General features: G+C 36.1%; 9 protein-coding genes, 1 long non-coding RNA gene and 1 pseudogene across 11 annotated transcripts in view; 4 read left to right on the forward strand and 7 right to left on the reverse strand.

Moving 5' to 3' along the window:
* Positions 1–7,228, forward strand: part of LOC113737371 (stress-related protein-like) — an 11,124-nt gene extending 3,896 nt beyond the window's left edge. Inside the window, exons 2-4 of the mRNA XM_072083725.1 lie at positions 254–484; positions 6,232–6,264; positions 6,580–7,228. Of these exons, the coding sequence (XP_071939826.1) occupies positions 254–484; positions 6,232–6,264; positions 6,580–7,005 (690 nt within the window). The 3' untranslated portion in view covers positions 7,006–7,228. The remainder of the gene's footprint in view (positions 1–253; positions 485–6,231; positions 6,265–6,579) is intronic.
* A 1,983-nt stretch (positions 7,229–9,211) lies between these two features.
* On the forward strand, positions 9,212–11,336 carry LOC140038651 (uncharacterized). Of its 2 annotated transcripts, none has more exons than XR_011842225.1 (3): positions 9,212–9,300; positions 10,737–10,929; positions 11,180–11,336. It is a non-coding gene; the product is annotated as an uncharacterized lncRNA (long non-coding RNA). The 2 variants fall into 2 exon arrangements; XR_011842226.1 differs by lacking the exon at positions 11,180–11,336 and adding an exon at positions 11,107–11,172.
* Positions 11,337–15,468: 4,132 nt separating this feature from the next.
* On the forward strand, positions 15,469–17,833 carry LOC113734620 (probable 2-oxoglutarate-dependent dioxygenase AOP1). Its single transcript, XM_027261223.2, has 3 exons — positions 15,469–16,022; positions 16,111–16,432; positions 17,282–17,833. The coding sequence occupies exons 1-3, from the start codon at positions 15,649–15,651 to the stop codon at positions 17,525–17,527; spliced, it is 942 nt and encodes a 313-aa protein (XP_027117024.2). The 5' UTR covers positions 15,469–15,648; the 3' UTR covers positions 17,528–17,833.
* Positions 17,834–22,586: 4,753 nt separating this feature from the next.
* Positions 22,587–24,838, forward strand: LOC113736819 (probable 2-oxoglutarate-dependent dioxygenase AOP1). Its single transcript, XM_027263986.2, has 3 exons — positions 22,587–23,097; positions 23,288–23,609; positions 24,348–24,838. Exons 1-3 carry the CDS (start codon positions 22,724–22,726, stop codon positions 24,594–24,596), a joined length of 945 nt encoding a protein of 314 aa, XP_027119787.1. The 5' UTR covers positions 22,587–22,723; the 3' UTR covers positions 24,597–24,838.
* A 4,404-nt stretch (positions 24,839–29,242) lies between these two features.
* LOC113737851 (glutathione S-transferase U17-like) lies at positions 29,243–31,104 on the reverse strand. The gene is made up of 2 exons (XM_027265002.2): positions 30,497–31,104; positions 29,243–29,869 (listed from the first exon to the last, which is right to left on the reverse strand). The coding sequence occupies exons 1-2, from the start codon at positions 30,812–30,814 to the stop codon at positions 29,495–29,497; spliced, it is 693 nt and encodes a 230-aa protein (XP_027120803.2). The 5' UTR covers positions 30,815–31,104; the 3' UTR covers positions 29,243–29,494.
* A 5,364-nt stretch (positions 31,105–36,468) lies between these two features.
* Positions 36,469–38,991, reverse strand: LOC113737373 (cytochrome P450 76T24-like). Its single transcript, XM_027264616.2, has 2 exons — positions 38,039–38,991; positions 36,469–37,362 (listed from the first exon to the last, which is right to left on the reverse strand). Exons 1-2 carry the CDS (start codon positions 38,936–38,938, stop codon positions 36,754–36,756), a joined length of 1,509 nt encoding a protein of 502 aa, XP_027120417.2. The 5' UTR covers positions 38,939–38,991; the 3' UTR covers positions 36,469–36,753.
* A 17,331-nt stretch (positions 38,992–56,322) lies between these two features.
* LOC113737374 (epi-neemfruitin B synthase L1AT-like) lies at positions 56,323–57,889 on the reverse strand (annotated as a pseudogene).
* A 20,643-nt stretch (positions 57,890–78,532) lies between these two features.
* LOC140038652 (loganic acid O-methyltransferase-like) lies at positions 78,533–80,062 on the reverse strand. The gene is made up of 3 exons (XM_072084000.1): positions 79,937–80,062; positions 79,169–79,840; positions 78,533–79,065 (listed from the first exon to the last, which is right to left on the reverse strand). The coding sequence occupies exons 1-3, from the start codon at positions 80,027–80,029 to the stop codon at positions 78,694–78,696; spliced, it is 1,137 nt and encodes a 378-aa protein (XP_071940101.1). The 5' UTR covers positions 80,030–80,062; the 3' UTR covers positions 78,533–78,693.
* A 30,146-nt stretch (positions 80,063–110,208) lies between these two features.
* LOC113736091 (tropinone reductase homolog At5g06060-like) lies at positions 110,209–111,387 on the reverse strand. Its single transcript, XM_027263029.2, has one exon. The coding sequence runs from the start codon at positions 111,221–111,223 to the stop codon at positions 110,420–110,422; it is 804 nt and encodes a 267-aa protein (XP_027118830.2). The 5' UTR covers positions 111,224–111,387; the 3' UTR covers positions 110,209–110,419.
* A 13,461-nt stretch (positions 111,388–124,848) lies between these two features.
* Positions 124,849–126,183, reverse strand: LOC140038387 (limonoid 1-O-acetyltransferse-like). Its single transcript, XM_072083726.1, has one exon. The coding sequence runs from the start codon at positions 126,181–126,183 to the stop codon at positions 124,849–124,851; it is 1,335 nt and encodes a 444-aa protein (XP_071939827.1).
* An 8,899-nt stretch (positions 126,184–135,082) lies between these two features.
* LOC140038388 (protein FAR-RED IMPAIRED RESPONSE 1-like) lies at positions 135,083–136,170 on the reverse strand. The gene is made up of 2 exons (XM_072083728.1): positions 135,458–136,170; positions 135,083–135,410 (listed from the first exon to the last, which is right to left on the reverse strand). Exons 1-2 carry the CDS (start codon positions 136,168–136,170, stop codon positions 135,083–135,085), a joined length of 1,041 nt encoding a protein of 346 aa, XP_071939829.1.
* Positions 136,171–144,179: the final 8,009 nt, after the last annotated feature.

Genomic DNA, 144,179 nt, shown 5'->3' on the forward strand with positions numbered 1-144,179 from the left:
TATAAATTACGAAAAGTCAGTAGAATCTAACAATTAATTCACATCGAATCAAATAATAAAAAAAATTAATAATAAAATAAATGATAAAATTGCAACCTATCACTTCAGTCTTTTCTTTTTTTTTCTAAACTCCCAAACTAGGGAAGCTATTGGCCTTATGCATGTCCTTTTATATATTTATTTTAAACTTCTTTCCCCTGCAAATCATATCCAAGTCCTTGACATGCTAATTCTGTGAATCGAATTCGTTAAGGTTGAGGGAGGAGGCGAGAAGAAGGAGCTCAAGTATCTTGATTTCATCCAAGTTGGAGCAATCTACATGATCGTTTCCTTCTCATCACTCTACAACTATGCGAAAGAAAGGTTCGGCCCTTTGAAACCGGGCGTTAAAACTGTGGAAGCAACTGTCAGAACAGCCATTGGACCTGTCTGCCGCAAGTTCTGCGACATCTCCTTGGAGCTTCTCGAGCTCGTAGATCACAAGGTTTTTCTTTTTTCTTGTTTGGTTATCTTCTTCCTCAAAAGTCAGTAGTTACATGAATCGCGACGGCTTTCCTTTTCCTGATTCCTTCATTCATTCCCCCCATAGCCATCTAATCATTCACGTGATCATCAGCTCACCGTTGACTCTCGTGATTTTGTGATGGTATCGAACAGTAACTAGGCAATAGAATTGCTAATAATGAAATGGATTATCTATTTGCACAAACTTATGCTTATCAGCAGAAAACAATCAGGAATAGATCAGCAATCAATCGAAGTAGTATTAATATTGATTGAATTGAGATGATACAGAATTGGCGGTAAAAGGAAAGAAAAATGACAAGAATGAAGGAAGAACAAGAAGAAGAATGCTTAAGGGAACAATTCCCAAAATTGAGCTAACAAATTTCTATCCTTCTCCTCTCTGTTCCTGGCCATTTTATAGCCAACTACTAACTAATTCTTCAGCCACTTGGTCCAGCTTGTCCTCGTGATCCTGCTAACAGAATTGGTTGCAGAACCATTGCAGATCCACTTGCCCACTTGAGCTCACGTTTCTTGAGCATTCTCCCAGAGAAGGCGTGATTATGAACTCACGCCTTCTTTTTGCTTCCTTTGCTAATTCCACGTTTTCAGCTTAATTCTTCTGTTTCATGACAATTGCTTCCCCTTCAAACAATCTTGTCCTCAAGATTGGAAGTCAGGGAATTCATTCTCAATTTTTTCTGAATCTTTCCATGTAGCCTCAGCTGGTGTGGTTCCCCACCAGTGGATGAGCCACTGTACAGCTGCTGCATTTCCTTTCTTGGTGATTCTGCGATCCAGTATAGCTGTTGGTGTACCCTCAGATGTCCTTTACCATCCATGTTAGGCAGTTGAAGCACAGGAGTTGCTTTCTCTCCTAGTTTCCTTTTTAGCAAAGATACATGAAACACAGGGTGCACCTTGGTTCCCTCTGGCAATTGCAGCTTATAAGCAACTTTTCCTACCTTCTGAGTAACCTGGTATGGGCCAAAGTACCTGGCAGACAGCTTGGTGTTGCTTCGCAGCTCCACTGACATCTGCCTATATGGTTGTAGCCTCAAGTAGACCCAATCTCCTACCTCAAAAGTCCTCTCACTCCTGTTCTGATCAGCATAAAACTTCATCCTATTCTGAGCTTCCTGTAGGTTCTTTTTGAGTACTCCATCCATTATCTGTCTGTCCTTTAGATGTTCCTCTACTGTGGCTACTCTGGATTGGTTGTATGATCCCAGAGCTAGCTGTGGGGGGGCCAATCCATACAGGGCCTCGAATGGGCTCATTTTAATGGCTGTGTGATAGGTGGTGTTGTACCACCATTCAGCAAGGGAGAGCCAAGCATTCCACCTCTTTGGTTCCAAGTGTGTCATACATCTAAGATACATTTCCAACACTTGGTTTACCCTCTCAGATTGGCCATCTGTTTGAGGATGATAAGCAGTACTCAACTGTAACTCAGTCCCCAACATGGTAAAAAGTTCTGTCCAGAAATGGCTAGTAAATACCTTATCCCTGTCGGAGAGCATGCTCAGAGGTACACCATGGATCTTGCAGATGTGGTCCATGAAGAGTCTAGCCACTGTGGGAGCATCAAAAGGGTGGGAGAGACTGATGAAATGTGCTGTCTTAGTGAATCTGTCCACCACCACCATAATTGTGTCCTTCTTTTCAGATACTGGCAGTCCTTCAATGAAGTCCATAGTTACATGACTCCATGAGTACTGAGGTATAGGAAGAGGTTGTAATAGTCCTGGATAGGCGTTGTGTTCATCCTTGCACTTTCTGCACACATCACACTGTAGTACAGCATCCTTGATAGCCTTGTGCATCCCTTTCCAATGGAACAATTGTTTGGCCCTTTGGTAGCTTGCCTGTATTCCAGAGTGTCCTCCCAGCTGTGAGTCATGTATGGCAGAAATGATCTTCTTCCTGACTTCTCCTTCTGAACCTACCACTATCTTCCCTTTGTTCCTGAGTATACCATCTTGGTAGGTGAAGTCTGATTGGCTATCAGGAGTCAGCAGCAGCTGTCTGATGATGTCCTGTGTTTCTCCATCTCCTTCATAGCTTCCAATTACCTCCTTAATCCATTCTGGGATGACACAAACCAGAGCATTGCAATCCCCTGCCTCAGAGTTGGCTCTCCTGGACAGTGCATCTGCCACCACATTTTCTCTTCCCTTTTTGTAATGAATCTCATAACTCAGTCCCAGAAGCTTGGTCAGCCATTTTTGTTGGAGTGTTGTAGTTATCCTTTGCTCCAGCAGGTACTTGAGGCTCTGATGATCAGTTTTTATTATGAAATGATGTCCCTCCAAATAATGCCTCCATTTAGTCACTGCCATTACCAAGGCTAGTAATTCTTTTTCATAGATGGAGAGTCCTAAGTTTCTTGGACCCAAGCTCTGGCTTAGGTATGCCAAAGGTCTCCTGTCCTGCATCAGCACAGCTCCCACACCTCCATAGCATGCATCAGTTTCAATTATGAATGGTTTGGTGAAGTCAGGCAATGCCAGCACAGGGGTGTTGCTCATTGCCAACTTCAGCCTTTGGAAAGCCTCCTCTGCTTCTTCATTCCACCGAAATCCATCTTTTTGTAGCAGCATAGTGAGTGGCTTAGCTATGGAGCCATAGCCCATCACAAATTTTCTATAATAACCTGTCAACCCCAGAAATCCTTTTAGTTGCTTAACTGTAGTTGGCCTTGGCCACCCCAGCATCCCTTCTACCTTCTTGGGGTCAGCCATTACCCCTTGGTCAGAGATAATGTGGCCCAAATATTCCACTTCTGTCTGAGCAAAGGAACATTTGCTCCTTTTAGCATAAAGCTGATGCTCTTTCAGGATGTTCAATGCTGTGGCAACATGCTTCATGTGACTATTCCAACTTGGGCTGTAGATTAGGATGTCATCGAAGAATACCAGGACATACTTCCTGAGCTGATCCCTGAAGATGTGATTCATGAGGCTCTGGAAGGTGGCTGGGGCATTGGTCAGCCCAAAGGGCATGACCTTGAACTCATACAGCCCCTGGTGAGTTCTGAATGCAGTTTTGTGTCGATCCTCCACCGTCACCCTGATCTGATGGTATCCAGATCTCAAGTCTACTTTGGTGAAAAATTTAGAGCCCTGCAATTCATCAAGCAGTTCATCTATCAATGGCATAGGAAATTTATCTTTAATTGTCAGCTCATTGAGCTGCCTGTAATCAACACAAAATCTCCAGCTACCATCCTTCTTTTTCACCAATAGGACTGGGGATGCAAAAGAGCTGTTGCTAGTTTGAATAATTCCCATCTGTAACATTTCTTTGACCAGCTTCTCTATCTCAGCCTTCTGCACATAAGGACATCTGTATGGCCTGTTCTTGAAAGGTGCTGCTCCTTCCTTTAGTGGAATGGCATGATCATGGCTTCTGACTGGTGGCATGCCCTGTGGCTCATCAAAAATGGACTCAAACTGCACCAGTAGCTCTCTCATTTCTGTTGGAATCTGTCCCTGGTCTCCTCCTCCTTCTTCTACCAGGTAGATTTGAGCAGTGATTCCATAGTTCTGTTTCCTTTTCCATTTGGCAAGCCTGCTTCCCTTAATGGCTTTCAACTTCAGCTTCTCTGCCTCCCCTTTTAGTATTACTGGTTTTTTTTCTTTCAAAAACTTCATAGTTAGTTGTTGGAAGTCAAATTCGATGGGGCTGTGCTTGGCCAACCAGTCCACTCCAAGAATCAAGTCACAACTGCCTAGTTTGAGTGTGTTGAATTTGTGATGGAAGTTGTGTCCCTGCATCTCCCAACCTACCTCCTGTAGGAGTTGCCTGGATTCCAGCCTCTCTCCATTAGCCACTTTAACAGTCAAGGTTGTACCTGCAGTCTGCATCTTCAGATCCTGTGCCAAACTTTCATCCATGAAGCAGTGGGTACTGCCACTGTCAATAAGTATCAGTAGCTCCCTTCCTGCAAGTTTTCCCCTCATTTTGATGGTTTTGTGTTCATTCCCCCCTGCTAAAGCATGAATGGAGACCTCAATGTTTTCTTTGAGGTTACCACCTTCTGGACAGTCAGCACACTCCTCAGCACCCTCCCCTTGCCCCTCTATTGGGCTGACAGGTTCAGTAGACTCATCCACCATTATGTAGTGAATATGAGCCTGTTTGCAGGTGTGTCCTAAGGTATAAGGTTCAGCACACTTGAAACACAACCCTTTCTCCCTTCTATAGCTAAACTCAGAGGGGGTAATTCCCTTGTAGTAATTGGTTGATGGTCCTCCTGGTTTGGTACTTTTGTTGGTATAGGGGTCTGGTCTCTGGTTGTTAGGCCATTTCATTTTGTTGGAGAAATTAGTGGTGTGTGACAATGGTGGCAAGGGAGTTTTCTGTATGCCCCTACTCTGTGCTTTCCTGATGGCTTCAAGGTTCTTTTCCTGTAGCTTAGCAGTCTCAATGGCATCCGCCAATGTTAGTGGTTTGGTCATTCTGACCATGTTGACAACTTCCTCCTTAAGGCCACTAAGGAAACAGGATTTATAATAAGCATCAGGTTGTCCAGGGAGTGAGATCATTACCAGTGATTTCAGCATCTCAAATTTTTCCAGGTAGTCTGCTATGCTGCCTGTTTGTACCAATTTGTTGAACTCCTCGATGGCCTCCTGTGGATCTCCCTCTCCAAATCTCTCACAGATTGCTAAGGACAGCTCTCTCCATGGGACTGCTCCTCTTTCAGAGTACATCCCATGGAACCAGATGTCTGCTCTATCCTTGAGGTAGAGTTGAGCTATATCAGTTTTCATTTCTTCCTCTACTTCATATATCTGGAAATATTTATTAGCTCTCCTCACCCATTCCCTAGGATTGGTCCCATCAAACACAGGGAATTCCATCCTAGGCAGTCTGGATCCTCCCTTCCCTGCACATTTCTCCTTAACTCCCTCTATGATCTGACCATTTCCTGAGTGGCTGTCCCCTACCTCCTTCCCCTTATCATTCAATTTGGACATAATTTGGGCCATCATGTTCATCATACCTTCATATTTTTGGTCTAAGTTTTTGATGGCTCTTTCTGTGCTCTCCTGCCTGTGCTCTATTGCCCTCACAGTCTGTTCTACCCCATCATGCTTATTAGCAAATGTTCTTACCACACTCCCCAACTCAGTGAGCTCTCTCCTTAGCGCTTCCTCCTGAGTTTTTGACATCCCGTTGGCTCGTAGCTCTGCTCTGATACCACTGTGATGGTATCGAACAGTAACTAGGCAATAGAATTGCTAATAATGAAATGGATTATCTATTTGCACAAACTTATGCTTATCAGCAGAAAACAATCAGGAATAGATCAGCAATCAATCGAAGTAGTATTAATATTGATTGAATTGAGATGATACAGAATTGGCGGTAAAAGGAAAGAAAAATGACAAGAATGAAGGAAGAACAAGAAGAAGAATGCTTAAGGGAACAATTCCCAAAATTGAGCTAACAAATTTCTATCCTTCTCCTCTCTGTTCCTGGCCATTTTATAGCCAACTACTAACTAATTCTTCAGCCACTTGGTCCAGCTTGTCCTCGTGATCCTGCTAACAGAATTGGTTGCAGAACCATTGCAGATCCACTTGCCCACTTGAGCTCACGTTTCTTGAGCATTCTCCCAGAGAAGGCGTGATTATGAACTCACGCCTTCTTTTTGCTTCCTTTGCTAATTCCACGTTTTCAGCTTAATTCTTCTGTTTCATGACAGATTTGCAGGTCGACGAATGGATTAACGAGTTAGACCGTCATGTACTGTTAAAAAAAAAAATTTCTAAGTAAAAAAAATTTTATTACATTGTTTTGCCCCCCAAATATTGATAAAAAATTTCACTTCCCCCCCCTCCAATTGTTATAAAAAAAATTTCTAAGTAAAAAAATTTTTATTATATTGTTTTGCCCCCCCAAAAAATATTGATAAAAATTTTCACTTTACCCCCTCTCAAGGACCCAAACAATAATATTTGAAAGTTATTTGGACTTGGTCCAAATAATAGAGACTCGCCCCCCCTAATTGCAATTCCTAGCTCCGCCACTGCCCCGGTGCTGAAGCAATTCTCACATCAGCTGCTCTCGGCGGCTCAGAAGGCCCCTGAGGTGGCTAGAGGGGTGGCCTCCGAGTTGCAGCGGGCCGGCTTGGTGGACGGCGCTAAAAGCATCGCCCAAACGCTTTGTAACACGTACGAGCCTACAGCCAAGGAATTCTATCTCAAGTACGAGCCCCTAGCTGAGCAGTATGCGGTGTCGGCTTGGCGCTTGCTGAACCAGCTCCCCCTGTTCCCTCAAGTGGCTCAAATGATTGTCCCCACGGCTGCTTATTGGTGCAAGAAATACAATGAAACCGCGGCTTACAGGGCGGCGCAGAGGGGTTACGGCTACACGGTGTGGCAGAACCTGCCCGTGGTGCCGATTGAGAGAATTGGCAAAGTGTTTCAGAGTGTGCCCACCGTTTCAAGTGATGCCGAAACCCTTACCGTGTCAACGTCAACCTAAATCGATTTGTTGTTGCCTGTTGCCCGTTGCCTGTTGGTGGTTAACGATTACTTGCTCATTTATTTTTTACTACTATAACTCTCGTATTGTGGTGTCTGTCTTTCATTGTGGAAGGGAAGGGTTGTCTCCCACAGTCTTTGAGGAAATATCTTTTGCATAATTTTATGCTAAATGTATGGGAGTATCCGTTAATGTAATCGTTTGTTTAATTTCGTTTGCATAATCTTGTTCTTGCGGGTATAAGCCAAAATCTTCATCTTATCATGTACTGGTAATTAGTGTTCATGTTTTCTTGTGCTTTGGAAAGATATTAGAGTATCATATTACTGTCAATGTTTGGCTAGTTACAACATCGAGACATGCTAATATTTGCCTTGGGTTCTCATCGACTTCGCGTATTACTATTAAATTGTCCAAGGAACATAGAATCTTCTACAGTATTTCTTTAGTTTGTTTATCAGTTCACTTCCCAGTAGAAGCAAGTACCAGAAGCTTTTTTTTTTTTTTTTTTTTGTCACTCAGTGACTTGACTACCCTATACGAGGGTTCAACTGGACCTATTGAAAAACCGATGGAAACTAAACTATCATCGAACGATATGACGGGTGTGTGCACACATGTGGATTTAATTTATTGGAGAATCGACGGGAACTAAACTATCATCGGACCGTTATTGAAGAACCGACAACTATTATCGGACGATACGGGTGGGTGCACTCGTATGGATTTAAACCACTTAAAATGGTAAGCCACATAAGATGACAAGTGGTGGAAGGCAATGTTTGAACTCTTGATCTCCCAACCCACCAACTCTTAAAGACTATGATGGTGGCTAACAGCCATTTTGGTTGTTGGTTAAGTACTAGTAGTTTTAAGTTTGCAATTTTGAATAATGTGATCAATTAGCTGTATTTTTATACACGAGGTAATATATACTTTAAAAATAGGTATTGTTATTTGCACTCTCACTATTCCATTTTCATTTTGATGAGATCATATTACCCCTAGCTACCTTAATTTTTCATAGGCAAGAAAAGAAATTAGGGTAGGGGTTATACGGTCTCATCAAATTGAAAATGGAATACTGAGAGTGCAAATAACATATTTAGAGTGTAAATAACATCACCCTAATAATAATAATTATTATATTGATCAAATAATACACTACAACAAAAATGGCCTTTCCTGACATACATATGAGGACACTTGATGGTTTGTGTCATTATAGCACTTCTATCATTACACTTGTTATCAAATCAATAATTTATACTCTTTTTTATTTTATTTTATCTGATATAAGAATAATAATGTATCTTTAGACTACCTATTATGACACTTGAAAAAATGTGAGATGCACCAAACAAAAATTAGAACACAAAATGGCGTCGTTTGATTTTGGCGGAAGATTGCTTTGAAACACTTAGTGAAATTTCAAAACCTCATTTGCCTGCTGAAATTTTGCTTCTCTTATCTCTCTCACAAACTCTCTCTCTCTCTCTCACTCTCTCGGCAAACTATCTGTCAAAACTCTTGGCCAAAATTTTGCTTTCCCCGAAGAGTTTTTTCTATTGAATCTCTCTGCAATCAAACTACCCATGTTTTCCCATTGAAGATATGTAATTACATGATAAATTTTTGCCCTAAATTGATTTTTCTTGGTTGTCTGCCTGAATCTGAAATACCAATTTTTGCCCTCCTTCTCTCTCGGCCAATTTCCTCTCCTCTGCTCCCTATCTCTGCCGTCCAGTCGCCCCATCGAAGAGGATGAGTTCAGATTCTCTAGAAATTATTTCTTAGCAAAAGAATTAGGCAATTCCGGTAAGGAATCTGGCCACAAGCTCGCAGATATCGATGTCGTCGATGAACAGGTTATACTCTGCAATTTTTCTATATGTAAATTTTAGTTGGTGGTTTCCTACAAAAAAAAAAAAAGTTAACTTTTTGGGCCTTTTCCTTACTAAATAATGCAAGATCTAAGGGAAGCCCTGGCCAATATTGAGCAAAAAACATGAGAAAGAAATTGGTGAATTAATCAAAAGTTACAAGAGCTTGTAGCAAGAGTGGGTTTGTGAGTTAAGCTACGGCGGGATATAAATATATATGTAGTGTTTTTTAATTATTTTTGGGAACGTATTGATTTAGACTGTCAATGTAGAAATGTTTGGTACTAATTTTAGATTATGCTGGATAATTAACATGTGTGGATTTGGGCTTGAAGATTTTGCTTCGACTGCAAAAACTGAGTATTCTGTTGTTGTACTCAATAGTTATCTTCAGTCCATAAATCTCAAGCAGGTACGTCAACTTCACCACCCCTATATGCTTTGTATTCTATTTCAGTGCAGGATTTTTGTTGAAGTTTCAGCTAATTTTCAGAGTTTTAAGTTGATCATTGCTGATAAAGCTGTAGAATGATTAGGCTTTACAAGTCATAGCTTGCTTTATTTGCTACCCGTATGTAGACTTGTATAATTTATTTTAATGCTTGTAATCACTGGGAACTGATTCAGTTTGTTGAGTGCTATAAGAAGTACTGGTAGGCTTTGGCAATATAGGGGTCTATCAATAATAAGTCTTACATGATATTTGAGAGGCTTGAGTCATGGGGATTGTTGCTTCTGATGCATCTGTGATGTTGAATTGATAATACAATTAGCACTAGTTTATCATGCTATTTGGATAGCAGTTAAAAGTTATCTTTTCATGTGAGAGAGTATATAGACAAAATGCCAAAACTTTAATTTGTCTCCTTGTCGTGGTTGCCTTTGGTGACGTTCTGACCTGATTTTGCATGAACAAAAGTCTCAGCCAAGAGATAATCCTTGAATCATATAGTTATTCTGATATCAAAGGGAAGCAAAATAGTTCTCTCTATTATGCTTCATTGAATCCCTGAAATAGCATGTTAAACTCATAAATTCCAGATTCTGCTGCCTGTGATTTCACTTTCACTCCAGTTTTCTATTCTGCATCACTGGAAAGAAAGTATAGCAGCTTATATTGAATCAACTCCTTTGACCAGTTGTCTTGAAAGATATCTTTCCCTCATTTCCTTCCATTCATAAAAGACAAGACCTTCCCCAAGAACTCTTAGACCTTTGTCCTCTGGAGGAGGCCTTTTGCGTGCCTCAAGCTTAGCCTCAGCCTCAGCTAGTTGACGATTCAGTTTTTCGAGTGCAGGGGTAAGATGATCAGGCTCCAGGGGAAGCGTGAGATATAAGAAGTGGGAATGGAGAGAAAATATTGAAACCCAAGATGTTTAAATTTTAGTGTATCAACTTTAGTTGTTAAATCAAAACCTCCTGAACCACTACACAAGATAATCATGTATCTACTTTGAAAACTTTGTTTTGTCGTTATATAGTATCAATCTACTCTTTAATTATGTGAAAACCAAGCTATACAATGTAAAACTTTTCTCGTCTCTTTTTTTCTCTTCTTTTTAAAAAAAAAAAAAAATAACCCGCAGAATCTGTTCAACTGCAACTTGATCCCTATGCTCATCAAACAGCTCTGGTACATAATCAATGTCACCTTTTATGTTCAATCTCATGATCTTGAACTTTACCCTGCTCTTTAGACCATCCAGCTTGTCATTGGACTCTGGAGGCTCCAAAAACTTGAAAATATTTCTTAGAGATGACTTCTATTTTGAACTTAAAATATGCTTGCTTTTAGTGGTCAACTTTAGTGTTTTCTGATCTGTATTTAGAATGTATCACTGCTTGCAGTGTTTTCAATCACTTGCTTGACGATAGCCCATTGCCTGCTAACGAGACTTCTTCATCAGTGCTTGTTGCAACCTTTTCCAGTACACACTCACTAAATGGAAAAGGATCTACAGGAGGTGGAAAACTGAGTGGAAATGGTGAAGTAGAGAAGGGGCTGCTGACGCTAATTTCCTCAGATGCTCCTGGACTTCAGGTGTTGTAACCTATATTTGGACTTTTTTTTTATGATCAGTAGGTAGGTTGCAACAATATGTACTAATTTCCTGGATTCCTTTTTAACTGCTTATACATTTTTTCTACATTTCAACCAGATCATTTTTGGAATTGTAATGCTTCAACACTTTGTTTTCTTTGATTAATTATCCATCAGTTCTTTCCTATGATTTCCACGTTTGTGACCCCAATGGCCGCTGGTACCTAGCTGATAGTGGCTCTGTTCCTAGGGACCTTTTACTTCTCACAGGCAAGGCTCTCAGCCATGCTACAGCTGGTCTGAGGCCTGCGGCTTCACATCGCTCTGCATTGGATAGGCATTTCGAGCAATGAGAGCTCGTGGAGCCAGAGTAATAGACATTGCTGTTATTGTAGTTGCTACTGATGATGGAATTCGACCTCAAATAGAAGAGGCCATTGCTCATGCCAAAGCAGCTGGAATGCGAATTGTTATTGCTATAAACAAAGTGCGCTTGCATTTATTCTGAGATTTTCCACTGTGTGTTGGCTTGTATATCATTTAGTCTCATTTGCATTCTGCTTTTGATGTATGAAACATGATGACAAATCTCCTCTTGCTTATGGGAGTTGGCATTTTCAGTTCTCATAATCACAATACTGCTAAAGTTTGATGTTTCTAGATTTTTGCATCATAGCATATTATCTTATATGCATTCTGTTCTTTGGGATAATTTTAAAAGTCCTTTGGGTTTCTGATTGACGGAATGTATAGCAGGGAGCATTACCTGCAGGTTGCTTCTATCTCAAAAAAAAAAAAAAAACTCCTGACAATTAAAAGTGTCAGCATAGAATTCGATATTCTAATGTTGTATAATACCTATCCTGACACTTTCAATTATCAAGAAAAGGGATTTTTGTTGGTAGATGGGATGTTATAATAGCATAGTTTTCCTGACATGTTGAATAGTATGAGTCTATCCCCACATTGGAAGGGACAACACTCGCCCTAGGTGTGAGGATAGATAAAGTGTCAGGTTAGATTATCTATACTGACACTTTTAAATGCCGTTAAAGGCCATTTTTGTTGTAGTGATAATAATAATTATAATACAATAAATGGGTTCATTAATAACATCCAATAGCTTTGACGTTTAAGGAATAAAAGCAGAATCCACCGTCAACTTATGTTTTCTTCTTTTTTTTTTTTTGACAAATCAGGAGCAACTCATCTAACATATGAAATGATGTTTTTTATCTCTCACATATTAGTTTTGTATTTTTTTAGGTCACTTATAGATGAAATGATCATTTTTCATCTTATATATAAAAAAAAGCACCGTTTTAGTTCCTCTACTCATTTCTGCTAATATTCTTATATAAAAAAATCACGTGCAGCTCATACCTCACATTCTTTTAAGTATAAAACCGGAAATTTGCAGAAGAAAAAAGCAAAAACATCTAATGATTAGCTGCAATTGACACCATATGCATGATTAGCGTACTGGATTACTTTCCACTTTCTAAGGTGTGCGTGATTTACTACTAATTTAATTACTACGGGTTCTCCAGCAGTTTTCTTTTATAGGATCTGTCTGCCAGGTCAAACGGCACTGCATAATAACATCAAAATGTTTTCCCAGCTATAAAGTAGAAATTTCAGACAGGAGTCTAAGGAAATCAATCTATATATTACATACTTAGAGTAGGAGTGAGTTTTTTGCCAAAATAACAATCTTGCTAAAAAAAATATTTCCAATATGATTTACTTTCAAATTTTATTTCCATAATGATGTTATTGTTGCCATCTAGTTATCCTGATTATCATATAGGATAATAAGAAAGAAAGTTCTAATCTAGTTTATAGTTTCCAACATTAACTAAAAATTTAAATTTTTTTTATTATAGAGACACAAGAAAATTGCATAACTTTTTAATTGATTTAATTGTAACAAGGGTCACACCCCTTGCCAGAGTTGTTATTGCCACATCCCATTCTTCTTTCCTCTTAGACTTGAATAGAGATGTCAATCCATCTAGGTTTGCACCATAATCAAATTGAAATATTCATTTATTCAACTGACAGGCAATATAGGTCACAATTAATGGATGATTATTTCTCTCTAGTTTTTGGCATTTTGCTTGACAATTTGTGGCAATTCAATGTCTTAGCAATCAATAGTACATAACAAAGCATTTCTTTAGTGGATGTCCAATAGATGCTGTTCATCATCCAACTATATACCGTTACCAGAAGATCTATATGGAGTATTGTATGCAAACTCACAATAGCATCATAAGTTGTTACGAAGATCATCCAACTATAGTTAGTCGTGATAATCATCAATATAAGATTGTACAAGTAAACCAAAAAGACAGAAGGCATCATAAGCAGTTGAGCTATAAACATTAGTAAAGGGGCAGGAACAATTGTACTCTAATATCTCTTTTAATAGATTTTAAACACTATAACACCTTTTGAACATATTGTATATTATTGTAATTTATTTTTACAATTTTTTATGAGAGCTACAGTATTCGATATGTTAGCACAAAAAATCGCATAGCGGAAGTAACATTGGAATCTCACAAATCAATCAATAAATCAAACAAAGGATGAAGTTCTTTCCAAGACATAAAATGAAGGAATAAATGTCCACAAACCTACTGGTCACAAGCACAAGTCCCGGAAACAATAAGTTGGAGAAGTAAAAAGATAACAACAAAGCTTCAACAAAGTTTCATACTCTTAATTGTCTAATCGCCCTTTGGGTAGAGGAAGGCAAAGTATTACGCTGGAGAGGAAATAATTTTATAACTCAAATATCACAAGTCTCTTAATAACAAAAGTCGGACTCAAGTCTTTAAATAAACACATAAAACCATAATATTTATTTCAATACTAATATCTAAACACAAGTCTATTATATTTCCTAAATCAACTATATTTCCTAAACCAGTTTTGACACAAATTCTAATCTAGTTATCAAATAACAAATCAACTTCTAAAACTATTAAAAGTCTAAATAGTTTGTTTTAATTTTTTGTCAACAAGATATATATGGCTTAAAACATATTAATTACATTAGAGTGATGTGACATTATTTGGATGGCACATTTTGAATTTTTGCCTAAGTAAAAACTTTTGAACCGTGAATAGAACAACCATATGTGCCCCATTTCTGTAATCATCATCCCTCCGAATATTCATACAAATCATCTGTTTAACCTTCTACAAGTGACATTACCACAGAAGACAAAATGCAATGATTTGGAATTTATTATTAGTCTAAAAACTCAGCATCAAAGTCCTATCAAAATTCCAACATGCCTAATACTCTAATCTGGTGGGGTACTGGAGCTACCCTCTACGTCCCACCTCGTGATAGGCAGCGCTGGGGCTCACAGTTCATAGGCTCACCCTTTGAATCCTTCTCACGTTCGAATCCTTCTCAATGACTTCATATTTCTTTGTCAAGCACAATTTCTTTAGTCCCTCATTCCTTAGTTTCATGGTCAACTATTCGTCATGTTTCTCATCGTAATTATGACAACTTTGGGCGGATTTGATATGTTTCTTGTATCCAACTTGTGAATATTGGACAAAAAATTGAATGATTTCTTTAATACATGCTAAAATTTAAGTCATCTACACAAATGGACAATCTATTTTGATACATAATTACCATAAATTAGCAGTGAGCCTCTGGTAGCAGATAAGATATTTATGGATTTCTGTAACAGGTGCATATGTCCCAAGGCACTCATTAAATAACGGAGGATTGAGGTGTTAATCCTTGAAAAGGTTTGGTCGCCAGTTAATTGGATCTCCAAGTGATACCTTTTTTTTTTGTTTTGAAATAGTAGGGTTAAATAGACAATATATATATATAAATGAAAGCGGAAAATAAATCTAAAGCATAATAAATTTTAAAAAAATGTGTGTTAACCAGTGTCTTAAAGACACAAATTTTTATAAAAAGATATTCCTAAAAGAGTACTGACATCAAATTGATGAGTTAAAGTAATTGAATGTTGGGGAATTTTAAATATGAGTGGGCCTGCGCTTGCATGGTAAATTATACAGGAAAATTTTTCTTTTTCTTTTCTTCTAGTTAAACTGTCAAACTTTTGTTGATTGAAAAAAAAAAAAGAAAGTTTTTGTGTCTGGAAATGTTTACAAATGAAGTTTCTATTCAAAGAAAAAAGCATTTAATACAATTATGAAGGCAAAGAAGGGAGCATTAAACGATTTGTGACTCACTTCGTCCTGAAAGAAGTTCTCCTTAGTGCTTCATAGTTACTACTACGAGAAATGCAATTTGGAGTTTTTGCTAGGAAAGACACTCTACCTAACACTAATAATTGATTCGCCATATTATAGGACCACTTATTGATGAACAACAACAGAATTTAAAACCCTACATGAGAATCAATCAAAAAGAATAATCAGGTTTAGGCGAAACTTGTTCTTTTCTAGCAATTTAAGATAAAACTTTCCCCACAACATGACGACATTTTTTTTAAATTTTTTGATTGCCATCTGAAGGATATGATAGATGACCATTACTAACTACTTCAATAAACCAAGATCAAGGTACCCTTTGGCCTTAAAAGATCCTGTAAATGCCTGAGCAGAATAGTTCTTAGCAATTAGCATAAACCGTAGATTCTCTTTCACTTGTCAATCTTAAACTTCAATAACCCAAGCAAAGCAAGCTACAGGATAGCGATCCTTTTCATGTGTTCTCTAACACAGAACTACCTTCCTCTCATAGACTTCACTAAGAAAAACTTAGATCCAAGTTCTAGTTTTTGGCCATCTACAAGGCAAGCTGTTGTACGTGCGCTGGAAGACTATGGCTGTTTCATAGCACTTTATGATGAAGTCACTTTGGAACTTAATGAAGCTATTTTCCGTGCATCTGAGGAGTTGTTTGATCTCCCAACCGAAATCAAAGTCCTAAACACTTCTAATACACCTTCACACGGCTATGTTGGACAAGAGCCTATTATTCCTCTCTATGAAGGTTTAGGCATTGAAAATGCCACTACTCTTGATGGAGTTCAAAAGTTCACCAATCTATTGTGGCCCAATGGAAATCGTAGTTTCAGGTATACGAAATTATTTGATTCTTCATTGTTGTTTCGATTTGCATTTGTTGGGTATAACTATAATACTCGTTGTTTCATTTTTGAACAGTGAAACTGCATTCTCGTACTCGAAGATTGTGGCTGAATTAGATCAAATTGTGATGAGAATGGTGTCAGAGGCTTATGGTATAGAGAAGAATTATGAAAGTCTCCTTGGGTCGATGTCCTACCTTCTTAGGTTAATCAAGTACCGAAGACCGCATGAAAATGAAAGGAATTTGGGAATTGTCCCTCACACAGACAAGAGCTTCATGTCCATTCTTCAACAAGATCAAGTAAAAGGTCTTGAGATCAAAACTAAGGATGGCGAGTGGATGGTTATTGATCCATCTCCGTTCTCTTTCATCGTCATGGCTGGTGATGTATGCATGGTAAGTTGCACGCCCCACAGAGCTTCATCTTCCGTCCATATTCCTTCAATTTTTTTTAAGCGGCAATACCCCGTACACGAGAAGTAGTTGGCCAGCTTTTATTAATAATCAAATGTTATTACAGAGAGGGAGAAATATATTGAAACCTCCAAAGATACACAAGATGAAACTAAATAATTCCACACGAAGGGTAAGCCATTTTATTTAGGCGGAATCCCCTTTTACAAGTTTAGGCAAATCAGAAAAGCTAGTGAAAATTGAGTTTCTTGTACTACTACAAGCATAATTAGCAAGCAAATCTGCAGGCTTGTTCACTTCTCTATAGGGGAAAAAAAAGAAAAAGAAAAAGTGGTATCTCTTATATTGACTAATCTGATTCACATGTTTATTTCTCACACTCACAATCTTATTACAAGTTGTATAAATTTGTCAGATAAATTGAGATTATCCAAATATGTGTGATCCTTTGACCGTTTTTAAGTTGCGTACAACCATACATATATATACAAAGAATCATTTAGCATTTGGAAAAGGTTTCTCGAACAATCTGAAAATTATACACGAAAATTTATTTAGGGAATTGAAATTTCGAATAAATGAAATTAATTAAGTCTGAAAGCTGAATAGCCTGAGGGATAATGCTACGAAAATACTAACAAGACGAGCAGGCTAATAATTGGAATATCAGGTGCTACCACAATTATCGCATTATCAATACCATGACTCTAATCATTGTAGCTTTTATGTTTGAGGGATATTTCATTATCAATTCTATGACTCTAATCATTGAAGTATTTATGTTTGAGTTAATTAATCTCTAGAGTTCTTTTTGTGATGTGGATGGCCTAGGCATGGACTAATGGCAGGATTGAACCTCCACACCATCGGGTTATAATGACCGAAAATGCAGAAAGGTATTCACTCGGCCTATTTACATTCATCAGAGACTTGATTGTTCATGTACCAGAAGAACTAGTTGATGATGAGCATCCGCTGCAGTTTAAGCCATTCGATCACTACAAGTATATTGACTATTACTACACTGATGAGGGCAAGCGATCAAAATGTCCCATAAGAGACTACTGTGGTGTTTGAGTTGTCAGCCCTATGCCTAAGTTGATGAAAATCTGATAGTACTGAGCATTAAGGAATGAACTTAAGGGCGAAGAGGAAGGCTATGTGCTGGCAAATTAGATGAAGAAGAAATAAAGATTTGGAAAATGAATAACTCTTCGATTTAAGAGTTTGTGTTATATGCAGAGTCAACCTATTAAATGTACGTTTAATATCTAAAATCATGAAACAATCAGTCCCTTAAATACATGTATCATAGCCAGTCATGTTTGGGCTCTATCTTTCTTCTTGCAGAAGTGAAATATGAAGGCTGAACTTGTTCCATGATCTCCACTTCGCAAATCCAATATACTTTTGCCATTTGCGAGCTGAATACCATACCAGTTGTTCTGTTAATTTCAGGTTGGACCCAATACTGATTTTAACATCTTCATAAACTTTTACATGCATGCGACAAGTCATTAGTTAATCGAGCAATTTATGTCGCCAAAAGTAATTTCTCAAACCTGGATCAAAAGATCCAAGGTGTAGAGTCTGGTGATTAAGTGCATTGCGCTCATGTCTCTGGCTAAGGAAACTAGTAAAGCAAAATTATCCTGCCAAAACAATTTCATAAAAAAATGACAACACTGTGTTTGTATACCCTTTATCAACTTAATGTTTCTTTGATTCTTTCTGATCCTCTATGTCATGTCATCAACGAGAAAGCTCTGCAGTGGCAGTGTGGCACCTGCCCCCAACCCTAGTAACAAACAGGTTAAGGGTAGGGATGATTGTCAGTGCAACTATTCTGGGAATAAGTCCATTGTTTAACAATCTACAATACTCCAAATATAATGTATGCTTAGAACACTTGTTTTACAAGTTCATACACAGTATTAAAACGATGTAGACACGTGATTTGAGATTTACACTTTTCAAATTTTACAATTTGACAAATCATAGCCATGAACCTTTGGATATGGTTGCTTTGAACTTTTTCTAAATTTTAAGCAACCGTTCCTACCACTGTTTCATTGCAAAGCTAATCTATGCATTAATCTTTACACTGGTTGTCAAACTCCCAAACAAGCATTAACTCCATTTCATGCAGCAGCTTCAGTAATATCCAATACCTCACTCGGAAGTGGAAGAAGAGACAAGTGGAGGTATTTTCATAATGGTCTTCACGTCATTGTCGGCCTCAACCAGGAGCTCCTCAAGCTGTAAACGAGGCCACTGATTAAATAATAAATACACCAAGAATGCTGAAGGCGAATTCAAACAAAGGACAAGAACTGACAGAGTTCATGACGTTATGTCATGTGTAAGAACCTAAAGGGTCCTGTGAATATTGACCGAATTATTAATTAATAAATAAAAATTTATTGTGCTAAACTCATTATCAATCAGTTATTTATTGTGCAAAACTACAATTACATATATTATGCTATATCTCACACAATGAGATTAAGCAAATGATAGTACTAATTCTAACTATGGAAAGGAGAAGAACATATGAGAAATTAGTGCCATGGCTAAATGAAACACTAAAAGAAAAAGTCTAATTAATTTTTTTTTCACGTTTTCATTCCTTAGAATTCTTAATACACATCTAATGCAGTTTCAAAAAAGTTGCTATCTCATTTCATCCTAAAATTTTTCCTATTACAATTGAAACTTTAGGAACTATAATTATCACTCCCTACGTCCCATATATTTAATTATGTTTGGGGATATGTGTTTTTTAAACAAAACATTTTTCTTTTTGTTTCATTTTTACCCTTAATCATGTGCTAGTCAAAATAAAAAGTAGGAAGCAATTCCATCACATTTGTTTTTATGCATCATTAATGAAGGGTATAAGGGAAATTTCAAAATATAAACTAGTTAGAAATATCATACATGACAATTATTTTGGGACAGTCAAAAAAAGAAAGTATGACACTTTCAATGGGACGGAGGGAGTAGTAATCAAAACATTGGAAACAAAAAAGTGGATTGTCAAAATTGTTGACTAGCAAGAATTTGATTCTAATCATCACGCATTTTTGAATTTTCGATAATGGTCCTACTTTGACTAAAATCAAAGGTTTTGTGCACCATATTTGTTTCGATTGAAACATTCAAGTTTTGCTATGGCTCAAACATTGGTGTCCAAAATTGTATTTCTTCTAATCAAATATCACTTTAGAGATAGAAATCATCAAGTAGTTACACCCTTCTAGCAACAAAACAAAAAAGGAAAAGAATCAAGCAGTTACATCCTCCGACTCTAAAACAAAGAAAAGTTCTGCATTAACCATTATGGGTTATCACAAAGTAGACATCACAGTTTTCTTTAATGCACCCAAAAGATAAAGAAAATGAGCTGTGACATCATACAAAAAACCTAGAAGAAAGACGCAAATATGTACAGCAGAACAGAGCATTCGTTTTTCTCTTTCTTATTTTCTTTACATACAGATAGACACGGTGGGGTGCTCTGGCCAAGGCGACGGTGCAACGGCAACGCATCGGACAAACGTGACTACTGCAGTGGGCCTTTCCCACGCCTGTCTTCATCTTACCCAATTGCCATCAGCTGTCGTTCGACAGCTTTCTGATCTTATAAAAGATTATCCTGCAACACTCTCGTGTGCATGAAAATTTAATATTGGAAAGGTGTTAGACCAGTCGGGCACCAGTCCAAGTATTTTAGGTAAGCCTGAACTTGAAGATTACATACTATACATGGATGCTACTACTGAAGAATATATTCTAAAATGGTTGACGACTGATGACCAAAAGTATAAGAGAAGGAAAATTATTGCTCAGAAGACTCTCAATATGATTCCAAGATAAGATTCCAGTGCAGCTAAATGACATACCATTGTGTTAAGGGCAATTAAGCAGAGCTCTGTCTGGTTGCTTCCGTCGGCAATTAAAGTGCACTGCAATCATATTTGAAGTGAATAAAATATAAATGTGGCAAAATGGTTATAGAGGCAAAGTGGAATAACATCAAGCTTCAATTACTTTTGGCTTTTTTTTTGTAAGTCATGCTTCATTTACATTGATAGCAAAGAGAACTATTACAATAGTATTCAGAAAAATTACAATTGGATCATGTGACCTGCTTAGTGTAAACCGTTACATAATACTTGATTGATGTTTCAGTGAGCTCACATACACACATACATATATGTATGGATTAATCTTTTCTATATCGATGATATATACATTATAAAATTTAAATTTGAAATTTATTTTTTATGCATAAATCATGGATCTAATAATGATAATATATATACACTGTTACTATATATAAGATTTACCATATATATCCTTGTAAAAATGACCTTAATTAGTGCTAGCAGTATTCCAACACTTGCACTGAAACTGTGAGGTGAGATACTTGTACATCCCGGATAACTAATACCTAAAAGTATATAATTGGCCTCCACATCCTGGCAAAAAATCGGCACTTGGCGCTGGTCAACGGGTCCCCTGCGTCGGCTACTTGCTTGAGTGCCGCTAAGCTACTTGCACCATTGGCTGGGCGATGGGAAGGAGCACAGCTAAGGCCTTCATGTCACCCTACAGGTCGCGGGGCGCAACAAATACGTGGATGGTGAAACTTACGTAAAATAAATAATTTATATATTAATAAAACATGAAACATCTTTGCTATATATTAATAATTTATATATTAATAAAAAATTAAACATCTTTATTATACTACCAAAAAATTTTGACACATATGCAAATTTATCCGTCATAAATACATGTATTAGGTTACAATTTCTAGTAAATTATATATTGGGAGAAATATAGTTTTACTTTTTTTTTTTTTGTCTACACAGGGGTGTCCGGGTCAATCCTTACGGGACCCGACTAATCCCCTGCGGCCCGACCAGGCGCCCCAACCCAGCCCAAGCACGATATGTGCGCAGAGGAATCCAGCAGAGCAGAGACTCGAACTTGAGACCTCTCGGTCACCGGTGGGAGGTGCTACCGCTGGACCATTCACGCGGGGGCGGGAGAAATATAGTTCTACACATGCATTGTTTTATTTGGTCCCTAATGTTCACCTAAAGTTTCAACAAAAACATATTTGGTCCCCTAATGTTCAACACATGCACAATTTTAGTCCTTGAAGTTTCAATAAAAATAAATATGGTCCCTAATTTATCTAACTTGAAGAAGATTTAGGATAACCGAAAGGTTTTCTCCAATTACCGAATTTAGGCTTGTGTGTATCAAATTCAACTTAAAAATAAAAAAGAAAAATGGGGCTAACTTTAAACAAAAAGATTATGGACTAAAAACTTGCATGCTAGCATGCCACTAGTTAATGATTCTGGAAAAAAAGATGAAAACAAGATGAAATGTGTTAAACTACAAAGTTGAAACCATTCAAAGTAGCTAACTCATCGATCCAATACTCGTTTTCACTCTCTATCACTACAGTGCTCAAGAGAAAAAACCCTATGCCCTATTTTTTTTGTATAATTTGAAAATTTCTTTTTTTTTGTGTTTTCTTGATTAATTAGTTACCCATGATTCACAAATGAGTTATCCTTATTATTTAAATTAAGCTGCTACTTTGCTTTATTTTTTTTGAAATCCAATTTAACGAATTCATGACTACATGTGACTAGATTTCATCAAAAATTGAGAAAAATCTGTCAATTGTCCTAAATCTGCATGAAATTAAAAGCATGAGGGACCATATTTGATTTTGCCGAAACTTTATGGACTAAAAGAGCATAGTTGCCAAACATTAGGGACTTATATATATTTTGCCTAATCTTTTGAGACTAAAAGTATTCAATTGTCTTAAATTGAGGACTAAAACTGTATTTCTCCCTTATATATATATAGCCAAAACTATGAAACACTTGAGTGAAAAAAATACCTATCACACCAATGAAGTTTTAATTTAGGGGTTAAACTCGAAGGCCAAGATCCAAAGGGGTTGGATATAGGTCTCACAAGTGTGAGGGTTGATTGTAATTTGAATGAATTGTAATTTGTATTATATATTGATTCCACGATGGTGACTTATGGAGAATCATAGACAAATTTAGTAAATGCAAAACAAAAGAAGTAGTTGAGTGCCAAAAAAGCGCTCACGATGTCGTAACAGTATATCTAAACCAAATCCCCTATAGAAACCCACTCAAACACACTAATCATTGCCAAAAGTTGCCCCCATACAATTTCTTAATCGTAATCAATCAACAAAGTAAAACTATGGGTTCCCCAGCACCAAGAAAGCTTCTTGTTGTGGACTTCACAAACGAAGAACTGAAGCCGGGTTCAAGCTCTTGGGCATCGGCATGCAACGATATCCAGCGTGCCCTCGAAAACCACGGCTGCTTTATAGCTTTGTACAACAAAGTTTCTCCCGAACTTGATAAGGCCATCTTTCAAGCAGCTGATGATTTATTTGACCTCCCGACCGAACTCAAAGTCCAAAATATCAATGAAAAACCTTACCACGGCTACATTGGCCAAATTCCCTTTGTTCCACTCCATGAAGGCTTAGGGATTGATTATGCCACCACTCTTGATGGAGTACAAAGCTTCACTAATCTCATGTGGCCCAAAGGAAACAAATCTTTCAGGTGGTTTTTTTTTTTTTTTTTGTCTTTTAACAAGTATCATATATCTGTAGTGCTTGGGATAGATAACATTTTAAAGTAAGTACTTTTTCTTTTCAATTTATTTATGTTTGATTTATGATTCTCGTTACCTTCAATTCTAGTTCCTTTTGGTTGCTCTTACCTGTTTTCTTTTGCATCAAAAAATTTTCAGTGAAAGTTCATTTTCATTTGCAAAGACAGTGGCGAAGTTAGATGAAATGGTAATAAAAATGCTGTTCGAAAGCTATGGTGTTGAGAAATACAGCGATTCTCACATAGACTCGACCAGATATCTTCTTCGGTTCCTTAAGTACAGAGCCCCAGAAGCGAATGAGACCACCATGGCTTTTCCTTCTCATACTGATAAGAGCTTTTTGACCATCCTTTATCAGAACCACATTTCTGGCTTGGAAATAAGGACAAGGGATGATGAATGGATCAAAGTTGATTTTCCTCAAAAATCCTTTGTTGTGATGGCCGGGGATGCCTGCCAGGTTTGATAATTGCGAACAAGTCATTTGCTAAAATGCATGAGCCATATATTTATTGCATTAAGATCACAATAGGACAAAATGGGAAGATAAATAAATAATTTTGTCTCTCAACCATGAAAATTGATTTACTCACAAGTTCTAGGGAACAAAGTGAACACTATGCATAAGAGCTTGAGCTTATGTTGCTTACAAAGTGTGACAGTAGAAAGGTTTTTTGTTGCATGAATCAAACTAGAGACACTTCTTTGTGCTTATTACTAAGCTGGATTCTTCTATTTTTTTGCTCTGAGGGCAGAGAATAAGAAGTGGGCCTGGTTTAATTTGTTTGCAAAAGTTCACATTGTCATTGCCAAAGTATCCTGAATTTAAGGAGTTGGTGATGTGTTATTAGTATTTCTATTGTGGGTCCACTCCCTCTTTTGTGTGTCTATTCAATGGCTTTGGGATATAGGATAGAAAAGGCCTAATATTAAAGAAAAGTAGACATTCACTTAGCTAGACAAGTCAAAGAAATCTAATACCGTTGTGTATACTGAAAATTTTCACTCCCTAGTGTCAACAAATTAATCTGCAGATATGCCAAACACACAAAAATCACACGTATAGTAGGTTTGAATTTTATACTTGACAGTTGTGGGTGAAAAAAGCGTAGGAAGAAGTGGAAGTATTAAAAAAACAATTCAGCGTTTGCATGTCAAAGTAAACGTGTAAATTCTAACGTTTTCGGCCTTGGATTAGGCTTGGAGTAATGATAGAGTGCTTTCTTCCAACCACAAAGTAACCATGGACGCCAATGGAAAAGAAACAAGGTACACTATAGCCTTATTCTCATTCCTCAGCAAGATGGTGCAAGTACCAGAAGAATTAGTTAATGATGAAAAGCCACTGCAGTTCAAACCATTTGTCCATATAGATTTGCTCAACTTTTACGCCACTGACCAAGGACGGAAATCACAAAACATCCTCAAAGATTTCTGTGGTGTTTGAAGAAGGTCTATGTTGTGGTAGTGCCATTTCAATTGTATGTATGTGAACATCCTAAAGTTGATGTACTAAATAATTGCTACGTCTATGAGTTCTTGGCTCATTTAACCAAGAGGGTCACATCTGTAGCGTTTGGTTGATTGTCATGTATTTCCTGTAAGAAGTTTTATTCTGGTTTCATATCCACAAGTCTGATTAATGTATGGTCCTGAAAAGATGATTGTAGTAACCTATATCTTGTATGAGATCTGTGCGTGCATTATTATAAGAATCAGAATCAGAATAGGAGTGAGAATCAGAATCAGAATATTTGTTTGATGCTGTGATTTTAGAATTGACATGTTTTGAAATTTTTGACAGCTTCGTCATTCATCTCCACCAGAGAAGTAGAAGCCTAAATTCTTGGTACCATTTTACTCGAAGTGCACTTGTTTAAAAAAAAAAAATCCAAAATCAACTCGCGTTGCCGTATGCAATTGAAATGCAGAGTCAAGTGGGCAACTTGAAATTTTTCTTAGATAATGACTGAAATAACGTGTCAACTTTTTAATGTTAGAGATGCAGATTACATAGCATAGTTGACTACCTTCATTAATTATTGGGTTGCAATTTATATTTATAGAGAGCATACCTACCTCAATCATTTCCATCCAATAATTTCTTTAATATATCTTATCATTTGAGCCGACTTACACAAATCGACAATTAGTCTATATCTACAAGCAAGAGGTCTTCTGTTACACATAGAAGTGTAACACTTCTATTACACACTCTAAAATAGTGAAATAATGACATTTGTCAATTTTTAAAGTTATCAAATATGGCTTCTTGTTAAGTTTTGCTTTTACTAACTCAAGCAACTATCAGTCCTTAATCCACTAACGAAGACCAATGTTTTGAAAACTGGATCAAATTGGCCAGTTCGACTGGTCAAACCACAAATCGGCCAATGTCTTCAATCGGTTCAATAATTGATCCAAAAGGTTAATTAAATCGGTCAAAAACCGATTGGACCGATAAAACTGGTAAAACAGGGTGATTCAATTGGAGTTTCTTACTTTTTTTTTATTTTTTAGAATAAATATTTCAGCTTTATTCACATTATTTGATATTAAAAAATAAATAATTAAACCTTTGAATCGGGTTGAATTGATCAAACCACAAACCAAAAACTCTTCCAGTTCATTTTTGTTTAAAAACATTGATGAAGATCTTATCCTTTATCGATCCAAAGAAAGCACAATAGTCAAACGATCAAAACAAGAGCAAACTGGGGTTCTTCCCCTTTCGCTTCCCACGCCTTCTTGCTATTCTCTAACAAATGAATTAATCCTTCTCATCAAAAGCTGCATAGCTTCAGTTTTGAAATAATTTCTTGTGAGATCTTATTATGAGAGAGCAGAGGGAGATTTCCATTAGAGAGAAGAGGGATTTGGGGTTTTCACTTATTCATCAATATAGTTATGAAGTTGGGTTTGGGGATTTGGAAGAAAAGAGGGAGAAGAAACTTTTGTGGATGGAGAAGAAAACTAATGGTCACCTGGGTGAAAACAAGTTTTATTTGTTAGTTTAAGGAGGATGACAAATGTCACTATATATATTTGGGTGTGTATAAGGACTGTTACACTTTTGGGTGTAACATAAAGATCCGTAGCCAAATCTACGACAGTCCCGGAGAAATCATTAATAGCTCAGGTTAAACCAGTAAAGTGTCCAAATCAAAGGAGGACAAATAATAGAGTCAGTTTTATGTAAATATGGCTGGGAGAATATGCATTTCGAGGTACTCCTAAGGGCACTGGCTAGAAAAGCTATTTTAGAAAAAATGAAAAATAGATAAATTGATTAGATGCAAAGGAATAATATAAGCGAGTGCGTCTGTATTTGAAAACACGGGGTGTCATTGAGAACATAAAGAAAGCATTTAAATATTTTTTGTTAAGGCATAAAAAAGGAACCATTAAATGTGTTATTTTAATACTCAGTTCATCCCGAAAGATTTTATCATTAATTGCAATGAGGAAAGAGGATTTTTAAGTTTATGTTCAACCACATAGTAATCAATCATGAATAAAATCTAGTGATTAGGGGAGGATTTTTAGATCTTTTCCCACAATCAGGTATATGATTTAAATCCTGAATCTGATAGTTGGGAGTGGAAAGGGTGGATCTGGCAATTAGGGATGGAAAAGATATGGGAAGGAGTGAGAGGTAGAAAAAAGAATCATGAATAAAATGCTTACACGCATTGAACGTACTTAACATTAATTAGTCATTGCCTACAAATTGCTCTTGAATGACTAAAAGTAAAACATCTGCTAGTAGCAAAAAGACAATTATGCCCTTATTGGAGGAAGATTGTCACGAGCCTTTTTCTTGTTCATTTTTTCTACTTTTTTTTCCCTAAATACGTTTACTTTCTTTTTTCTCCTTTTCCGGTCCTATTGCGACGTACAAATTTTGACAACAATGTGCTAATAAACTTCTTCTCATGATCAAATATATACTGTTATTCTTTATGAAAAACATTCTATTCTATTAACACAACCATATTATGCATTATTAGTTAATAGATATAGAAACTAAATATTTATTAAAATGATTTTAATCTCGTTTTTCTTCTTTCTTTCTTCTTTATTCTTATTAACTTCTTTTCACACCCAATTATATGTATCTAATATTATTTTTCCAATGAAAAATGATTAACTATCTTAAATATCATAATGAATTCAAAATGTATGGATAGTGAAAATAATTTATGTACATTTTATGTTTATTAACAACTGCTTAATGTTTTAACTGATACTATTTAAACTACTCAAATCATTTATACTTAAATTAGATTTACTAAATATATGCTTTTTGATAAGTAAATAACTATGTATTTAATTGTAAACATGACAGGAAATTCTTGTCATCAGAATAGGATTGGAAGCCAGATAAATGAATTTAAACATAATGAAAAATAAAATAAAATGGGTTATGTGACATTTTTCACCAATGAGAGCATGATTGTCTTTTCGCTGCGCACATACATTTGATTGTCAGCCATAGAAGACAATTTATAGGTTTATTTGCAAAATAAAGATTTTATTAAAAGCGAGTCCATGACAAATAGACTCGATACCAAATTGTTGGATTGTAGTGGGCTCTAATAGCAAATTAATGGATTAAATCCACTAATAATGGAGCCAAACTAACAATTTTATTACATTCTCAGTGTATATAATAACATCACAAAATAAACTTATACTAGACACTATTAAATTAAACCTCATCTTGAGAACATTTGATCTAATTTTATCGAAGTCTCACTCTTGAGATATCTATTCAAATACTCATTTAACAACTAAGCTCGTTAATTTAGTAGTCAAAACTTCCCATTTTCATGTTGCAAAAATAGACCTCTACCAATTCTTTTGACAAACTACTACGATAATGAAGAAAGAAACAAAATCCTAGGAAATGTAAATTCATAAACGAATGTGGCCCAGATGTTGCCATAAGTTAGTGATGACTTTAACAGTGAACACAAAATTTTAGATTGTATAAATAAGCGAATGGAGTCTAAAAAAAATAAGGAAAGGTGTGTCAAAAGAGAGTTCGGTTACGCCTCATCCTAAGTGGAATTTAACAACATAAGGATCTGTATACAAATGTAATGTGGGTGAATTCTTAATTTGTGATGAAAAAAAAAAGTCATTCTACAACTGGGGCGATTTTTGAAGGTTATTCTATACAAATGGGGTCTTCGCATTCCGGGAATGTGAGCTCAGTGCCAGCTCACCGAGCTCGCATTCCGCGAATGCGAGGTCAGTGAGCTCGCATTCCGCGAATGCGAGCTCACTGTATACCAAGAAAGCTCAATAGGAAATACTGTAGTAGGAATAGTAATAGCGGGGGGAGGTATGGTACAGGTAAAGTAACAGAGACAGAGAAGAAAAGTAAAAGCAAGAAGAGAGGGCAGAGAGGAGGCAGGCAGCAGTAACATTTCAAAAACCTGTACAATCTTCTCATGATCCAGCCACGCTACTGTTGTGTTCTTCAGTCACCAACTCTTATAAAGCTTACACCAAAAAACAAACAAAAATAATCCATAATTTTATTTTATTTTTGATAGTACTTACTCCTACTACTATTACAATAACCATGATAACCATAACCATTTGGTTTTCACCTTTTAGTTGGGCCATCATCCTTAGCAGGATTACTACTTGCAACTCTTGAGAGCCTTTGAGCCCTTTTCCTTTTACCACTCGACATTAAAAGTCATATTATATTATTAACAAGAGGAGAAGACCCCCAGCCACGATAAAAGAGAGAGAAAAAAAAAAAAAAGAAACCAAGGACCGCTTCTTTAGTTTATGGACCCCCAGCCATAAAGGCAGCATAGTTGCGGCAGTAGCAGCAGATGCAACAGAGAGGTGCAGTGGAGAGCTCAATAAGTAGACCTCGCATTTCGCGAATGCGAGCTCAATAGAGCTGAGCTCGCATTCCCCAAATGCGAAGACCCCCCTACGGAATGCCTCATCAAAATCACCTCTTTTATAGAATTTTTTTAAAATTCATCACAAAATTGGAAATTTCTCAATGTAATGTCTATCTGAAATAGGAACGACAAAAGGATCTGTATTCAAATAACAATCCTATGAAACAAGTAACATGAATTTACTCTTCAAATGGAATGTCTCACATGATACTTGTTTTATACAAATAACACGATATGAAATTGGAATGCAAAGAACTAAAATGAGAATTTCCCTTTTGGTAAAGAAGGCTTTCCCATTACAAGTTTACTACTATTGCCACACAGCACACAGAAAATAATAATACTAATAATAATAATAAGTTGACAACCGATGATGCCATCATCCATTGAGTAAATGAATAATGGTACTTTTTCACTTTGAAGCAGCATCTGCTGCCCTAGATAGGATGATTTGGAGAATTCTAAAAAGTTCCTCAGTCTCTGGTATAATACCATGAATAGCTTTGTCCGAGGAAAACCTTTCAGCCCATCCCACTAGGGCAGGTGTCTTGGATTCATCAAGAAAATTCACATCTAACTGAATTCCCCAAGCCTTTAGCCATCCCAAGTAGCAGCCCAGAACGATATCAAGAAAACTTATTGTTTCTCCACCAAAGAAGCACTTCCCTTTGCTGGCCTTCACGAATACATCCTCAAAGAGTTTTACACCTTCTAATATTTTCTCCACCAATGCTGTTTTTGACTCCTCGTCTTTTGCAGTTGTAAGCTCCTTGAAAAATGGAATCCACTGCATACCAATTAAACACATTAGTAACGGAACAGGGACAGGCAGGAATAACGGCCAGTGAAAACGCTATATATATATATATATATATATATAGTAATTATCACAAGCTAATTTTACAATTTTATATAATTATTGTTCATGGAGACCCAATTATGAAGTTATATCAAAATTACTCGACATTATCTGAATCTTACATTTAAATTCTTTTTGTGTTGGTGGACAAATTTTAGCTACCAAATTATGCATGCTTTCAGTACATCGCTGTGCCCTTAGTCCGTCACTGAATCCTGCTACTTCACATGCACAGTGTTGAATAAAGATACAGAATTAGGGGAACGTTTGTAGTACAAACCATTCATGAAATGTTAATCACCTTGATTGCATTAAAAAAAAATTTTGCAGTCGAGATCACAAGATGCACATCGATTTTAATACCATGTGTGGGACTAATATAGAAAAAGGTATTCTATATTTATATTATGTTCGACTAGATTTACATTTTGAACAAACAGGTTTATTTATTGAAATGTACGAACTAGCAACCATCCCTACCCCCATCCCCGAGGATATGCTAGTGCCTTGTCAAGTGGAAAAAGATTGATCAAGCAGCAAATGGTATATTAGTACCTTGTCATCAATGTAAGCTGCCCAAAAGCGGGCTATGGCACGGTCGTAGGGATCAGAAGGAAGGATAGAGGGACCATCAAACCAGAACTCATCAATGTACTGCAAAATCACCAGTGAGTCACATATGGGCTTATCACCATGGAGGAGTACTGGGATGTTCTTGTGAACAGGATTAGATTTAAGAAGGAGCTCACTTTTTTCTCTCATATTCTGTGGGATGAATTCATAGTCTATCGATTTTAGATTGAGGGCAAACTGAACCCGGTTCACGTATTGGCTTGCAGGAGCACCAAGAAGCTTTACATCATTTGTTGGCATTGCTAAACCTGAGCTTAAATCCGTTGAAGACAAAGCTGAAAACTTCTTAAAGTGGATACATGCGATATTCTTGCGGGTTATTAGTTGTATTTATAGATGGAAGCTTGGAAGGTAGGCCTCTGTGAAGTGTGAAAAAGTACTGCAAGCTGATAAATGGCAAGTTTTGAAATATTGCAAATTTCAAAATACTCATTGAACGAAATATTGCTGAGAAATGGAAAAATTCAACGGTTAATTAAGGGATGGATTTAAGTTTTAACTTACACCAAGGAGCTTCACGCCATTTCAATTCACATGTCAGTATAACGTGTTAAAGTTCAGTAGTTCTTATTAGTTTGGATGTGGGGTGTTATGTGATAGGATTATTGAATAAGATGATGTGGTAAGAGATTTAATTATTTATGGAATTCTTTTTTTTCTTTTCAATGTTAAGTAGAGCTAGAAGGCTATTTGGTGAGAAAGAATGCAAGCCTTTGATGACTAATGAAATGATGTAGCGATAAAATAATGAATCCATGTAGCAATAATCTAATAGTCTATTGAGGGATAATGGGGAGAGAGAGCAAGAGGCTAATGGAGAGAAGTCTAATCCATATGCATATGTCATTTGGATTTTGGTGTCAAAACAAAGATGTTTACTAGTTATAAATTCCTTTAAAACCTGCAAATTAGGTTCCCTGTCCATTTTTCTGTGTTGTTAATTATGCTTTTGTTGTCATACAAGATGCTTCTTAGCGGAATGGAGAAATCGACAAGCAAAAGAACATGACAAGGTGCCAAATATAAGGCTAGTTGGGGGGAAAAAACATGACAAGGTGGGACAGAGTAGTGGCATGAATGAAGAAGAAAACAAAGAAAAAAGTGAAAGCTAGTATTTTAGGCTTTTTAGAGATAACGACTCGATTAGTTATTGATTCTCTAATAGTGACAACTTGATTTATTTATTTATTTTTATTTTATCTTGACAATCAATAGTAAATATTATAACCAATTCCACGTCTTCTTTCGTTCTATCCTCTTAAATTATATCAATTATTATGAATCTTTTATTGTCCCAAATTTTTATCAGTCCTCTACCCCAAAAACTAATTTTGGACAAATCATGATTAACATAATCGTGGAGGAGATTGGGTTGCATAGTAATGTGAGAGAAATTGCAAGTACGAGATTCTGGATTCAAAACCTCCCTTTTGTATAAAAATACAAAGTTTAAAAGAAAATAGCATCTGCAGTCATTAAGTATTAGCGCTGATCAAAACCGAAGGAGGATTTGGACGCATGTCAGATCCATGAAGGAAAAAACAACAGTATCTTTTAGCCTTTTTCTGGGCAAAACTCTGTTGAATTTACATGCAACAAAATTATGTCAATACATGATCATGGTACCAGAGCTAGACAGAATTAAACAATTATAAAGAAGTATGGGTAAGTTAGGAAATATCAACTGGTCACTAGAATGCCGAAGTTAAAATTGTTCGAAGTTAAACGGATTTTTTTACAATAAATAATTGTGAAGAAAGGATCCGAAATTGGGGTTTTAATTCCTTTAGTGTGCCATACAATATAGTTTTCATTCCCAATGTTTGACTTATGTGCTAAACTAGTCTCAAATTTTTTGATAAAAAAAATGTTGTGAAAATTTGTATTTTAGGCAAATTTAGGATTATTGACCAAAATTAAACAATGACTAGTGGTAAAAATCAAATTGCCATCAATCTATAGTTTGGACTTTGCATTTTTTTTGTTCCCAGTGTTTGGACTTCAAATTCTTATAATTCGTTAAATTTCAAATATTGTGGTCAAGGGCCATATGATGAAATGAGATTAGAAGTAGATTGAAATCGTGTTAGATGTGTGCTACTAATGCTAATAATTAAAATCATTGAAAAGCTAATTAAACTTCTTTTACTTCTTTTTCATGTTTTTGTTCATTTACTCTTGCCACTGATTTCTCATATGTTTCTTCTCTCTTGCAAAGTTGGTCTCAAGTTAGTGAGATTATCATTGGCTGCTACAGTGTACTATATTTGGTGGGCTAGAAATCGGAAGATATTCAATAGTATGTATCAAAATTGTGATCAAATTGTGAAAATGATTATTTCAGAGATTGATACTATGGCTATGAACTGGAAGGGTGTAAGGAAAAGCAAGGAGAACTGGGAACTTAGCTTAACTTGGAGCTTTGACCAGTGTATCTTTAGTTGATGTGCTGTATATAGAATTCTAATATATTGATTGTATAGTTTCTTATGAATTGTTTTGCAGGGACTAGTAACTCTACGAGCCCTTGGTATATGTGTTTATTGCTATATCAACAAAATTTCTTTTAAAAAAAAATAATTAGTTTAAAATTTTATCATTGCAATGTTAGATTTTGATAGAAACAAATGACAAGAATTAAAGAAAAGGATTTTTTTTTTCAAAAATTGCTAAAAGCTCTTTATATTAGTACGTAGTTTGACTAGTTATTTTAGTCACACTTCTTAATTACTACCATTTGAAGCCTACATCAACATAATCATGCAAGAATTTGTCTAATAGTGGTTAGAATAAAGTTACATATAAAATCACAATTCTCCTCTACCTTTCACTAATTCTTAGTTTATCTAGTAATATCTATATCCTATTATTCAATTGTAACTAATTTAACAAAGAGATGCTCTATAAATTAAAGGATAGCATTGTATTAGGGAACACATTTGTCATATTATATATTTGATTTAAGTTACATTTAATGTCATTTAAAATTTTAATTATAAGTTCTAAGGGACCTTGTTGATCTTAACTCCAAACTCTACTGATAAAAAATGCAAAGTTAAAACTTTTCAATAACACCAATTTGATTTTTATTGTTACTGACTCTGAGTTTTCATTCGTTGCCTTATAGTTGCTCAAAATCAGAACCTTTGAAGCAAAAAAATTAGAGACCAATTTAGCACACAAGCTAAACATTGAGATCAAAATTATATTTTTCCCTAAAATTTATAGGCAAATTGTAGTTTACCCTGAAGAAAGTAGCCATTATGATCACTTTACACCTTATAGTTCTTTTAATTCAGAGACCAATATGAACGACAATAGTAACTTAAATGGGAAAATCCTAGGTGCAATAATCGACAAGTCGCTATATATTAACCAACTTTTTACTATGAATATTGCTTGTCAACTGCATATAAGCACAGTATACGAATTAACAAGTTACTAGCCATTTCTGAAGTTATGAAGTTTCGTTTTGGCAAGAGAAGTTTTGAAGTAATTTCATTAACGTGTTACCTTTTCCCAATCTCTAACACCAGTTAGTCCCCGGGGTACATAGTGAAGAAAGCTGCAACTTAACCAGTTATTTTGGAACACTACTTCCATTATTGCAGAAAGCCAACCAACATCTACTCTGAACATTTTTTGAAACGACATTTCTAATGTTCGATCGGATTTGTTACATAAGTGCATTTTAGAGAAATAAACTTTACCTTATCTGTATCGTCCTTTGCTTGCGCACTAATAAAGGACAAGTATGGCCATAAAAAAAAGTGAATATAGTTCACGTTTGATGCCATTTCTTTAACTTTTCATCACAAGTTGTTTGCTTAGCTCTTTCCCAACATTATTGAAATAATTTCTCAATGGTGAAGTCTTTATAAGGGCGATAACCTGTACTTGAGAAATAAAGGTACGAATGTTTAAGCTAATGAAGTGGAATAACAACGGTGCGATAAAATTAAAAACAATGTTATACATAGATTATTAAAAAGGAGGAGAAAGACAAGGATATTGTCAAGTTGGTGAAGATTCTTTTATTTTGCTTGGGAATTAAGGATGCGTTTGATAAATCTGAAGTATGAAAACTGAAATTTGAAATCTGTAATTTGAATTCATTAAATTATTGAATTGTTAAGTATTAAAACTAATATATTTGAATGCATATTATATTGGGAAAATGACCTGTTTCATCCCTCACATTTCGCAAAAATATTCTTTTCGTCCCTCACTTTTAAAATGAAGCAAATTCGTCCCTGACATTTAAAAATTAAAGCTGTTACATCCCTGAACCTAATTTTCAATCTGAATCAAACCATCCAATAACCCAGTAATAAATTTGGAAAATAAAATTGATAGATCATTCGGTCAACTTCATCGTATTCACATGGCATTTATTAAACCAAAAAAATAAAAATTATAACATAAAAGGCCATTCTTTGTCTTGGAATAGTAGAGTTTTTTTTTTTTTTTGATAAATCTTTTCATGCACCGTTAGTATATCCGCTTGCGAATCTAAATGTGTATTATAAATATAAAATTTGGTGTTTAAACTTAAATTAAAATGATATGGTGGTACATAAAACCGTCAGTATATACAATGATAATGTAGAAAAAATTAATCTTTCTTTTTTATATTATAATTTTTTATTTTTTCTTTTTAGGTTCATTAAATTTTACATGAATATCAAGTTGAGTAAACCAAGTGATCTACCAATTACACCCCCAAAATTTGTAATCAGGTTGATTGGTGGTTTGATTCAGATTGAAATTTGGGTTCAGGGATGTAATAATCTTAATTTTTAAATGTCAAGGACGAAATTGCTTCATTTTAAAAGTGAGGGACGACAAAAATATTTTTGTGAAATGTGAAGGATGAAACCGATCATTTTCCCTATTATATTTAATGATAAGTGAATAACTTATCACTTATTTTTGAGAGCAAGTTTTATTTAGGAAATTTAGTGTCATTTAATTAATCCGTATATTTAATTTTTAGTTATAAAAAACGTCTAAATATGTTAAAATTTGAATCCATTAAATTTAAGTATTGAATTGAATTATCAAACAGGACTTAAGCCTCTGTAGTGTAGACAAGCATTCTTCATTGCACTAATAGAAATTTCAAACGGGAGCACGTTTGGGAGGGGCAAGAAAATGGTGTGGAATGGTGCCGCTAAGGAGGAAAAGGCTATGTTGAAGATTTTGATTACTTTGACTAGCGTCAACTTCATCTTATAGCTTTCCTAATTGGATTTTTAAGCAATGATCACAAATTAATATCACAAGGATGTAAAGTTAATTATTGATATTCAGGGGCCAAGTCTACAATATTTGGGTTGACTTTCTTAATTGACCCAAAAATAGATTTTTTTTAATTAATAAATCTATGAATTACTACACATTTTTAACACTTTTAGAGAATTAGTTAGCAGTGCAAATCTTTACTCCCTTTTTTTTTGGGACAAACCCCGTTCACCAAGGCTGCTTGCCCCTATTTTATTAATAATAATTATTATTAAATAAATACAAGGAGGGGAAGTGATGCAAATCTTTTCCTACTTCTTAAATTTTTCATTTCTATTTTTAAATTTGTTATTTTGTAATTTAAAATTCTTAATAGTTAGCTAATGAATTAAGTAAACAGCAAATTTAAGTCGATGAAATTTAGGAAAATCATAGCACCCTAACTCTAGGAGTTAAGTTTAGGGGAAATTACGATATGAATCACATTCATTATAGGTCCAAAGGGTCAAAATCTTTGAAACATATCTTGCCAATCGTGATATAAACGAATTAGTTTATCTTGGTTTTTGGATTTTCTATTATAGTACCACAACATGTCGCCCAATTTTCTAAGAAATTACCTACCATCCTAACTCAAAAAATATGCACGATTTACCAACCAACAATTATTCGATACAAAATAAGAAACCACATACCATCGCAACACATATTGTACAGAAAATGTACCGCAGCATCAAAACCATCTACCTTACAAACTGTGTCCTTGTACTTATTATACCTATTGTACATACAAGAAAATGCTAGAAAAAGTCATACTAGGGACAACTTTTTTTTCGTAAATAAGAGATTTTGAACACAGGATCTCCTACTTTACTATTCAATCTAACCTTCCCTCCACCATGGAAATGACAACTTGAGTATGTAAAAACGAATGATTAAACTGTGGTTCGAGTTGGAATGGCTTTGAGGGGTACAGCCTTCTGCATTGTAACTCCAAGCTTTTCACTCATGTCCACATCTTCTGGTTTGATCCCTCCTTCAATCTTCCAATCAAAGTTATGAATGAGCGAAGCCACCGTCGAATGAATAAACCGATCAGCCAGCGGCATTCCAAGACACATTCTCCTGCCTGTACCAAATGGAAGGAGCTCAAAATGCTGGCCTTTCACATCAATTTCACTATCCAGGAACCTTTCTGGCACAAAGGAATCAGGACTCGACCACAAGCTAGAGTCTCTACCAATAGCCCATAAATTAACAAGAACTAGAGCATTTTTGGGCACAATGTACTGGCCAATCACAATATCGGCCTCGTAATAGCGACTTATTGTGGTGGCAGGAGGGTAAAGGCGAAAGACCTCTTTAATAATTGCCTGCAAGTAAGGGAGTGCAAAAATCTGTGATTCTTGAACCAGCTTTCCTCTTCCTATGATTTCTCTAATCTCAGATCTAGCCCTTTCTATTTTTTCAGAGTTTCGCAATAACTCTGCAATTGCCCATTCCACCGTTGATGATGTTGTATCAAATGCTGCAAGGAAAAAATCCTGAAACAGAATATATATAGTCAAATACCTTCCCGAGGTTTGTCTTTTAGCTTCCAATTTTCCTTTCGGATTGCAAATTTCATTTGCAGCTTAGTTCACTTGTATAATTCCTAAATTTTCGTGACGTATTCCATATTTTAATGGACACTAACATTCATCGACTCCAGATTATGGATTACTCAGCATCCACACGCATTAAGCCCGTGTTTTGCATTTGAATGAGAACTTTATGCCCAAAAGACCTTAATTTAGTGATTAAAATTGAGACCTCAAAAATTAAAGGTCATGTGTTCGAATCTCCCCTTCTCGCTTCTTAAATTCCATTCCTCACCTATTTAAAAGAAAAATTAAAAAAGAAAAAGCAGAGAATCTCTTATTTGCTCCATTTGAGTGACAGGGTATTAATTAATGCAAGAAATAAACATCCTCATCCCATCTCCCTTAATCTTTTGACTTCCAACAAAAAATAATATATCCCGTGGATAATAATATCCTTTACCTGCAGAGTTTCGAGAAGAAATTGAGCCTACAAACAAATATCGGTCAGAATTGTTTATAACATCTGAATAAAAACAGAAAAAACTATAACTATTTATGGAATTATGGCTATTAGATTTGCCAACGATTATTAACCTTTTATAATTTTCATCAGTTAAAAAGTTTAGTAGATACTCACGAGAAGCAAATGTTTTATCTCCTCAATGCCCCATTCAGATTTTTGCTGCTGGGTGAGATCAAGGAGGACCTCCAACAAGTCATTTCTGCGCAAGTAAGCAAGAGATTTCTCTCTTTCTTGTAACCGTTGCCTGATAATTTCTTCAAATTTTTGAAGCAATTTTCCAAAGTAAAATTTGGTCTGCCGCCTAATACCCAGTGGATCAATTGCTCTGAGCACCGGAAAGAAGTCTGAAAGATTAGGTTTTGCTATGGTATCCACCACACCCGATATGATTTCTTTCAGTTCTTGAGATGAATTGGACTCGTAATTACCAAAATCAACAGAGAATAAAGTGTTGGACAGAATATTGAGGATTGTAGTGAAGGCAGCTTCACCTATGTCGACAGCTTCCCCGTTAATGCAACAGCCATCGACATAATTACAAAGCTGTTGTAGCTTTTCTTGACGGTGCCCTTGACTAGCATTGAGTCGTTCTGAGGAGAAAATTTGTTCTTTGCACAATTTACGAAGATTAAGCCATTGGCCATTTACAGGTAACCAGATAATAGAGAACTTGTGGTAGTCGAATGCTCGGGCTGAATCAAGTACTAGTTTAGAGGTGTAGAGATGATCATGTTTTTGAAGTAATTCTTTGGCTACTTTGGGTGAGGATACAATGATCATTCTTCTGTTCAGTACCTTAATTGACATCAAAGGTCCGTATGTTTTGGAGAGTTTTGCCAGTGTTGAATGGAAGATTCCACTGAGCTGGAACATATTTCCAACTATGGGATATTGGTGTGGACCGGGGGGAAGTTTACTGGACTTTTGGCCGAGATACTGGCGGAAGATCCGATACAAAATGAAAAATAATATTACTACTAGTAGTAGTAAAAGGAAAGGCGGTGCCTTGTCCATGTTTATCTCTCTCTTCCCTCTCTTCTTCTTTAGCTACAAGTTCTAAGCCTGTTCAGATCATTCGAGGTGAGGATGGCAGGATACTGATTCATTAAATATAGGGTTGATTGCGGGTTAATTGCAGTTTGCACCCCTCAACAATTCGGCTACCAAACTTTGCACACTGAACTTTCAATTTCAGCAATCTATTACCTTCAACTTTTAATTTTTAGCACAATTAACAAATCGAGCTAATTAAACCTAATCAAGAATAGAATTATGTACTGGTTTACCCTCAATTTCCTACCAAATATCTAAAAATACCCATTTTGTTTTCATGTTAACAAAGTCAAATAAGTCTCTAGAAATACCTTCAAATACACAACCAAAATGAAGAAAAAAAGGGCTAAATATAATAAACCCCCCTGAACTTTACCCTTAGTTGGGCTTTGCCCCTAAATTCATTAAATAAGCACTTTACCTCCCTATTTGATATTTTAAGACAAATGTTCCCTGCCTATTTTATTTATTTTTTTTGTTTATTCATTCCCTTACTTTTCATTTTCCAGTACTCTCCTTCATTTTTTTCATTTTTCTTCTTTTTCTATTTTCTATTTTTCACTTCATTTATGTCACTATTTTGTTTCACTTTCCTATTACTATTACTAATTTGTATGCTTATTATAATATTGTAATTATCTTTTACTTATGATTTCACTCTTATTTTATTTATTTACACTATTCGAAAATTCTAAACAAACTATATAGCATAAAAACTAATATATACCTATCACAATCAAAAAGTGTATATTACTAGCAATTTGACTATTTAAAAAATATTATCAAACTAGAACTTTAAATTACTAAATATTAAAAGTATAGCCCAAAAAAATAAAGCAACTAACATTTTTATTTACTTTTCATATATAGTTTATTAGCCACTATGTTATTAGGATTTGAATTTGTTACTGTCTTTATTAGATATTAACTTATTCTAAACTCTAAATGTATTGATTCAAATAATTTATGAAATAGTCTATGCACATAAATAATATACTTTGTTATAACATAGATTTTATGATAGTTATTACTTTCAATAACAAAAAGTAAAAAAGATAGAAATAAATAAAGAAATCTTGAAGAAAATTAAAAATAATATATAGATACTAATTGTAAAGGGAAGAAAATATTTGATCACATGAGAAAAGGGAAGAAAATTAAAATTTATTAAGAAAAATGACAAGTTGAAAAAAGGCAAAAAGAAATAAAATAATGACTAATATGGAAGGGTACTTTTATCCTGAAACATAAAACAGAAAGGGTAAAGTGCCTATTTATTGAGTTGACAGGGATAAAGTGCATCTGAGGGTAAAATTAGAGTTTAATGCTTTTAACCTATAAAAAAAAAGAAATTGAAGCATAACCCATATCAAATTTCACCACCATTAGCATATGAACTACCACCATGACCTCTTCCAACACCACCATAACATCTTCACCAGTTCGCTACCACCACCGTCTTATCTTATCAAATAGATTAATATAAAAAAATACTAGACAAGAAAAAAAAGAGAGACTGTATTATTAGACCAAATAACTTAACACGTAAAAAATCATCACACAAAAGAACAAAAAGATAGATAAAAGATTTCATATCCAAATCTTATCACCTAATATAGCCACACCACCACCACTACCACTAACAAGTGTCTATTTTACTTAATAGTTTGTGCATATTTTAGTTCATTTGTACTTAATTTTGAACTCCTAAAACAATGTGAGTGACCATTTTGACAATATTTGATGTTCTTGAGTAACTTTGAGAACACTTGTGAATTCATTCCTTTTACTTGTTAATGTTTATTCTATTTTGGTAGGAATGAATGAGTAAAGACAAGCTAGATCTGTTTATGAAAAGTCATTGCCCAATTAGATGAGAGTATCCATGGCCAAATAGTGAATTTCGAACCAGATACCAAATTGGATACTCGCTAGAAGATTTTGTGAGAGAAAGAGTGTTGTGCAGTATACAGCATTGGATAGAGGGAGTGAAGTCAGATAATCACGTCAGATACTCGTAAGAGAGTTCTCAGAAGAAGAGTGTTAAGCAATATATGGCATCGGATAGTGAAATTCACTTCGAATACCGTGTCGAATACTTGAGCGGAAAAATTTTGCAAGTTGATCAACTTGCACAATTTGTAGTCAACTTTTCAACTCTCTTTTCTATGACAGCTATGATGTCTTGGCAGCTGCTTTTTGGGTCCAAGACATCAGCTCTTGTCACCTTTTTGTCAATTTTATGTCATTCACTTTTAACTTTTTGACTCTTCAAGACCAAAGAGGCTTTTTGTGGAAGATTGAAAAGATTATAAATAAAGGGACTTTTAGTAGTTTTAGGGGAGGCTTTTAGTTCTAGTTAGTTTAGAGAGAGAGAGAGAGAGAGAGAGAGAGAGAGAGAGCTTTAGAGAAAAGAAGGAAGACCAAGCGGGTTATGTCTTACCCTTTGAGGTAAGACACAAACCATCAATAAATGTAGCTCTCTCTGTCTTTTCTTGTTTTAGTGTAGAATATTCTAATTTGTGTTCATCCACTTTTGTATTGGCTCATTAAGGAGGCCGAGAGAGATGAAGATGGAGAGATTCAAGAAACTCTAGTGATAAGAGTTTGCCTTCTCTCAACCTCTTTATCTTTGTATTGGATTTCAAGCTATGTTAATGAGAGTTTTGAATATTATGCTTGTGATGTTGTTTTAAAGTTATGCCTTGGGTATTTGGTTGAACTATTATGATTGCTATGTGTCGATTTCTTGGTTATTTTAGAATATTATCTTGATTGAGTTATTTAACACTTTAGCACTCATAATCATGATTAACTGGCTATTAATTGTGATCATCTCAAGGTGTTAGATTTGCAATGAAAATTAGAATTTGACACTAGTTCATAGAAGTGCTAAACATAGGGAGTATACTCACAAAAATAGATGTGCACTTTTACGACTTATTTTTTAGTAATTTCGTAGAAGTAAATGAGCCTATAGTTAATTTCATAACCACGAAAGTAGGTATAGTTTAACTATAGCTACAGTTGGTATACCGGCAAAAGTAGATATTTCATATATAAGGAAATTATGTCATAACTTAACCGAGATTTAGTGCTGATTTAGTCGAGAAGTTGTATTAGCATGAGTAGATAGAGATTCCATTACCTGAGGAGTTTTCATTTGTATATTTCTGCCCATTAGTAGTCTAGCTTTGTTTTCTAATTTTGTTGATAGTTTAAATAATAGATAAATTTTAGTAGTATCGATAGTTGTCCGTCTTTCTTATGAGTTTAACCCTAATTACCCTATACTCGCATTTCGACCTGTATACTTGTGGAGAATCGCAGGTGGGGGTAGTTTAGGAAATTATAAATTAAAAACTTGATTGTGGACTAAACTTCATTGTTGTATGCATACCCCATGCACGTCAACCGCCACCATCACCGCTTAACTTTACCACCATCAAAACCTTTTAAAACTCATCCTAAAAATCATCACACTAAAAAACAAAAAAAAATCAACATCTTATCATAACATGCACACCTCCACCACACCATCACTAAAACCACTTAAACTCTTGAGTCCACCAGTATGGCAATCTTTCCCTCTAGAAAAAGTAAACACATCTTTTTTTAAAACTTTTTCTATTAACACTATTTTTTCAATTCCAATCCTTCAATAGCAGATCTTGATTCTAACTCCTCCAAGATCCACTTTTTTGCTCAAAAAAATTAAATTCATGCCACCCTTGATATACTCCTCCTCGCTAGGATGGGAGGCATAAGGCCCTTCCTTGGGACAAGAAGCTAGAAGCGTAAAGGGGATAGACGAGGGAGAGATGGCAGTGTTGCTGCTTCTTTTCTAGGATTGGAAGCAGCTGAGTAGGGGATAGAAAGTGGGGAGATGGGTTTCACTGCCACTGTTTTTTGAGATAATTCTACAGGACACAAAGTAGGGAGTTAGGTTTCGCTACCGCTATCTTTTGAGATATTACTACAATGGGGTTTTGTGGGACTCTGGTGGTTGAATTTGCAAGGCATAATTTTTTTGAAATTTGAAACCCTTTACTTATTAGCTAATTATTTGTGCCAAATTTGTGTATCTGTTATATGGATAAAAAGGGTATGCTTGGAACAAAAATGATAATGGTTCTTTTAATTGCCAAAATTTAGTGGATTGTAGTAGATTGCCAAAAATTAAAAAGGTGAAAGTAGTTGATTGCTAAAATTAAAAGTTTACATGTAAAGTGAAATTATTGAATAGTTCAAGGGTGCAAATTGCAATTAGCACCTATATATATTCATGTTATTATGCTCTATTGAAATTTCACTATTAATGACCTGCAAAAACTTACATAGACCCAGTCCACCACTAGGAAATAGATCCTGTAGAAGTAAATAAACCATGTCACCCTTTTTACTTTACAATCTTCAGACTTTTCAGCAAAGAAGTAACATGGTGAGATTTTAGTCAACATGGTCCGCAACCTTGTTGCTGGATTGGACCTATCCAAATATTTGCCTCATTAACCAACTCCATCACCTTCTCCCATTCTATCTACTCATATTAGTAAGGGTAATTTTGTCAATGCATATGCATTCATGGTGATTAGTGGTCTCATCCCACTGACAAGGGAGGTAAGTGATACTTTTAAAATTTCAGGAATACTGAGTGATATTAGCCAAAATCTAAGGAGAGGCTTCTGAAATTATCCAAAAAAAAAAAACCTAAATCACTACCAACTCCCTCTTCCTTAAAAAAAAGTGCCCACCATCAAAGTCTACAAAGTAAAATTTTCAGCGATGGTTTTCTGCAAAGATCTGATAGTTCACAAAAATAGAAAGAGAGGGGCTAATCAAACGGTGAAACATATTTTGAGTGAAAAAAATCCCTAATTTTGGGGTAAAAGGCAGCACCTAATCTATGAGAAATGATGTGGTTTTCATCCTTGCAAGTGCAATCAGTACGTAAGAAAAGAGTTTCTATAGCTGAAATTAGAAGGAATTTTTCTTCGATTGTCAGACAAACTGGCAAAGAAGAGGAGGTTTTTGTTCCTTTTTTTTTAACGGGAGAGAAAAAGAGGTAGACAGAGGAATCAACCATCTATTTAGAATTTTTCTGCCATTGAAAACAAAAATCACATTAATTATCATCTTAAAGATCCCACATTTAATTATCCTCACTAACTGGCCCTAAGTTAACCACACATCCAGTGGCAGAGAATTTGACAAACAAACCTCCATTAGCACTAACACAATTGGCCCACAAACAGTGGCAGAAATGGACTACCAGTTTGTTTCAGGCAAGAGCAGCAAAAAGAAAAGGGATATTTTAATTGATCATTACAGAAATATACCTCAACAATTGTGAACTATTTGGACTGGTTATTAAGCCTTAATGAAGGGCCGAATAGGTATTTTGCAGTCCAAAATCCAAGAATACACCTGATTTGGGCCAAGAGTCAAATTGTAAAGGTCCGAATTAGCAATTTCTATGAGCTTTCCCCCTGCTTCGTTGCCGGAATGTTGCATCAATTGGTCGATAATTAGTCCCACTGGACTTCATTGACACTATTTCCTCCATCGACAACTATAACCTGTCCAGTTAAATCATCAACAATCATACAAATATCTTCTCTAGTCACGTCAGTTGATGATCAAATCATTAAACTCTACAAAACATAAAGTTTTCACTAGTTTAATCCATAGAAATGTATTTTTTCACACTTAAACCATAAAATATATAATGCACTAGAAATCTAGTTCATTAATTACAAAAATAAATAAAACACATTAAAACTAATTAATAAAACACATTTAAATACCTCAAAATGCACACTTATCACCAAACTCTTGGCAAGGTGATTCATTGCACCTTTGGTTGCTGAATAAACATTAAACAGACAGACCTTTCATTTTAACCAAACCTACAGCACAAGAAATGAACACAATGTTTCCAATCCCGGATGCTTTCAGGAGAGGATAAGCAAGTTGGGAAAAATGGTAACAAGATTCAAAATTTGTGGATGCAGAGGCCCCGTCCTGGACCTAGACACGTGGCAGCCCAGGTATGGCCGAGCTGGGCCTCGGCCCCAGGCCCCTGGCAGCCGTCCCGGGCCGCGCTGCTGCTAGGGCTCCGGAAGGGACAGGGGACCATCCCGCAGAGGTCGGAGGAAATCCCCCTCAGCGCGGGATAAGAGCTATACCGGGCAAGTCCCGAAACGTACGGAGGTCGGACTCCCAAGAAGGTATAAATGGTAATGCACACCACTTACACAAGGTACGCTCACTATTCGCCAATTACTTCCGACTGTTTTACTTCCCGTGAACCTCATCCACTGAAGAACTAACTTGACAGTCGGAGTGCCCTCGGGGACTACCTCGGGGCCCCACTGTTAGATCACCCTTTTGTTTGTTTTGCAGGCTTAGAACCAGCTCTTCCATCAGTGCGCCGAGCTCATCAGTTGTCAGCTCGGTCCGGGGAAGCTCAGCGCTTCTTCAGTTGGCACCGTCTGTGGAAACCGAGAGGTAAGTGCAGTTGCGTTGATGGCAAGAACCCGTTCCAAGCGGACCGTGGATAGCACCGGCCCTGGAGCCGGCGAGGGGTCCCGGTGGATGGAGACCGGGGCGGATCCGGGCGCCGGGGGCTCAGCCCTGTCAGGGGAACGGAGACAGCAGATTTTCCAGTTCGTGACGGAGAACCTCCCTATGCTGGAAGACATCATCCGGCAGGCAAAGGAGGGGGCGAAGCCGGTGGCGCACAGACCTCCAAGGAGAAGGGGAAAGAGAAAGAACCACTTCCCGACCCCTCGGAGGATGAGTCACGCGACCAGCCCCCCAGAAGGAAACGGCCACGGACTCCCCCTCGCCCCCGAGTCTCGGTGGTCGGGGACAGCGAGAGATACTCCCGTGACCGGTCCGCGGGGGGAGCCGTCCAAGAGGCCCCTCCCCACGGAAACTCATGCGGAATGGGCTCGAGCGTTCCCCTGCTAGGTCTGTCAAGAGCCGGCCGCGCGACCTCCCCCCGTGGAAACCTGTCTGAGACGAACTCGAGCAGATCTTGCGGCCGCAGTTGTACGAGGACAACTATACCATCTCGCCCTTTCCCCGGGAGATAGAGGATTACCCATTACCCCGGAGGTTCAAGATCCCGAGCATTGAGATGTATGATGCCTCAACCGACCCCGAAGACCACCTCTCGGTCTTCCTGACACACATGCGTCTGCAAACAGCAGCGGATGAGCTCCGCTACAAGACCTTCCCTATGTTCTTAAAGGGGAAGGCTCGGCTCTGGTTCCAAGGTCTGGCATCAGGGTCTATCCGGAGTTTCCCTGAACTGGCCAGACAGTTCGTAGCCCAGTTCGTTTCCTCGAAAACTTACTCGAAAAATGCGACTCACTTAATGGCTATCAGGCAGAGGCCTGACGAGTCCCTAAGGAATTTCATGACCCGTTTCAACGTGGAAAGTTTACAGGTCAAGGACAAAGACGAAAAGGTGGTCATGGGTGCCTTCATGAATGGGCTCAGGGTGGAGGAGCTCTTCTACAAGTTGGCCGAGAAGCCTCCTGGAAATCTGGAGGAGCTCCTGACCAGGGCGCACGCGGCCGCTAATGCGGAGGATGCAGGCCGTCTGAAAAAAGAGTCAGATCGGAGAGGACGGGGAAACCCCCCTAGAGCAAGGATGGCCCGACCAAGAAAAATGTCTTTGACCGGCTCTCGAGGGAGAAAGCCCCTGCACCGCCACCACTTCCGGAGAAGGGCTACACCCCCTTGACTCGGCCTAGGGCCCAGATCCTGTCTGTTATGGAGGCGGAAGGCCTGGGAGGTCGGCCGCCCAAGATGGGGACACCTCGGAACAAGAGGAACCAGGATCGGTACTGCGCCTTCCACCGCGACGTCGGACACGACACGGAGGGGTGCTGGGCCCTGCGGAAGGAGATCGAAAATTTGATCCAGCGAGGGTTCCTGGGGCGATTCGTGCGGCAAGGTTGCCTCGGCCAGGAGCCCGGGCATACCTACCACAGAGATCGGGGCGAAGGCCGGGGTCGCGACCGTCCTGAGCGGCATGACGTACGTCGGGGCCGCTCCCCCGACCAGGACACCCAGAACCTGACTGGAGTGATAAACACCATCGCTTGGGGCCCCACCGGGGGAGACAGTCACACAGCTCGGAAGAACAGGTGACCTCCCCCCGAGGGGGATGACTCCCTGAAACGGCTGCGCATGGACGAAGAAATCACCTTCGGACCAAGGGATGCAGTTCCCCTAGCGTTCGGGAACCATGAGGCCATCGTGGTAGACATTGTCACCAACAACTACCGGGTGAAGAAGGTATATGTCGACCAAGGAAGTGCGGTTGACATCATGTTCTATCGGGTGTTCAAGGAGCTCGGCTTGGAGGACGGGCAGCTGACCCCAATTCGAATGCCACTGATGGGCTTTACCGAACCCCTATCAACCCGGATGGAATGATCACCCTGATGGTCACGGTAGGGCAGGCCCCCAAATGCCGGACCATCCCTGTCAATTTCGTCGTGGTCAAGCAACAATTCCCGTACAACGTGTTCCTGGGTCGGCCTGCCTTGAACGCTCTCCTAGCTATCCCCTCGACGCTCCACCTCAGTGTCAAATTCCCCACTCCGGGAGGAATAGCCGAGATGCGCGGTGACCCCGAGGTGGCCAGAACTTGCTACTTGGCCATGCTTCAGGGACTGGAGAAGGTGGTCGCCCAGACGACCTGTCTGGAGCCCTACATCCCGGGGGACGAAACCCGGCAGCCGGGCACCCAGGACGAAATCGAGGAGTTCCCCTTGAGGGAAGACCGGCCCGACCAGGTGATTCGCATAGGCGCGCTGCTGCCCCCCGAGGAGAAGGAGGGCTTGAAGGCCCTGTTAAGAGAATACTCCCAGATCTTCGCCTGGACGGTTGAAGACATGCCTGGGATTCCGACCGACCTGACGGTCCACCACCTCAATGTAGATCCCCGCTTCAAGCCGGTGAAATAGAAAAAGAGGAGTTTCGCCCCAGAAAGGAACGAGGTGATCAAGAAGGAGGTCAGAAAACTGCTGGAGTCTAAGATCTTCCTGGAGGTCTACTACCCGACCTGGTTGGCCAACTCGGTGTTGGTTAAAAAGGAGGACCAGACCTGGAGGATGCGTGTGGATTTCACGGATCTCAACAAAGCTTGCCCAAATGACTGTTTTCCTCTGCCGAAAATCGACAGATTAGTTGATTCTACTGTGGGTTTTGATGTTTTGTGTTTTTTGGATGTGTTCAAGGGGTACCCCCAGATAGAGATGGCTGAGGAGGACCGGGAGAATACCTCTTTCATCACCGAGGAAGGAGCCTACTGCTACCGGACTATGCCGTTTGGTCTAAAGAACGCGGGAGCCACCTACCAGCGTTTGGTCAACAAACTATTCCAGAATCAGATCGGCAGGAGCATGGAGGTCTACGTAAATGATATGATCGTCAAGAGTCGGACGGATCAGCAGCTCATCCCCGACCTGAGGGAAATCCTGGGCATCCTGTGGGAGAGTCGAATGCGGCTGAATCCAAAGAAATGTACCTTCGGGGTCAGGTCGGGGAGGTCCCTGGAATTTTTGGTGTCTCGAGAAGGGATCCGGGCCAACCCGGAAAAGCTCCAAGCTATCATAAACATGGCCCCCCCGAGGAGCGTGAAGGAGGTCCAGCAGCTCACAGGAAAGATGGCCGCCCTGAACAGATTCCTATCGCGTTCCGCGGTCTGGGGGCTGCCCTTCTTCCGAATCCTGAAAGCCCCCAAGGACTTTCAATAGACTGCAGAGTGCCAGAAAACCTTCGCCGACCTGAAGGCCTACCTGGCTGAGCTGCCCACTCTGACCGCTCCGGAGCAGGGGGAGACCTTGTTCCTATACCTGTCCGCTTGCAACGAGGCCGTCAGTGCGGTCTTGGTGCGGGAGGACAGGGGGGTTCAGAGGCCGGTATACTACGTCAGCCGTGTTTTGCAGGGGTCAGAAACGCGGTACACGCCGGCAGAGAAACTGGTCCTCGCACTGGTGCACGCGGCCCGTAAGCTCCGGCCCTACTTTCAGGCTCACAGCATCGTCGTCGTGACTGATCAGCCCCTACGGCAGATACTTACGAGGCCTGAGGTCTCGGACAGGATGACCAAGTGGGCCGTTGAGCTGGCCGAGCACGACATCGGTTACCAGCTCCGCACTGCTATTAAGGCTCAGGCCTTGGCCGACTTCCTTGCTGAAGGGGCTAGCTTGGCCATGACCGGGCAGAACTCTCCGCCCAGTGAGGCGCGGTCGGGGGAGCCTTGGATTCTGTTCGTGGACGGGGCCTCCAGCAAGGAAGGGAGGGAAGCTGGCTTGCTGCTCATCTCGCCGACAGGGGAGGAGCTGACCTACGTTCTTCGATTTGACTTCCTCGCATCCAACAATGAAGCCGAGTACGAGGCCTTGCTTACAGGATTGCGGATAGCCCACCAAATGGGTATAACCGCTATCAAAGTCCGGAGCGACTCCCAGCTCGTCGTCCTCCAAGTCCGCGGGGAGTATGAAGCCAAGGAGGATGTCATGAGGAAATACTTGGCTAAGGTACAGGAGACAATCGCCCTGTTCGACACTTTTGAAATCGAGCGGGTGCCGAGGTCACAAAACAAGCGTGCAGATGCTCTGTCAAAACTGGCGTCCTCCTTGTTTGCGCACCTAAAAAAGGAAGTCTTGGTAGAGTTGGTCAAGCAGAAAAGTATCGACCAAATCCAGGTCTTGGCTATAGACAGCTCGGTCACCTGGATGACCCCCCTGATGAACTTCCTCAACTCGGGTGTCCTACCCGACGACAAAGCGGAAACTCGCAAACTCCAGCTCAGAGCTGCTGAGTACGCCTACGCTGGGGATACTCTCTACAGGAAGTCGTACATGTCCCCCTGGCTAAAGTGCGTGACTCTAGAAGAGGGCGACTATATCCTCCGAGAAGCTCACGAGGGCCTATGCGCAACACATGTGGGATCTCGGGTACTGGCCAAAAGGTGCCTCCTTCTGGGCTACTACTGGCCCACGGTGTTCCAAGATGCCGCGACCCTGGTTCAGAGATGCCGAGCTTGCCAGGTGCATGTCCCATTGCGCCATCAACCAGTTCGGGAAATGGTCCCCATCCACAGCCCCTGGCCCTTCGCTCAGTGGGGGATAGACCTCCTAGGTCCTTTCCCCCGAGCCCCGGGAAGATATGAGCACCTCGTGGTAACCATCGACTACTTCACGAAATGGATGGAAGCGGAGCCTCTGGCCACTATCTCTGTGAGAGCAATCCAAAAATTCTTCTGGAGGAACATAGTCTGCCGCTTCGGGATTCCACACGTTTTAATATCCGACAACAGGCGCCAGTTCGCAGAAAACCCCTTCAAGAGCTGGTGCGCCGAGTTCGGGATCAATCAGCACTTCACACCGGTCGGCCATCCCCAGGCCAACGGCCAGGTGGAAAATGCTAACCGAACCATTCTCCAAGGACTAAAAACTAGGCTGGAACTGGCCCAGTCTAACTGGCTGGACGAACTCCCTAGTGTCCTCTAGGCTTACCGCACTACGCCGAGGACGGCCACCCATGAGACACCGTTCTCTCTGACTTACGGGGTAGAGGCGGTGGTACCCGCAGAGATCGGCCTCCCCTCGCCTTGGACACAGAACTTCGTTGCGTCATCCAACGAGAAAGAATTGAGATGCAACCTGGACATGTTGGAAGTCAAGCGTGACGAGGCGGCGATACGGATGGCTAAGTACAAAAGCCAGCTCGCTCGCTATCACAATACAAAAGTAAGGAACGTGCAGTATCGACCGGAAGACCTCGTCTTACGGAGAAATTCGGTCAGCCGAGCTCACAACTCCAACAAGCTCGACCCAAATTGGGAAGGACCATACAAGGTCCTCGAAGCGAGCCGAGCTGGTTACTGCAAGCTCGCGAAGATGGATGGATCAGAGGTACTCCGCACTTGGCACTTCTCCAATCTGCGACAGTTCGTAACGTAGGTTAGACTAGGGTGTTTGGCTGTCTGTCCTTTGAATCTGAATTTCAATTTTATCATTCAATAAATGTTCGACTTTCAAGTTTTAAATTCATTGAAATCGCTTGCCTTTTAAGTTTGAATCCTACACTAGCACACTCAGCGCTCCCTCACTAAATGTCCTAGTGGGGGGCTAGGGGGATGGAAGTGGAGGTGTGGCGCCTTTAAAAGTGTGGGAGTAGTGTGGGAGTGCTCAACCCCAAGAGGTCGGCACGACTGAAAACTCCGAAAGAGTGTGGAGTTCAGCGCTCGACCCAAGAGGTCGACCCGGCTCCAGGCATTAGGATCTGAGGGTTCCGCGTTCGACCCAAGAGGTCGGCTTGAACACTTCTAAAATATGGCGCTCGACCCGGGAGGTCAGCACGACGAGGAACAATGTGATGCAAGTTCAACGCTCGTCCCGGGAGGTCGACGTAAATGCCTCGGAAGTGTGGTGCTCGACCCCAGGAGGTCGGCACGGCTCTAAGGCCTTAGGATTTGAAAGTCCGATGACGCTCGACCCCAAGAGGTTGGCGAGGCGTGAACTATTTTGGGATTGGTTAGAATTCGGGAGTTCGACGCTCGACCCAAGAGGTCGGCATGAACACCTTTAAAAGCGGACGTTCGACCCAGGAGGTCGGCAGAAATATCCTTAAAATTTGGTACCCAGCCCTAAGAGGCGAGCACGTCCCCTTGATAGGTCTATTTGGTGCTCGACCAGGGAGGCCGGCACCAGGTTTTAATAGTCTGATGGCCTTTGGCAATTTAGCTGTTAGATTAGAAAAGGGATATATTCGGTGCTCGACCCAAGAGGTCGGCACATGGCATTGGTTGCTAGAGTTGGGCGCAGGCGGGAATCGCAAGGAAATTTCCTTCGAGTTTTATATATGCATTCAAAGCCTATCTATTACAAAGCTTCCAAGTCGCCTATCTATTACAAAGCCCACCTAATTATGAAAGGAAAACAGCTCAGAGGTTGAAGGTACACCTGGATGATCATTTCCGTCACTTTGACACTTTAAGTTAAACTATGAGGGGGTTATACATAACTTTTAAAATTATAAGACGATTATGTACAAATTAACTATACCATAAGGGGGTAAAGTGTAATTAGCCCCGTAGAATTAGCATAGGAAGACAATTCTAAAGGGTTAGATACTAGTATGTAGGTACAAGAAAGATTCTAGCAAGTACACTTGTTGTTTATTTATTAACCAACACGGGTTAACCAACACGGGGTCTGGATGGATTGAGCTTCTTTTTTTTCAAAAAAAAAATTTTTCCAATAAAATGTTATAATATTACACTCTCAAAATCACCTAATCCATACAAATATCAAATACAACTAATCAAAAAAATAAATAAATAAAAACCTATCACTTCTATCTTCTTCCACCCATCACTACCCACTACCCCTCCCTCCTCCACAGCCGCCTCTCCCCCTCCTCTCTCCTCTCTCTCTCTATTTACGTATTTAAGGGATATTTAAAACTGTAGATAGGTCACAGTTCTCCATCTCATGTGCACTAAACCATTAATTTGTTTTGGAATCTATTGCTGCTTTATTAGTATACTGAGTTGTTGGAAGAAGTGTCGCTTAGGTTTATTTGGTTGCTGTCTATGAATGTTTGTTATGTCGTCCATTAAGCAATGATGGTTTTATAAATGGACCGTGCAAGCCTACCTACTTAGTTTTTTATAAGTAGACATTGGGTATTGTGAGTTCATTGTCTTAATCTAATCAACTCAGCTCTTGGTCCCCTTAAGAGACATAAGACGATTCACTAAAGTGATCAATGCTGTTAGTCCGTCTAATCCACCAAATTTGATTTTTACATTCTTTTGTCTAGGTGATGGGCCAAACTACTTAACCATTAAACTAAATTCTGGGGGTCGTTGAAGTCAATTAACCAGGAGTTACATTGGAGGGGAGGTGATTCATTTTTTATTTCATAAGTCCTTTGGTTTATGTTCTCTAAAGAAAGTTTTCCATAAATATCCGAAAACTTGTAATTTAAAACAGGCATTTAAAAGCAGAAGCATAGAGTATATCAAGTTTTATGCATCCAATGCAGTTATTATTCAAGTTTAAGAAATAAAGACTTGCTAATATCTTGTTTTAGAAATGATTTAGTTATGTTGGATTATCCAAGACAAAGGCCTCCCTTTCCTTCTTATATTGTTTTTTCTGGAATTTTTAACGAATGGAAGCTTTTTTCCCTTTTAACAACGTGTACCAAAAAAGTTTGAAGATTTTATCATTTCACATGAATTTTATTTATTTTAAGCAACTAGTAAATGTTGATTGACGTGGAAAGAAAGATATTACACAACGAAACGTAGAACCTATGCAATTTTATTCTACCTTAAAAAGGGAAATTTCAAGACAAAATTAAGTTGTAATAACCCGGACCAAGTAACTTTTTTAGTAAAAAGTAATGGGTTCAAAATATTTAAACCAAATTATTGATAACATGTTCTATCTGCCAATCAATACTCCAGAATTTTTCACTCTTTACCACTAGAATTCTCAAATCTATCACTATCTTATCTCTTTATCTGTATATTTTAGATATCTCAGCGTTTTTTACATTTGAGACACTTTTACAAGTATTTAAAATTTCATTTAAGGATAAAATACTAAAAAGCCCTATGTGGTTAAGCTAATCTACAGGAAAGTCCCTTATGGCTTCAAATCATATATTTCGACTCTTCATGGTTTGAGCTAATTTGAAACAGTAACGGAAATCAACAAAACTAATGGATGCGGATGAAATGACACAATTACCCTAATATATATAAACAATAAAAGATCTTTTAACAACCATCCTATTAAGCAAACTTATAGAAAATTCCCTACGGTTAAGCTAACTTATGAAAAAGCCCCCTATGGTTACATGTTACTTTTATTTATTTATTTATTTTGTGCATAAGAATAAGGTAAGTTTTATTTGGAAGTTTTTATTTATTTATTTTATGTATAGAAATAAGGTGAGTTTTATTTGGGAATTTGTATTTATTTATTTTATGTATCGAAATAAGGTGAGTTGTATTTGAGAGTTTTGGGTTGTTTTTGAAAATTTTATGAGTTTTAAGGGGTTTAATAGGTATATTAGCTAAAAATTTGAATCATAAAATTATTTACCATATTAAGCAACCTCAAACTTGTTAATTTAAATGATTTTTGTTGATTTTTCACATTAGTTCAAACCACGAGATACTGGATTATATGATTTAAAATCATAAGGGACTTTTTTTGTAAGTTTCCTTAATCACATGGGACTCTTTTCTATTATAACTCTAAGGATATAATAGATATATCAACTAGAAATTTGTTTGTTTCTAGTACAAATACTTGCAAAAGAAACGCGTGTATTTTCAACTCGTTAATTCAAACGATTTCTGTTGCTTTTTAAAATTAGTTCAAACCATGAAGTGCTGGGGTGGATGTTTTCAAACTATAGAGGTTTTTTTTTTAATATTCATTTAACCTCAAGATACCTTTCTATATTTTACTCTTTCAATTAACGGTCAAAGACATTTTTTATAAATTTATAATTTTCAAAATTACAACGTCTATAGGGGTGGCAATTCCTGACACGACCCGAAAACACGACACGAACCTAACACGAAATTAATGGGTTTGGGTTGAGGTTTTGGGAGTTCGGGTCAGAATCGGGTCGAACCCGATGAACCCGAAAAGAAAACAGGTCAATTTCGGGTCAACCTGTGGTGACCTGATATGACCCGATGTGACCCGTTTACGAATTAAAACTAATTTAATAAACATAAAAATTATTTTATCTAACTAAACTAAATCATTCTTTTTTTCCAAAGGCATTAATTACTTAATCCTAAATGAATTTATTTAACTTGTGTGAAGTTAAAATTATTATATTTGGACAAATAATATATGATGTTATTTTTTACTTTTATGTTGTTTTAATTTAAATTATATTTGGTTTGGGATAAAACACTTTTATGGTGTTTAATTTATTTTAGATTTGGTTTGAAATTATTTATTTAAATTTTTATTACTTGATGATGTAATTAATTTTGTGAAAAATTTGATTTTATTAGAAATTACAGTGATAAATTAATAAATTAAAATTAAGTTTCGGGTCATTTCGGGTCGACCCGCCAACCCGCCAACCCGAAATTTTCGGGTTCGTGTCAGGTACCCTGACCCGTTTCGGGTTGGCGGGTCGAGTTCGGGTCAGCAGGTTCTTTGTTATACTTAAGCCTCAACCCGACCCGCCAACCCGAACCCGACCCGTTTGCCACCCCTATCTATAATGCTACTAGAATCCTTTTTATATGAGATATGACACTCGGCCTGCGTTATGGTCTATATTATATATTCAATTCTATAAAACGAAAACAAGACAGAGGATTTACCAATAACAAAACATATCCTCCAGAACCCACCGGCTCCAGTTAAATCCTGCCCATGAAGCAGTGAGAACCTTACATCATCCAACACAGCTTTCTGAAACAACGATGCCTAGAGGATAAACCAGCTTTCACTATCGTATTACATCATTACAATATTTTTAATTGTTACAAGAAGTTTGGTAACCAAAAAAAAAAAAAAATTGCTCTGAAATGTCTTCATCCAAAGAGTCATAATTAGTGTATGGTAGAACTGATTACACCATTACACTATTTTTAATTAGGGTCTGAGCTACCGCCAATGCAACTTGATTTAACTCGTTGATTGTCTTAAAAAAACAAAAAAGAACTCTGTGATTGAAAATTTTGGTTTTTTTTTGGTAAATTTTTATACACTGACAGTATATACACTATTGGATCTATATGCATATCACATATATAAAATTTGATATTTAAATTTAAATTTAGATAGTATAGTCCCCGTCAATGTATACACTAATAGTGTAGCAAAGATTAATCCTTTTTTTTTTTTGGCAAAATAGGTTTGAGTTATCTAGGCGCATCAATGCAAGTCGCAACCGATCTCAAATGCTAATTGGCCTCTACACTCGGTCTCAAAGGAGAATTTGTACTACATAGTGACATTAACAAGGAGATAAATATCAATTACTGTAAGAATACAACAAAAATTATAATATAACTATTTAAGTCTTGGCAAAAGAATGCAATAATTACACAAGTAGTATAAAATCATTCCATTTTTTTTTTGTTTTCCCCAACAATCTCTTACGAAAGGTTATGAGCAAGCTTTTTGCATCTACCCTCTTTGTGAGAGTATATTTTGATATTCCAAGTAACAAAATAGAGATTTTTGTTTGTTGGTGCTTAAATGTTGCTGGCACATGCTGATTTGGTAGTTAGGATGAAAAAACAGGAGTTATTATTTCATAATTAAACTTCCAATTTGCTTAATACAAACTTACCATTCAGGTTGTCATCGCAGCCTTGTTCATCAATTGTACAGAAGAATGTTATTTTCTTGTCTCATGCATAGAACAAGAATAACAAAATATAATTCTAAGTCCCAAATCCTATGTCGATTTAAATTTTTTTTTAAGATATTATGATCCCAGGATTTGGAGAAGCATAAGCAAGGAACTCCCCATCATTTTCCAGTACAGCCATCTCCTTTTGCTCCAATATCAACCATGCTTCAATCCCACCATCTGATCCATCAACAAGAACCACAAAATTCTTATACATGGATTCTACCTCAGTACCACCTACCAAACTAGTCCAAATTGGTTTTCCCCAGCCAAAATCGACTTCATTTAATCCTATTTTGCACCAGCTGCTGAATTGGTAAGTATTTAAATCTTTGTTACTGCACTTTTCTCCCCAGTCTTCCAAAAACTTAATCATCATATCAAACCCTCCAGAACTAAGTAATTTTGGCACAAATTCATCCTTATTTTTTTCCTTAGCCAATCTTAGTATTTTCACTAATCTTCCAAATTTTACCTCCAATTCATCAATCTTATCATATTCTGCAACGATTGGAGAACCAATATTCCCAGCAGAATATTCTGGTAGAGGTGGCACCATTCTTCTTCGCAAATCTGCTGCATGAAATATTACTGATGGCTGTTGGAAACCCTTTACTACCTTTGCTGCAGCCATTGCATGCTTCCAGATGAAAGATGACACAACTTCAACACTTGTAGGATCCGGTACGCGCTTGCTGGAACCTTTCACTTTGAGATCAGATATTGCTGGTGCACTGAACACGAATCTTTTTCGTATACTTCTTCCATCTTTGAGTAAGGATCCCTTGACCACCACCGAGAAACCAAGCGGAACAGGTCTTTAGGAGGGAAAAGCACTAGCGATTCATACCGAGGATAAGGATGACCTGGTGATTGATCATCTTGAGAACCTCTAGAAATTGCAGCCCAACATTTCAGGAAAACACTGATAGTTGTCATATCAATGACCATGTGAGAGAAACACGTGAAAATCGCAACCCCACCACATGAAAATGTGTTGAATTGAACAAAAACTTGGAAAGGACCATCTTCATGGAACTTTGAAGAGGTGCCAAGCTTGTGAAACTGCTGAAATTTTGGTAGATTTAGTAGCTCGTTGATGTTGCAATGAACATGGGCTGTGACAAATAGAGCTCCTTTATCGTTGCATTCAATAGATGAATCATCCTTGTAGACGCCTGCAAGTGGATAATAGAGAGCTAAAGTTTGGGAAAGAGAAATTTTCAGTTGATGTGTGACTTGATTGATCGTCAAATTTGTTTCTTTTCTTGGATAGAAGGAGATAAATCTCACAAGAAATCTACCACTAATTTGATCGAGAAAGGATCTTTTGAAGATTGTTAGGTGATCAGGTGTTGGGATAGATGGTTTTATTATCTCTTGGGAAATGATCTCTACTTCCATTTTTACATCCAATTATTGATATTACTTGGATGTTGTTGCTATACGACTAGGATTATCTATATAACTACGTTTTCTAGGACAATTGCTCAATTAATTTTTTTTCACAAAAAAAAGATAACTAGAAAAAGAGAAGGGTAAATTACAAGTTACCCATTGGGATTCCGTGTTCTAATGCATAATCCTCTATTGTTTTCTAACATCCATTTACCCTCCCCACCCAGCCAGAGGTGATTTAATATAAAGTAAAAAATTGATGAAAAATGTCTCTGCTAACTATATTAGCTAAATTTCAATTATGTCCTTATTTAGATATTAAAGACAATAATCACTTTTTAAAAAATTAAGGGAAAATGAAGTGGACATTATTGAACCATACATAGTTGAATACTTAGTTAAGTGAATATTTCATATTTTAACATATTAATTGCACATTTTATGCGTAACACAAAATTTTTAAATACGTTTGGGTCAATCACGATAACTGGAGGTGCTTAGCATTCATTTTTCACTTTAGATAAAATCATAGTGATGAACATGTAGATATATTATACCATATATGAGGGTGTTGTGTGGTAAAATACAATACCACAAGGTGGTAAATAGTAATTTACCCACAAAAAAAAAAGGAAAAAGCCAAGAATAGCAACCAAATAGACTAAAAGGTAAAAGCAATAAGTTTTGAGATATGAAAGAAACCAGAACGTGAGATATAACTTCAGTTTGTATAGAGCTTATATAGAATAGCGGATTGGTTCAACTCAAAAGTGGTAATGTTCTATGCTAAATACGAAGCACGTATGGGTTTACACTAAATTCATCTCAAAGAAAAAAAAAGATTTAATAAAAATGCATTACTCTTATAGTGTAAGACAAAAATCCTATAACCCAGTATTGTTATGACAAAACCAGTCTGTGCATATAGTTTGAGGGGTAGATGGACGTTAAGGAATACTAGCCTTAGCATTGCTTTTTTATCTATTTAATTGGCTATGGGTTTAAATATAAAGTTTTGTCCTTTCCAAAGTTGTAAGTTCCCCACAGCTGCTCTAATATTCATGCACACTTGTATTACAATCTTAATGATTTCTTGGCTTGAAATTATTCTTTTTTTTTTTTGTCGAAACGATAGGATACTTTCATTATAGTAAGGGAAAAATTTACAAGTGCGAGCAACGGCTCGAGAGAACTTTACAAAAGTGTTCAAAGACACTGAGGAACATTCCTTTCCTCATCCACAATAATGCCTAAAGCATCAACACTTAATTTTCTACTATCTATCATATTTTCTTCCCTACTCAAGCAAAAGGAGCACATGCAAAACAGTCTTTTCACATTCACAATATCCTCCAGCAATGTAGCCATTCTGCTCCCCATAGGCTGTGTTTTTGTTAGTTGTTTCAGCAGCTCCTTGTTGGCAAAGTTGAGCTTGATTCTGCTCCAACGATATTGCGCAGCTTTACACAAGACTAACTTTAAAGCTAGTGCATCATCTAGACTTTGGTTCCCCAGGCTTCTTTCTTTCAGCTTCCATTCTGCAATCTTGGTGCCTGCAGTTGTTCTAACTGTTACTCCAATGCCTAGGTTGTTTTGACCTTTCCTTGTAGCTGTTGACAGGTCCATGATCATAGCTCCCTGAGCTTCATTGCCTTGGCTTTGTTGATCATGCATGTGGGCTGTTTCTTCTGTGCTCGTTCTATCTTTTGATTTCTCTACTTCCACTTGCTCCAGCCACTCTCTATGTGCTTTTTCTACTGTTCTCAGTGGTGGTGATCTAGTTGAGCTCTCAAACTCCTTCTTATTCCTATCTTTCCATATTTGCCACAAGATATTCGCCGTCAATCCAATATGTTCCTTCCCTTCTGGTCTTGCCCTTGCTTCTGAGATTCTAAACCACCATCTTCTGAATTCACCCTGCTGATCCTGAGCCCCCTCCCAGTGAATAGGTGATGCCTTCCAAATGTCAACCGTGTGGGGGCATGTTAGCAATAGATGTTCAACTGTTTCCTGTGCCTCACCACAGGTTCTGCATATTGGATCTCCTATTTTTGTTCTTCTACTCACGGCTTCTCTCACTGGTAAAGCTCCTTGTATACATTTCCAAATGAAGAGCTTGATTTTGTGCTTGATGTTAAGCTGCCAGAGTGTGTTCCACATCTGTGACACTTGCTGGCTCCCCTCTATATAACTCGAGCCAGCTACCTCTGAACCACCCTTCCTTACTTTCCTGTTGTTCTTCATTTGGATTTTGTAACCTGAATTGACCGTGTACTCCCCACCTGCCTGTGGTTGCCAGTAATAGCTGTCTTCCCTCCCTGACAGACTTAGGGGGATACTTAGGATCCTCTCAGCATCATTTCTGTTGAAGACTCTAAATATGGTGATCTTGTTCCATCTGTTGTGGCAAATGAGCTCATCCACTCTTTCCAAATCACAATTGTTTGGCTTAACTGTACTTGGCATTCCTGAGATTGTCTCTGGTATCCATTTATGCTCCCAGATTCGTGTATTCCTTCCATTGCCAATTCGCCTAATCAGTCCCTTATCCAGCAAACTTCTTGCTCCCATTAAGCCTTGCCAAATCCAGGAGGCACTTTTGGGGGGATTGCAATGAAGTATAGATTCCTTAGGGAAATATTTAGCTTTTAGCACCTTGCTCACAAGAAGATTTGGCTTGGTGAGGATTCTCCATACCTACTTCCCTAACATTGCTTTATTGAAAGCCTCAAGGTCCTTGAACCCAAGTCCTCCCTCATTCCTCTTACGTGCCATTCTCTCCAAAGAAGTCCAGTGCATTTTATTTCTACCACTTGTTTCTCCCCACTAGAAGTTAGCCATCAGAGCACTGATATCTTTGCAAAGTTTCCTTGATAGCTTGAAGCATGACATGACATACGTTGGCATGGCCATAGCTATTGACTTTAGCATTACCTCTTTCCCTGCTGAGCTGAGGAACTTGCATTTCCAGTTTTGAAGTCTTCTTTTGATGTTTTCTCGAACAAAGCCAAAAATCTGGTCTTTGGTTCTTGAAATCACCATCGGGAGACCTAAATATTTTCCTTGCTTTGCCTCATTCATCCCTCCTAATGCCTGGCGTACTTCCTCCCTTTGATCACTAATCATGTTTCTGCTGAAAAATACAGCAGATTTGTCTAGATTGATCATTTGACCTGAGGCAGCTTCATAGGTTTTAAGAATATTCATGATCTCAGTAGCTTGCTGCTTATCAGCTTTGCAAAAGATGAGGGAGTCATCAGCAAAGAAAAGATGGGTAAGTTCAGGTCCTTGCCTGCTGATTTTTAGTCCCTGAATTCTGTTACTCTCTTCAGCCTTCCTCAGCAAACTTGATAGTCCTTCAGAGCAGATCAAGAATAAATAAGGGGACAGAGGGTCTCCCTGTCGTATGCCTCTCCCTGGAGTCACAAAACCTTTAGCTTCTCCATTGCAATTGAAAAAGTAAGTTACAGTCTTCAAGCAGCTATTGATCCATTTGATCCATACCGGACAGAAACCCATCTTTTCCATCATAGCCTGCAAAAAGTGCCACTCTACCCTATCATATGCTTTTGCCATGTCTAATTTAATTGCCATGTATCCATAGTTTCCTTGTCTTTTGTTTTTGAGGTAATGCATATATTCATGTGCAATCATCACATTGTCAAGGATCTGTCTATCTGGGATGAAGGCAAATTGAGTTTTACTTATGCATTTATCCAGGACAGACTTCAGTCGATTAGCAAGGATTTTAGAAATGATTTTGTAGAGTACACTACAAAGACTGATAGGCCTAAAGTTCTTCAAACTGGTTGGGTGCAAGATTTTAGGGACCAGGGATATGACAGTATGATTAATTGATTTAAGCATGTATCCGGATGAAAAGAAGGCTTTGATTGCAGGGATAACATCACATTTGATGGTACTCCAGAACCTTTGGAAGAACAAAGGAGTCATCCCATCTTGTCCTGGGGCTTTTTCAGAGTTCATAGAAAAAAGTGCTTCATGAATTTCCTCCTCCTCCACATCTTTAATCAGACTTTCATTCATTTCCTGGGTTATGGATTGAGGAATACCATCTAGAACTTCTGACATATCACCCCTCCTCCCACTGTTAAACAACTCCTTGAAAAAATCTGAGATTTCAGCCACAACCTCCTCCTCATTCGTCGTCCATGAACCATTCTCTTTCTGCAAGGTTCTGATTCTGTTACTCACTCTTCTGCCTTTAACATAGGAGTGGAAGAACTTAGAATTCTTATCACCTTCCCTAAGCCAACTGATCCTAGCTTTTTGACACCAGAAATTTTCTTCCTCCCTATAAGCTACTTTCAATTGGTCTTTTATGTGAGCTAGGATATCTTTCCTATTGGCAAAACTCGAACCCTTAACTCTATCCAAATCCTTTTTCAGATCAGTAATTCTTTGCCTAGAATTTGCTTGGAAAGTATTCCTCCACTTCAAAAGCTCAATTATGCAATTTTTAACCTTCCTAGTGACTTTGAACATTCTAGATCCTTGTTCTTCCTTACTCCAAGCATTCTCTATCACTTGTTGGATCCCCTCCCTTTGGAGCCATCTTTTATCAAAATAAAATCTCTTCTTTCTTCTCTCTTTCCCCGGTTCAGTATCTAGTAAAAGCATAGAATGGTCAGACGCAAAAGTGTCTATATGTTGACATCTAGCCTTTCCAAAAACTTGGAACCAATCCATATTACACAAACATCTGTCCAACCTTTGCCTAACCTCTCCTTCATTATCCCAATGGTTGCTCCACGTCCAAGGTTGTCCCTCAAACCCAATATCTATAAGGCTGTTCTGATCTATGAAGTCTCTAAAGTCCTCGAAACTTCTCTCCTGCCTTAGAACTCCTCCCCACTTCTCATCATTGGACAGAATGTCATTAAAGTCCCCAGCAATAATGTATCTAGGTCCCCACAGATTTCTCCTATTACTTAGTACCCTCCATTGTTCTTTTCTGATCATAGGGTCACAGCTAGCATAAATCCCAATAAACCACCAGCTAACCTGAGTATCAGGATCTTCTAGCTTAGCTTCTATCGTGAAAGCAGATTTATACATCTCCAAGATGTTAGTATCCTGACTCCACAGCAAAGCCATACCACCTGCTTTGTTCATAGCTTCAACAGTCACATTACCATTACAATTTAAAACTCTAGTCAGTCTGTCTATCACAGGCTTCATATTCTTCGTCTCACTCAAGAAAACCAGGTTTGGAGAGGAGAGGTTATATACCTCCCTCAGATGGGGAACTGTCAAGGGGCTCCCCACACCTTGACAGTTCCACACCAAAACTCTCATGAACCTAGAGGGGTCCCTTTCAGGCAGGTCCCCCTAACCTCTCCCTTGAGCTCAGCAGAATAGAATTCTAACATAGGTTTAGTCTTTTTCCACTGGATTATATCAGAATTTGCTTCCTCCATCTCTTCATCCCTCAACAAGACTTTTCTCTTACCAGAAATCGAGTGACTTGCACCATTTTCATTTAACTCTTTCAAAGCTCTCCTGCCACTGGTTGGGGACTTCAGTCTTCTGAACATCCTCTTAGCTTGTTTGTCCTTAGCCTCCTGAACCTTTCCAGACACCATAGATTCCTGGTGGGTCACTAGCGCTCCTACAGAATCCTCATTGTCCACTAGTCCTTGATTTTGGTTCTGTATCTCTAACTCTCTATCCTCCTCCCTTACTTCCACTGCCATAGGGGACTGAATTTCTTCCTCAACCTGGATCACTAGTGGGAGATCAGGACCTCTCGTTTCTAGGTTCATGAGGTCTTCACTACAATCTTGGATTCCTCCCTTGTTTTCCTCAACTACTGGTGAGGCTCCCCTCCCCTGATCTTCCTTTGCCTTTTCCCTATCCTCCCTCTCTTTCTGCGAGCTATGGCCCTCCTTATCTGGTGACAGCAAGTTTTCTAACAGACTTTGATTCAAAAGGCTCCTGCTTCTATCTTGTTCAATCAATTCTCCTTCCTGGAATCTCCAATATTTTTTGTCACTCGACCCTTCATTCCTGGAGTTTTGTTTCTGGGGTGAGCTCCTAGTATTTCCAGCTCTCAACCAGGGCCCGTATTGATGGCCTCCCATGCTTCCCCCTGTCACTCTTCTATCCTTACAAGACCTCTCACTGTGTCCTACTAACCCACAACTATAGCAAAAATCAGGACACCTCTCATACTTAAAGGCTATCCACTTCAAAGCTCCTGCAATCTTAACCACAGTACCCCTGAGCAGGGGTTTAGACAGGTCAACTAACGCTAAAATTTTCAAGTGCCTGCCATCTTTTCCTCCATTCTGAGGGATTAGAACCTCTCTTACTTCTTTGAACACAACCCCTATCTTGTTTCCTACCTCTTTAGAAAGCCAATGAACTGGCAGATTCCAGAGTTGCACCCAGAGGGGCGCAGTCATAAAGGCCCTATAATCCTCTTCTATCCCTTCCTTCCACCTATTTAGGACAAGCAGTTGATTATCCATAACCCAAGGACCACCCTCTATACTTCTTTCCTTATCAACTAGGCTTGGGATGTTAAACTGAAAGATATTTGGCCCAAGTTCCATCACTGTTATATTCCTAGGGTAACCCCAAGCAGCAGTTACGAAATTTTTTACCCCAGTAAAGTTGACAACTTTCTTACCTATAACTCTTCCTATCAGGCTTTCCTCACAGGCTCTAACTCCCTGCTGGAGATCTCCCAATTCTAAAGTGGCTCCGAGAAGCTCATTCCCCTCTAGAGAGAATTTTTTTAGGAGCTCAGCCAGGTCTTCATCCATCGAAAAAGTCAGAAAATTCAGGAAAGTATTCCACTACACATCCAGGAGGAAAACCAGAATGTAGGAGGATCGGAACAGAAAAATTAAAAAAACAAACAAGGAAAGCTATCTGGTGTTTAGGAACAGCTACTAACAGGAAATGATGAGAAAAAGAAGAAACAAAGATGAGGATTGCACACAAATATACTTCTCTAGTCGCACTACCTTTAAACATTAGACAGATGAGATAAAGACACACAGAATCTCATTATACCTGTCAAACGCATACCATAGAGTAGTTCCTTCTGTCGCTTGGACTACTGCTTTCCATGCAACGTTCATCGATCATGTTTGCCACATTGATTACCCTTTGATTCCAGACAAGAATTGGAAGTGGAGATGTTCAGAAAAGTACGGGAGTGTTGGATTTTGAAAAGGTTTGATTTTGCTTACTTTCCCACCAACGGGGAAAGTAGCTCCTATCCCAAGAGAGAGCACCTCAAGTTAGAGAGAGAAAAACCTCTACGTAGAGAGAGGAACCCAAGCCAAGTTTGATCAGTGCTTTTGAAATTATTCATACAAAACCTTTTAGATTGTTTTGAAATTTGAGTGCTCGAGGTTAAACCACAAAAAATGTGTACAATGATTGATGAGAGCGCCAGGAAGATAATTATTTGCCACCTAACATCTAGAAGGAATCTAAGAGTGTGCTGTGTCCTATGGATAACCAAACAATTAAGCACCTATATTTTATGTCTCCCTATACCTCTGGAATCTGAGAACCGGTACAGAAGCTGCTGTTTGTTTTCACTATGGCTGGGGATTGAAATGAAGGGCTTAATGGGGCTGATCAACAGTACCTATATTGAGTCCGTGGGTAATCTGACTGGTTCATAGTTTGGTAATTACCAATATATCCCATCATCGATTTTCGTGTGCTGCCTAACTGTACATTTTTGGAGCAAGACTCTACACAGATTTAGAGGATTAGTCTGATCGACAGGCTACAATGCCCCTAAGTGAAAAAAAAATAGTACCTATATTGGAAAAGCTTTTCTGAAGACTGTACCTAGAATTAAATTGCTGCTACAATCTACCAAGTATGTAGACTTAAGAACTCAAAGGGGTTTGGAATTTTTTATATCCCTCTGAGTTTATCCATGGTAAGATTGTACAGGATGCATGTTAGAAGATCTTGTATCTACACTACAGTGTATAGAGGTGTATACAAAGATCACAAAACTTGTGTATAGCTAGAGCTAGGTGTTTCTTTTTCTATGGGCTCACATATATTTGTTGTGTCCGAATTACATAGTGATAGTTGGTTCTTACAATTTGATTTTGGCATTATTAGCAAATTTGGGCCATATATCATCTCACACAGTTGTTCCTGACAACTGTGCCAACTCCTTATTTTGATAATTATCTGCTGTATTTTTTTTATTGCACTTCTGTATGTGATTGCCTAATTGAGTCATTCCCCCTGCTTTGCATACAATTACTGTCAAATATTAATAAAACATTAGATTCTTAAATAATATAGTTTGATCAGAGGGTTAAGCACACTTTGCTCCACTGAAGATATGGGGTAGTATCACCTTACCTCTTCCATCTTTTAAAATATAAATTTTACCATCTCAAATTTACATCGTTAGTGCTTTTTAACTATTACATTTCACTTCCAAAATTACCCTCAGCCTCTTACTACCCAGCCCTAATACCTTGGACTAATACCTTCCAAATTTTTTATCATTGGACTAATACCTTTCCGGCTGGTACATGTTAACCAAAAGGTGCAATACAAAAACAGAAGTCAAGCCAAATTTTTTGCACTCTAACTTCATCAAATGAGCCAAATCCTAAACGTTATGCAATCTAACTTCAACAAATGAATCACAGTAACTCTTCCTCGAATTGCTCAATTTCATCAAAGTATAAAGTGAAAACCCTATTTTTGATGTTATTGCTACTTCACAGAATCACTTCAGTGCTTCTTAAATCACTTAATTTGTCCTCTTCGTCGACCGATTCAACCGTTTAATCAAGTGAAGATTCAGTGGGTATTTGGCAATTTTTTTTTAAATTTCTCTGAAAGGGTTTCAGGGCTTTTTTGAGATTTCTTTGCCCTGCTGATTATTGATTATTGACTATACATTTTTCACTCAGCAATAAGTTTTTTTTCTTTTTTTTCTCTTCCCTAGTCATATGCCTTTTTTCCCTCCAACATAAGGCTACAATTGTACCTTCACTAACAAACCATGGCTATTTAAGTCATTCGAAGACAATTTTTTTTTAGGGTTAAATGCACCAAATCCCGCTGAACTTTACTTTAAGTTGTGCTTTGCCCTCCTAAATTCATTAAATAAGCACCGTGTCCCCGCCTATTTGATATTTTAAGACAAAAGTACCCTTACTATTTTATTTTATTTCTTTTTTGTTTATTCATTCCCTTGTTTTTCTTTTTCCACTACTTTCTTTTATTTATTTCATTTTTCCTTTTTTACTAATTTCTTTTTTCACTTCTCACATGTCACTATTTTGTTTCATTTTCTTATTAGTATTACTAATTTATATGTTTATTGTAATAATCTTTTACTTATAATTTGATTCTTTTTTTATTTATTTACATTATTAGAAAATTTAAGACAAACTATATAGTATAAAAATTTGATATATGCTAGTTATAATGAAAAAATGCATATTACTTGTAAATTGAATGTTTAGGAAGATATTAGCAAACTAGAACTTTAAGTTACTTAATATTTAAATTATATCCCAAAAAATAAAGTAATTAATAATTTTATTTACTTTTTTATGTATAGTTGATTAACTGCTACTGTTTTTATTAACAACTAATTTATTCTAAACTCTAGACATATTGATTTAAGTAATGTATGAAATAGTTTATGCATAGAGATAATATATACTTTGTTATAGAATAGACTTTATGGTCATTACTGACAAGGGTTTATTTTACGTATTTTTAGTGTGTTTTATTAGTTAATTTTGGTTTGATTATTTAAGTTTTATAACTAAAATAACTAAGGTTTTGGTAAAAAACTACATTTTATGTTAAAGTGGCTAAATATTGCATTTTATGGATTTTTATGGGAAAAACTTCATATTTTGTAGGTTTAATGATTCAATCATCAAATGAAGTGCATTGAGAAGATATTTGGATGATTGAAGATGGATTAAAGTGAGGAAAATAAAATATGAAGTGTAAAAGGAAGAAATGCAATTTGAGGACAAAAATCAAGAAAAGTCAGCTTTGACAACTCAGACATATTTTCGTATTTTGACTATATCAGGAGCTACAATGATCGGATCAAGGTGATCTTGGTACCATTTTGAAGCTAAGAGATATATCTACATTTGGTATGAAGACATCAAAGTCCAATTCATCCGTTTTCATAGTCCAAAAGTTGAAATACCGAAATTCAACTCAGCTGTCCAAAGTGGAAAACAGAGTTCCGACCAGTGTTTAGTATTTTGATCATATCTCAGTCTACAAAGCTCCGATTTGGATGATTCTTGAAGCATTGGAAAGCTAACTCAAAGATCTACAACTTTGGTGTTTTGCACAAAAGCCAGTTCGGCCTGAATCATGGAGAAAATGGCAGTTGAAGTAAGGACAAAGTGAAAACGCGAGTGCACAAAACGCGAGTTGTAGACGCGTTTTGTAAAGGCGCGTTTTCTGGCCGAAATTCTGCAATTTGCTCAGTCAATTCTCTTGTGTTCATACCACTTTCCAGCTATAAGTTGCAAGAGAATTCGGTGCACATGCTTCAGAAGACAAAAGGGCAGACAAGGTGGCTTATTTTCAAGTCAAAAACATTTGTTATTGACTATCCTAACAAAGTTGAGATTTGGGAATCAAAATGTGGAATTTGACTTGGAAAAATGGAGCTCTTAAGCAGTTTATATGCAGAGACATTTTGGGTGGTCTGAGAAGGGGGAAATATACGGGAGAAGCTTGGAGTCTGCAAAAATGTAGCTTTTCCATTCTCTTATTGTTAGATTAGTTTAGTATAGAGTAGTAGTTCATCCTTCTTGTTTATTAGCTAGGCAAAGATGAAGAAGGAGATGAAGAAGGCAAGGAAAGAGCTCATGTGACAAGGGTTATTTTTCCTTTCCAACTCTTTATCTTTTGTATTTGATTCCAAGTTTAGCTAATATATAAGTTCTGGATTTTGTGTTTAATATGTGTCTTTAAAGTTTATACCTTGGGTTTGGTTGAACTTTCTATGATTGTTAGTGTTAATCATTTGGCTATTTAACTGCTATGTTTTGAGCAAGTTATTTAGCACTTTGGCTCTTTAAATCATGATTAATCTGGTACCATTAATTCTGATTATCTAAGGTGTTGTTTCTGCAATGGAAATTGAGATTTAACACTAGTTCAAGAAGTGCTAAACATAGGGAGTACACTCACGAAAGTAGAGGTGCACCTATGTGGTTTTTAGTGATTCATTTCATGTAATTTCACTGAAGAAATAAACTTGTAGCTAATTTCATAACCATGAGAATAGGTATGGATTAGTTATAAGTATAATTGATTCACTACGAAAGTAGGATTCAAATGCATAAGGAAATTACACCATAACTAGCCTAGATGTAGTATTCAATGATCCAAATATAACACTTGCATGAGTAGTTAGGGATACCACAACCTAAGGAGCTTTTACTTGTTAATTTCTTGTATAAGTGCAGTAGGTTAAATTTCTTATTATTCATTGATAGTCTAAATAATAAAGAAACTTTAGTAATACCGGTAATTGTTCACTCTTCCTTGTGGGATCGACCCGATATATACCCTAAACTACTAGTTGATCTGTATACTTGCAGTGAACGGGTGTAATTCGGTATTTTTTAGCTTGCACGTATGTAAAATACCCGTCAAGTTTTTGGCGCCGTTGCCGGGGAAGATTTGGCAATATCGGTGTGAAGAGCAACTTTATTAATTTAGACAATTTTTCTTATTTTTGTTGTTTTTGCTGTATCTTATGTGTTTTATGTCATTTTTTTTTTAATCAACTTTTATTTTATTTTATTTTTTTCTGTTTTTGTTTGTGTCTTGGAATCTATCCTTCTTAACTAATCTTACTTTTGAGATTGTTTAAAAGTAATTTTAGATAATGAGGAGGGTAGGTGAATTTGGAGGACAATGCTTGAGAAGTGGAAGATTGGTAATGGATGATTACCAAGTGCAAAGCTCCTTTAATAGAGGTAACCAAGAATTTACTGAATGTATGTCTTTTGAAGATGGTTTAAGGTGCTTAAAGGCAAAATTTGATGTAATTAAGTTACAAGTTCAAATGGACACCATGATGCATGAAATTGAGCAGAGGAGGAATGTTAATGTTTTTAATTCTTATCATGTGATTTGTGACTTGTGTGGAGGTTATCATGCTACTAACACATGTATGCAAGCACAAAATGTGGATTATTATGATGAATTAGAGCATTACAATCCCTGTTTTGATCGATATAGTGCTAATGCTTATGGTTGGGATAATCAATGTGTATATAGTGATTCTCCATATTCTTATGATTACCAACCTGAAAGTGTCCAATATGAATCAAAACCATCTTGGGAGTTAGCTATAGAAAAATTAGCTAATGTGACTTTCGACCGTTTTGATAGGATTGAGGAAAGGATAGATGAATTGGCTTCTCACTTTGGTAGAATACAAGATCAATTACATGTATTGTGTGAAGTTATTTCTTCTAATAATTTGCAAAATGATCCTAGCATGAATGGTGGGAATGTTGTATGTGAAAATGGGTTACATTTTGATGAAAATGATGAATTTCAATTGTGTTTCAATGAGCAAATGTCCATTTCACATAATAATATCTTTGGAACTAACTTTGAACCTCAAGAGGTAAGTTTTAATGACTCATTTTTCACCCCTCTTGAGGAGTGTATAAAAAGTACAGGTTTTAAAGATATTCCTGCCCAAGATACTTTCATGACATTTCCTTTGGTAAGTTCTCAAGTGGTGCATATTCAAGGTAATATCTATGAAACACTTGGAATATGTAAGTCACTTCCATCTCTCATATCATTAGATCATGTGGCTTTTTCTATAAAGTCACCATTTAATGATCCACCACGACCAAAAATGGTGGATTATTCTTTAACTAAGCCTCCTTGAAAAATGAGGTTCAATAGTCGAGCCAACGACTATAAATAAAAGCGCTTATTGGGAGGCAACCCAATGTTTTGGTTATTTATGTTATTTTGGTGTGATTTTATGTTTAAAGTATGTGTTTGAGTTATTTCGTTATTTTTCATTTATAGGTATTGGAAATGAAAGCAAAAGTGACCAAATGAGGTGAAAAAGGCGAAGTTTGATCAAGGAACTCAACCCCTCGATTTGAGTAATTGTTGTTTTTGATTCGTTACAAGGGGTTAAAATGCATGTTTTGATCATTTTACATGTGCATGCATTGAATATTTTAGCAAACAAATGATCTATGATGCATTTTGAGTAATTAGGGTACCTTTTGTAATTTTGCAAAAGTTGAATTTCTGCTAAAATTCGCAGCAGAAAACGCGTTTCTCAAGAAAACGCGCCTCTGAATCGCGTTTTCATTGAATCGCGTTTTCAATTCTGTGCCTATAATGAAGAAAACGCGCCTTCAAAACGCGACAGGAAGTCGCGTTTTCTACAAAGTCGCGTTTTACAGCCTGTTCAGAAACCAAAAACGCGCCTTCAAATACGCGACTTAAAGTTGCGTTTTCTCACGTAGTCGCGTTTTCGATTCTGCAAGATATGTGAAGAAACATGACTTCATAAAACGCGGCTTGATGGCGCGTTTTGATGAGTCGCGTTTTCTGAGCACCCTTTTTTTTTTTAAAAAAAAAAAAATGCAGCTTCCTTGATTCTCTTTTTTCTTCTTTTCCTCATATATATTTTCTTGTACCTTGAGTTGCTTATTGTGTATTTTTTTTAGGTACATCACGAAAACAAAGGATTGAAGTTACGGATCATCATTTTGTTTATTAAACCTTTGTTTTCACTTTTGTTTCTCATTTTTCATTTTTAGGATTACATCACTAATGGTTATCCAATGAAACTCATGAAGCGTTGGAGATACACGGACAATGGATTTTGAAGCTTCATATTCAATCACATCATAGGGGAGTATTACTTTCTTTATCTTGATTTTCCTTTTTACACATTGAGGACAATGTGTATGTTAAGTGTGGGGGGAGAATTGAGATTATATATATTGTATGTGATTGAATTATTAGTTGCAAATATTGGACTTGTGTTAAAATTCAAAATTTTTCTAAAATCTTGTCCAAAATTGCAAACTTGCCCCAAAAAGTTTCATATTTTTTCAATTTTATCCAAGGGGTAACAAGTTTCATACCATTAGTAGTTCAAATTCCTTCTACATTTGAGATAAATATATGTGATTTGGAAACTTCTTTTCTCATTTAACTTGGAAATGACTATTATGTGATTATAATTTTTGCATTTGTAGGAAAGTATATCTTTTAAAGTGGAGAAAATTATGCCTATATTTTTTTGCATATTTGATGAAATTTCTTCTCTTTATTGGATTTTATAAGTTAAGTGATAAATATGGTCAATAAGTGCAATACTCTTCTCATGATTATTTTTTTTAGAAAATTATTATTCCCTTTGCTATTAAAAAAAAAAAAAGAAAAAAATGATGAAAAATGAAAAAAATGAAGAAAAAGAGAAAAACAAAAAACAAAAGAAAAAAGAAAATAAATAAAAATTCTTCTACTCCAATGATTCTTGTACTTAGTAACCGGGAGTCTTCATCTACAAATGTCGACTTTCGCGTAAAACGGTACTTGAATTAAGAGTATGCAAAGCAACTTGAGTATGTGAAGTGTTGAGTAACCGGTGATCTTCATCTAAAAATGTCGATCCTCGCGTCAAAAGGCATTCTCACGTCTTAAGTAATATTTAGATATGTAATATTAATAAATATCTTTTTAAACAGAATTAAAAGATGATCATGAGTTTAGGAAGCATTATTATTGACCATATGAGTTACTTACTTGTAAGATTGGGTAAGGATGAAAAATTGATTTGAATTTGTTATAATGACGGTATAATTGGCTCTCCTTTACTTGATATTATGAGTACTTGAACTTAATTGAATAATTGCATAATGGTTATTTACTTTGTTTTGAGGAAATAAAGTTGAAATGCTACATATGTTTATTTTCAAATTTTGGATCATTGTTGGTTTGTATTTTTATTGCTTGAGGACAAGCAATGGTTCAAGTGTGGGGGTATTTGACAAGGGTTTATTTTACGTATTTTTAGTGTGTTTTATTAGTTAATTTTGGTTTGATTATTTAAGTTTTATAACTAAAATAACTAAGGTTTTGGTAAAAAACTACATTTTATGTTAAAGTGGCTAAATATTGCATTTTATGGATTTTTATGGGAAAAACTTCATATTTTGTAGGTTTAATGATTCAATCATCAAATGAAGTGCATTGAGAAGATATTTGGATGATTGAAGATGGATTAAAGTGAGGAAAATAAAATATGAAGTGTAAAAGGAAGAAATGCAATTTGAGGACAAAAATCAAGAAAAGTCAGCTTTGACAACTCAGACATATTTTCGTATTTTGACTATATCAGGAGCTACAATGATCGGATCAAGGTGATCTTGGTACCATTTTGAAGCTAAGAGATATATCTACATTTGGTATGAAGACATCAAAGTCCAATTCATCCGTTTTCATAGTCCAAAAGTTGAAATACCGAAATTCAACTCAGCTGTCCAAAGTGGAAAACAGAGTTCCGACCAGTGTTTAGTATTTTGATCATATCTCAGTCTACAAAGCTCCGATTTGGATGATTCTTGAAGCATTGGAAAGCTAACTCAAAGATCTACAACTTTGGTGTTTTGCACAAAAGCCAGTTCGGCCTGAATCATGGAGAAAATGGCAGTTGAAGTAAGGACAAAGTGAAAACGCGAGTGCACAAAACGCGAGTTGTAGACGCGTTTTGTAAAGGCGCGTTTTCTGGCCGAAATTCTGCAATTTGCTCAGTCAATTCTCTTGTGTTCATACCACTTTCCAGCTATAAGTTGCAAGAGAATTCGGTGCACATGCTTCAGAAGACAAAAGGGCAGACAAGGTGGCTTATTTTCAAGTCAAAAACATTTGTTATTGACTATCCTAACAAAGTTGAGATTTGGGAATCAAAATGTGGAATTTGACTTGGAAAAATGGAGCTCTTAAGCAGTTTATATGCAGAGACATTTTGGGTGGTCTGAGAAGGGGGAAATATACGGGAGAAGCTTGGAGTCTGCAAAAATGTAGCTTTTCCATTCTCTTATTGTTAGATTAGTTTAGTATAGAGTAGTAGTTCATCCTTCTTGTTTATTAGCTAGGCAAAGATGAAGAAGGAGATGAAGAAGGCAAGGAAAGAGCTCATGTGACAAGGGTTATTTTTCCTTTCCAACTCTTTATCTTTTGTATTTGATTCCAAGTTTAGCTAATATATAAGTTCTGGATTTTGTGTTTAATATGTGTCTTTAAAGTTTATACCTTGGGTTTGGTTGAACTTTCTATGATTGTTAGTGTTAATCATTTGGCTATTTAACTGCTATGTTTTGAGCAAGTTATTTAGCACTTTGGCTCTTTAAATCATGATTAATCTGGTACCATTAATTCTGATTATCTAAGGTGTTGTTTCTGCAATGGAAATTGAGATTTAACACTAGTTCAAGAAGTGCTAAACATAGGGAGTACACTCACGAAAGTAGAGGTGCACCTATGTGATTTTTAGTGATTCATTTCATGTAATTTCACTGAAGAAATAAACTTGTAGCTAATTTCATAACCATGAGAATAGGTATGGATTAGTTATAAGTATAATTGATTCACTACGAAAGTAGGATTCAAATGCATAAGGAAATTACACCATAACTAGCCTAGATGTAGTATTCAATGATCCAAATATAACACTTGCATGAGTAGTTAGGGATACCACAACCTAAGGAGCTTTTACTTGTTAATTTCTTGTATAAGTGCAGTAGGTTAAATTTCTTATTATTCATTGATAGTCTAAATAATAAAGAAACTTTAGTAATACCGGTAATTGTTCACTCTTCCTTGTGGGATCGACCCGATATATACCCTAAACTACTAGTTGATCTGTATACTTGCAGTGAACGGGTGTAATTCGGTATTTTTTAGCTTGCACGTATGTAAAATACCCGTCAATTACCTTTTTCAATAACAAAAACTAAATAAGCTAAAAATAAATAAAGAATACGTTTAAGAAGATTAAAGTTAATATATAAATAACGGTAGCAAAGAGAATAAAATAGTTGATCACATGAGAGAAGGGATAAAAATTAAAAAAATAAAGAAAATTGACAAGTAAAAAAGGGCAACAAAGGAGAGGCAAGAAATAAAACAATAATTAATTTAAAAGGGGCAATTTTGCCCAAAAACATAAAGCTAGGGTAAAGTGCCTATTTATTGAGTTGAGGGGGGAAGTGTAACTGGGGGTAAAGTTCAGGAGGGTTTAATGCTTTTAACCCTTTTCTTTATGATTTTAAACATTTTAACATTTGACTAGTTAGGGGGTAAAGTATATTTTGGAAGTTGGGAGTGCTAAAGTATGACTAACTCATGCCTTGATTAACCCTAAAATAAAGACAGGAGACCCATTTTATATATATATATATATATATATATATATATATATTTTCACGGCTTATGAACTTAATAGTTAACTTTTACTCTCTTCTGCTTGTTTATATTCATTGCCATCAACTCGATTCACTCTATTGTTCTTTTCTTTTTTTCTTTTTGTTTCTTTTCAAAATTTCTTTGCCTTGCTCATAAAACTCAAGTGCTTTTTTTTTTATTTTTTTTTGTATATTAGAGCTTTTCATAGTTGGGTGTGAAACGACCTATAATCATTATTAAAATATGAGTTAATAATTTTTAAGGAATGAAGGAGAGGAAAACAAATGTAACCTTGTATGCATTTTGGTTGTGGACTTCCAGAGTTATAGGATTCAATATTTCATTTGATTTGGACTAGAACTTTTTTTAAATCTAATTATTTTCCCTAACTACATGAGTGTTAAGTTACTATATATACTTGACCCTATTCCATAGGTTAATCCAGTTGAATAGAATTAGGATATGAATTAGGGTTCGTGATTGGATCCTAGTTAACTATTGAAATCAAGTGTGTTGGTGGCTATTATCAATTGAACAATTTAATGGGTGGTATCCTTGTTTCAATTGCTTGGCAAGAAGCATTGATGGTGAAGGATGGGAAGTCGGAAAGCATGGAGATACTTGACGATGAATCTAGACAGGTGATTCAAGGGTTAAGGAAAAAGTGAAATCCAATGTTGATTTTGGACGTGAATCGGTGAAAATTTTCTCACAACTCTATCGATTGATACTTCATCCCGGTGGTTTTTAGATTCCAGTTATATTCTTTAGGCGGTGTGGCATAGGTTCTAAAAAAACAAAGGAATCTAATTTTTAAATGCTAGAAGACTCTAACAGTTACGAGTTTTCATTGCAAATGGAGTCTTAGAAACCACACATGGCGAGACAGTTCTGAAAATAGGAAGAGTATGGTAATTTTACCACTTGGTTATCTCAATGATTAGAAATAAAATTCACAGAAGGGGATCCCAAATAACAAGTGGTGATGAGAAGAAATCCTGTAAAGGGAAATGGTGAGTTGAGGCACCTTCTCGTGAGCCAACTGAAAGTTAGACTCGGGGTAACTACACATATTCATTTGTCGATTGAATCAATTGGGTGTCAGGGCTATATTGATTCGGATGTGTAGTTCGGTACCATATTATTTGGTAGTTAAACGAAAATAGTTGTTAAAAGAAATATTTGCCAAGGTGGAGATTTATTAGGAAATTGGTTTAATTTCTTTTAGATAAGTTTCTTAATTTGTGTGAAATTAACTAGTTTCCTAATTAGTTTTAATTACTTGAAGTAGTAACCATGGAATTTTCTTTTTTTGTTTAGGATTTAGAAGTTATTTCCTTTTATGTACAAGTATATGAATTAGTATTGGTTTCTTATTGTTATTTGGTTTTAGCCAAATAATATTCTCTATAAATAAGTGGGTTAGCATACTACAAAGTGGCACACAATGGACACACAAGACGCGCAAAGGAGCACAAAAGTACGACATGTAGCTTTATACATGGGGTGAGAAAGGCTTCTTGGGAGATGAGAGATGGTATACAGGAGTTAGGTTTGGGTTCAAGTTATATTTTTGTATAGCGTTTTTCCTCTCATAATAAAAAAATGAGTTTTCTCTCTGTAGATATAGGTTCAATGATGTCAAACCACATTAAATCTTATGTGTCGTTTGTCTTTCATACTTGTAGCTTATTTGTCATTAAATTGTTGTGTACTTTATGTATCAATACTTATTTGTTCCGTGTTTGGATCCCAACAGTAAGTGTTCAAACCTTTTTTATTGCACTTTTGTCCCCACTCTTCCAATCGTTAGATTGAATGCTTCTGTCCAATTTTCAATTTAGTCAAAATCACAGAGTATTATAGTATAGGTTTCTAAACTAGAAAGAATTAAATTGAATAGTTGTTAAATCATATGGAGTTTTTTGGTATTTTACCCATTAATTACTGAAACGAGAGTATGATGCAAGGCTTACACAAGCGTTGATTTCTGCTGCTAAACTTAAATCCTTTTGCATGTTCTTCAATTGTCAAATCCTATAGAATAAAGCTTTCTGTTCCTAAACTTGTTTTTCCGTTTACGTAATTGATGTTGCATTTAACGCCTTTCATTGATTTCGATGGTATCTTGGATATTGTCAGCTTCTTTGCATATTGTCACTTTCTAATGCGGTTTCACCCTTTCTGGCAATTGGACTAATCTCTTCAGCTTATTGGCATCAATTAGTGGAGAAGTTCCAAAATAGGCTAACCTCTTTTTTTTTTAACTTCCCAGTTACCACCCGTCGCCATAACCCTTCCCACCTCCAACTGTCAAACTCAGGATTCAAATCATAAACCCGATAGCAGGGAGAGGGCTAGCTTAGTTATACTTGCATGGAAATAGATCTATTCGCAAACAGATATACATACACACACATATATATATTATTTAACCCAAATTAATAATTAAAAAAGTGGTATCATATAGAAGTATGATATATAAAATCACCCACGAATGGTTCAATATGCATCCAGAAACTACAAATCTAACTTCTATAAAAAGCATTAGCGACATATCCGTCAAAAGATGGAAGCTTAACCAATAGAGCTTATTAAGAATTTAAAGAAATGACACCAAGCTAAGTTTGGCAATCAGCAATGGTTACAGAAGTAACCTCTATACAAGAAAAAATTAAGGCGAGTTAGAACAGATGTATTTTCTAGTCTGTTCTTTAAAGGCACAAAAAATAAAAGCCAAAATAAGCACATAAAATAGATTCAAACATTAATTGTTATCAACTCTAGAATTACGTCAATTTTCGCCCAAAAATTTTAATCTTTTGCAGACAATTAAACACTGATCGCACCTCTTATTTTATGCTTGAAGGGCACAGTATAGAAAAAATTCAAAAAAATTAAAAATTTTAGTTCCTGAATACAACCATTTTATTGTTATTGTTATTATTATTATTTGTTATAGTGTACAACTTTACAATATTATAATCGAAATCCTCAATGGTATTTTATGTACAAACGAATTACATATGACTAATAATCCTCATAAATATGGTGGGAACAACACAACGCGTCCAGGGCTAAAAAAATGGCTAGTAGAATCCAAGAAGCGTAGCCTCTTTGTTTTCCCGCAGTTTCTTGGTGCCTTCTTTAATAAATTTCTCACATTTAATTATAAATTTTATTAAAACTTTTCCCAAAAAAAAGGCTAATTTTATTGGGAGTTGAGACGAGTTCATACAACTACCGACCAGTAACTTTTTTATTCTTCCAACAATTTTTTTTTTATTTTGCATAGATCGCATCACAACAAATACAACTTCTCGAATAATCTACAATCCAACAGCACTCATTGCTCCTGTACCATCTCCACAAGAACCAACTCTGTGACTTGATTATATGGAATTTCTTCTTGAAGTAACTCTTATTTTCCGCTTGAGAAAGACAGCGTAGCTAGCCTCTTTAATGTACCTCTCATCAGACAGTATAGGATTCTCGATATATTTTTCTCTATGACGTTCGAGTAAGATATCAATTACTCCTTCACCAAAATGTTCCTTGATGAGTTCCCCAAGGACAGCTCTCAAGTGAAGGATACAGGCATCAACGTCAAGCAGAACCCGTTTGTTTGCGATTGAAGAGACGAGCTTCTCTATTTTCTTAATCTCAAACAATCCATTCACCTCAATCAGTGTTTTCAGCTCAGATGGTGATGGATAATAAAAATGCAAGTTAAATGAATCCACCATTTCTTGAGTGATGATTCCCTGCAAGGATACTATGGTGTCAACTTTCAAGTATGCTACTACTAAATTAAAAGATGGAAAACTGATTTTGTGAAAGTTGATGCAACTGGACCGCTTCCTTTACCATTTTGGCCATGTCCAGGAAACAGGATCCCAGAACGTTAAAATTTTCGCCTAAACTGGACTCACATATATGGACATCATCAGGGAATCCAACTGCTACAATCATCATTAGTCCTCCAGGAACAAGCTCTTGTGCTCTGGCTCTTAAGAACAAATCAAAATCTTTTCCAAACTGAGTTGAATATGCATCTTCAACTTCTCTAGCAGCTCCAGTATAATGAATTCTGCCCTTGTTCCAAGCAGGGGAGTTTTTATCCGTCACTTCTACTGGGATCTTGGAGAGCCAGTGAAGAGCGGTGGAGCAGTGTGCAAAGTGTAGTGTGGAACGAGGAAGTAGGCGCCCATAAAAAGAACCCGGTACACCTGTTGCAAAGTACCGTCCTGTAGCAGGAAGGTTTCTGAAGAGTGTGTTGAAATCATTATTGACATGATCGTTGAAGAAGACGTGAAATTCTGGCATATCTGCTTCCATTCGTAGGGATTTGTATTTGTTTTCAACAGCTTCGATGATGTTGTGCACTGCGTGGAACGTGTTAGGACCAGCAGAACATCCAAAATCTGCAACTCGAAATGAATTACTGAAAGGATTCATAGAGTGCAGATGGTTTTCAGGATGAAGATGTTGGTCAATCAGTTCATTCATCATTTTCTTAGCTGAATCCAGTGATTCTTTCTGCATCAAGTTAAAAACTTACACATTATGTTCCTCTCTTTTTGTGTCCAAGAGAATTAAGCAAGTAAATTTGACTGTCACGTGGCAGATTAGTACCTGATAATTGGAATTGCGAGCATAGCTGTATGGACCATCACCACCTACCATGGGATATGCAGAATTGTCGAGTATCTCTTGAGCCATATTCATTCTCCCGTTGATCAGCCTGAAGCCTTTTGGTGGTGTTTAATTTCTGAGAAATGACAATCCCTTTATGAGGATTTAGTGAAAGAATTAAGAGCTTTTAGTTTTCTTATATTGTTTGCAGCCATTAGACACGACGGACGGATGTCATTTGTTTTTGTGCATGTATAATTTTTTTTTTTTTAAATAAGGGTAATATATACTTTGCCACCTTACGGTTTAACAATTTTTCATATAATCTCCATGTGGTTTCAAAAGTTATACATAATCCCCTCATAGTTTGAATTAAAGTAACAAAACGACAGAAATAATTCTCTATAATGAAATCTACTGAAATGTTGAGATTATCTTTGTTTATAAACTAAAATGACTAAAGTGACAAAAATATATAAAAATAATATGCATGACATTTTAACTCTTTATGATTTTGTGTTTGACTATATAACTCCCTCATGATTTAGTCCTTTACCACATAATCTCTTTGTAGTTTTTAAAATATATACATAACTCCCATAGTTAATAAATAATTTCTAACTTTGCTTAAGAGTACTTTAGACATATTAGTTGATTTCGTTATAAAATTTAAATTTCATCATTTTGATACTTTAGTTCAAAATTTTTGAAATTATGAAAAAATTATGTGAAAAAACGCTAAATTGTAGGTGATAAAGTGGAATTTATCCAAAAATAAAAAGTTATAACAGATGATGATTGAATTATCCCGGTGTCTGTTGGGCTTGGTCCAACTTGATTGGGTTGCCCAAACACAACCAAAGCCCATCATTTATTGTCTTGGTCAAAGTTTTACTTTGTCCATGGTTCCAGCCGGAAGATGCACCAATCAAAATTGAGTAGCGGCAGCCGCGGGTCGCGCTCTTGAAACTGGAAAGTATCGGCAGCCACTTTGTGAGGAACCAGGAGAGAGAAAAATTGAGACTGGGGAGAAAATGCTAGAGGAAGAAGCAAATTCATTGAACTTCAAGACCTTAATTGGATAGTCAAATAAAGCATGATTGGAATGAAATTTTAGGATCGCGATCTACTTATTATGTTCCACACATCTATTAATTCTGATTTTGGATTTCCTCTTCAATTGGTAATATCTTTCCGAACCCATTTCTTAAAAATTTGTAATTTTTTGGAGATGTATTATAGTAGATCCACTTGATTGATATGATTCATGTTGTTGTTATTCAAATGCTCTGAATAGACTTGTATCTCTTATTATTACTATAGTGAACATTTTTTACTAAACTAAATTTCATAGTTTTTTTCAATTTAGGTTTTTCACATTAAAAGTCTTGACATCTTGTGCCTTTTACTTTTTCATATTTTACTATTATTGTTGATATCATTCCTTAGTGATTTGGTTTATTCCTATTTTAATTGATAATTGGAGAAAAAGTAATTTATCTTGAATTAATTCTAATATTGTGTACCTATACCAGTATCTCATTTCCAACATAGTGGTATTAAAGTAGCCAGGTTGGACTATATATTTATACTAATTAAAATAAATGACTCGAATAGTGATAGTATAATAAAATTGAATGCAATTAATTATTCGACATGAAAATCTAGAATAGAAGATTACTTGTATTGTTGAGATTTGTTTGAAACTGATCTAAGGGATAAAGTTAAGTCAAGCAATATGAGTGATGAAAAGTGGGATGTTATGCATAGAAAAACTATTGGCTGTATTAGAAAGTGGATTGGTTAGAATTTATTCCAACTCTTTGCTAATGACACCAATGCGAATATACTGTAGAACAAACTTGAAAGCATGTATAAAAGGGAAATTGGTTTAAACAAATTCTCTTGACTAAAGCGGATTACTTGGATGATATATAAAGATGGCATAGATATGATTGTGCATCTGAGTAATTTTCAGGATTTAATAAAACAAGTAACTACATTGAAACTTGAACTTAGATGATATGGTGTAGGTTTTGTTGTTGTTCAATTCACCACCGGATAGTTGGAAACAATGTTGGTCTCTATTTGTAATTTAACTCTGAATAGTGTGTTGACCATGGTCATAGCAAATGAGTCTGTGATGAATGCAAAACTCAAGAGAAAAGAACCCCGGTAATAGAAAAGAAAAAGCAAGGGAGAGAAGTAAGAACAGAGAATCTCACAACAAAAATGACAAATCTAGAAACAGGTTTGAGTTATAGAGAAATGATGAGTATTAGCATTGCAAAAAAAAAAAAAAAAAATGAAGGAGCATTACATAAAATAGTGCTGTTAGAAGGTTAATTGTGCATCTAATTACTGAATATTTTCCATTTTTATTATGGCAAAATATAGTGTCAAGTGTTAGATTCGACTCATATTTGGTGTTTGTATTGTTTCTAAGAATTTAGAGATAAAAGAAGCTAAGAAGCGCAATTTCTACAAGATTTCTATCAGTATGACGTGGGCACGCGTTATTCTACTTTGAAGTCCGGATATCGTAGGATTGAACATGAACCCCCAGTTGGAAATCTTGCTGATCAATGAAAATGAACTATTCATTTCCTTATAGGAAATGGAGTTGTTGGTTATTTAAAACAATATTTCTTATTTAGCAGTATTATTAATTATTCAAATGATATTAGTTGAAGAAATCTTCTTCCTTTAGGTGCGAGAAACGCAAGTAATATTTAACCTAGCGATTGTGACTTCTGGGAACAGTCTTTGGACGTAGGAAACCGAAGTAGTAGGCATGTTCTCTTTTGCTTTTCCTGCCGAGTGGCTCTTCTTTTATCCTTCAATTTATTTTCGTTAATAAACCCTAATCGGAGTTTTAGCTGCAATTCTATCATGAAAAGTGGCTAATCCCTTTTTTTAGTTGAGGATAATTAAGGATTTTAGTTCAATTATAATTGTGAGATCTAATTTGATTTTCCGTATTTTACTAGTTCATGATTATTTATATATTCTCTATTTTTTATTTCGAGATGATTGTGTTCATTTTAGAGATGATTGTTTTGCATGGTTACATAACTAGCCAGTATTTAATTGTTCTAAATAATCTACTGCTATCTAAAATTTCAAATCAGTAATTGTTTAATAGTTTTAATACTTGTGGCGAGTGATTATCATTTGATTGTGGATTAATTGTTTTTTGGGATATTTTTGAAATATTTTACTATATCATTGTATATGAAAAACTTTTATTGTACATGTTTTTGTGGTATTTAGGGAGGGGATTTTGGATTATATTTTTGGATACTTTCTAAAATTAAAATATTTTAAGGGTACCTTTAAAAATTAATACTACAACCCACAATCACAACCACCACTCACCACTGCAACACTGCCACCACCCTCTCCCTCTTCCGTTCTCTTCTCCCTCCCTCTTTCTCCTTTTCCTCCACTCCTCTCTTCCTTCTTCTTCTCCTTCCCTCTTCCTCCACCCATCTTCCCCTTCCCTCTTCCTTCTCCCCTCTGCTTCCCCGCCACCTCTCTTCCCTCCCCTCCACCTTGCTTTGGCCTAAACTAGGTTGCGGCTTTCTTGTCGTGATCTAGCCGCAACCAGATTTCAGCCTCAGGTTGCAACCAAAGGCCTCAATCTAGTCAATGCCATATTGGGCGGGGAGGGAGGGAGAGGTGGGTGGTGGCAAGGTAGGGGAGGGAAGGAGAAGAGGGGAGGGGGAAGAAGAGGGAGGAGAAAGAGGAAATGAGAGGGAAAAGAAAAATAGGGAGGAGGAGGAAGGAAGAAAGAAGGGGGTCGTGGCAGTGGTGGATGTGGGTAGTGGTGGTGGGTGGAGATGACAGATGGAAGCACACAGGATTCTCAGTGCCACTTTTCCAGTGGTAATTCAGTGTCACTTCTATATTTATGCCAAGTGTCTTATTTATTTAATTTGTCATGTATTGTTTATTTAAATTTCTTCTACCATTACGTGATAAGTGGGATGGGCATTGGATTTGGCACCGAGTAGTGGCATAGAGGATCCCAACTGAGGTGGAAGATATTGTAGAATTTATTTTTTAAAAATTTTTAGTATAATTGTGAGTTGTTTTTGATAGATAAGTTGTTTTTTGTTTGTATATTATTGTAGCATTGTATTTGTAAAAGAATTTTTTAAAAAATAGGCCAATCCAAATGGTCATGCCTAGGGTTATTTTTTAATTAAAGAAGTAACTAACGGTCGTACATTGATTACCGAATAAAAAAAGACAAGTTGTTAGAACATTTGGATAACCATAACTAGTTTATTCATGAGTATGTAAATTGATCTTTGCATCGATGATCTGTTAAATGAACCAAAATTGAAATTATTGCTTTAACTAGAAATTGTCCCTCATTAATTTACTTCTATTAAATGTTGCTTTGTTATTCTATTAATTGAGTTATTTTAGTTTAATCCCTTGAAAATCCCCCTTTTCTATTTATTGTTCTTGTAAGAAATAAATCATCCAATCCCTGAGAAAATATATACTCACCACTACACTCGAATTTATATTTTGGAATAGAAATTTTTATATTTACTAGTTTGACACCTAACAAATGCAAAATTTTGAAATGGTAACTTGTTTAGAAAAAGGGCAAAGGTAAAGCAAAGGAAAAGATGAAGAAAAGACTATAGTAATTGTGACAACCTATGATGATATGGTTGTATTCTATGATGATGGTCATATCAGTGTCACTTGTCGTGACAGTGATTGAATGATTGATTCGAGTGCATTCTACCATGATACCCCCTTTTCCATTAACAACCATTTTTTTTTCAACCTGCAACGAATGATAATTTAACTATGTTAGGATAGAAAATAAAGTCTCACGTAACGTAGTTGGCCAGAAAGACATATACTTAAACACAAATATTGAGTGCTAATTCTTACTTTGCAAACAAGAAATAAGTTTAATGGAACTCCCCAAATGGGATGGAGGGAGAGATTATTGGACTTGTCGATCTTCATTTGGTGGCCAAAACACAACAAAAATGCATCACTCATTCCTTGGTCAAAGTTTGACTTCACCAAATGGTTTCCAAGTGACTAATAGTCACTTGTGGGTTCACGTCACAAGATGCATCAATCAATTTAGGGGCAGCAGCCACAATCGCATTCTTGAAACAAGAAAGCATTAAGCCGCCACTTTATAAGGAACGAAGAGAGCGAAAAAAAGAGACCGGGTAGAAATGCTAGAGAGAGAAGGGGATTCTTTGAACTTTAACGCCTTGGAATGAAAATTTAGTCATGTGATTATCTAAGTCAAATAGCCACTGGGCCAATGGCTCAATGACCACCAGGGAGGGACTTGTGTCTCTCTTTGGACTGTAGTTGAGGATTCGAATCTCACCTGCAATGAAAAAAATCTAAGAATTGTGCCATAGTACTTCCTTGGTCTAATTAGATCTGTATACCCACTAACCCCTACAATGTTGCTGACAAAAAAAAAAAAAGATTATCTAGTCAAATTCTACTCATCTATTTATTCTGAGTTCAAATTTTGTCTTTAATTAGTAACAGCTTTTCAAATTTACTTTTTAAAAAGTAGTGGGTCTGTTTGAATAGAGTGTTATTTGAAATATTATTTTGAATAATTATTGTAGCACTTTTTATAATGTGATGTATGTGAGATAAAAATGTGATTAAAAATAAAAAAAAAGTGAATTGAAAAATATATTTATGATGCAAGCAAAATATTATTTGAAAAATTGGGATATCCAAACAAACCCAGTATTTTTGGGAGATGTATTATAGTTTATCCGCTTGATTGATGTGGCTGTTAGTATTGTTATTCGAATGTTCGGAATAGACGTGTGTATCTAATTATTGTTATAGTGACAATTTTTTATTGGATCAAGTCCCGTGAATATTGTGGCTTTTTTTTTTTTTGAGGGAAAACTGCTGTCTTGGGAAATTATTTGCAAGAATGTTATGGCTGATGTAAGGCAATTTATGCTTCCAAGTTCAACGAGCAAGATGATCCAGTAACATGGTCTCAATTGTCTCGGCCAAGATGCATTTGAGCAAACCTGATCCTGTTACTCCTGTTAGATGGCAGCCTTCACCTTTTACTTCGGTTAAGTTAAATTTTAATGGCTGCTGCAAGGGCAATCCAAGAGTCAGTGGAGGAGATGGCATTCTTCGTGATGGTCATGGTCTCTTTATTTTTGCATACTCTTGTTTTTTTTGGTAATCTTACAAGCTTGGGTCCTGAGGTTAAAGCATTATTGTTTGGCGTCAAGATGTGTTTGTCTAAAGATTCTAGGGCATTTCATATTCAGTCAGATTCTATGATTGTTATTAATCTACTTCAATATATGATTCTTTTGCATCTTTGCCAAGGCTGGTTAGAAGAGATATAAAAATGGATCGCTTAGGTGTTCCATACATTCGTAGAATGTAGTTTAGAATTTTGTATGGGAGTAGTATTACTTATTTTCTTTAGAAATTCCTATGTATCTTTTGGAGGTTAGGTTCATGTCTCTCTCCTCTTTTTTTTTTCTTTTTAAGATTTTAATAGAAATTAGGGGTAACGCCCCTCCCATGTGAATAAGGTTTGCCAATTAAAAAAATTAAAAATCTAGGTCAGTTCCTTTTTTTACTTTTCTACATTTTATTATTACTGCTGATATCATTATTCGATAATTTGGTTTATTCTTGTTTTAATTAACATTTAGAAAAGGGTAAATTTATCCTAAATTAACTGTAATGTTTTGTGTCTGCATCGATATTCCTTTCCCAATAGTGTCAAACCTAATTTGTCTTGAAGTGTGTTTGGATTGCCAATTATTCGACTTTATTTACACCTTATTTACATACACTGATTTGCTTGCATCATCAACACATTTTTCAGTCACCATTTTATCTCACATATATCATATAAAAAAAGTGTTACAGTGTTTTTTCACAAAATTATCTCAAATAGTTTACAATCCAAACACACTCATGGTACAAGAACAACTCTGGTTTAGGATCTAATATGATTGCATATTAAAAAGTTGTGCCGTCATCAAGTTTATAGTGATCATAGACAGAAAAGGCATTGGAGTTGTATTATCTATGCTGGTATCTTAAAAACATGTAGTTAGTGGCATCTCCTCAATAAAAATATTGGCAAAACGATGAAAACTAGCATCTGGTAAAAAATCATCTAGATTGAAGAGGCCAATGCAGGAATCAAACGTTTGTCTCTTTTTGCATACACCTGGTTTAAATGTATCGAAGTTTTAAGAGCTTGTATATTATGTGTTCTACCTTAATTGTTATTGATTGTCTCTGATATATGAGTGTGGAAATTTCCTTTTCTACTTCAAACCATTGTTACCCGTCTCACCAAACAAAGCGTGAAACTTAAAGCTTACTCCAGCAGCGCGCCAATGGTGACCATCACATCCAATACGCCCTTCAAAATGTCCAGACAAGGAGCATCGAGACCCATGAAATTGTTCCTGCTAAAAAGTCAATCTTCCATCCATATTCAGCACGTTCTCAACTTCCTCCAATCTTTATCATTTAGTACGTCGGCTGTTTGGTCCTATTCCCTACTCCTATTTGACCACTAAAATTAGGCCCCTCTTCAAATGCATGAACTTAATCCAGTAATGTCTCTTCTATCATTCAAGCCACTTATTGTTTACCCCATCTCCCCTATTTCTTTTGTCTGATTTCTTTCTCATTTTTTCTTTCCATTTTGTAATTATAGGCAAAATTCAAGCTTCCCTTTCATCAATGGTTGTCTTTCTTTAAATATTTTTTCCTTCCTATATTTTTTTCACCATGTCGAAAGTGTCAAAGAAAACAACCGAGTAAACTTCTCTGCCCGACCAATCTACCCATCGTCCAGAACCAATTTCTTTCTCTAATTATTCTTTACACGATTTCATCTTAGGTCGTCATATTGCTATTAGATCCTAGATGAAAATGGCTAACTTCATCCCCTTACACAACTTTAATCAAGAAAAACTTCTTCTAGATTCTTGAATCGTTTCTAAAAAAATGGTGGTTTTGTAATTAGAAGTCAGCCGTGGAGCATTGGCATTGAAAATCATTCTGATTTTGTTTCATAGGTGTTAAAATTTGAAAAATGCCAAGGCAAACTTGAAAATGGTTAGGATCTTAATTTGACACCTATAAATTTGCACTCAAACCATTTTACTCTTTTACAACCTCATGTGTGCTCTTTTATGCTTTTGAAGCAGAAGTTCTAACTATAATAATCAGTACTTTTCTTATATAATTAGTGAGTATTTTATTTGAATAGTAGTAATGGTTCCCATGGCTATAATTTCAAGTAAATATTTATAAGAGTTCATTTTTCAGAAATAAAGTAACAAAAAGTCTCTTCATAAGCTTAGATGTTTTCTTTGAAAATCTTGTGATTTAAATTTTTTTATTAGAGGAAAATGTGTTTTAAGGGCAATATGCATCTTTATTAATAATTAGTATGCAAAAATATGTTTTCAAACTATAATTGTTTGAGAAAATAATTACTCTATTTACAAGGTAGTGGAATCCAATTTTGTTTGTCAAAATATTTATATTTAATGTACACATAATTTTCTTTAGTAGAAAAGAATTAATAATGTTTTAAATATTATAGCTAGTGTTTTAGAACAATTAGGAAATGATGTTTCTAGAAGAAAAGAAATTTGGAGGGCCAAGTCATTGTCTCTTGCACAGACTTATATATATAAAGAATTTTAGATGAAAAAGAAAAGGAAATTCAATCGAGGGAAGAAAAAGAAAATCTAAGAGTGAAAAAAAAGTAACAAGGGATTCAAGGGATGCTAAGGTCGGTTTGTAAGTGGTGTTGAGAAAGGAAAAGGAAGCCACTTTCCAAAAGGATTTGGAAGTTGAGTCTTGCCATTGATATCTATAAACGCCTCCAAATCTTGAAGCTTTAAACCATTTGTTTTCTTTTAAATAAAGCTTCAGGGAGTCTCGGTCAAGGCCAGTGGGGAGAAACTAGGACAAGATGATCAAGAAAGTGAGAGGGAGGAGAAATCCTAGTTGAGATATTTTCTAATCTTCTTAGTAATTCAAGAATATTGAACTTTTTATGTATGTTTAGGTTAAACTTTAGAGCTTGTAGTGCTAAGATCTTATCCAAGAATCTTTTATTGAATCATTTCAAGATCAAGAAACCGTGAAACAAGTAAAATTTGGTATGAAAGAAAATCAAGAAACCAGAATTAGGGTTTCTATTTCTTAAGACTTTTCTGAAATTCTTTTTTAACTTTTAAGGTTCTTTGTTTGATCTGACATTCTTCAGGATTATAGCTCCACGTGCCTATTATGTGTATATAAAATTTCATGTGAAACTTTGATGTCTAACCCTAGTTCAAAATTTTGTTTTGAATCTAGTCCTCTTTGATAGAATATTATGTTAAATGAATTTTTATCAAGAAACAAATTTGGATTATTTGTTTTCTGAGAAAATTTTACAACAATTTTATAAAGTTTCTTAGAAGGTAGATTATGAAGATTTTTTAATTTTAGAAATTTTATAAACCTGGTTTGTTAATAGAGAAAATTAGGTTGTTAATCTGTCAAAATCCTTGACAGATTTAGGTAGTTAAAAGTTTTATGCCGCGGCTCTGTTTGGATGGAAGTGTTTTTCAAAAACTAGTTTTTCAAATACAATAAAAATTTTTAAAAAGTACTCTAAAAGGTAATCTAAAAATTAGTTTAAATTTTTTTAAAATTTTAAAAAATATCTCAAAATATATTCTAGAAACTCTTCTACTCTTAAATATCCCAAAATATTTTCTAAAAACTCTGCTACAGCAAAATTTTTTAAAAACACCCCAAAAAATAGCTAATTCAAAATATTATGAATCTACCATAACAGCTAATCCCATAATTTGAAGCTAATCCAAATGTACTATGAATCTAGAGAATTTGAGAATTTTTTTATTTGTTTAATATTTGTTTCTTTATTTTTTTCTGAAACGTTAGAGTACTTGTATTGATCTATATAAAGACTTTACACTTTGAGCAACGGCTCGTTAAACAGTATAACTCGTGTTCAATAACACAGAGGGAAAAGGCCTTCCTCATCCAACAAAATGCCAAAGGCATACGAGCTAACATTAACATTATCATTACTATCATCATTACTATCTAAGCAAAAAGAGCACATTCAAAACAACAACTTTAAGTTTAATATATCCTCTAGGATCGTTGTCAGTCTGCAATCAGATGATTTACCATGCATGATCTGCATCAGCACGTCCTTGTTTTGGAGTTGGATTCTGATGTTGCACCATCCTCTTTCCAGCGCTTTGCATAAGACCAGTCTGACTGTTGAAGCTGCATCAATGTTCTTGTTTTAGCCCTTTGAGTTAGCTTTCCCATGCTTCAAGAATCATCCAAATCGGAGCTTTGTAGCCTGAGATATGATCGAAATACTGTCACCTGTTCAAACCTCTGTTTTAACTTCCGACCACAGAATGCAGCTTCTGTATTCCAACGTTTTGCCCATGAAGATGGCAGAAATGGATTTCGATGTCTTCATACGAATTGTAGGTCTCTTTCTTAGCTTTAAAATGGTATAAAGATCACCTCAATCCGATAAGTGTAGCTCTAGATATGGTCAAAATACTGAAGAGTGTCAAAACTGACTTGTATTGCATTTCTTCACTTGAACGTTTTTCACTTCATTTTTCTTTTCACCACTTAAATTCATCACCAAATCTCTATTTTTCACCTCATTTGCCATCCTTTGGTGATTGAGTCATCATTCCTGCATAAAAATGAAGGTTTTACCATTAAAATCACTAAAAATACAATATTATCCACTTTTACCAAAAATATATAATTTTACCAAAAACCTCTTTATTTTAATTATAAAACTAAATAATCAACTCAAAATTAACTAATAAAATGCACTTAAAAATACGTAAAATAAACTCTTATCAGCTTCTGTCTTTTAATGCCCAAAAATTTGTTGCACCATTTGTCATTCTTTTGATAGCAACTCCAATTCCCAACAATGCAGGCCTCAATAAGCTTTTGTTGCCACTCTCAGCCTTATCAAATCCTGGTCCTCTTGTACATGATGTTCCCTCCTCCAGTTCTGGCATTGTTTCCACTGTGCTCTGATCAATTTTCTTAATAACTACTTCCTCCAGCCACAAGGTTGGTAGCTGACTTGGTTCTCAAATTCCCTCTTGTTCCTTTCTTTCCAAATTCGCCATAAGATATTAGCAGTGAGACCAATATGGTTTTTACCCTATTGCCTTGTTTGAGCTTCTGTGATCCTGCTCCACTACCTTGTGAAGTTGCACATCTAGTTTTTTGCTCCATCCCATATTACTGGGGCTACTTTCCAGACAGCTTTTGCTAGAGGGGGTATTGCAAAAGTGTGTGTTCTATTGTTTCTGGCTCCTATCCACATCCCTTACACATTGGATCACCAATTCCAACTTTCCTGTGGATTGCCTCTCTGACTGGTAGAGCTCCATTAACACATTTCCAGATGCACACCTTAATTTTGTGTTTGATGTTGAGCTTCCACAGTGTATTCCAAATATGCCTGCTTTGATTATTGCCTGCATCAAAACTTGTCCCAGTAGTTTCCTATCCCTTGTTGCTGCCTGAACTCTTATCTATGAGCCTCTTGTAACCAGATCTCACTATGTATTCACCTCTTTCACTGTATTTCTAGTAATTGGAATCTTCTCTACCTGCTAGACTAATTGGAATACTGAGAATCCTTTCTGCACCAGTCTTGTTGAACAGTCTGAATATTACATTTGTGTTCTATCTGCTTTGGTTGATTAGCTGCTGTACTGATACAAATTCACAGTTTGGGGGTCTTGGGGTCGTAGGCTTACCAGTAAGATGGTATCCATTTATGCTCCCATATGTTTGTGCTTCTCCCATTACCAATTCTCCTCCTTACTCCTTTTTCCATTGACGGGTATTTTACATACGTGCAAGCTAAAAAATACCGAATTACACCCGTTCACTGCAAGTATACAGATCAACTAGTAGTTTAGGGTATATATCGGGTCGATCCCACAAGGAAGAGTGAACAATTACCGGTATTACTAAAGTTTCTTTATTATTTAGACTATCAATGAATAATAAGAAATTTAACCTACTGCACTTATACAAGAAATTAACAAGTAAAAGCTCCTTAGGTTGTGGTATCCCTAACTACTCATGCAAGTGTTATATTTGGATCATTGAATACTACATCTAGGCTAGTTATGGTGTAATTTCCTTATGCATTTGAATCCTACTTTCGTAGTGAATCAATTATACTTATAACTAATCCATACCTATTCTCATGGTTATGAAATTAGCTACAAGTTTATTTCTTCAGTGAAATTACATGAAATGAATCACTAAAAACCACATAGGTGCACCTCTACTTTCGTGAGTGTACTCCCTATGTTTAGCACTTCTTGAACTAGTGTTAAATCTCAATTTCCATTGCAGAAACAACACCTTAGATAATCAGAATTAATGGTACCAGATTAATCATGATTTAAAGAGCCAAAGTGCTAAATAACTTGCTCAAAACATAGCAGTTATATAGCCAAATGATTAACACTAACAATCATAGAAAGTTCAACCAAACCCAAGGTATAAACTTTAAAGACACATATTAAACACAAAATCCAGAACTTATATATTAGCTAAACTTGGAATCAAATACAAAAGATAAAGAGTTGGAAAGGAAAAATAACCCTTGTCACATGAGCTCTTTCCTTGCCTTCTTCATCTCCTTCTTCATCTTTGCCTAGCTAATAAACAAGAAGGATGAACTACTACTCTATACTAAACTAATCTAACAATAAGAGAATGGAAAAGCTACATTTTTGCAGACTCCAAGCTTCTCCCGTATGATTCTGAATGTCCTGCATATAAGCTGATGAAAAGTCCTTCCCTTACCAGTCAAAAATTTCTGCTATGATTCTCCAAATCTGAATTTGTTAAGGGAGTCAAAAATAATGGCTTTTGACTTGGAACCTTGGCTATATCTCTTCCTTATGTCTTCTGAAGCATGTGCAGCCTACGTTTTCTCTCCAACTCTAGCTGGAAAGTAGTGTGAAGATGAGAAAAATGGCTGAGCAAATTACAAAAATTCGGCTGCCAGACACGTTTTTACTTTTGACCTCACTTCAACTGCATTTTTCTCCATGATGAAGGCCGAACTGGCTTTTGTGTAAAACACAAAAGTTGTAGCCCTTTGAATTAGAGTTCTAATGCTTCAAGAATCATATAATTTGGAGATCGGTGGACGGAGATATGGTCAAAATACCATAGACTGGTCAATTCTGGGTTTCAGCTTTCGACCATCCAGATAAGTTTCTGTGTTTCGACCTTTTGATCAGGAAAACGGCTGAATTGGACTTTGATGTCTTCGTACCAAATGCAGATATATCTCTTAGCTTCAAAATGGTACCAAGATCACCTTGATCCGATCATTGTAGCTCCTGATATAGTCAAAATACGAAAATATGTCTGAGTTGTCAAAGCTGACTTTTCTTGATTTTTTGTCCTCAAATTGCATTTCTTCCTTTTACACTTCATATTTTATTTTCCCCACTTTAATCCATCTTCAATCATCCAAATATCTTCTCAATGCACTTCATTTGATGATTGAATCATTAAACCTACAAAATATGAAGTTTTTCCCATAAAAATCCAACAAATGCAATATTTAGCCAATTTAACATAAAATGTAGATTTTTACCAAAACCTTAGTTATTTTAGTTATAAAACTAAATAATCAAACCAAAATTAACTAATAAAACACACTAAAAATACGTAAAATAAACCCTTGTCAAATACCCCCACACTTGAACCATTGCTTGTCCTCAAGCAATAAAAATACAAACCAACAATGATCCAAAATTTGAAAATAAATATATGTAGCATTTCAACTTCATTTCCTCAAAACAGAGTAAATAACCATTATGTAATTATTCAATTAAGTTCAAGTACTCATAATATCAAGTAAAGGAGAGCCAATTATACCATCATTATAACAAATTCAAATCGATTTTTCATCCTTACCTGATTTCACAAGCAAGCAACTCATATGGTCAATAATAATGCTTCCTAAACTCATGATCATCTTTTAATTCTGTTTAAAAAGATATTTATTAATATTACATATCTAAATATTACTTAAGACGTGAGAATGCCTTTTGACGCGAGGATCGACATTTTTAGATGAAGATCACCGGTTACTCAACACTTCACATACTCAAGTTGCTTTGCATACTCTTAATTCAAGTACCGTTTTACGCGAAAGTCGACATTTGTAGATGAAGACTCCCGGTTACTAAGTACAAGAATCATTGGAGTAGAAGAATTTTTATTTATTTTCTTTTCTCTTTTGTTTTTTTTTTTCTTTTTCTTCATTTTTTTTCATTTTTCATCATTTTTTTTTCTTTTTTTTTTAATAGCAAAGGGAATAATAATTTTCTAAAAAAAATAATCATGAGAAGAGTATTGCACTTATTGACCATATTTATCACTTAACTTATAAAATCCAATAAAGAGAAGAAATTTCATCAAATATGCAAAAAAATATAGGCATAATTTTCTCCACTTCACAAGATATATTTTCCTACAAATGCAAAAATTATAATCACATAATAGTCATTTCCAAGTTAAATGAGAAAAGAAGTTTCCAAATCACATATATTTATCTCAAATGTAGGAGAAATTTGAACTACTAATGGTATGGAACTTGTTACCCCTTGGATAAAATCGAAAAAATATGAAACTTTTTGGGGCAAGTTTGCAATTTTGGACAAGATTTTAGAAAAATTTTGAATTTTAACACAAGCCCAATATTTGCAACTAATAATTCAATCACATACAATGTATATAATCTCAATTCTCCCCCCACACTTAACATACACATTGTCCTCAATGTGTAAAAAGGAAAATCAAGATAAAGAAAGTAATACTCCCCTATTGTTGCGATTGAATATGAAGCTTCAAAATCCATTGTCCGTGTATCTCCAACGCTTCATGAGTTTCATTGGATAACCATTAGTGATGTAATCCTAAAAATGAAAAATAAGAAACAAAAGTGATAACAAAGGCTTAATAAAACAAAACGGCGATCCGTAATTTCAAACCTTTGTTTTGGTGATGTACCTATATACAATATACAATAAGCAACTCAAGGTACAGGAAAAGAAGAAAAAAGAGAATCAAGGAATCTGCATTTTTTTTTTTTCTCCGAAAACGCGACTCATCAAAACGCGCCACCAAGCCGCGTTTTATGAAGTCGCGTTTCTTCACATATCTTGCAGGATCGAAAACGCGACTGTGTTATAAAACGCGACTTTAAGTCGCGTATTTGAAGTCGCGTTTTCAATTTTTGATCAGGCTGGAAAACGCGACTTGGTAGAAAACGCGACTTCCTGTCGCGTTTTGAAGGCGCGTTTTCTTCAGTATAGGCGCAGAATCGAAAACGCGATTATGGAAAACGCGATTCTAAGGCGCGTTTTCAGCCCAAATGCGTTTTCTTCTGCGAAATTTTTGCAGAAAGCCAACTTTGAAAAATTACCATTTGTACCCCAATCACTCAAAATGCATCATAGATCATTTGTTTGCTAAAATTCTCAATGCATGCACATGTAAAATGATCAAAATATGCATTTTAACCCCTTCTAACAAATCAAAAACAACAATTACTCAAATTGAGGGGTTGAGTTCGTTGATCAAATTTCGCTTTTTTCACCTCATTTGGTCACTTTTGCTTCCATTTCCAATACCTACAAATGAAAAATAACAAAATAACTCAAACATATACTTTAAACATAAAATCACCCCAAAATAACATAAACTTAAACAAACATTGGGTTGCCTCCCAATAAGCGCTTCTTTAAAGTCAATAGCTTGACTATTTCACCTCATTTTTCAAGGAGGCTTAGTTAACGAATAATCCACCATTTTTTGTCGTGGTGGATCATTAAATGGTGACTTTATAGCAAAAGTCACATGATCTAATGATAGGAGAAATGGAATTGACTTACCTATCCCAAGTGTTTCATAAATATTACTTTGAATATGCACCACTTGAGAACTTACCAACGGGAATGCCATGAGAGTATCTTGGGCAGCAATACCCTTAGAACCTACACTTTCAATGCACTCCTCAAGAGGGGTGAAAAATGAGTCATTAAAACTCACCTCTTGAGGTTCAAAGTTAGTTCCAAAGATATTATCATGTGAAATAGACATTTGCTCATTGAAACACAATTGAGATTCATCATTTTCATCAAAATGTAATCCATTTTCACATACAACATTCCTACCATTCATGCTAGGATCATTTTGCAATTTATTAGAAGAAATAACCTCACACAATGCATTCAATTGCTCATTTATTCTGCCAAAGTGAGAAGTTAATTCATCTATTCTTTCCTCAATCCTATCAAAACGGTCGGAAGTCAGATTAGCTAATTTTTCTATAGCTAACTCCCAAGATGGCTTAGAATCATTATCTACCATTTCAATTGCCAACTCCCAAGATGGTTTTGATTCATATTGGACACTTTCAGGTTGGTAATCATAAGAATATGAGGAATTATTATAAGTACATTGATTATCCCAACCATCCACAGGAGAATTGTTCCAATTAGCACTATATTGATCAAAACAAGGATTGTAATGCTCTAATTCATCATAATAACCCACATTTTGTGCTTGCATACATGTATTAGTAGCATGATAACCTCCACACAAGTCACAAATCATATGATAAGAATTAAAAGCATTTACATTCCTCCCTTGCTCAATTTCATGCATAATTGTGTCCATTTGAACTTGTAACATCATAACATCAAATTTAGCCTTTAAGCACCTTAAACCATCTTCAAAAGACATACATTCAGTAAATTCTTGGTTACCTCTGTTGAAGGAATTTTGCACTTGGTAACCATCCATTGCCGATCTTCCACTTCTCATGCATTGTCTCCTCATATTTTCTACTCTCCTTGATCCCCTAAACATGTCTTTAAAATAACTCAAAAACAAGTTTAGTCAAGAAGAATAGATAACTCTAACATAAAAAATAAATAAATAATAGAAAAAACACAAAAACTCACAAAGACACTAAAAACAAAAATTGAGACAATAGACATAACAAACACAAAAAAAAAAAAAAACAAGTAAAAAATGTCTAAATTAATAAAGTTGCTCTTCACACCGATATTGCCAAATCTTCCCCGGCAACGGCGCCAAAAACTTGACGGGTATTTTACATACGTGCAAGCTAAAAAATACCGAATTACACCCGTTCACTGCAAGTATACAGATCAACTAGTAGTTTAGGGTATATATCGGGTCGATCCCACAAGGAAGAGTGAACAATTACCGGTATTACTAAAGTTTCTTTATTATTTAGACTATCAATGAATAATAAGAAATTTAACCTACTGCACTTATACAAGAAATTAACAAGTAAAAGCTCCTTAGGTTGTGGTATCCCTAACTACTCATGCAAGTGTTATATTTGGATCATTGAATACTACATCTAGGCTAGTTATGGTGTAATTTCCTTATGCATTTGAATCCTACTTTCGTAGTGAATCAATTATACTTATAACTAATCCATACCTATTCTCATGGTTATGAAATTAGCTACAAGTTTATTTCTTCAGTGAAATTACATGAAATGAATCACTAAAAACCACATAGGTGCACCTCTACTTTCGTGAGTGTACTCCCTATGTTTAGCACTTCTTGAACTAGTGTTAAATCTCAATTTCCATTGCAGAAACAACACCTTAGATAATCAGAATTAATGGTACCAGATTAATCATGATTTAAAGAGCCAAAGTGCTAAATAACTTGCTCAAAACATAGCAGTTATATAGCCAAATGATTAACACTAACAATCATAGAAAGTTCAACCAAACCCAAGGTATAAACTTTAAAGACACATATTAAACACAAAATCCAGAACTTATATATTAGCTAAACTTGGAATCAAATACAAAAGATAAAGAGTTGGAAAGGAAAAATAACCCTTGTCACATGAGCTCTTTCCTTGCCTTCTTCATCTCCTTCTTCATCTTTGCCTAGCTAATAAACAAGAAGGATGAACTACTACTCTATACTAAACTAATCTAACAATAAGAGAATGGAAAAGCTACATTTTTGCAGACTCCAAGCTTCTCCCGTATGATTCTGAATGTCCTGCATATAAGCTGATGAAAAGTCCTTCCCTTACCAGTCAAAAATTTCTGCTATGATTCTCCAAATCTGAATTTGTTAAGGGAGTCAAAAATAATGGCTTTTGACTTGGAACCTTGGCTATATCTCTTCCTTATGTCTTCTGAAGCATGTGCAGCCTACGTTTTCTCTCCAACTCTAGCTGGAAAGTAGTGTGAAGATGAGAAAAATGGCTGAGCAAATTACAAAAATTCGGCTGCCAGACACGTTTTTACTTTTGACCTCACTTCAACTGCATTTTTCTCCATGATGAAGGCCGAACTGGCTTTTGTGTAAAACACAAAAGTTGTAGCCCTTTGAATTAGAGTTCTAATGCTTCAAGAATCATATAATTTGGAGATCGGTGGACGGATATATGGTCAAAATACCATAGACTGGTCAATTCTGGGTTTCAGCTTTCGACCATCCAGATAAGTTTCTGTGTTTCGACCTTTTGATCAGGAAAACGGCTGAATTGGACTTTGATGTCTTCGTACCAAATGCAGATATATCTCTTAGCTTCAAAATGGTACCAAGATCACCTTGATCCGATCATTGTAGCTCCTGATATAGTCAAAATACGAAAATATGTCTGAGTTGTCAAAGCTGACTTTTCTTGATTTTTTGTCCTCAAATTGCATTTCTTCCTTTTACACTTCATATTTTATTTTCCCCACTTTAATCCATCTTCAATCATCCAAATATCTTCTCAATGCACTTCATTTGATGATTGAATCATTAAACCTACAAAATATGAAGTTTTTCCCATAAAAATCCAACAAATGCAATATTTAGCCAATTTAACATAAAATGTAGATTTTTACCAAAACCTTAGTTATTTTAGTTATAAAACTAAATAATCAAACCAAAATTAACTAATAAAACACACTAAAAATACGTAAAATAAACCCTTGTCAAATACCCCCACACTTGAACCATTGCTTGTCCTCAAGCAATAAAAATACAAACCAACAATGATCCAAAATTTGAAAATAAATATATGTAGCATTTCAACTTCATTTCCTCAAAACAGAGTAAATAACCATTATGTAATTATTCAATTAAGTTCAAGTACTCATAATATCAAGTAAAGGAGAGCCAATTATACCATCATTATAACAAATTCAAATCGATTTTTCATCCTTACCTGATTTCACAAGCAAGCAACTCATATGGTCAATAATAATGCTTCCTAAACTCATGATCATCTTTTAATTCTGTTTAAAAAGATATTTATTAATATTACATATCTAAATATTACTTAAGACGTGAGAATGCCTTTTGACGCGAGGATCGACATTTTTAGATGAAGATCACCGGTTACTCAACACTTCACATACTCAAGTTGCTTTGCATACTCTTAATTCAAGTACCGTTTTACGCGAAAGTCGACATTTGTAGATGAAGACTCCCGGTTACTAAGTACAAGAATCATTGGAGTAGAAGAATTTTTATTTATTTTCTTTTCTCTTTTGTTTTTTTTTTCTTTTTCTTCATTTTTTTTCATTTTTCATCATTTTTTTTTTCTTTTTTTTTTAATAGCAAAGGGAATAATAATTTTCTAAAAAAAATAATCATGAGAAGAGTATTGCACTTATTGACCATATTTATCACTTAACTTATAAAATCCAATAAAGAGAAGAAATTTCATCAAATATGCAAAAAAATATAGGCATAATTTTCTCCACTTCACAAGATATATTTTCCTACAAATGCAAAAATTATAATCACATAATAGTCATTTCCAAGTTAAATGAGAAAAGAAGTTTCCAAATCACATATATTTATCTCAAATGTAGGAGAAATTTGAACTACTAATGGTATGGAACTTGTTACCCCTTGGATAAAATCGAAAAAATATGAAACTTTTTGGGGCAAGTTTGCAATTTTGGACAAGATTTTAGAAAAATTTTGAATTTTAACACAAGCCCAATATTTGCAACTAATAATTCAATCACATACAATGTATATAATCTCAATTCTCCCCCCACACTTAACATACACATTGTCCTCAATGTGTAAAAAGGAAAATCAAGATAAAGAAAGTAATACTCCCCTATTGTTGCGATTGAATATGAAGCTTCAAAATCCATTGTCCGTGTATCTCCAACGCTTCATGAGTTTCATTGGATAACCATTAGTGATGTAATCCTAAAAATGAAAAATAAGAAACAAAAGTGATAACAAAGGCTTAATAAAACAAAACGGCGATCCGTAATTTCAAACCTTTGTTTTGGTGATGTACCTATATACAATATACAATAAGCAACTCAAGGTACAGGAAAAGAAGAAAAAAGAGAATCAAGGAATCTGCATTTTTTTTTTTTCTCCGAAAACGCGACTCATCAAAACGCGCCACCAAGCCGCGTTTTATGAAGTCGCGTTTCTTCACATATCTTGCAGGATCGAAAACGCGACTGTGTTATAAAACGCGACTTTAAGTCGCGTATTTGAAGTCGCGTTTTCAATTTTTGATCAGGCTGGAAAACGCGACTTGGTAGAAAACGCGACTTCCTGTCGCGTTTTGAAGGCGCGTTTTCTTCAGTATAGGCGCAGAATCGAAAACGCGATTATGGAAAACGCGATTCTAAGGCGCGTTTTCAGCCCAAATGCGTTTTCTTCTGCGAAATTTTTGCAGAAAGCCAACTTTGAAAAATTACCATTTGTACCCCAATCACTCAAAATGCATCATAGATCATTTGTTTGCTAAAATTCTCAATGCATGCACATGTAAAATGATCAAAATATGCATTTTAACCCCTTCTAACAAATCAAAAACAACAATTACTCAAATTGAGGGGTTGAGTTCGTTGATCAAATTTCGCTTTTTTCACCTCATTTGGTCACTTTTGCTTCCATTTCCAATACCTACAAATGAAAAATAACAAAATAACTCAAACATATACTTTAAACATAAAATCACCCCAAAATAACATAAACTTAAACAAACATTGGGTTGCCTCCCAATAAGCGCTTCTTTAAAGTCAATAGCTTGACTATTTCACCTCATTTTTCAAGGAGGCTTAGTTAACGAATAATCCACCATTTTTTGTCGTGGTGGATCATTAAATGGTGACTTTATAGCAAAAGTCACATGATCTAATGATAGGAGAAATGGAATTGACTTACCTATCCCAAGTGTTTCATAAATATTACTTTGAATATGCACCACTTGAGAACTTACCAACGGGAATGCCATGAGAGTATCTTGGGCAGCAATACCCTTAGAACCTACACTTTCAATGCACTCCTCAAGAGGGGTGAAAAATGAGTCATTAAAACTCACCTCTTGAGGTTCAAAGTTAGTTCCAAAGATATTATCATGTGAAATAGACATTTGCTCATTGAAACACAATTGAGATTCATCATTTTCATCAAAATGTAATCCATTTTCACATACAACATTCCTACCATTCATGCTAGGATCATTTTGCAATTTATTAGAAGAAATAACCTCACACAATGCATTCAATTGCTCATTTATTCTGCCAAAGTGAGAAGTTAATTCATCTATTCTTTCCTCAATCCTATCAAAACGGTCGGAAGTCAGATTAGCTAATTTTTCTATAGCTAACTCCCAAGATGGCTTAGAATCATTATCTACCATTTCAATTGCCAACTCCCAAGATGGTTTTGATTCATATTGGACACTTTCAGGTTGGTAATCATAAGAATATGAGGAATTATTATAAGTACATTGATTATCCCAACCATCCACAGGAGAATTGTTCCAATTAGCACTATATTGATCAAAACAAGGATTGTAATGCTCTAATTCATCATAATAACCCACATTTTGTGCTTGCATACATGTATTAGTAGCATGATAACCTCCACACAAGTCACAAATCATATGATAAGAATTAAAAGCATTTACATTCCTCCCTTGCTCAATTTCATGCATAATTGTGTCCATTTGAACTTGTAACATCATAACATCAAATTTAGCCTTTAAGCACCTTAAACCATCTTCAAAAGACATACATTCAGTAAATTCTTGGTTACCTCTGTTGAAGGAATTTTGCACTTGGTAACCATCCATTGCCGATCTTCCACTTCTCATGCATTGTCTCCTCATATTTTCTACTCTCCTTGATCCCCTAAACATGTCTTTAAAATAACTCAAAAACAAGTTTAGTCAAGAAGAATAGATAACTCTAACATAAAAAATAAATAAATAATAGAAAAAACACAAAAACTCACAAAGACACTAAAAACAAAAATTGAGACAATAGACATAACAAACACAAAAAAAAAAAAAAAAACAAGTAAAAAATGTCTAAATTAATAAAGTTGCTCTTCACACCGATATTGCCAAATCTTCCCCGGCAACGGCGCCAAAAACTTGACGGGTATTTTACATACGTGCAAGCTAAAAAATACCGAATTACACCCGTTCACTGCAAGTATACAGATCAACTAGTAGTTTAGGGTATATATCGGGTCGATCCCACAAGGAAGAGTGAACAATTACCGGTATTACTAAAGTTTCTTTATTATTTAGACTATCAATGAATAATAAGAAATTTAACCTACTGCACTTATACAAGAAATTAACAAGTAAAAGCTCCTTAGGTTGTGGTATCCCTAACTACTCATGCAAGTGTTATATTTGGATCATTGAATACTACATCTAGGCTAGTTATGGTGTAATTTCCTTATGCATTTGAATCCTACTTTCGTAGTGAATCAATTATACTTATAACTAATCCATACCTATTCTCATGGTTATGAAATTAGCTACAAGTTTATTTCTTCAGTGAAATTACATGAAATGAATCACTAAAAACCACATAGGTGCACCTCTACTTTCGTGAGTGTACTCCCTATGTTTAGCACTTCTTGAACTAGTGTTAAATCTCAATTTCCATTGCAGAAACAACACCTTAGATAATCAGAATTAATGGTACCAGATTAATCATGATTTAAAGAGCCAAAGTGCTAAATAACTTGCTCAAAACATAGCAGTTATATAGCCAAATGATTAACACTAACAATCATAGAAAGTTCAACCAAACCCAAGGTATAAACTTTAAAGACACATATTAAACACAAAATCCAGAACTTATATATTAGCTAAACTTGGAATCAAATACAAAAGATAAAGAGTTGGAAAGGAAAAATAACCCTTGTCACATGAGCTCTTTCCTTGCCTTCTTCATCTCCTTCTTCATCTTTGCCTAGCTAATAAACAAGAAGGATGAACTACTACTCTATACTAAACTAATCTAACAATAAGAGAATGGAAAAGCTACATTTTTGCAGACTCCAAGCTTCTCCCGTATGATTCTGAATGTCCTGCATATAAGCTGATGAAAAGTCCTTCCCTTACCAGTCAAAAATTTCTGCTATGATTCTCCAAATCTGAATTTGTTAAGGGAGTCAAAAATAATGGCTTTTGACTTGGAACCTTGGCTATATCTCTTCCTTATGTCTTCTGAAGCATGTGCAGCCTACGTTTTCTCTCCAACTCTAGCTGGAAAGTAGTGTGAAGATGAGAAAAATGGCTGAACAAATTACAGAAATTCGGCTGCCAGACACGTTTTTACTTTTGACCTCACTTCAACTGCATTTTTCTCCATGATGAAGGCCGAACTGGCTTTTGTGTAAAACACAAAAGTTGTAGCCCTTTGAATTAGAGTTCTAATGCTTCAAGAATCATATAATTTGGAGATCGGTGGACGGAGATATGGTCAAAATACCATAGACTGGTCAATTCTGGGTTTCAGCTTTCGACCATCCAGATAAGTTTCTGTGTTTCGACCTTTTGATCAGGAAAACGGCTGAATTGGACTTTGATGTCTTCGTACCAAATGCAGATATATCTCTTAGCTTCAAAATGGTACCAAGATCACCTTGATCCGATCATTGTAGCTCCTGATATAGTCAAAATACGAAAATATGTCTGAGTTGTCAAAGCTGACTTTTCTTGATTTTTTGTCCTCAAATTGCATTTCTTCCTTTTACACTTCATATTTTATTTTCCCCACTTTAATCCATCTTCAATCATCCAAATATCTTCTCAATGCACTTCATTTGATGATTGAATCATTAAACCTACAAAATATGAAATTTTTCCCATAAAAATCCAACAAATGCAATATTTAGCCAATTTAACATAAAATGTAGATTTTTACCAAAACCTTAGTTATTTTAGTTATAAAACTAAATAATCAAACCAAAATTAACTAATAAAACACACTAAAAATACGTAAAATAAACCCTTGTCATCCATAATCCCTCTGACTTCCATCGGTCCTTTCCAAAACCAAGAAGCACTGCCCTGAACTTTATGAGTAAAAATTGACTCCTTTGGAAAATACTTGGCTTTCAATACTTTGCTGACTAGGAGATTTGGCTTGGTGATTAATCTCCAAACCTGTTTTCCTAGTAGAGCTTTGTTGAAGGCTTCTAGATCCTTGAATCCGAAGCCTCCTTCCTGTCTATCCTGAGCCATTCTCCTTCAAGAGATCCAGTGCATTTTGTTTTTGCCATTCATTTCACCCACCAATAGTTAGCCATAGCTAAGTTGAGATCCTTGAGAAGTTTCAGAGGCAGTTTGAAGCGTGACATAACATAGGTTGGTATGGCCATTGTGACTACTTTGAGCAGGACTTCCTTTCCAGCAGGACTTAGTAATTTATTCTTCCAACTTTCCAGTCTCCTTTTGATATTGTCTCTTATGTAGCCAAAGATTTGGTCCTTTGTTCTTGAAATAACCATAGGAAGACCAAGATATTTCCCTTGCTTCACTTCTGTCATGCCTCCTAGAGCACTACAAATCTCCTGTTTTTGCCTAAATGTCAAATTCTTGCTAAAAAACACTGATGACTTCTCTAGGTTGATCAGCTGACCTGAGGCCTGTTCATAATCTTGAAGAATCTTCATGAGTTCCTTTGCTTGTTGCACATCAACTCTACAAAATATAAGAGAATCATCCGCAAAAAAGAGGTGAGTAATGTTTGGACTCTGTCTACTGATCTTCAGGCCTTTCAAATTCTTGTTTTCTGCTGATCTTTGGAGCAGATTTGAGAAACCTTCTGAGCAAATCAAAAATAGGTAAGGTGAGAGGGGATCTCCCTGCCTTATTCCTCTTCCTGACTTCACAAATCCTTTGACTTCTCCATTGCAGTTGAAAGAGTAAGAGACAGTCTCCAAGCATCTTGATATCCAGTTTACCCATTTATCACAGAATCCCATTCTTGTCATCATGGCTCTAAGAAAGTGCCATTCCACTCTATCGTAAGCTTTAGCCATATCTAACTTGATAGCCATATACCTTTCTTTCCCTTGCCTTTTGTTTTTCAGATATTGCATATATTCCTGAGCAATGATCACATTATCTAAGATTTGTCTATAAGGGATAAAGGCAGGCTGATTGACGGGTTTTTACTTTAAGTGCAAGTTTAATTCCGAATTTACACCCGTTGGACTGCAAGTATACAGGTCGCAATTGTAGTACGAGATGTGTATCGGGTCGATCCCACGAGGAGCAATTTAAAACAATTATTAGATACTAATTTACTCTATTATTTAGACTTACAATTAATTTGAGCAGAAACTTCAGATTTTAATTCAACTACAAAAATTCTTAAATAGATAAATGCAATTTCACAATAGGAGTAGAATTCACTAAATATTAAGATCTAGGGATGTAGATTCCACTTATGACACAAAAGATCTAAAATGAATTAATTCAACACTTGTTACTGCTCTTGTTTAACCAAGGATTCATTTCCAGAAATACCAAAATCACATTCTCATGATAATAATGGGTTAAAACAGATTAGTTTTTCCTAATCTCTTGGTAAATACTAAATCTGTTCTTATTCACACATGAAATGCAGATTTCATCCACTTGAATGTATTTCTATTCTCATGAATATACTACTCAAGCTCTACTTATGTCATTCCATTATTTTTACCATTTCTCAATGAGTAAAAACAACTATAAACCTGCTATTGGTGATCAAGCAACAACAAGTAATCCAACATACACAAGTAGATAAGTTAATACAAGACATAACAAGCATAAATCACAATCACTTCATATCATTTGGCCATAAGCTTCATCTACTCCCTAGATAAAGGAAATTAGCTACTCATGAATGATGAAACACTCATAACTTCATTAATGCAAATCATCATGAATTTACAAATACAAAAAGAGTAAATAAAGTCTTAGCCAAGATATGGTGAAGCCTTCCAAAAATCTCCTTTGTCTTGAACTTAGATGATTACAAGATGAAATCCCAATTGCCCCTTGCAAGTCCTAGGTAGAGAGAATATGTTTTTTTTTTGTAAGAAGCTAAGCTACGAATGGTTCCCAGATCTCTCCCCATATCTCTGCATAAAAAACACTCAAATGCTCCATTTTTCCAAGTCAAATTCTATCCTTTGATTCCCAAATCTCCACTTTGTTAGCATAGTCAAAAACCAATATTTTTGACTTGAAAATAAGCCACTTTTCTTGCCCTTTTGTCTTCTGAAGCATGTGCACCGAATTCCCTTGCATCTTATAGCTGGAAAGTGGTATGAACACAAGAGAATTGGCTGAGTCAAATTGCAGAATTTCGGCTATAAAACGCGCCTACACAAAACGCGGTTACAAGTCACGTTTTGTGTACTCGCGTATTCACTTTGGCCTTACTTCATCTGCGATTTTCTCTATCATAAAGGCCGAACTAGCTTTTGTGCAAAACAAAAAAGTTGTAGCCCTTTGAGTTAGCTTTCCAATGCTTCAAGAATCATCCAAATCGGAGCTTTGTAGCCTGAGATATGATCGAAATACTGTCACCTGTTCAAACCTCTGTTTTAACTTCCGACCACAGGGTGCAGCTTCTGTATTCCAACGTTTTGCCCATGAAGATGGCAGAAATGGATTTCGATGTCTTCATACGAATTGTAGGTCTCTTTCTTAGCTTTAAAATGGTATAAAAAATCACCTCAATCCGATAAGTGTAGCTCCAGATATGGTCAAAATACTGAAAAGTGTCAAAACTGACTTGTATTGCATTTCCTCACTTGAACGTTTTTCACTTCATTCTTCTTGTTGCCACTTAAATTCATCACCAAATCTCTATTTTTCACCTCAATTGACCTCCTTTGGTGATTGATTCATTATTCCTGCATAAAAATGAAGTTTTTACTATTAAAATCAATAGAAATGCAATATTATCCACTTTTACCAAAAATATATAATTTTACCAAAAACCTCTTTATTTTAATTATAAAACTAAATAATCAACTCAAAATTAACTAATAAAATGCACTTAAAAATACGTAAAATAAACTCTTATCACTGATTTTTACTGATGCACTGTTCAAGAACAGGTTTCAGTCTGTTAGCCAAAATTTTTGAGACGATTTTATACAAGACACTACACAGACTGATTGGTCTATAATTTTTTAGGCTTATTGGGTTCAAAGTTTTGGGAATGAGTGAGATAATTGTATGGTTAATAGACTTAACCATGCGGCCTGTCACAAAGAAATCTTGGACAGCTTGAACCACATCATTTTGAATCACTTTCCAGAATTTTTGGAAGAACAGTAGAGTCATTCCATCCACCCCAGGGGCTTTATCAGGATTCATGGAGAAAACAGCAGACTTGATTTCCTCCTCATGTACTGGTTTAGTCAGTTTGGAATTAATTTCCTTGGTAATAGATTATGAAATACCCCTCAGTATCTCTGAGTTAAATTCTTCCCCTTCACTAGTAAACAGGCTCCTATAGAACATGGAAATCTCAGAGATTAGTTCCTCATCATTTTTTGTCCAAGAACTATCCTCTCTTTGAACATTACAGATCCTGTTCCTGTTTCTCCTTCCTCTCACATAAGCATGAAAAAAAACTAGTGTTCTTGTCTCCCTCTCTTAGCCAGTTCATTCTACCTTTTTGCCTCCAAAAAGATTCCTCCTCTTTATATGCCTCTTTGAGCTATTCCTTAAGCTCAGTTCTGATTACCCTTTTGTTCTCCAAATTTGACTCGTTCAAGTTCTCTAATCTACTCTTAATGTCATTGATTCTCACTTTAGAATTTGCTTGGAAAGTGTTTTTCCATTTCAAGATTTCAATTCTGCAATTCTTCACTTTCCTGGTCACTCTAAACATTCTAGTTCCTTGTTCCTCCTTGTTCCAAGCTTTCTCAATAACTTGTTGTATACCTTCCTTCTGGATCCATCTCTTATCAAAATAAAAACGTTTTCGCTTTTTCCTTTTCTCTGGTTCAGTATCCAGCAAAAACAAGCTGTGGTCAGAAGCAAAGGACTCTATGTGTTGACAAACTACCCCTTCAAACTTCTGTATTCAGTCACAGCTACTAAGGCATCTGTCTAATCTTTGTCTTACCTCTCCTACATTGTCCCAGTAATTACTCCAGGTCCAAGGGTGTCCCTCAAATCCTATGTCTACTAGCCTATTCTCAGAAACAAAATCCTTAAAAGCCTCAAAACTCCTTTCCTCTCTCTTGAGACCACCCCATTTCTCTTCATTGGACACTATGTCATTGAAATCTCCTGCTATCACAAACTTCTCCCCCCACAGTTTCCTCCTATCATTCAAAACTTTCTACTGTTGTTTTCTGATTTGAGCATCACAGCTTGCATACACTCCTATAAACCACCACTCATCCCGAGGTTCTCTCCCCCCTATCTTAGCTTCAATTGTGAAAGCTGTTTGGAGGGTAGACAAGACTTTGACATCATCTTTCCAAAGGAGACACATACCACCTGATCTATTCATGGCCTCAGTCACCACACTACGCTCAAACCTTAACCAGTTTTTAACTCTATCCATATATTTTTCCCTATTTTTGGTTTCACTAAGGAAGATCAAATTTGGAGAGAGGAGGTTGTTAACCTCCCTCAAGTGGGGAATTGTCAAGGGGCTCCCCACTCCTTGACAATTCCACACCACAAGCCTCATATTTCCTTGGAGGCCCCATTAGGGAAGGACCCCACCTCCACCTAATCAGGTTCTAGGACTACCATCATCTCAAAGGATTTTGCTTTTTTCCCATTCTGATTTTCACCACCTTCACACTCCATATCCTCATCCCTCAGAGTTATTTTCCTCTTCCCCATTCTTGTTTGATTACTCAGTTGTCTATTCAGCTCTCTTAAGGGTCTTCTAGTTTTGATGGGAGAATACACCTTTCTGTTCAATCTTTTTGTTTGTTTACTGACTGCCTCCTAGACTCTTTCATTGTCATTACTAGTCTCCTAAATCAGTAAACCTCTCTCATGTTCTCCCTCTAATAATCCAAGCTTAGCAGCAATAGATGCTTCTAATGTGTTATCCTCCTCCATCTCAGCAGTTTCCTCCACTGATAAAGTCTTGGCATCTTCTATACCCTTTGTTTCCACCTGTTCAACTTGTGTTCCTTCACCTTGTATCGGATGATCTTGTTGATTTTGGGAGCTGCCTATATGCACTAGGCTCTGAGAGGGGGGGGGAGGGCTTGATCAGTAACGTTTGTTTCTTTAAAAGTTTACATGTTTTGCAAAACTGAAAATTTGCCTATCAAACCTGGTTTAACACTGGTCTTTGAAAAATGATAACTCTTGATAGAGACCTTTGCTTTGTGTGAAACTTGGCTTGTTTGAAACCAAAAATAATTTGAAACTAGAAATAGTTTACGTGGTTAAAATTTAGAAGTCCTTTTGACAGATTACTGCATGAGGTTTAGGTTAGATTTAGAAAATAAAGCTTTCTAAACTTTGAATTATGATCTTCTTGAAAGTAGTAGTATTTTGAGTTTAGTTTCTGACAATATCTTTAGTTTTCTGATACGAGTTCTAGATTGTGAGATATGAAATTTTTCTAAAATATGGTCATTTTGAAAATCTGTTTTGAACTTGTTAATATTATAAGAGACCAAGGACAAGGTCATTAGAGCTCAAGGGAACCTAGAATAGTTTAATAGAATTTAAAATGATCTCTTATTCATTGATTGTGTAATTGTTTAGGTTAAGATTTGAAAGTTGAAAGAAAAAAAAAATCAAGGAAATCCAGTATAAAGATACACGAAGTTTATTTCTCTAGTCTTTCGAAAAAAAAATGTGCAACAAAGTAATGATAAATAGTACACCAAATGACTCTATGAAAAATAGTACACTGTATAAAGCAATTGCTTATACCTTGTATAAACAAAATAGCACTTGCAGATTTAGCAAAAATAGCACACATCAAGAAACAGTTCCCCCAACTCGTTGCTGGATCGTTCCATCACTAACAAGATAGGATGAGTTAATGATCAGTCCCACTGAAGTTTATTGACAGTAATTCCTCCATCGACAGCTATAATCTGTCCTGTTATGTAGGAAGCAGCTGGGAGACAAAGGAAAGCTACCAGGGCTGAAACTTCTTCTGGTTTCCCAATTCGATTCAGTAAAGTTCTTGATTCCACTCTCTTCATATTTTCTTCATAAATGAGAGTATTATCTTTTCCTACTGAGGTTCTAATAGTTCCAGGCGCAACACAATTGACACGAATGTTATCTTCAGCCCATTCACAAGCCAAACTCTTGGTAAGAAAATTCATTGCACCTTTAGATGGTGTCACGATAGAGAAACCTCGCGCATTGACAAAACCTGCAACAGAAGAAATGAACACGACGTTTCCCATCCCAGATGCTTTCAGGAGAGGACAAGCAAGTTGGGAAAAATGGTAACAAGATTCAAAATTTGTAGACATCACAAAATCATAATCTTCAGTGGTAAGTTCTTCGATGGGCTTAATTATGCCGCCGCTCCCAACATTATTGACAAGGATATTGAGCTTTCCATTGAAGATGGAAGAGACCTTTTCCACGAGCTGAATTCTTTGCGCTCTTGAAGATGCATCACAGACTGAACCTGTGACTTTGAATCCCTTGGATGACCACTCTTGCAAGCGTTCATTGAGTTCGGCTTCGTTTCTTGATAAAGTGTGAACTGTGGCACCAAACTGTGCTAGCTCCTCCACAATTGCACGGCCGATTCCTCGAGTTCCACCAGTGACTAGAGCTGTTGTTCCTGAAAGAGACCATCTTGAACTGTTTTCTGCAAACCCTGACATGGATATTCTTTTAGTGCTTTTATGTTATCCTCAAGGTTGGAATGGATTGCCTGAATAAACTCTTTTAGATGGCACCCTTAATATAGCACAACACTGCCTAAGTAATGAGATTTTCTTTAAATACTTTGTTTTCTTGGAGGTATTTTGGAGATGTAAAGTGTAAAGTAAAAACAGTTAAAAAAAAGTTTGCATAATAAAACCTAATTCATGTCATTTTCAAAGAAAAAATGGATTTGAACTGTAGTATAGATGGACCTCAATTGAATGGCAAAATATCGAAAGAGAAATTACATTATAGTAGTGTATGTAGCAGTTCAATTGCTTGTAGGAATGGCAATAGGGTGGGTATTCCCCAACTAGGGAGGAATGGCAAGGGTTGGGGTGGGATGGGGGAATTTTTCTCTCCAGCATTAAAAATGGGGCGAGGGCTCCCTTGCCCTCCCCGGCCTATATTTTAATATATGTATATATGTATGTATATGTATATGTATATATCTGTATGTGTGTTGTATATTTTTATATGTATAATATGAAATAAATGTTATATTATTATTATTGTTATTATATAATATATTATATGAAATAAGTAACATATTATGTTGTTATGATAAAATGATGTAATTTTTTGCTAAATTTTCAAAACAATGATTAATAAAATTATTACTAGACCTATATAAATTGAAAAAATTAAATCAAATAAAAATAATAATAATGATAAGTAGGGTGGGGCGAATGCACCTGCTAGGGCAGTGGGATGGGGGGGGGCAGGGTTCGGGCTTGGGAGAGTAGACCATGGGGCAAGGATGAGGGAAACTTTTGTGGAACGCTTCTCCCGTTCCAAAACTATCTCATTACCATCCCTAATTGCTTGTAATACTCTATGCTTATGAGTGTATTCTTCTTAGAAACTGGATCCCTGATCTGACTTCCAGCTACAGGCGCTGAAGGGCAAAAGGCAATCAATTTGAATAAAGGCAAATATGAAGTGCATAGAGAGTTTGATCTAATCTTAGATTCTTAGGATGAACTTTCGCGGCATGCTTAACACATCCAATTCAGACGAAGTTTTGTTAGGAGTCTTAAGATTTTCATAATCATGTGAATTCTCATACTTTTTTGAGTGTCATGTTTCGTTAAATACATATGTGTATTAATTAAAATACCAAATTCCATCTTCTTCATAGAGTTATCCTCACTGTACAATGTGAATTTTTGCTTGGTTGGTCAAGTGTTGGCCATTAAAAGCCGTTAAAATCTCTAAAAACCATCCCTACCCTTAACCTTGTATGGTCCTCTTTGGACTCTCATCCTGTTTTGTCTGGTATTTATTTCTTACTGAAAAGAAGAATGTGTTATTTGATTTGGTTTCTTGTTGCTTTATTCGTTTGTACAATTATTGGAAGTAAGTGTTGTTTGTGAGAAAAATTTGGTTGTAATGCATGATTCATACAGAATGTGGTCGTCCCTTATGTGATAGTGGGTTTTTCTTCTCCGCTTTTGAAAGTAGAACGTAGGCATTCAAACTATAACATCAAAACGTACAGAGTGGTTTTATAAATAGACTATGTGATAGTGGTTTTATGAATAGACTGTGCAATCCCACCTATTTATTATTTATAACTAGAAATTGAAATAATTTTGATTTCATTATCTTGATTTAGTCAAGCTTACTCTTGAAAAAAAAAATAGTCAACTCTTGGTTCCATCAGACATAAGACACTTTATTGAATTGATATTATAAGTGTTAGTTCACCAAATGCACCTTGATTTTGTAACTTTTTTTTCCCCATGAGATGGGCCAACATTAAATCACGAAATGGTGGCTTTTCTGAAGACATACCAAGAAAGAGTTGTGTAGGAAAGGTGGTGGACTATTTGAATATCATAGATCCAACTTTTGTTTCAGTGGATGAGTTGAATGAAATTGTGGGGAGCACTAAGAATCCACAGCCTTGTAGTTTATGCTATGGACTAAATTCACTAAAAAAAAAAAAAAGTGTTTCTAAAGAACTTCTCAAATGTTGGCATCTATTGAACGTATTTCCAAAAGGTGGACAACGGAGCTGATTCCCAAATAGTGCTGATTTTTTAAACGAATCACAATAATTGATGAATAAATTTGTGTGATGAATACATTGTTTTGTCTAAAGTACGCATTCACAAAGTGGGTTCTCATAATAATTGAAAAAACACCGTGTAGTCGAAGAACCCTTAGTCCAATGGTTAAAATTAAAACTCAAGAAATTAGAGATCTTGAATTCTATTTTCTTTTCGCCACTTCATTTTTTTAAGTCTCATCCTTCTCCTAAGATCCTTGCTAGAAAAAAAAATTTAAAAAGGATCGTGCAAAAAGTGCTTAAATAGTTAAACATGGTTTTCATAAAACTCATTCAATGAATATATTTTCTCAAAGACATTCTAATTTTGTAAATGAGTTTTTTTTAAGAAACTAGCTCATTTAGTGAATGCTTTTTCTTTCTTTAGAAAATCATTCTACAAACACCTTATTTGAGCAACACAGAGAACGAGCACTTCTTGAAAATTTATTAAGTGTCGGGGTCAAATTTTTAGTGAATGAAATTGTTATTCACATATTTCAGTTAAAGAGTTTTCAAGGAAAGCATTCATTGGTTTTCTGTAAAACATGTTAACGAATGCATGTTGAAGCCCATTCTCTCTCTCTCTCTCTCTCTCTCTCTCTCTCTCTCTCTATTAATTGGTTTTGTGAATGGGTATTAAGACAAAAACATACCCCAAATGCATTCTTCACCCTTTGGGAAAGAAATTCTGAAAAGATCACTCTTTGAGAAGTCTTTTGATAAAACCCGATAGTGAGTTTTAATAGATGTTTTATTTGTGAAATTCCTCTCTTAATTTTGGTAAAATATTGTGTTAATTCATTGATTATTCTCATATTCTGTCTTTGGTAATGAATATAGGGAGGGGCTCGTGATTAAAAGAGGTTTAAAAGAGGGAATTTCCTGTGAAATCAAGAATTTTCAGGAATTAAACAACAATTTTATCTCTTGAAGAATTGTAGGGGCCACAATTAATTCTGGTGTTTATTGAAACATTGATGTTTTGGCAGTTTTGACATGTGCTTTATTTTTTTGATAGGACTCAGTCAACAGTCAACAGCTATTTTACGTTATTGGTAGTTTTTTTTGTTTTTTTTTCCCGAAACGATATATGGTTGTATTCCTTTACGTTATTGGTAGTTGAACTCAAGGATATTGCTTCCTTCGTTTTAGGAGATTAGCTCAGAAATAATTAGGATAGAATAAGTATAAGAGAAGAAGAAATAATTAGGATATTTGAAATCTCGGCACTTCTATTTTCGCGTTTGTTCATTATTTCTCTCAAGAACAAACACCCTAGTTTTACTTTTCTCTTGATTGATTTCCTCTATGACAAAAAGGTAAGGCGTTGTTCTAGTTGAAAAATAATCAAGATTTTGGTTCTACAATAATTGTAAGATCGAATTTATTTTTATTATTTTATATATTCATGAGGATTCATATATTTCTTGAAATTATTGTCTATGATTATTTTGGGTGATTAGATAACTGACCATTATTTAATTATCTAAGTACTTTATTACCAGTTCAAATATTAAATTCGTAATTTTTTTATTATTTTAATATTTGTGGCGAATGACATATATAATTGGATTTGTGTCAGAAAAATATATAATCTAATCCAATTGAATAAATGAGCTTAACTTGTGATTAGAATTGGTTAGAATTGGTAGCTCTTCTAAAATTTTAGAAAATTTTAGTGAGAAGATTTTAGTAGCTTTTCTAAATTTTAGTTCTATCAATAGATAAAATCCTAAAAACTTATTTAGGATTGTCTGTTGTCAAGTGAAGTAATTAAAGAGTTTGTTTTAATTGTCGAGAAAATAAAGAAAGACGGGGAGTGAAAGTTTGTTGATAACCATAACCAATTTATTCATGAACATATAAATCTATTTTTGCATCAATGATCAATTGTTTGAGCCAAAAGTTGAGATTACCTTTTTGACTAGAAGCTTGTCCTTATTGATTTGGTTTTACCTAAATCTTACACTATTATTTTCTTTACTATTAGTTGAGTGATTTAATTTCTCCAGAATCTTCATTTTAATTCCTCAAATTGCAAAGGGAATAAATTCACCAGTTTCTATGGATACTACCCTACTCACTATTATTTGTAAATTTATATTTTTGTTGAGCAGGAAATTTTATTTTGTTGGATTCAACACCCACCACACCACTAATTAGGAATTAAGTTGTGTTCCTACCCAAATTATCATCCTCCACATTTTCTTCTCATATCATATCAAACTAAACCACCATCTTAAGTTCATTCACAGTTCCAATTTCGTGCTAAAAATCTCGTTTTGAACCACTTCCTTTTTGAATAAACAGTAACTTATTTTTTGCCAACACTTTGTCCCCTCTGGTACCTATTGCTACGTCAGGATCCAATTGGTCATGAACATTGTAAATTGCTGCTCTTTGCACATCTATACTATCAAATTGTACAAATTATTTCACATATATATTGTTCTGAACCATTCCAATCACTTCCCTCTTACCTCTTTCCCTGGCAAGTCTCAAGTTATGGGAGAATTATTGTAACTAATGGATCAATAAATAGTTGGATGCCATGCAATTGACCAGATTTAAACTTTTCATGTTAAGGTCAATTTTACTGGGCTCATACGCAATTGATCATTTACTTACTACTAGTCTTGAATTAGAACTGATGACTATAGTATAAAATATTGTTGTGAAAGATAAAAAGATGAACTATCTGTAAGTTCACATTTTCCATGCAGGAATAAATTGGATTCTTTTCCAGATAATTTGACTCAAGAATGGCCTTCTCAAGATGTTTGTTTCATTTGACTCAATCGATAACGTATTGATATGCCAAAAGAAATAAAAAAAATTGTTAGATAATCAACTTAATTTATACATAATACATATTGCATATATTTTAAATAAATATTTAATTGAGTGTTTACTTCTCAATGTAAATAAAAACAAAAAAATAGAGCTGATTATCAATTAACAATTCATAGTGCAAAACAGTAAGTACGTACATTATGCCAAGTTTGAGACAGTAAGATGAAGTATGCAAAAGGATTAATTTCAACTACGCAGAATAGAAAAAAAAATAATAATAATTTTATAAATCATATAATTTTTGATAAATAATGTTATCGTCCACTACTATCTTAGTCAAACCAGCTGGCCTTTGAAATGTTTTATATTTTTTAAATCTATTTATAATTTTTAAAATTTATTGTATTTGTTAAATTGCATATCTATTTCTAATACATGTTTAACCTGCCATTAGAGCAGTTATGTAGATCAAATTATACTGAATAATTTTTAACAATTTGTTAATGAAATTTGTTTTCTATCAAAAAAAAGTTTGATATGTAAAATAGCTATTTGCGGATTGAGGAATTAATTAATCCAATGGGTGCCTACTTGAAAAATACAAGGACAAGAACATATGCAGATAATCGCAGGCAAGTAGGGAAGTAAAATAAATTTCTACATTTTTACCATAGAATATCACTTGTCAGACCATCTTAATTTACATTTCCGACATTTGACAAAGTTGGCTGTCTCTTTTTTATAACCGGATATTGATTATTGCATACTTTGACATATTTTTGGTCTTTGTTAGTACGCCATGACAATAATGTAATTGTAGTATCACTTCAGAAAATATCGAGTACAATGAGGTAAACACTAGCATAATTGCTTGCATTACTCAGCAGTATAATGTCCTATTAATTTATAGGTGTATACTTTCTACTGTATAACACAAGCTAGCTAAACCTCCATTTTTGAAGTCCATACTGGATGAAATTTCACTTAGTCTATAGCTAAATCATTCATCCTTTTCAAGATTGTGAATATGTATAAAATACGTACAAACTCATTTTACATCTATAAAGCCTATCGAGAAGCCAATGTCATGAAGCAGGTGACTTAATTCATTTCCAATGATGACATATGGTCACTTGTATAAAGTCTATATGTGTCACATCCAGCCAGTCTATAATGAAGGTAATGTCGTGAATTAGTGAGTAAATTTCATTTTCAATGGCATACGTATAAACCCATGCCACATCTATAAAGTCTACTATGAAGCTAATGTCACGAACCACGAGTAAACTGATAATTTTGTATCGATCAATTTTAATTTTTTTGATTAGTAGGGAGAATTAGGTTGGATGGTAAGATAAAAGGGATTGTAAATAGGGAATCATGAATTGAAAATCTCTGCCAATCCAAAAAAAAAAAAAAAATCGCTCAAATGTACTTTTTGACAAGTTTAATGTTTTGAATGCTCGTGTATGACTTGTAGACACATGCTTATCTATTTGTAAGCGAGGTTTGATCTTGGATTTGTACCAAAGTTTGTGATTTCTGATGGATTCATCAAATGTTGATAAGTTTTTGAATACTAATGTTTTTAGTTGCTTTGATGTTAATTTGCCTAGTGTGCTTGATTTATTCTTGGGCTTAACAAGGATGATATAGAAATTAAAAAAATTAACAAAGAATTTAGAGACTCCACTGTGAAGATCATCAACAGAAGAGATAAACAAAAGTCTGGTGAAGTGCTTGGCTTTGGAACAGATTTGCTTCGAATGTTGTTTAAGGCATATTATGATGCTGACAAGAAACTTTTAGCAGCAAGCGTGGACTGGAGTGCTGAGTACTGACAATGCCTGACATGAATAAATTCATGCATAACTAATGTGTTTCTTTGTGAGAAAGCACTGATGTGTATCTCTATACCCATGCTAGTTGCAGCCCCAATCGAATCTAGTTTACTTTTACCTTAAACGAGTCGAGTCCGACTCAATTTTGACTAGGTTCAAAGTTACATTCAAGTTTGACAAACTTTCATATAAAAGTTGAATTCGAATTCAAATTTGGGTTCGAGTTCGAATTCAAGTTTGAACTTTAAATCAAGTCTAATCGAGTTCAAGTTTGAGAATACTCAAGCTCATAAAATAAAAAAATAAAATTTGTATTTTTTAAATGGATAAAATTGACATTTCATCCTAATAAATAAAAAAATAAGGAGCATAAATTTAATCTCACTATTAAAAATATAAAATATTAATAATATATAAATTCAAACTAGCTCGACAAGCTAACGAGCCGAGTATCTGTGTACTCGACTCAACTCGGCTACCTCGCCAAAGCAACTCTGGCTCAAGCATTCACTGAACTCGAGTCAATCTTTGACTGAGCTGATTTACAAGTGCTCGCGAGTCAGCTTGACTCGTTTGTAGCTCTAATCTATGCACACGAAGTTTACTTAAATAATTGATCTCGTAGCCTAGCCTTAATGCAATATCAAGTAAATTACTTAGTGTGCACTAAATATACCAAGTTTTATGTGAGAGCCATTCGTATTAGGTTGTATACGGAAGAAGATAGTGGAGATGTGCAAGATTGTTAAGTGGCTAATTGTGCATATAATTGGTGAATATTTTCCCTTTTATTTTGCTAAAATATGGCGTTAATCGATATATTTCACTCATATTTGAATTTTGGTGTTGTCTTTAGGAGTTGTTAGTGAGAATGAAGTAAAAGGCGCGTTAAAAGTCGACTTTGCAGAAGACGTCTTGTAAAGCGTGCCCACGCTTTGTCAAACTCGAAGTGGTGCTTCTAAAGGTCCATGTCCATAAGAGCTTTCGTTATAAAGCGTGACCACGCCTTATTTGACAAAGTAGTCAAAAGTTCGCAGGACATGAGATCAATCTGTCAATTGATCAAGAAGCCAGTTGCGGCCCATGATTTTACATATTAGTCACGGAAGTGGATATTTTGAGGGGTTATGACTTGATGTAATTTATTTTGGAAACCAATTGATAGGTCTTGGTTGGTTAGTTTAGTTTAAGTAGGAGTCCTAGAAGGAAAAGGGGATCCCGTCCTTATTAATAGGGGAGAAAACAAACGTGGGCTCTCATTCTTCCTCTATCTCTGATTCTTTTTCCTTTCTTTCTCTACGAAAAACCCTAGTATTTTGTGGCCGCGAATCCATCAGGAGGAGCGGCTAATTCCATTTCTAGTTGAAGGATAATTGAAGCTTTGGTTCGACAACACTGTGAGATCTAATTTGATTTGTTTGCTTCATTTATTCATGAGTATTTATATATTCTCTGTTCATTCATGATTATGATTATTTTCTACAGTTAAATACCTGATCAATATTTAATTGTCAAAATAGTCTATTGCTATCTAAAATATCAAATCCGTAATTGTTTGATGGTTTTAGTATCTGTGGCGCGTGATATAATTTGATTGTAAAAGAAACTTTTGAATCTATGTCACGGGAATACATAATCTAGCTTAAATGAATCGAGCGTGTGTGTTTGTTGGTTAGAATTGGTAGCCTCTCTAATTATTAATGCTGTCAATAGGTTAAATCCTAAGAGCTTGTTTAGGGTTGCTTAATTGACAAGAGAAATAGCCACAGAGCGTGTTGTGGTTATCGAAACAGTAAGGCGGGACAGGTTGTCAGAGCGTGTTGACAACCATAACCAGTTTATTTATGAATAAGTGATTTCACATTTGCATCGATGATCAGTTAAATGAACCAAAGTGGAAATTAGACCTTCGACTAGAGTGTTGCCTATTTTTGGTTTAGTTTTATTTAATTTTGTGCTACTGTCTTTATCTTTATTCAAGTGAGTTATTTAGTTAATTTCTACTAATCCCCCATTTTTCACAAAGAAATAAATCACCCAATCTCTGTGGATACGACCCTACTCACCGCTGCACTCAAATTCATATTATTAGAGTAGGAACTTTTATTTTTGCTGGTTTGACAAGCCAACAAAGATTTACAAATTCATTTTCAAGTTGAGAGAGAACTGTGCTGGTTATGTTATCATTTATGGCATCAAGTCACAGTTGAGCAAGTTAAGAAGAGTTCCATTGGCCATAATAGTCTACTATTTCCTAGGAACTTATTGACTCTCTCAGTTGGGTTTTGCCCTTTTCGCTTGCCACTTTCTACTTAAAAAAGGTCAAAGCATATGATTGTCAAAGCATATCTAGTTGTGATACCAAGCCCAATACCCTTACTGTCTCATCATTTAGCCCAACAAGTTTTTGAGGTTGCTTGCTTGGTGTCTTTGCATTTGCCATTTGCATGGAATTTATGTAATAAGCTTAACTCCGAGCCTAATGTAATACAAATGAACTTTCAGTCTTTCACTGGGAAGGGGGTCATTTGCCAAAGCCCGGCCTCTTTCCAAAACTCTCTTTCGCTCTCTCATAATATTAATTAGTTATTTGATTATAAGTAAATCAGCAAAGAATTGAAAAAGAAAGCCGCTATTGATTACACAGTACGATCCCAAATGCCTACAAGCCAATGGTGTGGCACTATTGTTTTACCACTATACCCTTACTTTTTACTTTGATTTCATTTTCATTCTCACAAAATCACATCACATCATCCCTCATGTCCATGGACCAGCCAGTCAAACCGGTTGAACTAAATAGGAACGGACAATTTGATCCGATTTGAACCATTTAGTTAAAATGTAAAACGAACACCTCAATGAGAAAATTGAGAATTTTTCCTCCTTTCTATTTCAATTTCAATGAGAAAATTATGTCACTTTTATATTGGGCTAGTGCTTTTATTTTACCAAAGGGAGTAATAAAAAAAAAATAGAAAGTCTCATGTCTTCTTTCCTTTGGGCTGGGGAGGTAAAGAGGCATTATGGAGCAAAAGTATGTTGGGGACATATATGTAAACCTACAAAGGAAGGCGGGTTGGGACTACATGATCTAATCCTATGGAACCAATGTCTGGTACTCAAGGCGGGTTGGGACTACATGATCTAATCCTATGGAATCAATGTCTGGTACTCAAGCAGATCTGGAACATTTGCTCCAAGAAGACTTCATTCTGGGGTACCAAAATACTGCTTAAGTATTATTGGGTCTGGAGGAAAATCCTTAAACTAAGGCCCAAAGCCCAAGCCTAATGGCTATGGAACCTTTTTCTGGGATGATCAATGGCATCCTGTTGGGCCATTATACCAGAATTTTGTTGTGCCTTTACTGTCAAGTCTTGAATTAACTAGAAATGATCTTGTTGCTAAGTGTATGCAAGCTCTGTTTTCAAACTCGGACCGGACCGGCCGGTCGAACCGGTTGAACCGGGAACCGGCCAGGTAGCCGGTCCGAGTCACATTAGAAAACCGGAAATTTAAAACCCGGTCAAAGCCGGTCAAAAACCGGGTTTGACCGGGTTTGACCGGGAAAAAACCGGTTTTTCCGGTTCAACAGTATTTTTTTAAAAAAAAAATTCAAACTTTTTAATATTATGTTTTGACCCCCTAAATTGTTAAAACTTATTGATATACCTCAAATATTTGATACTTTATAAATATTGTCCTAAAATTTGATGTTATTTTTCAATTAAATTCATAATTTTAATTCTAAACTTGTTAATATTTATTAAATAATATAAATTGCTACTTGATTGTTCTAATTTCTTTGTATTTTCTTGTTAAATATATTTGAAACATCAAATATATATGAATATGCCTTTATTAATATCAATATATTATTAGATATTATATATATAACATTTTAATTTTAAAATAATTTTTATTTATGACGTCATCCGGTTCGACCCCTATCGACCCCCGGTCGAACCCATTGACCCCTGACCCCTGACCTCGGCCGAGTCGCTATCCGGTCCGGTTCTGAAAACATAGTATGCAAGGTGCGGAATGGAGATGGCCATGCGGGAGGAAATTTAACGCTGAGGTACCAAGATTGAAGCAGCTTACTCCCTGTATGGGAATAAGGGGTCCATTCCAAGATTCTCATTTATCCTTTGGTTGTTATGCAAGAACAGACTACATACCAAGGATAGAATGAAAAAGTGGGGAAGATTAAGTGGTAATGTTGAATGTGTGTTGTGCAGTGGTGTGGAGAAATCGATGAATCACATCGACTTTGAATGTTCTTTTTGAGCTGCCATTTGGCAGAAAATACTAAAAATGGTTTCAGTCTTCAAAGATCCTTTGCCTTGGTCAATGGAATTGGCCTGGTTTTTGTGGGCATTGGATGTCTACATCCTTTATTGATAAATTTCGAGGGCTTGCTCTGGCTGTCTCTGTGTACTTCATCTGGAAAGGCAGGAATCGGGTGCTATTCCAAAATGAAAATGTATCTGCTATGGCTATAGTAGATCAGATTATCGATACCATCCGGTATATTGGAACCTCATGGAGAGATGTGCCAAAGACTTAGGAGAATTCGCTGCTGATTGTTGAGTGGGGTATTTCCCATAAGTGCTTTGATAGAGTTTGACAGAGGAATAGAAATTTGAGTTGCAAAAGGCTGTAGAGAACCATTGATGTACAGTTAGCGCATATATGCTACTTTGTATATGCTTTAGTTCTTTATCAATAAAATTTTGAAATTTTACTTCATAAAAAAAATAAATGTGAATTATTTTTCAAAAATTTGCATCCTTTCTTCTTTTCCTTTCTTACTTAATTATATAAGAAAACTTGTATCTTTCTTTTAAATTCATTTTCTTTTGTTTCTCCTTATTCTAAATTTATTATCATACTTTTGTAAAATTAATTTTGTAACCATAAGTGATTAATTGTAAATAAAAGAAATTGAAGTTGTAAATTGAAGGAACCAAAACCATAATAGAAAGGAATTGAAAAATTATAACCATAACCATCCTTATAAAGATCAATTCTAATTCCATTGTTCAAAAAAAAAAAACCAGAATTGGCAATTTTGAAACTAGAACCAGTGGTTTCAAAATCGTGGCCACCCTACCTTTTTCATAACCATGCAAATAATTAACAAAATTTGTTCCTATCATGATCATAAAACGGAAACAGCTAACAAGGTGAGACACACATAAACGAAATGGTGGTTTCCAACAATAATCAGAAACAGATGCCACATTAAGGAAATGTAGAACAGAGTAAAGAAAATTAGGAGGACGAAAGGAAACAAATGGAAGTATAATTGCACACCTATTTGAAATGCATACTGTACATGCTATAATTCTTGTGAGTATCCTTAATGCAGACAAATGCAACATATGTAGACGGTGGCTGGACCAGCATCCCAAAACTAGTGGGTCAACAATCACTTGGTTCAATAAAATATGACACAAGTGTTGATTATTGCTATATAAAAGAAAACATTAGTGTACACTACAAAGCCTTATAAAAATGTTCTACAAAGTGGTAATTTTTACTTTTCATATAGAATAGTGGAAAAAACTTCTTTTTTTGGGGAGGGGGGGGGGGGTAATGTGCTAATAAAAGCAGCAGAATTTACAATGATTTACGAGGTGCAACTGCAAGATAAGCTGAAAAAGTATGAAAAAAAACCGTAAGCCTAATTTTAAATTTTTTACTATTGAAAGAGAAATACTCACCCTCCCAAACACGTAGCACGGCCACCTGCATGTAGATAGGCCAAGATGTACTAGCTTTTAAGTTCTGATCATATGTGTTGATCCATGATTATGAGGAACAATTTCAGGGCTAATGTAGTCTGAAATGTCAAGGGGCCTTTTAGGGGGGTTCTCCTTCATCCTGAAAATTTCTCTGGTACATGCATGAATTAATTAGCAAGAAGGTACACAGGATAGGAGAAGTCTTGGTCTAGTAGTTAAAATTAGGACTCTAGAAATAAGAGGTTTTGAGTTTAAATCTTTCTTTCACATTTTAAATCTCATCATTCCCTTGCTTAAAAAGGAAAAAATATTTTTTTTTAAAAAAAAGCGGTTGAGATTGATATTCCAAAAATTTGAAGCCCTCGATTCAAATCTCCTCTTTTTCCCTCCCTACCTCTTAAATCACACCCTCCCGCTCTTTAAAAAAATTTTAAAAAAATCACACAAGACATTCTTATATGCCGTGGAGTCCACCATACCCTGTAAAAATAATTGATGACAAACAAGAAGATGTATAGAACTAGAAGCATTGAGCATAATTTCTTATATTCTGGTTCTGTCTATGTTTTTGCATTCACATGCTTCCCGAGAGATTCCAGTAACCACTAATTTCTAATTAACACTGAGGTACGTAGAGCAGAAGCTAATACACAATTTTGAGTCTTGAGATTCCCTTCTTTTCGATAAAGATATCGAACATCACTAGCAGTTTGATAATGTGGAGGTTGTGATCACATTTTTAAAGCAGTAGTCCAACTATATTTCCTTAAATTGTTATAAAAAAAAATTTCTAGTAGGGGAACGATAGGATTTGAAAAACGTGAAGGAGAAATAGGAAGTTGAATTCAGGACCTTTAATTCCTAGATACCGTGTGCATTCATTAGGACACCAACTTTATATAATGTATCATCCCAATACTATATATTCTCATTTATACCCCACCCTTTGTGACTGTAACATTTCCAATTTGATTTCACTTTTCCTAATAAAACAGAGAACGGGAGAAATTAAGCAATTCAAGATTGAGATTTTATTGATAAAACGGAATGATGTTGAAATATCTATCTTATGGCTAATGCATAGCAGCTTACAAGAATGCAAAACAAATGCCTAATAAATTCTGGCAACCTATTCTACTTCAGCTTATAATCCCAGGATTCAGAGAAGCATAAGCAAGGAAGTCCTGATCACTTTCCAGAATAGCCATCTCCTGTTGCTCCAAAATTAACCATGCTTCAATGCCACCATCTGATCCATCAAGAAGAACCACAAAATTTTTATACATGGATTCCACCTCTGTAACCCCAACCAGACTAGTCCAAACCGGTTTTCCCCATCCAAAATCCACTTGGTTTAATCCCATTTTGCACCAACAGGTGAACTGGTAAGTATTCAGACCTTTTCTACTGCATTTTTTGCCCCACTCTTCCAAGGACTTCATCATAACATCATACCCTTTAGAACTCTGGATTTTCGGCACAAATTCATTCTTGTTTTCTTCCTTAGCCACTCTCAGAAGTTCCACCAATCTACCAAATTTTACCTCACATTCATCTATTCCATCATACTCTGCAATAATCATGGAGATGATATTCCCAGCCGAATATTCTGGCAGAGGTGGCACCATTCTTCGTCGCATATCTGCAGCATGAACTAGCACAGATGGCTCTTGAACCCCCTGAACGGCTTTTGCAGCAGCCATGGCATGCTTCCAGATGAAAGAAGACACAACTTCAACACTTGTAGGATCTGGAACAGGATCGCTGAAACCTTTCACTTTCAGATGATCAGATATAGCTGCTGAACTAAACACGAATCTTTTTCGTGTACTTCTTCCTTCATTCAGGGACAAACTCTTGATAATCACTGAAAAACCAAATGGAACAGAGTCTTTCACAGGGAAAAGAACGGCTGATTTGTACTCAGGATAATAAAATGCAGATTCATGATCCTGAGAGCCACTTGCCATTGCAGCCCAACATTTCAGGAAAACACTAATTGTTGTGATATCCATGATCATGTGATAGAAACACATGAAAATTGCCACCCCACCACATGAAAATGTATTGAATTGGACAGAGACTTGAAAAGATCCATCTCCATGAAATCTTGAAGAGGTCCCAAGTTTGTGGAATTGCTGAAACTTTGGTTGATTTATTAGCTCATTCATGTTGCAGTGAACATGGGCTGTGACAAATAGAGCTCCTTTATCATTGCATTCAATTGTTGAATCATCCTTGTAGATGCCTGCGAGGGGATAATAACGAGTTAAAGTTTGGGAAAGAGAAGTTTTCAGTTGATTTGTGACTTCATTGATCTTCAACTTTGACTCTTTTCTCCGATAGAAGGAAATAAACCTCACAAGATATCCACCAGTGATTTGATCGATGAAGGATCTTTTGAAGATTTTTAAGTGATCAGGTGTTGGGAGTGACGGTTTGATTATTTCTTGGGAAATGATCTCTACTTCCATTTAGGCATCCAATTTTGGATCTTCCTCAGATGTTGCAGGCCAAAATGGTAGGATAATCTATATATAATGCATTCACTTCTTGTAGGATAATTGGCTCTACTTTTGTCTAAAAGAAGTAGTAACAAAAAAATGAAACAAACGGACGAACAAATAAACAAAGAAACAAACGAATATGGCAAGAAAAACCAACAAATGAGGCTAGACGGCAGAAAAGTTTTGTATATATTAAAAAAAAACCATGAATTGAGATTTACTTCATTTCTCTTAGAGGTCATTTCTATGGCAGAACCGTAATTATACCATATATTTGATTACAATATCTGAGCCGACAATTCCAAATTGGCATTTCTGATATTGGAAATTTGATTTCTTTTGCGGGTGATATAGAATATGAATCAAGGGTTTGGCTTAACTAGTGCTCTGGGCACTTGTTAAGATAGTTTAGGCATTAATTTTTTGATAAGAGTAAAATTAATTCGAGAAAGTATTTAAATGCAAGGAGACAATAAATGGAAATATGCGCATTCACATAACATATCTAACATATGACGTTAGATGTAATTTAAGTGTTTTAACAAATGCCTCAAGATACTCATTAGAATAATTCATAAATCAATCATTGCATAAGTTGATTGTATCTATTTGAAAATGAAAGACTGATTTTTACATGATTTGACACAATTTATGTATTTTGTTATTACACCACCACAATGATGTACTATCAAAGTGCATGCGTTTTTAGAGCCACTTCTCAGGAATCAATCTTTCAAAGAAAGAGAAAGTAATTTGTAGAGAGTGAATTTTGAGCGAGAGAATGACTTTACCATTTTGGTATCAATTTATAGATCCATTAAATTGGCATGCATCTTTTTTGTCATGAAAAATTTGCCTTTGGTGAGTGGTTCCTTTCTGCCATGTGACAGGATATTATAGGGTATTGAAAACAGATACATAAAATGAGCCCATAATTCCAGATGTTAAATTTATATATCATCAATCAGTAGATGCAAACTAAAACAGCAAAGAAGGATGAAATCCAAATACTTGCAAAAGCTAAAACCAGAAAAGGAAGATGAAATCCAAATATGTAAAACCAGTGATTCTGCAGTTTAGTGCATGAACATGTCTCCTAGCTATGAGGCCTTTGTGAAACAGTTGCCGCACTAGAGAAGCAGGCAGGTTCCGGCTAGGCAGTCTAAGAAATGGAAAATGACAAGTAATTTTTATTTCTCTATAAGACAAACCGGTCCACCACTTTAATGTAGTCTATTTCTTGCTCTTTTTTCACCTTACGGCTTTTGATTTCTTTTTCTTCCCCCTCAAGAAACAACCAAAAAAAGTTAGGCTTTTTTTTTTCAATAAAGGCTGTCTAGCGTAATGATCTTCAATAAAGGCTTATATAGCATAATGATTCCGACATTGGGAACACGAATTTTCAATAGAGCCTTATTGGATCTGCCATTTTCAAACAAGTCCACAACAATATAGTTTACTTCTTGTTTTAGTTATCCATGAAAATTGAAAGGAAAATGTTATTTGCACTTCCATTTTTGTTAGTCGCACTCCAACTATTCTAATTATATAGTTTTCATTTATTAGACTATATGATAAAATAAATTGTGTGAGTGTAAATAATAAAAAATTGAGTGCAAATAACATTTTCCAATTGAAATTAAATGATCTAAGTTTTGATGTGTTTTAAATTGTTACAATACTTGTTGTGATTTACCCTATTTTGCACCATACAAATTGCATGACTAGCATTCTCATATGAATATGAATTCAAAACATGTTTATCTACTTATAAAAAACCATTAACTACATAACTAGACAATTTTCTACTCTTAAATTATTTGAATACAAGTAAATTGATTGCTAATTAAAGGAGGATCCAATGTGTACTTCCTTCTTATTTCATTCTCTTAAACGATCAAGTTCTTGTTTATTTCCATGAGGCCCTTCATCCTAGAATGTAGTACAAATAAAAACATAATGATGTGGTACAAAAGTGTGATAAACTAGAGTCTTATACCAACGCCCTCCACACTAGAGAAACCAAGGACAATACATAATCAACTCCCCAAAGATAAACAAGATTCAAATCAGAATCTTAACCCAAGGCGTACCCAATGGAACAAGATATAACACCCGGCAGTATTAAAGTTGATAAAATATGTCAAGAGCTATAACATAAAACCATAGAGGTTCCTAACTACAAGTTGTCTATGTTGGATCCTTAATCCAACATTGGACTTATATGTGAATAATTATGTGTTGCAAACTGTCAATTAAGGTTAAACCCAATTAAAGTGATCAAATATAGTTTGGGTTTAATGTATCTAATAGGATGTGGCCCCTTTAATGTGTAGAAACTTATGGGCTCCTATTTCAATGATGGGCTGAAATAGGGCTCCAAAGGGTAACAGGAATGTTACCTATAAATAGGGTTATGGTCCCCAGGTCACAGGTATCGTTTTAGTTGTCGTATTTTCTAATACCACAAAATACCTCTTCCCTGATATCCCATCGTCAGGAAAGATACCAGAGAGAAACTAAAGGCCTCTCTCAAAGGATCGGTGAATACCTGTTGACCTGGAAAGCCACCCCAAATCTCTAAGGATTCAAGTATCAAGTTTATCAATATGGATTCAGGTACGCTTCCGCTATTTTACAGTTAATGTATTTCTTAATAATCGTCATACAGATCTTGGGTTTAAAGGTGATGGATTTCACCAGTGGTTAGATTTAGATAACCACCCTAACAAGTGGTATCAGAGCCCATATGGTTGATTATTAGGAAATAATTTGGTTTTAGTAATTTATAGTATTTCGCACGGCTGAAATTTGCAAGTCTTGATTATTTGCTGTGTAAATTCAGTCATAGTAAATTTGCCAGCTGATTTAGTAATTTGCAAGCCTTGGTTGCTAATGGCTTTATAATTGCATGCCTTTTGTTTTTCGGCCTCTGACTCAAAAAAAAAAAAGGAGGAAGGGGATTCATGGTCAGAATCATGATACTTTTGGTCTTCGGTCAACTTTTCAATTAGTGGGTTCCACGAATTGTTGGGCATTAATATATTGCTTTGCTATGGCTGCTGATTCATTGTTTCATGATTCAAAATTGGTTGGTTCTGGTTCTTTAATGCATTACGATAATCTATATTTAATTGATACGATTGCCTCATTTAATGAATCTCTGCATTTGAGTACTAGAGGAGTAAAGAGAAAATTAGCCAATGAGAATTCAGCTGCATTATGGCACAAGAGATTGGGACATATCTCCAAACGGAGAATGAAAATGCTTGTGTCAAATGAAATTCTCGATCCCTTGAATTTTACAGATTTTAATGATTGTATTAACTATATAAAGGGGAAACAAACCAATAAAAGAAGATTTGAAGCCAATAGGTCCTTAGACGTCTTGGAACTTATACATACAGATATTTGTGGACCATTTCCTACATCTGCTTGGAATGGTCAACAATATTTTATAACGTTCATAGACGATATTTCAAGATATGGTTACATATATCTCATTTCTGAAAAATCACAGTCACTGGACATGTTCAAAAGTTTTAAGACTGAAGTTGAGAATCAACTCAACAAAAGAATTAAAAGCGTCAGATCTGACCGTGGTGGTGAGTACTATGGCAGATATGACGGTTCAGGTGAACAACGTCCAAGAAAACTTGCTAAATATCTAGAAGAATGCGGTATCGTCCCACAGTACACTATGTCGGGTTCACCCACTATGAATGGTGTAGCTGAAAGACGAAATAGAACGCTTAAAGACATGGTAAGGAGTATGATATGTCATTCTACTTTACCAGAGTCACTCTGGGGTGAAGCACTTAAGACTGCAGCATATATTCTTAATAGGGTTCCAACTAAAGCAACTATCAAAACCCCTTATGAACTTTGGACAGGGAAAAAGCCCAGTTTAAGCATCTGCATGTTTGGGGATGTCCAGCTGAGGCAAGGCCTTACAGGCCAAATGAAAAGAAACTGGACTCAAAAACGATTAGTTGTTATTTTATTGGATACTTTGAAAGATCCAGAGGTTACAAGTTTTATGATCCCACAACTAAGTCAATTTTTGAGACAGAAAATGCCCGGTTCTTTGAGGATGTCGAGTTTGGGAGAGAAAATACAGTAAGAGACATTGTCTTTAAAGAGGAATATATTAATATTCCCACATGTGTCATTGCTCTTGCTCAGGACCCTATTCCTGAACTTGATCATTACATGACAAATCAAAACAATGTCGAAGAGCAAACTGTTATAGAAGAACAAACTCTTCCTCCTCAAGAACCAGTGCCATTAAGAAGATCCACTAGAGAAAGGAGAAGTGCAGTGCCAGATGATTACATTGTTTTTCTCCAAGAACATGAGGATGATTCTGAATTGATGGAAGATGATCCAATCAACTTCCGTCAAGCCATGGAAAGTTCAAATTCTCAAAAGTGGATTGATGCCATGGAAGAGGAAATTAAATCCATGAAGGACAATGATGTCTGGGATCTTGTCCCATTGCCCGAAGGTGCAAAATCCATTGGTTGTAAATGGATATTTAAAATCAAGAGGGATTCGAAAGGCAATGTGGAAAGATACAAAACTCGTCTTGTCGCTAAGAGATTTACATAAAAAGAAGGTATCGACTATAAAAAAACCTTCTCTACAGTCTCTTCAAAGGACTCTTTTAGAATTATTATGGCATTAGTGGCACATTTTGATCTTGAGTTACATCAGATGGATGTAAAGACAGCGTTTCTCAATGGTAACATTGATGAGATAATTTATATGGTGCAACTAGAAAACTTTGTATCAGGAGATCCAAAACATATGGTTTGCAAACTTAAAAAATTCATCTATGGGCTCAAACAAGCGTCTCGACAATGGTATTTCAAATTCCATCAAGTAATCATCTCATTTGGTTTTGAGATAAATTTAATGGATGATTGTATATACCATAAGTTTTGTGGGAGCAAGTATATTTTTCTGGTATTGTATGTTGATGATATTTTGCTTGCCAGCAACGATATTGGTCTATTACATAAAACCAAGAAATTTCTAATTAAGAATTTTGAGATGAAAGATCTTGATGATGCATCTTTTGTGTTAGGCATACAGATACACCGTGATCGCTCTCGGGGTATTTTAGAACTATCACAAAAGGGTTATATCGAAAAGGTTCTTAAAAGATAAGGCATGCAAAATTGTAAATCAGGTGACACTCCTATGGCTAAAGAAGACAAATTTAGTCTTGAACAATGTCCTAAGAATGCTTTTAAGGAAAGAGAGATGCAAAAGATTCCTTATGTCTCAACAGTAGGGAGTCTAATATATGCTCAAGTATGTATGCGTTCGGATATTGCGTACATTATTGGGATGTTGGGTAGATATTTGAGTAATCCTGGATTAGATCATTGGAAAGCAACCAAACGGGTCTTACGGTATCTACAGAAAACAAAAGACTACATGTTCACGTATCGGAAGTCAGATGAGTTGGAGATCATTGGGTATACTGATTCCGATTATGCTGGATGTCAAGATACTATGAAATCAACGTCAGGCTATGTGTACTTGTTGGCTGGAGGTGCCATATCCTGGAAGAGTGCTAAACAGTCCCTCATAGCATCTTCCACTATGGCTGCAGAGTTTATAGCTTGTTATGAGGCATCCAATCAAGGAATTTGGCTACGAAATTTCGTCACAGGATTACGTGTGATAGATAGGGTTGAAAGGCCACTCAAATTATTTTGTGACAACAAGTCAGCAGTCCCATATTCCAACAATAACAGGAGCTCGACGAAATCTAAACATATAGATATCAAGTTCCTGGCTATTAAAGAAAGAGTGCAGAATGGACAGTTATCGATAGAGTATATCGGGACAAACTCCATGGTTGCGGATCCGCTTACTAAAGGATTGCCACCCTAAATGTTTCATGAGCATACTGCTCGTATGGGTATCATATTATTAAATGATGTACAGTTTTAGTGGGAGTTTGTTATTTTGAATGCTCTTATGATGTTTTTTGGTTATTAAGGATTTAAGGATATTTTATGCATAAATAAAGTTTGGATTTATTTGCACTCTAACTTTGGTATGGTTTGATCTCATAAATTTAAGGTGGACCAGTTGGAAATAGGCATGTTTGATCACATTACGTGAAATTTTCATGCTACACATCCACATCATAATTCATGTCATTCAATTGCATTGATAAATATGACCATTGATGGGTCGAGTTACAAAATTGTAACAAAGGCCGCTTTGATCCTATATTGGTGTAATTGATGGATCGAATTGGTTACAGATACATTGTGATAATGACAATAAAGTTGAGCTCATACGGTTAATTGCAAAACATAATTATAAGGTTACACATATAGTCCAAGTGGGAGATTGTTGGATCCTTAATCCAACATTGGACTTATATGTGAATAATTATGTGTTGCAAACTGTCAATTAAGGTTAAACCCATTTAAAGTGATCAAATATAGTTTGGGTTTAATGTATCTAATAGGATGTGGGCCCTTTAATATGTAGAAACTTATGGGCTCCTATTTCAATGATGGGCTGAAATAGGGCTCCAAAGGGTAACAGGAATGTTACCTATAAATAGAGTTATGGTCCCCAGGTTACAGGTATCGTTTTAGTTGTCGTATTTCCTAATACCACAAAATACCTCTTCCCTGATATCCCATCGTCAGGAAAGATACCAGAGAGAAACTAAAGGCCTCTCTCAAAGAATCGGTGAATACCTGTTGACCTGGAAGGCCACCCCAAATCTCTAAGGATTCAAGTATCAAGTTTATCAATATGGATTCAGGTACGCTTCCGCTATTTTACAGTTAATGTATTTCTTAATAATCGCTATACAGATCTTGGGTTTAAAGGTGATGGATTTCACCAGTGGTTAGATTTAGATAACCACCTTAACAGTCTAAACTAAAAAGGAAACAAAATACAACGAAGATAAGAAAATAATTGAAAAATCGCGACTCCAGGCACGACAATATTCGGTGCCGATTGTGGTGCTGGTCATGTGGTCGATCGTCGCCTGGTGCCATGTTCAGCACTAGTTGTAGTGCTGGTCATGGTGTTGGTCTTCGGTTGTCCAACGCGAACAATTCCTACATGATTCTTCTTCTTGCCTTCCTTAGCATGATTCCTTGCCACCAACAATAACATTAATAATCCTACTAAAAAACAATAAAATTATAGCAAATATCCTATTTTAAAACTCTAAATTAAGTAATATCAATACAGACAAGGAAATGAGAAATCCAGATCCTAGTTCTGTATCACATAAAGTGCTTAGATCAAAATTGCAAAAATGTTAGACAGATAAGAATAACCTAAACCCTCTCTGTTTTGGTTTAAGGGAGATTCTACAAATTACAAGGAAAAAGGGAAAAAAAAGAGTTTTAAATGTCAAAATCAGTTACTCCACAGTTACTGCCTAATACTTTTACCAACTCCATGAGATCTTGGAAACAACTTAAACCATCTCAAAACTACAATTAATGTTAAATGCGTTTTGCATTAAAATATTTAGACACTATAACAAATCATATAATTAGTGACCAGACAAAAGTGACAAAATGCGCTTCATCACAATACGAAAAGATATAGTGATGATAGAGCAGAATTGTCACTCCTGTTTCAAAACTAGTGACAAGATTGAAATGGAACTCAAATTCTAGTTACTAGGGCCTTTTACTCAAGTCAAAACCTTGTTTTATCACTTCTTTGCTTGTTAAACTTACTCCCACTCCCTATGTCTCCATTTATGTTTTTCGTACTCCACAGATTAAAACTATCCAAATGTTATTAGAAGTGGCCTTTTAAAAGGGTCAAGAATAATTTGATTTTTGTTAATAGATTAGGTGACAATTGAGTTATTGTCACTATCTCATGTACTAAGAAGTTGTCACTAAAATTGTTTCTTTGTGATAACTTTTTCTTGTTTAATGATGATAATTTACATGTTTTGTGACAACTCTAGTTGTCATTGAATGGATTGCATTTTGTAATGACTTTGACTCTTATCACATTACATGGCACATGAGTGGCAACTGCCAAAAGTTATCACTAAAAAGGCACAACGGATCTTCAGTATCACATCTTGTCTCGCATCCTATCTTACTCCTTCTAATCTTGCCAAGTGTCTCTTGATAAACCAAACCCTCAAACAACCCAACTCGGACCAGGTTAAGTTAATTAATTGATTAACCGGGCAGATAAACTTAATCTCTATAAGCAAAATTGATTAAAATAAAAATCCAAAAAACAAAATCATGATTTATCAATGGAAAAAAACCACGAAACCCTAACAAACACTGTCCTCTCATCATCATCTCCACCATACCCTCTCTTTCTATAAACAAATTAGATAAGCTATTATTTCATTGGGCAATTTTTTGTATTCAGTAGTTCTATTGACCATCCAGAGGATTTGGCAGAGACACTACCACATTCTCACGAAGAGAGAACTGACACGAGTAAAATCTCTTGGCTATTAAATTATCAATGAGGTTTGTTGATAGTGATAGTATGTTCTTTAAAAAAGAGTAGGAGCAATGTGAGAAAAGGGGGTTTACTTTGGAAATCTAAGGTTGTTCTTTTGAAGTTCAGTATGCTGAATGATAATTTTCTCTTAATGTTTGGGCTTGGAATTATTAGGTAAACTGGAGAATTGAAATTTACAGGCACCCATTGAAGATTTATGGTAAAGATTGGTATCCAATTTCTGTGCTTCAAAAAACTTAAAGGAAAAGGAATTGTTTACTTTCACTAGAAACATGTACATTTCCTATTTTAGTTGTTTTTGCCCATCTCTTCAATATATATGCATCAGGAATTGTTACAATATTCAAAGTCATCAATATTTTTAGTGCATGTGAACATAAAAATCCAGCAAATTCAAATTTCTTACAACTACATGAAATTGAATTCTTGATGAATCATAAGTTACAAGATGATGGGAAGTCTTATCATATGGTGTAACTCTATAAATCACTTGATTTCCTAATTCACCATCAACTTCCCATTTACAATCAATTCCTTTGCATAGCTCATCCTTAAATTTTTTATAAACTTCATGTGTGTATATACTTGCTGCATGTTGTAAAATCTTACAAGGGAATGTCATTGCCAGTGTACTTTGATTGCCTCTAAAATCTACTACAGATTCATCATAGCGATGATCATCTAACAACCTTTGGAAGTGTTCAAAAAATTCAAGTTATGTTTATAACTTACATACTTCTTTATAACACTGTTCATGGACTCACTTCGTTGGGTTGTGGTTATATCAGCACAAAAGGTTTCTCTCCCATACACTAAAATCCATTTCTCTTTTATATCAAACATTTTCTTCAACCACTTGTTGTCTTCCAAACCATACATTTTTAACATTTCACTCCATCCCTCAAAAAAATCATTCTCATTTTCATAGCCATATATGCAGTGACTAAAATCTGCAGCAAAATTTTGAAAATCTTTAAAGACATCAGCTAGATGTGTTGCCGCATTTTGATAGATATGCCATATACATAAGCGGTAATACGTTGTTGGCCATTGAGTAGCCAAAGCCGTTGCCATTCTTCTGTCCTGGTCTGTAAGAATAGTTCTTGGTATTTTTCCCATCATAACCTTAGCAAATATGTCAAACAGCCATTCAAATGTTCCAATTGTCTCATCATATAATAAAGTAGCTCCAAAAACTGTAGTTTGTTTATGATGATTTACATCAACGAATAATGCAATTGGCCTCCCGTCTTTGTGCTTTCTATAAGTTGTATCAAAACAAACCACATCACCAAAATGAGCAAAATCCGTTCTCATCTTTGCATCAGCCCAAAATATGTTAGTTTTCAAGTCATCTTCATATACTTGAATAGCATAACAAAAATTTGGATCCTCTAATTGCATCCTTTGTAAGTAATCTAAGACTCCTCCTGTGTCACCTTGCATCATTGGTATGGATCTTTTGCATCGTAAGTAATTTTTTAAATCATCTCGAATGAATCCAAGATTTTCTTGACCACCAACTTGTTTCGACATCAATTCAATTGATTGTTTTGGTGCAATTCCGCAACTTCAGGCCATATCTATTTCAGCTTTGTGTGCTATTGTCATGTGTTTATGAGATCTGAATAAATGAGTTTTGCTCGGGATTGATAGCTCATGATTATGTTCAGTAACAAATTGCACAACACAGTATTTTTCAGCTTGTCTACAGCTGATTTTCATCCTTGCACTACAATCACATCTTGTTTCTGGACGAGGACACTTAACACTCATATTGCGTTTGTCTTTTGGCCTTTTTCCTTCACGGGAGCAGCAAAAAACCCTATCCAACATCATATCACTATTTTTGTCTTTGTGTCCCTTACTCAATTGAGTTCCAAAATCAGATGCTTTGGTATATTTTTGGTAAAAATTTCTAGCTGCTACTTCAGTATCGAATTCAATGCCAAGTTTCGGGAACAAGTCATTTGGTGTAGTCAAAGAAAGAAAATTTTGATTTCCTTGATTGCCTTCAGTAATACAAAGAGGTAAGGCATTATCATTTATCTCCTACAAGTCAACATCTTCAAAGTCCAATTTACGACATGATTGGACTTCATGAGTTGGCAAATCATTTTCCATATTCCCCCAAAACCCAACAAATGACCTGTATCATGGATCTCAGGAGATTAAAAGCAGAAAGAAATTTGCATGCTGGTCACTGCAAGATGCATAACACGAAGAAAGTCAAACTAAAACATTAGAAAACTTACTTGGAGAAATGTTGAAGGATGCTTTGGCTCCATAACAATGCCCAAAAATGATTCTACCTGCAATCTAAGAAAAAGCTTACTCATTTTTCATTTGAAGAAAAAGTGTAATATCATAAGTGCTAACTAAAATATCATTCTCTATTTCAGACTAAATTAGTAAATTAAGCATAAAAACTCATCCAACAGTCAAAAGAAACAATTCCTAAACATTGAACTTGAATTACAATTCATCCAGCAATCAGCAATGAAGCGTAATATTATAAATAAAGATAAAAATGATTCAATGCATAAAGTTACAATACAATAGCAGAGATAGAGATCCACGCCATAGGGATCCTCAGACAAATATGCACAAGATCCCCAGAGATGGTCCAAGAACATGGTCTGTTAATGAATAAGCCTTACTAACACATAACAGACTACCAATATTTGGGTCTCGAGAATTTTTCACGTTGGGACCATTAGATTAAAAGTCCAGATTTTTGCCAGAGAATAGGCGAGAATATCAAATTCCATTATTCCAGTGTCATGAATGCTAAAAATTTATTTTGGTGCACCTTCTGAGCATCTATTCTCCAGAAACTGATTGGAAAACTAGGTGCCTAAAGAATTTAGAAGTCTGAACGTTGCCCAGCTTCAACACTATCTTGGTCAACATCAATGGCAGGTATTTCCTTAGTAATTCAAAACCAATGTGGTCAACCACAAGATTACAGATGAAGTAATTCTAATCGAAAAGAAAATTTTAAGAATTTCAGGACCGGTTGTTGGAGTTGGAGAATAAGAGATAGAGTAGTCTTAAGTAGTAAAGCATAACAAAGTATCAATTTCCAAATAACCACTGGAACTGGAACATTCCCTTTTCCTTTAAGTTTTTTGAAGCACAGAAATTGGATACCAATCTTTACCATAAATCTTCAATAGGTGCTCATAAATTTCAATTCTCCAGTTTACCTAATAATTCCAAGTTCAAACATTAAGAGAAAATTAGCATTCAGCATACAGAACTTCAAAAGAACAACCTCAGATTTCCAAAGTAAACCCCCTTTTCTCACATTGCTCTTACTATTTTTTAAAGAACATACTATCACTATCAACAAACCTCGTTGATAATTTAATAGCCAAGAGATTTTACCTGTGTCAATTCTCTCTTCGTGAGGATGTGGTAGTGTCTCTGTCAAATCCTCTAGATGGCCAATAGAACTACTGAATACAAAAAATTGCCCAATGAAATAATAGCTTATCTAATTTGTTTATAGAAAGAGAGGGTATGGTGGAGATGATGATGAGAGGACAAAGCTTGTTAGGGTTTCATGGTTTTTTTCCATTGATAAATCATGATTTTGTTTTTTGGGTTTTTATTTTAATCAATTTTGGTTATAGAGATTAAGTTTCTCTGCCCGGTTAATTAATTAATTAACTTAACCTAGTCCAAGTTGGGTTGTTTGAGGGTTTGGTTTATCAAGGACACTTGGCAAGATTAGAAGGAGTGGGATAGGATGTGAGACAAGATGTGGCACAGAAGATTCGTTGCGAAAAAAAGGCAATTAGTGATGGAATTATATGGACAAGGAAATGACAATTGCCATGTGTCCAATTTTATGGCCTTTAAAGAAGCCTAGAGGGAATGATTTTCGCATTATAGACAAGCTAACCAAGTGGTAGATGCTATGGCTGATCTTCAAATTTTTTTCCTTTTCTTTTTTTTTTTCCTATAAAGGCATCTTAATTCTTAATAATCCAGGATTCCCTTATTTAGGATTTGTTGGATTAGTTTGTATTAGGTATGGGACTTGTAAAAGAAGGTACGGACTAATAAACTTAGAATCCGTCCACGGATTATTGAGGGGATTCTAGTCAGCGAGCTACCTACTTACTGATTAAAATATGCGGATGAGTTCACCCATAGATTCCATAGTAGTCTGTCAGGAATCAACCTAATGAATTGCAGAGAAAGAAAGATAGAGAGAGTTTGTTCATGATCTGAGAGAGAACTGAGAGAAATGAGAAGATATTTTCATTTGAAAAATCTGATTATGAATCTGACTGCCGCATTTCTTCACCCTTTTGCTATTTATAGCATTATTTACATTTCATCAGTACTAACCGACTTTGTAACTAACTGAAACAATTATAATAGATTTCCTAACTAACTTTGCAGTGCAACGATACCGTATCTCGCAAGAATATGAATTCACACCAAAACTACATCGCACTACTTATTTCTCCTGGCAATCTCTAAAACGATGCCGCAATGGTCCAAAACTACGTCACATCACTTATGATTCCGGACAATACCCTTGCCTTCGGAGCACCCTTGTCCTCAAGGATGGAATTCTGGAAACTGGTGTTTGATGAAATCAAGGTCCTCCCAAGTGGCTTCTTCGAATCCCAGATTAACCCATTTGATTAAGACTTGTGACACTGGTTGGTGATTTCACAGTATGGCCCTCCTCTTGAGTTCAGGAGTAACATGAATCTGATCATCAGGACCAACTAATGGCAATGCAGGCATGACTACTTAAGAATCTCCCAACTTTTTCTTCAACATAGAAATGTTGAACACAGCGTGAATTCTGGAACCCTGAGGTAACTCCAGCCTATAAGTTACTTCCCCCACACAAGCAGGGACAGGAAAAGGACCATAATACTTAGAGGCAAGCTTCAAGGAACGCCTCACTTCCACAGACTGTTGGCGGTAAGGTTGAAGCTTCAAATAAACCGTGTCACCAACTCCCAAAGCTCTTTCACTCCTCTTCTTATCTGCAAAAAAGTTCATTTGCTGCTGTGCTTGAGTCAGGTTCTAGCGAAGAATTTGCAACATAGTCTGCCTATCACAGACAAGATCACTGGCTGCAAGAACAATAGTATCAAAAATACACTCCAGAGATAGCTGGTTAGGTTGGTAACCATAAAGGACCTCAAATGGGGTCATTTTAAGGCTAGTGTGGTAGTTAGTGTTATACCACCACTCAGCCAAAGGCAACCATGACTTCCATTTCTGAAGTCTATCACTACTCATGCACCTTAAGTATGTTTCCACACACTGATTAATACGTTCACTTTGACCATCTGTTTGTGGATGGTAAGCTAAGCTGAGGTTTAAGCGAGTGCCAACCAGTCTAAACAGCTCTTGGCAAAAAAAACTGGTGAAGAGCTTGTCCCTATCTGAGACTATCACATCTGGTAACCTATGGAGTCTGAAAACATGTGTCAAGAATAGTTTGGCAACTTCCACTGCTGAGAAAGGATGTTTGAGGGGAATGAAATGGGAGAATTTTGTGAACCTGTCCATAACCACTAGTATAGTGTCAGAACCTTCAGAATTAGGCAATCTCTCAATGAAATCCATGCTGATCTGTGACCATGCTTGGTTGGGCACTGGCAGAAGCTACAATAAGCCAGGGTAAGGAACATTCTCATGCTTGTTCCTTTGGTAGACATCACAGTATTTGACAAATTCAACTACATCCTTCTTCATCCTAGGCCAGTAGAAGACTGTACCTAGTCTCTTCAGGCAACCCAACTGATCAGAATGGCCCCCTACTGCAGAAGAATGTAAATGTTGAATGATTTGGTTCCTCAGATTACCATGACCTCTAACATAAATCTTCTTTCTGAACCTTAAAATTCCATTTGCATACTCATGGTCAACAACAGAAGTAGGGTCTATCAGTAGTTGAGCAATTTTCTCTTGGCATGATGAGTCATCTTCATAACTCTCAGATACATCTACCAACCATTGGGGCTTTATGCAAGAGATAGCACATACTTTCCCTGCAGAATCCTCACTGACACAGGCTCCTTCTGTAGAATCCTCCTCCTGAAATCCTTTCTTGGACAAAGCATCAGTAGCTTTATTCTCAGCTCCCTTCTTGTATTGGATTTCATAATCCAAGCCTAAGAGCTTTGTTAAACACTTAGGCTGCAGTAGGGTATTCAGCCTTTGTTCCAACAAAAATCTCAAGCTCTGGTGATCAGTTCTTATGATGAAATGGTACCCCACCAGGTAGTGTTTCCACTTTGTCACTGCCATCACCACAGCTAACAACTCATTTTCATATATAGATAGTCCCAAGTTCTTAGGACTTAATGCTTTGCTGAGGTAAGCTATGGGTTGCCCTTCCTGCATCAACACAGCACCTATGCCTTTACTACAAGCATCAGTCTCCACTACAAAAGGCTTAGACAAATCTGGCATTCTTAGCATAGGAGTGGTACTCATGATATCCTTCAGATTCTGAAAGGCTGTGACTACTGATTCATTCCAGCCAAAAGAGTTCTTCCTCAACAATTCAGTCCAAAGCTTGCAGATTTGCCCATAACCTTGCACAAACCTCCTGTAGTAACCTGTAAGGCCCAAAAATCCCCTCAAAACCTTAAAAATTTCATGCACTGGCCAGGCTCTTATGCACTCAACCTAAGTAGCATCCATTTCAACCCCATTGTAGGATATGATATGGCCCAAGTACTCCACTCTCAGTTGAGCAAACATGAACTTGGACATCTTTGCATAAAACTGGTGAGATCTCAGAATTGTCAACACTGTTCTCAGATGGTTTACATAGGATTGCATGTCTGGGCTATAGATAAGTATATCATCAAAGAAGACAAGTATAAATTTTCTGAGGTAAGGCTAGAAAATCTCATTCATGAGGGATTGGAAAGAGGCAGGGGCATTAGTGAGGCCAAAAGGCACAACTAGGAATTCATAATGGCTTTGGTGAGTTTGAAATGCTGTTTTATGGATGTCACAAGCCTTGACCCTGATTTGATGATAACCAGATCTGAGGTCAATCTTGCTGAAGAACTTAGAGCCAAATGGTTCATCTAAGAGCTTTTCAATATTGGGAATAGGGTACCTATCCTTGATGGTGAGGTCATTTAGGTACCTGTAATCTACACAGAAATGCCAGGTACCCTCTTTTTTTTTTACTAGTAGGACAGGAGAAGAAAATGGGCTAGTACTAGGCTTAATGATCCCAATTTGAAACATGCTAGACACTTGGTTTTCAATTTCTATTTTCTGGGAGTGTGGATACCTATAGGGTCTGAGTTTAAGAGGTTGAGCCCCTAGTTTCAAAGGTATGGTATGGTCATGTGTTCTTTTAGATGGTAGTTGTGTAGGTTCAGCAAACACATCAGAGAACTGGTGCAGTAATTCTTAGATTTCACTAGGGAGTGGACTTACATCATCTGAGTTGCCATCCTCAGGCACTGAACAGATTGATGTCAAGGTTTTGTGTTTCTGCTGCATGAACTTCTTTATTGCCTTTCCTCTGATCAGCTTTATTGAGGGTTGCTCAGCTGCACTTTCCAACACCATTTCCCCTCCTTCTTCTAATAGTTTGATCAGCAACTGTTTGAAGTCAAATGTGATAGGACTGTACTACACCATCCAATCTACTCCAAGTATCATATCCCATGTCCCCAGTTCCGTGATTACCAAAGGAAAGCTAAAGTTATACCCCTAGATGCTCCATGTCACATAGGGACAAAACAGCTCACTGGAAATAGTGGTCCCATCAGCAATTGTGACCCTTAGTGGTGTCATCTTAACTGTCCTTAAGGTCATGGTATTCAATAATGTAGAGTTCAAAAAACTATTAGTGATGCCAGTGACAACCAGAACAGATATAGTTTTTCCTTTTAACACCCCTTTGACAGGTGCCGAACCTGTGCAATAATAATTACCTACTCAAGAAAAATACAGATTTTGTATATAGCGGCGAGCAGGGTCGAATCCACAGGGACTGGGGATAATTCGTTTCTTCTAGAGTCCAGAGTATGGGAGGTTCTTGGATTAAATGCTAACTAAATAAATCAAGTGCAGAAAATAATTGATTAAAAGAAATAATTAAGAGAAACTCTAGCCAAGGGTACACTTCAGAAATGGTTCAGGCACTGATCATTGATGCAGAAATAATTCCAACATTTAGCAATAGATTAGTTATAGTTGTCATGCACGCGATAAACAACCAACCCTTCCTTAATTTCTCGATAGCTAAGGTACGACCGTTAGCTATTTCTCTAACCCAAAAATAACCCTGGGTACGACCGTAGGATTTAATTTCTAGATTGCATTAATAATTAGAAAGGCCCAATCCTAATCAACAAACACGCTACGAGGGTTTGTTTAAATTAGATCATATGCTCCCCTGACATAAACCCAATTACGCCAGTTGCTACTGAGGTAGAGATAACGAACAATTACGGATTCAATTACCCCTATGTAGCAAAAATAGCCTATATGAATAATTAATTATTGCGCACTAATCAATCATACACAAGGCCATAGCAATTAAAATCAAGGAACATATAAATACCAATAAATGAAGAAAATAATTAAAACAGATTCGATCTCACAGTAATTGTCGAACCAAATCGTCAGTTGTCCCCTTGACTAGAAAAGCTTAACCACGCCTCATGAGAAAATCTCCCCGTTGGGGAATATTGTCGAATACCTGGCGTGTGTCAGAGGCCAGTCCAAAGAAAGAAAACTAGAACTAAACTAAAAACTAAAACTAAAGCCCTAGATATATCTTTTGCTTCTGTACGTTGTCCCCTTTTAAAGCAACAAAAAAAAGATGACTAAAAGTTATCTAGGTGGTCCCCACACAAGTGGACAAAGCCTCCCAAGTACTTCTTGTTCCAAGTCTCTCTACGTTGCTTTCTTTGAAGCCCAAATGACCAAATGCTTTTCACTAGCTTGTGGTCCCCCACCAATTCAAGGGCCCAAGGATTGAAGCCCTTAGAAGTCTCCATATTTTTCACAAAGTCCCTCCTTTTTGGTAGTTTTCTGCTTCATTCCTGAAATTGATTCCAAATACCAAATATGAGTAAATATCAGCAATTAACACAATATTTGTCAGGGATAGAAGGGAAAATTAATAATAAAAATACTAACAAATTATACCCTATCACCCTTGCAACTTTAGAGTTTGTCTCTTGATAGAGGTTGTCAATGCATGCAGGGATACATCTACTGATTGCGCTGGATGGCCAGTATACTCATCCTATTCTCCAATGGCATCAAGAAATTCAGGTTCCTCATCTTCTTCTAGAATGAAATTCAAATGCCTGTATTTGCACTGATGGCTAGGACTAAACCTCTTCCCACACTTAAAACACAGATGATTGTTATTTCTGTTCAAGATCTCCTGAGAAGAGATCTTCTTATTTTCCAGGTTAGTGCTCTCAGAA

Source organism: Coffea arabica, chromosome 3e (assembly GCF_036785885.1).
Source record: "Coffea arabica cultivar ET-39 chromosome 3e, Coffea Arabica ET-39 HiFi, whole genome shotgun sequence".
Lineage (NCBI taxonomy): Eukaryota > Viridiplantae > Streptophyta > Magnoliopsida > Gentianales > Rubiaceae > Coffea > Coffea arabica.

Excerpts from the sequence above, each read along its gene's own strand:
- LOC113737851 (XM_027265002.2), bottom strand. The coding sequence starts at position 30,814 with ATGCCAACAAATGATGTAAAGCTTCTTGGTGCTCCTGCAAGCCAATAC. Across the intron at positions 29,870-30,496 it reads CAGCTTACATTGATGACAAG|TGGATTCCATTTTTCAAGGA; the intron begins GTACTAATATAC and ends ATTGGTATGCAG.
- LOC140038388 (XM_072083728.1), bottom strand. The coding sequence starts at position 136,170 with ATGATGCAAGGTGACACAGGAGGAGTCTTAGATTACTTACAAAGGATG. Across the intron at positions 135,411-135,457 it reads ATGAACAGTGTTATAAAGAA|GTTGTTAGATGATCATCGCT; the intron begins GTATGTAAGTTA and ends ACACTTCCAAAG.
- LOC113734620 (XM_027261223.2), top strand. The coding sequence starts at position 15,649 with ATGTGTTCTCTAACACAGAACTACCTTCCTCTCATAGACTTCACTAAG. Across the intron at positions 16,023-16,110 it reads AATGGAAATCGTAGTTTCAG|TGAAACTGCATTCTCGTACT; the intron begins GTATACGAAATT and ends ATTTTTGAACAG. Across the intron at positions 16,433-17,281 it reads TGGCTGGTGATGTATGCATG|GCATGGACTAATGGCAGGAT; the intron begins GTAAGTTGCACG and ends TGGATGGCCTAG.
- LOC140038652 (XM_072084000.1), bottom strand. The coding sequence starts at position 80,029 with ATGAATATGGCTCAAGAGATACTCGACAATTCTGCATATCCCATGGTA. Across the intron at positions 79,841-79,936 it reads CTCGCAATTCCAATTATCAG|AAAGAATCACTGGATTCAGC; the intron begins GTACTAATCTGC and ends AACTTGATGCAG. Across the intron at positions 79,066-79,168 it reads TCCTGGACATGGCCAAAATG|GGAATCATCACTCAAGAAAT; the intron begins GTAAAGGAAGCG and ends GTATCCTTGCAG.
- LOC113736819 (XM_027263986.2), top strand. The coding sequence starts at position 22,724 with ATGGGTTCCCCAGCACCAAGAAAGCTTCTTGTTGTGGACTTCACAAAC. Across the intron at positions 23,098-23,287 it reads AAAGGAAACAAATCTTTCAG|TGAAAGTTCATTTTCATTTG; the intron begins GTGGTTTTTTTT and ends AAAAATTTTCAG. Across the intron at positions 23,610-24,347 it reads TGGCCGGGGATGCCTGCCAG|GCTTGGAGTAATGATAGAGT; the intron begins GTTTGATAATTG and ends GCCTTGGATTAG.
- LOC113737373 (XM_027264616.2), bottom strand. The coding sequence starts at position 38,938 with ATGGACAAGGCACCGCCTTTCCTTTTACTACTACTAGTAGTAATATTA. Across the intron at positions 37,363-38,038 it reads AGATAAAACATTTGCTTCTC|GATTTTTTCCTTGCAGCATT; the intron begins GTGAGTATCTAC and ends ATTCTGTTTCAG.
- LOC140038387 (XM_072083726.1), bottom strand. The coding sequence starts at position 126,183 with ATGGAAGTAGAGATCATTTCCCAAGAAATAATCAAACCGTCACTCCCA.
- LOC113736091 (XM_027263029.2), bottom strand. The coding sequence starts at position 111,223 with ATGTCAGGGTTTGCAGAAAACAGTTCAAGATGGTCTCTTTCAGGAACA.